This window comes from Brienomyrus brachyistius, unplaced genomic scaffold (assembly GCF_023856365.1).
Source record: "Brienomyrus brachyistius isolate T26 unplaced genomic scaffold, BBRACH_0.4 scaffold27, whole genome shotgun sequence".
In the NCBI taxonomy this organism is placed as follows: Eukaryota; Metazoa; Chordata; class Actinopteri; order Osteoglossiformes; family Mormyridae; genus Brienomyrus; species Brienomyrus brachyistius.
Window position 1 is genome coordinate 1,002,250 of NW_026042306.1, and position 109,962 is coordinate 1,112,211.

Here is a 109,962-nt window from a genome sequence, read left to right on the forward strand (position 1 = left end):
ATGAAAGCCATTATAAACTACTTGACAGAAGCAGATATTTAAACAAATATTGGAACATTTAAGACTAGTTAGAATAGTGGATGCCAACATGACCAAGTAATTATCTGAGCATAGAGTGATTGCGGCCTAAATTGTGTCAAGTGTTATCTAGGAGTATGAACATTGTTTACTAAGTTGTGTCGAACATATAACTCTTTATAGGGGTTAGTTGTTCCTCCTCTTCAATTATACCTCCATGGCATTTAATGCCATTATTGTCATGATCTGTCGAAGACGGGGAAGGCAAACAAGCAGGGAAGCAGGCTGGTAAAGTCGGGCAAACGGGGATTTATTGGGTAGACGGAGAGCAGGAAACATCATACGCAGACTAACAACAATGACAGACAACGGACACAGGCAAGACTTAGACTTAAATAGACAGGATCACTCAAAAGACAGGAGAGTAGGGGAGACAAGGAGGGGGAACTAAGGGGAGTCCGAGGGAGCCCCAGCGGGTGACGGGAGGCAGCTGGAGGGGCTGCAGGCGGCCGGAGCTGGAGGGGACCTCGGAGAGGCTGAGGAGACAGGGTGAGGGACAAACGGAGGGGCCGAGGAGGGAGCTGGAGGGAAAGCCAGGGAAGTGGACAAGGGAGCTGGAGGGGACCCTGGCGAGGGCAAGGAGAGGGGGGGAGCCGCAGTAGGCAGCGACGTCCTCCGACGCACAGGAGGCAGGGGACCAGCAGGCGACCGAGGAGCCGCCGCAGGCGACCGACCGGGCACCGGAGTGGCGAGCGAGGCAGGGTGACTAGGCCGTGGAGGGGCACCCGCAGGTGACAGCCGACCCGGAGGGCCAGGACCCGCAGGCGCCGACCGTGCCCCAGTGCAGGCGAGGGAGGGCGAGCCAGGGGGCAGGGCGGGTGGGACCCCAGCCCTGCGTCTGTGTCCTCTCCCCTTACGGGACACAGACATTAGGGCCCTTGGCCGGGGTCGAGCTCGCCGGGGCGAGGGCAGAGAAGTCGCAAGAGGGGTCCTCGAGGGGTTCCATTCTAGCTCCTCTACTTCCGAGGAGGGAGGAGCTATGGTGGGGTTCTGGGACCTCCTCGGGGACTGGGGCCAAAGGGACTGGAGAGGGATCAGGAACAAGAGTCTCTGGGGCCACAGTCACTGGGGACGTAGGGAGTGCCTCGGGCGTGAGCACGGGAGCTGCAGGCAGGGGGAGCGCCTCGAGCGTGGGCGCGGGAGCTGCAGGCAGGGGGAGCGCCTCGGGCGTGGGCGCGGAAGCTGCAGCCAGAGGCGGCTGTTCGGGCGCAGGGTCCGCAGGCAGAGGCGGCTGCGGTGTCGGCTGTGCGGGATGCGCAGGCGGCAGGAGCGGAGGGAGCTCCTCAGGCCAGACAGCTGCAGCGAGCAGCGGAGGCAGGTTCCACAACCCCTTTTAACTGGGCAACTCGGAAGATGCCAATTATAGTGGAATCCAAAGGGTAATGAAAAAAGCTTTTAAGCCGATTAAAGCCCTCAAACAAAATGAACTTCTTCTCATTCAAAACCAATATATTGCGAACAAGACCAATGCTTCTACCAACTTTCACACAGTTATCACGATCTTTTGTGGTGATAACACCTATCAAGATGCAATTCCTTGTACTGCCTGTAGACTGCTTGATCATTAGGAAGTGGACCATTGAAGTGTTCTTTATGCACTTCACCAGACACCCCAAGAACAACTGAATCTGGTATTCTCTCAGACAATCTTATTATTATTTGCTGTAAAGGGAAATTTGGCTGGCACACCATTCGCTTCAACTTGCCTAAGAAGTTTTCAAAAGGAAATGATGAAATATTATCAAGGCAGCCATGCAGCCTCATTTCTGCTGCAAGATGTACCAGTCCATGAACATTGTATACAATCATTTCTTTTCCATACAAGTCACTAAAGTGTTGCACAAAAAGAATAAGGAGTTGATGAGCATAATCACAGTATGAATGACAGAGGCCTGGAGTCAGCAATAATCGGATGGCTACAGAAAACAACATGAAGTTTTGGTACTGAGCACGTGGCAAAGTTCTTCCCAAAACAAGTGGACCAGTGTACAATAAAAACTGATGGAACTCTGTATCTTTCCACCGATCAACATCTTGTAGAGAACGTGGCTTCCATGCGAATTCTGAAGGCACAAAAGGACTCAACATAACATGCGACTGTGAAATTAAATTAATTTGTGCTGCACTTATTCTTCTTTGCAAAGGACCTTTTCTCCACAGGGTTATAAGTCTCCGCATGACACCAAGGCAAACTAAATGCATGTAATCCAAAGGGAATTGGGTGATCATGCCAACACCTAGCTCCACAAATGGACATGGACCAATGCTATGATCACTAAACTCTAATATTTTCCCCAAGAAAATCATCATCTTTTCTCAGAACAGCATCAGTTTCTGGAAAAGTCATCCTGCGTTCTTCATATACACCTTTTTGGGTGCATTTATCAGATCAATAATATCCAGAGTGACCCTTCACATTTTTCGTGATAACAGTGGATAACCTAATAGGGTATATTTATATTTATTTATTTATATAATCGGGTATATTTTTTTCAAAGAAAGTTATACCACTTTCTTGCAAATCCTTCATTTCAGATATGAAGTCCCTTGCATATTCATGCATATTGGAAGGTTTTGTACTGCCATAAAATAAACCAATTATGAAGGGATCTTTCTTTGGTAATTCCTCAATTAAACCCAAAACTGGCCAAAATTGGCCAGATGAACTTTTAAAGAGGGGTAAACCATCAATATTTATTTGCAAAGACAGAGACATTAAACCTCCAATGTAATCCTGTAATGTAAAGCTTAGTAACCACACCACTTTTTACACCAAAGTGATAGTAACTGCCACCAGGAAGCTCACAGATTTCTGATGAATATGTCGTTTCTGTTCGAAGCAAGGTGCGTGGGTCCTTGGGAAGGCTTCGAATGTGTCTTCATAGAAGAGAAAGAAGTTGGGACAAAGCTTTTTGACTAATTTGATTTTCCACAGCCCAACTAGCAAGATCTTGTTCAAATTTCAAACTGTCGCAGTGATCATCTATGATCATCAGTTAACTCTACAGGCAGCAGCAGTCGGTCTCAAACTCCGCAAGAGACTCGTTAGAATCTGAATCATCAGTCTTAGCATTTGCTCTTTTGACAGTGTTTAGTTCGGAACTTGTTTATAAAGTTATAGTTTGGGACTTAATGGGGCGGCATGGTGGTGCAGTGGTTAGCACTGTTGCCTTACACCTCTGGGACCCGGGTTCAAATCTCTGCCTGGGTCACATGTGTGTGGAGTTTGCATGTTCTCCCCATGTCGTCGTGGGGTTTCCTCCGGGTACTCCGGTTTCCCCCCACAGTCTAAAAACATGCTGAGTCTAATTGGACTTGCTAAATTGCCCGTAGGAATGCATGTGAGAGTGCATGGTGTGTGAGTGTGCCCTGCGATGGGCTGGCCCCCCATCCTGGGTTGTTCCCAGCCTCGTGCCCATTGCTTCCGGGATAGGCTCCGGACCTCCCGCGACCCAGTAGGATAAGTGGTTTGGAAAATGGATGGATGGATAGTTTGGGACTTGTGCTTGCTTGCTCAAACTCAGTATTTGCTCTTCTGACGGTGTTTCGTTCGGGCATGTTTGTACTTGTTTAAATTCCACCTGCTCTGGCTTTTCCTTCTTTCAAAAGTTAATGTGTTTTAGCTTAAAAAAATGTTAAAAGCGCTGCACAGCCCTAAACGCTATTATAGCATAAATTATAAAACCCTCGGTATATCACATTAGCAAATGTAACCATATTTTTAATACAAGATTTAAAATTACTAATTTTAATTTTAGCTGGGGTAGTGGGGATCGGAAGGATTGGGGAGGAGGGGGGGGCTTGCAGCTGGATCTGTCATTAATCGGAGATGATGTCATGGGGGGGGGTTCTAAGCCCCGCCCAAGATACGCGGTAACCTCTCTCATACGTGTCACTTATAGTCTAGTATGTACTATTATGCCTATTTTTACAAGGCAGTGTATATATTGGGCAATGAATTTAAGTATGGGATAACATGAGGTGGGGTTGACACTCACACCTCAGGGTTTGAGGGTTTGAATCGCACCCCCTCCATGTGTGGAGTTTGGATATACTCCCAGTGTTGTGTTATGGGGTTCAAAAGACATACTGGTAGGTGAACTGATGTCTGAACTGCCCATAGTGAGCGTGTGTGCTCTGTGATTGACTAGCATCCTGTGTACTCGCACTATGCGATCCATACCAATACTACAGTAGGCGTCCATACTCAAGTATGAGTATAGTGAGTAGTGAACAGGCACCTCTAAGATTAGTGAAAATATATCTGCTGACAGGGGCACATTACATTTACAGTATTTGGCAGACGCCCTTAGCCAGAGCGACTTACATAAGTGCTCCCTTATGTCTAAGTGCTCCCATAAGGGCACCCTAAAAAGAGGTCTGATTATATAAAATTACAGCTACATTATGGCTCACAGAATTTTTGTTACATGGTTTAATAGGCTATTTTCCTATATGGAGACTCATAGGTGGAGGCCATTCAAGCATGACTCACCAGGGGTCAGCACATTACACCCATGCCACATACCAGCTTGAGCATGTAAGGAGGTAAAAAGATGCTAGACTAACTTTCCCAGAAGGACATTCCTTCTCATTTCGCCTGCCCCACATTGTGTTTACAATGAGAGAGATGTTGGGAAGCAGCTGTATACAAACCTCCACTGAGACATAGCACAGAGCCTGGTGGCCATATTGCAGGCACTGTTAATCATGCTGCTGAAAGCAGGGAGGAAAAGGATTTTATACACACCTGCTCATACGTAATCATACTGCATGCATACACACTTACATATACATATCTGTACAGTTCTATACACTAGTCCATACCTAATCGCATGTGTACAGAGTTACAAATACATACCTGTACAGCAAATGGGACGCTATGGTGTGGGAGAGAGATTCTGAAAATGAAATGAAATGCAACTTCAGTGCCAGACTTGGCAACATGACCCTATGATTTCAGTGAAGTCGTAAATCTGAAAGTCATTTCATAACTAAGAAAATCTCCGAAGTGGCTGAAAATGAAAATGCCACTGACCGACCACCAGAGTCTGCGCAAATGTCTGTCCTTACTGACCACATTGCTGCGTTTGGGAACTCCAGAGGATGTGCGATAAAATCCTCTATCGCTCTTCATTTGGCTTCTGATGTATATCTGCAGCACCAGCAGAATCAGAATATAATATAAATTGTAACACTTTAACAAAATGCATTTATGCATTTTAATAACCAACAGCCGAGAGTTCTTCTTTTCCATTGTTTTCTTGCTTGCCACTAGTGAGTGAGCCTGTGCTACTATATCAAGAATATCAGAGATAAGCATCAGAGATAGGAAGTAACATGCATTGCTGTGAAATTTGAAATTCAAGCACAATATCAATTCTATTTAAACATTTTTTTTATTTATTGGACATACATGTTCGCATCTTTGAAAGTTTTCATCTTGACATTTTGTATGTAGAGCATTTCTGTACAGTCATGGCCAAAACTATTGGCACCCCTGCATTTATGTCAGAAAACGCACCACTTCTACCAGAATACTATTGCAATTACAAATGCTTTGTATTCATATGTTTATTTCTTTTGTTGGCACTGGAAGAACATAAAGCAGCAGTGAAAAAAAACAAATTTTCTGGGGTTCTTCATTATGGTCCATGGATTATTATATACCAGCAAATTTGTCCAGGTCTGTATATAATAGTGGTTCTCAAAGTCAGTCCTTGGGCCACACTGCCCTGCAGGGATAGTTGGAAAACAAGCAGGGCAGTGGGGCCTCAGGACCGAGTTTGAGAACCACTGTTATGTACAGACCTGGAAAAATTTGCTGGTACCGTTTAAAAAAAAAAAACACAACTATCTCTGAAATAACTTGATATTGACAGAAGTATAATGACATCCCTTATTGTTTATTCCATATTTAACACAAATCAGACTTTGCTCTTGATTTTTGATTAAGTTGAATATTTAATATAATTAAACAAATGAAAAAGGCACAGACAAAAAAAGATGGTACCCTTAATTTAATATGTTGTGGCATCACCATTTACAGCAATCACTGCCAACAAGCGATCTCTGTACTTCAAAATTCTGCATTTGCCAACAAGTAGTTTGAGCCACTCGTTTTTGAGAGAACTGCTTAAGCTGTCTCAGGTTTGAAGGGTAGTGTCTCCAAACTGCAATTTTCAGATCTTTCCATAGATGTTCAATAGGATTAAGATCTGGGCTCATGGAGGGCCATTTAAGAATATTCCAAAGTTTTCTTCTCAGCCATTCTTGAGTGTTTTTAGTTGTATGTTTTGGGTCATTATCTTGTTGCTGGACCCATGACCTGCAACTGAGGCTGAGCTTTCCAACACTGGACAGTATGTTTCTCTTGAGACTACTTTGTGCCCTACACAGATTCAAGGTTCCCTGTGCCAGATGCAGCAAAGCAGTCCCAAAACAAAACAGAGCTCCCTCCATGTTTCACAGTAGGCATGGTGATCTTTTCGTTTAAAGCTTAATTTTTCCTTCCGTAAACATAGAGCTGTGACTGGCCAAAAAGCTCCAGTTTTGTCTCAACAGTCCAAATGACATTCTTCCAGAAACTCCCAGAAACAACATGCATTTTAACAAATTCCACTCTGGCTTTTTATGTTTTTCTGTTAATACTGGAGCCTTCCTAAGTCTCCATGGAGCCCATTATTCTTCAAAATGAGGCAGATGATGTGCTCAGAAAGTGACATAACTTCACCTTGGAGCTCAGCTTGAATAGTTTTGGATGGTTTCCTTGGCTCTTTTTCTACCATCCACACTATCCTTCTGATCAACCTGGGCTTGCATTTCCTCTTGCGTCCATGTCCTGAGAGGTTGGCTACAGTCCCATGAACCTTATACTTTTTAATAATATTGGCAACTGTGGTAACAGGAACATGAAGCTGCTTGGAGATGGTCTTATAGCCTTTACCTTTAACATGCTTATCTATAATTTTTTTTCTGAGCTCCTCAGACAGCTCTCTCTCAGCTTTCTCTGGACCATGTTCAGTGTGGTGCACACAATGATAACAAACAACACAGTAGCATGTTCTTTCCATTTAAATATGCTGAACAGCTGATGACAAGCTTGAACGCACCTCTGATACTATTTAAGGTTAAACCCATAGCTTGAAACATGGTATAAATTAATTTCTGTATTGTATGCTGTCACGCTCGGATCGTACGATCCTCATGTGTGCCACGCCCCCTGATTATCCACGTGTGCTTCCTCGATTTTGCCCAGCTGTGTCTGATTATTTTTGCCCAGTCTTGTCTATTTCAGTCCGTGTCTTGCCCTGGTTTCTGGTCCGTCATTGATATTGGTCGATGTCAGATGTTTTCTATAGTCTCAGTTTCCCTAATAAATATCTGTATAGTTTTTCTTACCTGGATATTCTATATTATCTATATTATCTGCACATAATAATTTTAGGAAATTAATTAAAACATCCCTTGATCAAGATCAACCATGTGATTTTTTTGCTGTAGGCCTAACACGGATTTGTGACTGCTGCATGTGACGTGTATGCGTTTTCGGGTCACAGATCAGGGTGGTTTGGAAAAAAGAACATCTTTGTGTACTCCTCCCTTTTCAGTATCTCTCTCTCTCTCTTTCTCACTCACTCGCTCGCTCGCTCTCTCTTCTCAATACACACACAGCTCCGGACCAGCGCTCACAGCACACATATTTCTCTGATGACAGTATTTCTGTGGAGGATTTACCATAGGGTTTGTCGGACTAAACAATTCAGAAAACACAATCATTGGTACAACACACTGGACCTCTAAGAACAAAACCTCCTCCTTAAAAAGGTAAGCGTTACCTTTTTTTCCCAGAATGCCCAAATGTTTAAAATAAGAGGTTTGCACCCTTTTACACTGTTAAACAAGAGGCTGTGCATGCCAGCTATTAATATTATTTATCCATCAATTTCCTGTATCCATTTATCCTATTCAGGGTTGTGGGGTTTCCAGAGCCTATGGGCAAAAGGCAGGGAACAACCCAGGATGGGGCACCAACTCATTGCAGGGTACACTCATACACCTTTCATTCATACACACACATGCACTTTGGTAACTTCAATCAGTGGCGTTGTTAGGCCTATTTTTGGGAGGCTTTAGTCCAACTAAAATGTTTTTAGTACCCCCCCCCAAATAAATGTGTATTTATTGGCTTAAGTCATGAATAGCTTTTTGTATTATATATAAGTTGCCATCTCTGCCTACACAACAACATTTGTGTTAAAATGCATTTTATACATTCTGCAGCATTTTGTTTAGCGGGATGCAGAGGATTTTCACATGCCCCAGGTGTTGCTTGCTTTTTCAGTATGTATTTTAAATGATTAAATAACAAAATTGCAAAAAAAAAATGATTTTCACATGCCCCAGGTGTTGCTTGCTTTTTCAGTATGTATTTTAAATGATTAAATAACAAAATTGCAAAAAAAAAAAAAAAAAAACTACGGAAAGCATTTCATAAGTCTTTTGATAAGTTTTTCATGACAAACATTTTTAGTATGTTTTTGGAATTGCTGTGCACCCTGTCATATTTCGGTAGCCACTACCTAACTGTGAGTCAATCATGCTTTCATCAAATTTGAGATGTTTGAGCAGTCAGTAGGTTATGTGGGATTGCTATTCTTCCTACAGTTTAAATTATGGACATGAAACCAGCTGTCACATGTTCATTCTGGTTCCGAATAGTATTTTTGTACACAGTTTGTAAACTGTGGCTCATTCACTTGGAAATTATGAGGTAAATAACTAAAGAATACTGAATTTAAAAAGCTGCTTTTATGAACAAAAGCATGTGGACACCCCAATTAATTAGTGGTATTTCCATTTTAACTCACACCCACCACCGACACAAATGCACTATTAAGCACATTATTATACAATCTCCCGCAACAAACATTAACAGCAGAATGGGTGGTTGTTTTATAGTAGAGGCTAGTGACTCTCCAACTTGGCAATATAATAGGAGGCCATCTTTTCAGTCAGTTTTAAGTCAGTTCACTACCTGCCCTGTTAGACCTGTCCTGGTCAAACACAAGTGAAGTGATTGTGAAGAACAAAATGTCTGGGAATAAGTTCAGCTGTGAAGTGGTTGACTGCACAAGTGCACAGAAAGGGACCTGATCACCCAATATCAATATTCAATCTGAATGGCAGCAAATCCAGCCATGTCTCATCATTTAATGCAAAGCTTTGCCAGAAAAGTAGACGCTATTAAAGCAACAATGAACGTTTAATTTTATTACAATTTTTATTAATACTTCATATTAATACCCTGGTTTCATAATGAGATGGTGGACAAGCTGGTATCCACAAAAGAGTACTTTTGGCCATGTAATGTAATTTGGATTAATTTATAGTAATATATAGAGAAATGAATATTCATTGTGAGGGAGCACCAGTTAAGGCACTACAGCCATGTGGTATCCTCCCCCAAGGGGATGCCTATATAGCACCTGGCTGTGGCAGACAGATAAGCAACTCCAGAGGGTGGAACTGGACAGTGTGTCAGCCTAGGGGTTCACCAACTTGGATCGTGTGGTGGCATACTCCCCAATTTTACCTTATCTGTTTAAAATTATATACTTAATCCGTGCCATGAAATTGTTACTGTTGGAAAGGCTGTGTTATAATCAGTTTGATATGAAACAAAGAAAATGATTTATTTGCCCTAATAAAATGACATCCACAAGCTTCCTGTTGCTTCATAAATATGGAGCCCTGCTGAACTGAGTCAGGCCTTTGTTTGCCCTATCATCGTATCTGTCATCTTTATGTTTTATCAAAATAATTAATAATTTCTTTTCGCTAATAAAACATTATAAGTGATTTTTAAATAAATATCTAAGATAAATAATCTCTGTCAGGTTGCCAGGAGGATGGTTAGGCTGGAAGTGGCGAATGACGAAGCAGATAGGCGGAATAAGGGCAGACGAGGGTTTATTCGCAGTTGCGGGGGGTAGAGAGACGCACATACCAAGAACAATAACAACAATGACCGACATCGGACAGGGCAAGACGTGGACTGTTATACAAAACAAGCCGAAAATAACAGGCAACAGCTGGGCACAATCGGGGAAGCACATGTGGATGATAAGGGGGCGTGGCACACACGAGGATCGGACGAGCTGGGCGTGACAATTTCAATAGATTTTTTTTGTTATATAACTAATATATATAATATAATATATATATATATATATATATATATATATATATATATATATATATATATTATTTTTTTCTCTTCATTTTTGGGTGGAACTGAAAATAAAACTGTAATGGAAGCAAATTTTAGTATCATAATTTACATGATTCACAAAGATTTTGAGAAACCAAAATAATTATATTAGTTTCACAGTACTGTATCTTTCTGAAAATGGAACTTCTATTAACACAGTACCATGTAAGTATTATTAATCTGTTTTGTTTTTGTCCATGACAAGGTGGACAAAATTGGCGGTTGAATTCCAAAATTTCTGCTTACTCTTGCAAAATGAAAAGTGGTTCAGCTTGACACAGACGTTTTCTGAGCAGACTAAATAATATAATAAGCTATCGAAAGAAACTTAAAATTAAGTACAGTTTTTTAGAAGTTATTAGCTCCCAGTGGCAACCAATACTATGCTGCAAAAAAGTGTTCTGTCCTATACTGCAAAAAAGCTGACCATTCAAAACGTTATGCAGGGTGTAGTAGAGCAAAATCCTGTTGCAGCTCCAGTTTAGAGGACTTCTTTTGCTACATAAGCACTTGAGTTAATTTTGCACTGAAGGCCAGCATGAGATCCCGCATAGGTTGGGGGATACGGTCAGTCTTTAGAGGCAACCTTGCTTAATTTTTCTTGCTCATTCTTACTTGTAATATGGATATTTCAAATGAATGAGATTTTTCCTAAACGTGGATGTTTTCAGGGAAGTTGTCTTTAGAGCATCTGGCTCTTTTGTTCTTTCACCAAAGCGCAGATGGTTCTCATACAGAGGTGCTAACGCCATGGCTGCTGTCTGTGTGGGTCGCTTTTTCAACTTGCAGGGTGGGTAGCCCTTTGAGCCTCCTCTGCAGAGTGACTTAGGGACCCCTGCGATGTTCCTCCTTAGATATTGTTAAGTATCTCTCAGTCTTGCAGGCTAACATATATTTATTTGGAGTATTTTTTGTACCAAGATGATATTTTACACCCCTTTCACCAGCATACTATTTCACCAGCATACTACTTCCTCAATAACCAAATTACTCTGGTCTGCCTGCTCCAATGGTGGTAGCTGCCATAGAATAGGTGAAGCTCATATAGCTCATTTGCATTTGAATGTTTGCCAACCTCGGCTCATTTCCTGGCTATCGAATCTTAAAGGACCAGCCATTTCTACCCTTGATGGACATTATTTTGCGAATGTGTGACATGTGACATTATAATTATAGAGGTTTAAAGAAACTCAGCCTTAAGCCTTAAGTACCTAGAAGATAGAGTGAGAAATACGATCTCTGGATTTGCAAAAGTGGATGTTTATTTTGGTTAATTTCCATGTTCACAAAGTACAGTATCAGTCAGTAGGCAATAGCTTTCCAGTGCAGAAACACCAGTCTTCACTGTTTCTCACATCTGTGGAGGAATGGATTTGGCGGTGTGGTTCTGATTTCTCTGATGTTAGTTGGATATTGCAGCCTCACTGCACAGGGCCTTACTTATGCTCTCACTGATCTCACTGCATTTGTAGGCACCCACTGACATTTCTCGTGTATACTGAGTTTTGGGTCAGCAAGCCCTGCTTCTCCGTGTTCTGGGCACCATGTGGGGTCATGTGCATGCAGAACCCCCAGATGGCAGTGATCTCCGTACCACCAAGCATGCCATTCCAGAAGCGGGTGAAGTGTCACTCCAGATGGGTTTCTTGTGTGTTTCCCTGAAGGTAGAATGAACTGCCAAACCACATCCAGTACTCAGGTTCCATCTCTGCCTTCGAGAAATGCCTAAAGACCCATATTTTATATGAATTTCTTTACTAACCTTATTGTTCTTTGAATGCCCTTATGTAGTACTTATTCTTGGCCCTTGAGTAGTCTTTTTAGGTTCTTTTTTATTATTAAAGGGACAAAGACATGCAACAAGGTATCATCAAATTGTGTAAAAGAAAGATAGAACAGAAGTAAGAAAAGGAAAGAAATAATAAAATCACCTCAAAAAAGCAAGCAAATAAATAAATAAATATTATTATTATTACTAGAAGTGATTGAGTAGAAGGTATAGATGGGAGAGAGGAGAGGTTGGAGCAAAAAGGGAGACTGAATGGGAGGAAGGTTGTCATAAGGCCAACCAATTACACATTTTTACAAATGTGAGTCCAGAAGTCTGGGTTCCCAATGAGAGACAAATCCTGTTCCCACTTAGAGGTTGGGAGGGAGCAGGTGAGATCATAATTTGAAAGAATTTTATAAATTTTAGATTGCAGTTTACTTTAAATGGTAATTTTGAGAAAGTCTGAGGTCAGTATGGGAGTTCTACATCATTTTATCTTATAATAATTTTAGGTGTAATAGAGGATTTCAGTTGAAGATATTTGAAAAAATGTTGGCTATCAATCCCAAATTTCTGAACCAAGAAGGGGAATGAGGCAAAAGTATTGTTCTGAAATATGCCCCTGAGATGTGTAATACCTTTTTCAGACCAAGATTTGAAGTGAAGTGGTTTACCAGTGACAACCAAATCTGGGTTATTCCAATTTGGGGAGTTCTTAGAAGGTAGAAAGAGAGTCTAAGTGATTTGGTGGAAGTTAAATCAGAGATATGCATTTGATTGCATAGTGTCTGCTTGATGTCAATCCATTTATTATCCAGTGGTTGAAGATTAATACATCTGATGATATACTCTAGTTAGCTGGTCAGACAGTAATGAAGGAAGTTTGGGACATCTATTCCGCCTTGGCATTTGGGTTTTTGAAGCATACTCAGTTTGATTCTGGGTTTTATATTTTTCCAATAAAACTTATTAATGTTTGAGTCCCTGGTTCTCAGCCAATTGGCAGTTGGTTGTAAAGAAGTTACCGTAAATACATAATTTCTCTTTGTAAGAACAGACATTTTGATCATTGCAATCCAATTTATGAGTGATTGTGGTAGATTCATCACTGGACTGGAGATCATCAGCAATAATCATATAATTTAGGGAGGCAAGTTCTGACAACCTGGGGGAAATTTTAGTACCTAAATATGTAATTTGACCAATGTACATTGGGATCGGTGTGGTAAAGGCTGTTGCATCCAAGCTATTGGAGGATAACAGAAGGATAGTTCGGGGCTGCATGGTGGTGCAGTGGTTAGCACTCTTGCCTCACACCTCTGGGTCCCAGGGTCGAGTCTCCGCCTGGGTCACATGTGTGTGGAGTTTGCATGTTCTCCCCATGTCGTCGTGGGGTTTCCTCCGGGTACTCCGGTTTCCCCCCACAGTCCAAAGACGTGCTGAGGCTGATTGGACTTGCTAAATTGCCCGTAGTAGTGCATGTGTGTGTGAATGGTGTGTGAGTGTGCCCTATGATTGGCTGGCCCCCCGTCCTGGGTTGTTCCCTGCCTCGTGCCCATTGCTTCTGGGATAGGCTCCGGACCCCCCGCGACCCAGTAGGATAAGCGGTTTGAAAAATGGATGGATGGAAGGATAGTTGATTTGGACCAGTTAATTGAGCAATCTGATATTTTAGAGAATGTTTCAATATGTTTGAATGATTGATTATTCTTTAGATCTTATTACGTTCCTACCTTGGTAACAGTTACATGTTTAATGGAAAAAAAAACTTTGACTTTGTATATCGTTTTGTTTGTATATAGTTACATAAAGATGTAAATGTACAATGTGAATGCCCATTGTCAGAAGGAACAATGTGGTTGTCTGTCAAGAAGTTAAGTTCTCCACAGTACATAACCTGCATGATTAGCTCTCCAATTATTTAAAGGACAGCGAAGATCACAATTAAAATATCAGATGGTTCATAGGCTGCAACAAAACTCCTTTTTTTCTGTTATTGTGAAATACAGACTTTGTGTTTATATAAATGTTACTGTTCAGTGTGTATATATAGCATGGGAGTGTCCTAGTTTCTGGGAACAGCACACGCTGTAACGCTGGCCATTTTAGGCTGTGTGAAATATCACCTTGACAGGATAGCAAAGGACATATTCGCAATGTGAACGCTCATGTGGATTAGCATTTTTCACACTAAAATAGCCTGGAGTGAAAAGAATAGTGAAACTATTAATCCCTGTGGGGAAATTCTCTTTGTACCTGCCCCATCTTGATCTCCATGAAATACTCAGACAGGTGAGAACAAGCTTGAGGGTCACAGCACAGGGTCAGTCAGTGTGGGGCATCCTTAGAGCTGAGGGGTTAAAGGCCTTGCTCAGGGGCCCACAGATCTGCCGAGGCTGAAACCGGCAATCTTCTAATCACAGGCACAAAAGCTTAGCCCGCTGATCTGCACAACACCCGAAAGATTAAGAGCCTGCAAATCACACCTGCCAACTGAAACCCTGGCATGGACATTGCATCTGGGACATCTCAGCCTGTAGATCACAGCTGGGATATCCCAGCCTGAACATTGCATCTGGGACATCTCAGCCTGTAGATCACAGCTGGGATATCTCAGTCTGAACAACGCAGCTTGGACATCACAGCCTGGACATCGCAACTGGGATATTTCAGCCTGGACATCGCAGCTGGGATATCACAGCCAGGACATCATAGTCGGGACATCTCAGCTATATCCGTTCACAGGGCAGATGAAATATCGAGAGCCTGAAACTCTGGCTGAACATCACAGCCAGGACATTGCAGCCTGGACATCTCAATTTGGACATTGTGCCCCCGTGTCACCAAGGCAAATTCTGTCCCCCCCATGTCAAACTCTATCTGGCACTGCCGAGGCAGTGAATGTTGTGTGTGACTCCTGCTGCAAGCTGCATACCTGTGACCTGTTCCAGTTTGGGGCCAGACATAGCAGAGAGCAGGAGGTAGAGGAGGGAATGATGCAAAGTGCTGACTGAATGGCTGCCCCCCTACACAGCCTGGTCTGAAGCCCCTGTAGCTTAACGGAGGGCTATAGACTCCCACAGTGATCTGCGCCTCTCCCCCTGCAGCATGACAGAGGTGATGCGCTCCTGCGACTCTGCCATGGAGGACTTCAGTGCAGCTCCTGGGAACCAGAGCATCTCCTTCCAGGTAGCCTTAGTACGAGCTGCCTGACATTCCTCAGGAACACCCCATGAACTTGCAGACAGGCCCCCGAAACACACAGTCATACACAGGCAGCCCACTTATGATTATCCGCCGTTTGTGGGCACTTCACATGAATTCTTACCTTATTACAAGATATGATTTTTTAACTTAATTCAAAGCAGAACACTATGCATGAGTTTGTCCCTACCCTTTTGAGGAAGTTTGCCACATATATTTATATACAGAAGAATAATTATACACATAAAAACACACAAACTTTCAGATGCACACACATAAACATTAACAATAACAAGTGTTAAGATGACATTTATGCATGCCTCTTCATGCATCTGTGTAAAACTGACCTGTTCACAGTCAAACATGCACTTACTCACACTCCTACATGAAGACGAACTTTACTCCATTGCACTGAGTGTGTACATACCAGAGATGGACATTTCAGGTCCAGAAAGTGAAAATCCAGACCAAGATTTTGTTCCAACCAAGCACTGGCGTATGAAGAGTCACAATCATAGAGTACTCAGCTGTTTGGTTAAAGCAAAAAGCTTGGTCTGGATTTTTACTTTCTGTACCCGAAATGGCCATCTCTGGTACATACTTGACATTATGCTCAGATCCACTCCACATGTACACACGCACACCCTTACATTACCATGCCTTGTAAATAAGGCTCCCTTTTTCGTAGCTTTAATTACAAATATGATTTAATCATAATTAATCATTATGATGGTCTGCCATTTTTCATGTCGGGTGGAGGGGTTTTAGTCCATCATTCTTTCTTTACAAATTAACCCAATCTGCATTTTAAGAGTTTACAGCACATTATTTATTTGAAAGGTCATCTTCTGATGAAATCATAGACAATATAACTTGTTTCAGGTCAAGAGAGAAAAGGCCACTTAACCCTATCTTGATTGGTTGCCCTTACCCTGGAGATTAACTGCTTTTTCATAGTCAACTTACGGATTGATTGCCTACTTATCCACACCCTTGTGATTAGCTGCATGTATATAGTCAAATTATCAGTTAGATTCCTGCTTAGCCTCACACTGTTGATTACTTGCTTACTAATCCACATCCTGGTGATTGGCTGTTTGTTTTATAAGCAACCTGTTCATTGGTTATGTGTTTAGCATTAGTACAGGTGTTGTTCTCAAGGTGTTTCTTGGGAACAACAGACACTGTTCATTTTATTGTCCTTGAATGGCAGTCCTGCTTATGAGCCTTTGTCTGTCCCCCAGCCCCCAGTTGACTCCCCCTCTCGAGTTCAGGTGTTTCCTGATTCCCACGAGAGGTACCACAAGCTGTCCGAGCGACTGCCTTCCATTGTGGTAGAGCCTACTCAGGGAGGGGACGTGGAGAGCGGGGAGCTCTGCTGGCCCCCTGATGACCTGAGTTCCACCCACTTCGACCCGCCGGCCCTTCTGCAGCCCCCTGCCACAGGTATTCTATTTCTGTTCCGTCACTGGGCACCACACTGATACTGTGACTGACAGATCATCAGAGGACTCTGTGCCAGAAAGGCAGGGAATGTAAATGACAGGGATGTATACAGTGACAGGGCCACAAAGGCACTGAAAGCTGATTGGACCCCAGAGTGCCCCCTCCTTTGTCATTCACCAATTCAAAACAAATTATTGGCTAATAATATGGTTTTCCCCTCTGTATAAATTATGGCCTCTCTTATGCCCTCCACCTTAAACAATCATGCAATCATGCCTCAATGATCAGGTTAGACTGCATAATAGTCTCAGCCCTTTTAGCTAATGATGAAAACCATCAATAGTCTTATGCTGTGTAGCTTTATTATTATTTCTGGGCAAAGAGCTATCAACATTGTTTCATTCCTGGAAATGGGTCCATGTGGCTCTGCTTCTGTACCTGCAGTGTGACAGGTGACTGGGTCAGGTGATCTTCGTGTAGATTTATGTACATCTGTTGTTGGTAAATCAGAGTACAGGTGTGTGGTCTGATGAGGATATACTTATTTGTGTACCTGGATGAGGACAGGATTTCACATTATTTGCCCACAAAGGTTTCTTAATTAGAATAACTAGTTTTACATTTAGGTTAGTTGGGGTAAACTGGGATGTCTACAGAACTGAACAGGTTCGAATGGCGAGTACTGTGCCCACACTAAGTGCCAGGGCATGCCAGTCATGACTGGAGGGTTGTTGTCACTCAGGGGGCTGATACCACCCCCCACAGTCTGGCAGGCAGCTTAGTCACGACTGATGGAGCACCTCTCTCATCACCATTCTGCCTCTCTCTGACCTAGGGGGGGAACTTTTTCCCACCGCCCCGGAAATGGACAGGCCACTGGGCGAGGACTCTGACTGAGGGTCAGGCATGGTGACACCCCAGCATTCACTGTGAATACTTATGCAGGAGCATGAGTGCAAACAAGGGCTCATGGCCAGGGTCCTAATAGGGTATCTAAGGCCTTGCTTTCGTACGCCTGGGACCCCTTTTGGCAGACCCCCTGTTATGTTTTGGCAGGGTATGGTAGTGTAAAAATGGCCTCGGCAGCTCATGCATGCCAAATTCTACTGTACTCGTATCTACTCTATTTATAATAGCTTTTTTAGTGCAGACCTACATCTGTGTAATCAGCATAGCTCTTTTTTAGACTTTTTTGTAAACCTGTTCTTGGAGATTGTATACTGAACTAGATCCCTAGGATCTTGTAGGCACATTTTGAAATATGACATATATAATTTATGTATTTAATGTATAAATATGTACTCGCTTAAATATTCAGTTGTCCCTTTATATTATTCCTTGATATACGTAAGTTACGTAAAAATACTTAAGTTGCATACGGTGTTAATTATAATTTCCAGAGTATCATGGTAGGTCCAAGAATAGAAATCTTAATCCTGCAGTAAAGGAGAGCCATTATTGTTTCCCAGCATGCTTTGCAGTCTGCCACATAAGATGCCAATAACTCTTAGCTCTCTCAGCTTTCTTCAGCACAACTGTATAGATTTTTGTCCAGTAACACTCTAATAAAATGATTTTCTTCCCTTGAAACTTTCATCATATTATATGATAAGTTGCACTCACATGATATATATATTTCTTAATAGTGTTTTTGTGGCTGCATGGTGAAACCCGGCCAGCTGTGGCTTTGGTGTGTCCACTCATCTCCTCAGTCATACTCTCATGCTATGGATACCACTGACGTCTGCAACTATTTGAGTATATAAGACAAAATCAGTGTCTGCGTTTTTATTCATTTATCCACTCTTATAGTGCTTTGGGATGAATGCCTTGTGCAGATTTACAGTAGGAGCCGAAGTCTTCTTACTATCAGTTTAAACACATCACAAGAGCTTCTGTTCCCAAGCCGTTTCATTCAATGCACATCTTTCACGTGATACTCCAGTGTTACATTTAAGGTGCCCTGAGTCTTCAAACCTGCACCATATCTGTGACGTCCAGGTGCACGAGCAGGGAGCGGGGAAGCAGATCCAGGAGACTGGAGTCCAAAAATGAGGTTTTATTGTGGGTACGAGGAACAACTCGGGACACACTTCAATGACAGACTTCGGGTTACAGTCTCAGATGTGGACTTAAATACACCAGACGAATCATTACAATAATTTCTGCTCATCATATGTGAGGCATTATCATTAAAAATAAACCAGCTTTGCGTACGCTATTTTCCCAGGGCATATTTTCAAGAACAAAGGCTTCAGAATTAGACAAATACTTACAAATTTCTTTGCCTTAGAGTCTTTCATCTGACATTTTGCTAGTCTTCCACAAAAATAATAGGCAATCTTTTGGAATTTTGATACTGCCTAATATCGAGCACAGTTTCATCTCTACTCCCTTGGTGTCCACTAACAAAGCTTTCCAAAGACAGTGTCCTCCCTCACACACACAACATACACTCTCCTCACTATCCTGCACCATATGTTTTTTAAATAATTTAATTGCTTGTTTGCCCTGAGTATCTTGCAAAGCATATACTGTAGCTTTAATAGAACAGAGGTCCTGCAATCATCCCCAAAAGGATATTGGTTAGTTCCCATCTTGCCCTCCCTGACAGACACAGACATATATGCAGGTGAGAGTAAGTTTTGGGGACAGAGCACAGGGTCAGCGAGTATCCCTGGAACAGTTGGGATCAACGGTCATGCTGAAGGGCCTAGGGGTGATTTGTATGCTTTGTCCGCTATGAGAATCAAACCCACAAACCCCTGGATATGGGATCAGACCCCTTACCAGCTGACCTGCACCACACATTTACCTAAGCTATATCTATGTTTATGTGACATCTGTGAGGCCAAGCCTCTTCAGGAGAGACTCCATTCACCACACAAAATCTTGCATAGGAGTCAGTGGAGTCAGTCGCAATAAGTCAGTTGGCTATTGTATGCTTCACTCTGGGTACTAGGTAATTTGCTCATCTTCAAATATGGCCATCATGTAAAACATGGCAGCTATTTTCCATTAGTCACTAAGGTGACATATTAGAACATGGCAATCCTCTGCTAATATAATTGAGGTGGAGGTGAAAGAGGGGCTATGAGGCAGAAAAGGAGACAAAGAGGAGCTGCAGTGCATGGAACATTTGCAAATGCAATTCCTCTGCTCTTATGTCAGCACTTTGGGCTGATATATAAGCCAGTCTGCAAACTGATGTTTACAGAACTCTGCCGAGTGCACCCCTTTGATCTTTCAAAAATCCCAGTGTCCTGCAAATCCCTTTCTATATGTCGCAGTCTGGCCCACTCAGACACCCATCTATGTGGGAGGGTTTTGGTTTACCTGGGGGTCTCAGATTCTCAGCCACCCACAAACTCTCAATAAGAATATGAACTGGGCTTTCAAGGCTCAAGTTTTTAATTTTTTTTTTTTAAATACTTTCAATATTTTTCTTGCTAAGTGTCATGCCCCGTTCGTCCAAACCTCTTGTGGCTACGCCCCCCTCATTAACCCTGTGTGGATTCTCCATGTTTATCAGCTGTTTTGAATGGTCTTCATTAGTTCTGTGTATTTATGTCCACGTCAGAGTATGTTTCTCTAGTTCTGTCATTGTAGTGTTATGTGTTGTTAGACTGTTTGTTCCCTATGCCCCTTCGTCCTTATTAAACTCCTTTATTTTACCTCAGTATTACTCTCCTTTCCGTACTTCCCTAGTCTGTGCCACATCAGTCATGACATTGAAGAGGGGCGGCATGGTGGTGCAGCGGTCAGCACTGTTGCCTCACACCTCTGGGACTCGAGTCTCCGCCCGTCACATGTGTGTGGAGTTTGTATGTTCTCCCCATGTTGTCGTGGGGTTTCCTTCAGGTACTCCGGTTTCCCCCCCACAGTCCAAAGACGTGCTGAGGCTGATTGGACTTGCTAAATTGCCCGTAGGAGTGCATGTGTGTGTGAATGGTGTGTGAGTGTGCCCTATGATTGGCTGGCCCCCCGTCCTGGGTTGTTCCCTGCCTCGTGCCCATTGCTTCCGGGATAGGCTCCGGACCCCCCGCGACCAAGTAGGATAAGCAGTTTGGAAGATGGATTGATGAAAATGAATCCACAGAAAGTGGCGAGATTGCTGTTTTCCTGCATATTGGTGTTTGAATGGAATACGAATGAAACAATGTGAGTTTTTTCTGGTAGCTGGAGTGCCAATCCTGCCACCCAGGGGCGCCGCTAAGGGGGGGAAAGTTGGGACAATTCTAAGGGCCCACGCCCTTTAGGGGCCCCCAGAGATCTGAATGGGTGTGGTAGGGGGGCCCAACCTCATATTTTGTCATAGGGCCCAAAATTGCTAGCGGCGCCCCTGCTGCCACCAACCCCCGAAGTTTTCCCTGCAAGTTGGAGGAACTGCTTATAGGGCTGGATATAGATTAATGTCATTCCCAAGATGAAGCAATTGCAGGTTAAGGGCCTTACTCAAGGGCCCAATGGAGTAGGATCACTCCTGGCATTCACTGGATTCAAACCAGTAATCTAAAAAATTTATATAAAAATTGTAATTAGCACCTTTTAATGGGAAATATCTCTGTGTAATTGCTATGACAATGCTGAGAATGGAGGTGCACTGATAGCAGGCTGCTATGGGAGATATCCTCTGCTCCCTGAGTCAGAGATGAACCCCCCCTAAATTTCCCCCTCCTGCCTGGCAGGGGCACACTGCACTGAGGTCATATCTCCCTCTGCCTCTAGTTTTCACAGTACAATTTTTACCTCTGCACATTGTGTGCCTCTCCAGAGAACGCAAGCACTCCCTCCACAGCACTGCAGCATTTCCATCACAAATACCAGTATTATTTCTGCCCTTGTCTTGTACCATTGCACTTTCCTATCCATTAACTCTTTGTTACAGGTTTATCTACCATTTAAGCTTCATCGACCCAATTTGGAGACCTCCCTTCCTGGATGTATGTTTGCATGCCTGGTAAATGACAGCAGTACATCCATACAGGGATTTGTCTCTCTGCGTTTCTGCCTGGTTTGGTTGGGGACAGGGAATTGAAATTCTTTCTGCTGCTGCCATTTGCACCTAGAGTGGGTTATGAAAGGGAGAGTTATGGTGGTCTGGGGGGTTCTATGGCAGCACATCCTCTGGATGTGTGGGTGTGGCTGAGATTGTGTGACCTCCCACATACTGGAGAGGGGGGTAGTATTTATAGGAGAATTAAAAGTACCTCCAGCTGCCTGCCATGTCTCGCTGTTGATGTCAAACACCCCCCATTAACCTTTTGTTTGCCTAAAGAGAACATTGCCACCCTGGATCGCCACCATCTGACTGTAATTATTTCATCCTTGCTGTTTAAATCAGTTGAAGATGGGTTTGTGAAAAATTTATGAACTCCTTTTCTTGTTTTATAAATACCCCAACATTAATTACAACAAAATCACATTGCTATATTTACAACAAAATCACATTGCTAAGACAGCATGTGTCATGCCCGGCTCGTCCGCTCCTCCTGTGTGCCACGCCCCCTAATTACCCACGTGTGATTTCCTGATCCTGCCCAGTCGTGTCTTGTTTCCTGCTGTCTGGTTCCGTGTATTTAAGTCCTGGTCTCCCCAGTTTGCTTTGTCTGTCATTAATGTCAGTTGATGTCAGTCTGCGTCCAGTGTTCCCGGCTCCCCGAAGCCAGAATAAACCCCCGTTTTCCCGTATACTGTTGCCTGCCTGCTCCTTCCGCACGATCGCCGCTCTCTGCTCGCGATCGTTGCCCACGACTCGTGACAGAATGACAGACCCACCGAAGAAGAGGAAGCAGAGACGAAGAAAGGTACCGGAGGAATCGATCGCTTTAGGTGCCTGCTCGCTCTCAAGCCCTGGGCTCCCTAACAAGGGTAGAGAGCGAGAGCCGGTCCTAGCCCCAGAGGTCAAGCCGCTCCAGTCCGGAGCTTGTTTCCTGTCCCGGCTCTGGGATAATAGCGACGATGAAGAGGAGGAGCTCGTCCTAATTCCGGGCGTTAATCCGCCTACGGAGGATGAGCTGCCACCCCTCGCACTGCACCAGTACTGCCCCAAGGGACTGAGTAATCGGGGCGGTATCCGCGCAGGTGGAGAGGCGATCCCGCGAGTACCCCGCTTCCCAAGGAGGACAGCGACCGTGCCTCCGCTGCCCGACGGGCCAGTCCCTCCTGTCGAGGTACCACCCTCGCCTCAGGAACGGTTGGCGCATAAGTTCTTCGCCCTCCAGGGCTTATTTTGGAGGGTGATCGGGGACCCAGCCATTCCCGAGGGTCCCGCAGCAACGCTCCTCACCGCAAGGCTCCAGAAAGGATTCGAGTCGTTCACCCCCAGGTCGGGACCGGACGAGCTCGAGCACCTCGCGGAGGACCTGCAGGAGCTACTTCGTCTTAGACGAGCTCCTGACCCCTTGCCGACGCCGCCGCTTCCGCCATCCGTACAACCCCCTTCTCTGCAGCCTGCTACTGAGAAGCAGGCACTTCCTCTATCCGCGGACCCGGCTCCCGAGCAGGCACAACGACCGACGCCTGCGCAGCCGCCTCCGCTGGCAACTACGGCCCTTGAGCCCGGGCCGCCCTCTGCGCTGCCGTCTGCGCAGCCGCCACCGCTTGCGCAGCCACCCGTGCAGCCAGCGCAGCCCCCAGCTGCAGCAGCTCCTGAGGCGCCCCCTCTCCCTGCTGCAGCAGCTCCCGGGCAGGCGCCCCCACTGCAGCAACCCGCAGCTCCCGGGCAGGCGCCCCCACTGCAGCAACCCGCAGCTCCCGGGCAGGCGCCCCCACTGCAGCAACCCGCAGCTCCCGGGCAGGCGCCCCCACTGCAGCAACCCGCAGCTCCCGGGCAGGCGCCCCCACTGCAGCAACCCGCAGCTCCCGGGCAGGCGCCCCCACTGCAGCAACCCGCAGCTCCCGGGCAGGTGCCCCCACTGCAGCAAGCTCCTGTCCCTGACCGCGCTCCTGTCCCTGACCGCGTTCCAGTTCCTGACCGCGCTGCAGCTCCCGGGCCGGCGCCCCCACGGCAACCACCTCCTGTTCCTGACCGCGCTGCAGCTCCCGGGCAGGCGCCCCCACTGCAGCCGCCTGCTGCAGCTCCCGGGCAGGCGCCCCCACTGCAGCCGCCTGCTGCAGCTCCCGGGCAGGCGCCCCCACTGCAGCCAGCTCCCGTTCCTGACCGCGCTCCAGTTCCTGCAGAGGCGCCCCCTCTGCAGCCAGCTCCTGTTCCTGACCGTGTTCCAGTTCCTGACCGTGTTCCAGTTCCTGACCGCGCTCCAGTTCCTGCAGAGGCACCCCCTCTGCAGCCGCCTGCTGCAGCTCCCGGGCAGGCGCCCCCACTGCAGCCACCTGCTGCAGCTCCCGGGCAGGCGCCCCCACTGCAGCCACCTGCTGCAGCTCCCGGGCAGGCGCCCCCACTGCAGCCAGCTCCTGTTCCTGACCGCGCTCCTGTTCCTGACCGCGCTCCTGTTCCTGACCGCGCTCCTGTTCCTGTCCAGGCGCCCCCACTGCAGCCACCTGCAGCTCCCGGGCCGGCGCCCCCACTGCAGCCACCTGCAGCTCCCGGGCCGGCGCCCCCACTGCAGCCACCTGCAGCTCCTGACCGCGCTCCTGTCCCTGCTCCCCCTGTGACAGTTTCTCCCTCGCCCCGGCGAACTCGACCCCGACCTGGGGTCATGTCTGTGTCCCGTAAAGGGAGGGGACACAGACGCAGGGCTGGGGTCCCGCCCGCCCTGCCCCCTGGCTCGCCCTGCCTCGCCTGCACTGGGGCTCGGTCGGCGCCTGCGGGTCCTGGCCCTCCGGGTCGGCTGTCGCCTGCGGGTCCCTCTCCGGTGCCTCGTCGCCCTGCCTCGCTCCCCTCTCCGGGTCCTGGTCGGTCGCCTGGGGGTTCTCCGACGGCGGCTCCTCGGTCGCCTGCGGGGCCCCTACCTCCGGCCCTCCCCCGGACATCGCCGCCTGCTGCGGCTCCCCCCTCCTCCGTGCCTTCGCCCTGGCCCCTTCCAGCTCCCTCGTCCCCTTCCCTGGTGCTCCCTCCTGCTCCCTCCCTGGCCCCTCCGCGGGTCCCTCGCCCTGTCTCCTCTGCCCCTTCTCGGTCCCCTCCGGCTCCGGCCTCCCGGCCGCCTGCGGCCCCTCCGGCTGCCTCCCGTCGCCCGCTGGGGCTCCCACGGGCTCCCCTTTGTTCCCCCGCCTTCTCTCCCTTCTCTCCTGCCCTGGTCCCTCCTTTGTTTGCTCCTCCTCCTGTCTTTCCTCCTTTCTCCGTTCCTCGTTCCTTTGTTCCTCCCGTCTCTGTTCCTTGTGCCCCGGTGTACCCGCCTTGCACTCCTGGCCCCTTTGTTCCGCCCGTTCCTTCTGTGTCTCCCTTCCTGGTTTGCCTGTCTGCCTTCCCGACCCTCTGTCAGGTTTTGTTTTTTGTCTTGTCCCTCGCTCTGTTTTGTACCTCGGTCCTGTTCCCTGTCCAGTGTTAATTCTGTTCTTGTTTTCCGGGTCCTGTCCTGCCTCGTCCCGTCCGTCGCCCCCTTCCTTGGCGCGCCCGGTGTAGCGCGCCTTTGGGGGGGGGTTCTGTCATGCCCGGCTCGTCCGCTCCTCCTGTGTGCCACGCCCCCTAATTACCCACGTGTGATTTCCTGATCCTGCCCAGTCGTGTCTTGTTTCCTGCTGTCTGGTTCCGTGTATTTAAGTCCTGGTCTCCCCAGTTTGCTTTGTCTGTCATTAATGTCAGTTGATGTCAGTCTGCGTCCAGTGTTCCCGGCTCCCCGAAGCCAGAATAAACCCCCGTTTTCCCGTATACTGTTGCCTGCCTGCTCCTTCCGCACGATCGCCGCTCTCTGCTCGCGATCGTTGCCCACGACTCGTGACAGCATGCATATAGTATCGTAAATAAAATCTTTTTTAAAAATGTTGTCGTGCCATCCTGATCTTTTTGTTGTATCTGTTCTTCGGACTAGATCACAATATTTTTTTTTTACCATGTTTATCATTGTTTTCTGAGTTTGTAACTGTTAAAGGCTTAACTTGTATTGAGTTTCAGAGGCAGGGTATGTGCATAAGCAATTAACAAAGAAAGCATTTCATGTTCCACCCAAAACCAGCTGGTTTGGTACTTTTGATACTGGAACTTTTGGTACTGGAACTTGACCAGAAGTCAATGGAAAAGGAAAAGTACCAAAAGTACAGTACTTGGTGCAGTGGAAAAGTGCCCTTAGCCAACCAATCTGCAGATTATTCTGAAAGTTATCAATTTAGATATTGTCACAGTGGAGATCTTTATATACTTGAAATGTGACCAAAGCAGATGACCTCATTGAATGAGCATCACTGGAAATGTGACTCTGATCAATGCTCTATATAATAACTTGCAGACCTGCAGACTCCAAAGGATCGGAGTCTCCTCAGGAAGGGAGGCTGCCCAATCCCATTTTCTGTAGGACCTCTGTGTTCACAGCCCACTACAGCTTGTAATACTTCTAGGTAACTATATACGCCCACCACTTCCACATCCTCTCCATCAATACAACTCCTGAAATTAATCACCATCTCTTTGGTCTTCCCAATGTTGAGCTGCAGCTGGATTTTATTGCACCACTCAACAAAGTCCTTCACCAGGTTTCTGTATTTCCCCTCCTAGGGAGGCAGATTGATGCCTCTGTTGAGTATGACTGGATAGAAAAGGAGGCAGGCTGAGACTTCCACTGCGTATGACTGGCTGGATAAGGAGGTAGATTGAGGCGTACTCTGCATATGATTGGCTGGATAAGGAGGCGGATTGAGGCTTACTCTGCATTTGATTGGCTGGATAAGGAGGCAGATTGAGGCCTCCACTGTGTATGACTGGCTGGATAAGAAGGGCAGCAGTGCTGTCACCCTCACAGGCTGATGAAACCTGGTGATGAACCCTGTTTTGGACCCCAGGTGTGACTGCAATCACAGCCTTTGAGAAAGATTGCACTCTACAATCTACAGCATTAGCTATCATGAGCGTAACCGGTGTTAGTATGACTAAACCTGTTTAATCCAAGTTACTTTTTCAAAATCACATCTGTATTTTTAAGGTACTATTTGCCTTAATTGTATGTCACTGTGGCATCTGCTAAGGTAAAACTAAAGTTTAAACATGAAGCATGTTATGTATGACATAAGGGGCCTTATATCTTCTCAGTAGCGAACGAGACGAGAGGGCCCATAACAGCAAAATTTATCAAGGGGAACAACCCTCCCTCCACCTCCAACTGGTAAATTTTATGAAATGCCCCTTTTGATAATAGATGAAAATCCACACCAATTTGCAGAGAACCCTGCCACCCCAGATTGGTGAAGTTAACCGGGGGCCCTCCCCATCCCTGTCAGCAACACCTGATGTGAAACTCCCTTGCCCCGGTATCTCATGTATGTCATATGACAATAGTAAGACAAGCACATTTCTATGAAACATATTGTTTTGAATCATTTGATCTTTCTGTTGTTAAACTGCCAGTTGTGGGATCAGATGTCTGCTCATTACCTTGTCTTAAGTGTGTCTAGATTTGCCTGTATGTGGGCCAGTCACAACTGGAATTATATTCTCTGTGTGTGTGTGTGTGTGAGAGAGAGTGAACATACATAGCCAATAAACCTGATTCTGGTTCTGTTTGAGGCTCAGAATGGATTCTGTGTTTCCTTTCTGCTCGATTGTTGCTCATTACTGCTATTACTACTATTTTATACATTTTATTCTACTTCTCATCTTAGGTTTTATTGTAGAGTTTCCTTGGCCTTTCATACTAAGTGGTGGCCTGATTGCTCACAGCTGACTTTTGCAAGCAAACAGTAATAGAGGGTATCTGATCCCCCCACTCACAGCCCTTACACCAGTGGCCCAATTTCAGGACCCTGTTTAGTTGGGGGTGCGGTCTGACAGCCTCTTCTCTTTCATTTCCATACCTATCTATCCAGCATGTTTGGAAAGCTGGATTATCCATTGGCTGTGAGGGTGAGGAGGAGGGATGCAAATGCAGTTATTTGCATGTACCCAAATGGCACCTGGCTGCCATATGTCAGAGCCTGTGGACATTACAGTGGACAATGGAGCTACACAATGTGTCTATAGTTGGATCATGATTTCCTGCAGCTGACTCATGGGCAGAAAGATCAGCAGCCCAGTAGGGCAGCACCAGTGCCTCTAGAAGGGTGTGGAACTGGGCACAGTGCCGCATAGTGGCAGAAGTAATGAAGGTGCCGAAATAGCTGACTTACACAGCTAAGGGGCAAACCAGTGTTTATAAACGACCTGCCTATTGTTGCGTCTCCAGTGGCAACATGACGGTGTGGCTACTCACTCTATGCCAAATGCAAATCGTTCTCTAATATCAGCCTAATCAAATTACTAAGTGCCACATGGGTGGCAACAGCAAGGGAGCAGGGAACTGGAGATACTAAGAGCAGAAGGATGATGTCATAACTTCTGCCTCCATGGAAACCACACACAAATCCACGGTGCTGGATTATAAAAATGCAAATGATCATGCTCAGATCAGAGAAAGACATGAAGATTAGCAGCCATCAGCACTCAGGACACTATTATTTGATATTCTGTACTCTGCTGACATAGTGGTATAGTGGTTAGCAATGTTGCCTGGCACTTCTGGGGCCAGGGTTTGCGCATTCTGTCCTTATCATCTGGGGGATTCCACAGGGTACTCTGGTTTTCCACACAGTCCAAAAACATACTTAGATGAATTGGAGTTACAGAAGTGACTGTAATTCTGCTTATATGACTGAATGATGTATGAGTGTGTCCTGTAATGGGTTGACACCCCATCTTGGGTTGTTCCCTACCCTCTGCCCATAGGATCCAGACCTCCTGTGATTCTGAATAGGACATGCAAGTACAGAAGATAAATGTTTTATAGACATTTTGTATCTACCTCATAGATACTCTATAATTTTTGACCTGCTTTTATATGTCAAATATATGTTTAACCAGTGTAGTAAAAATATACTAATTTCCAGTGATTGTAGAGAGAACACCTTCTTACAGGATGACTGTGCACTTGTACTCACCCCATGAGACAAGCAAATAGAAGATGATAAAAACCAGAATATTTTTCAGGACATTTCCTCATGCTTCAACTGATCCTTGGATTTGCTTATCCCAGTGGACCTCCGGCCATGCACATGAAATACTCCACATCTCCATAGCCGAAAGCTTCCTGCCTCAGAGCTAATAAATTACTTATTTCGGTGTTTCCTAACCTGGTCCTCAAGGACCTCTAGACAGTCCACTTTTTTACTCAAGTAAAGTGTTACAGTTTCTCCTGCTGATTCTGAGTTCTGGTTACAAATAAATACTGAAGACTAATCTCAGTATTGATATAAACTCAACCATCATCAAGAAGATATAAATATATATATCTGCTGATATCAATGATTTCTTGCTGATTCCTTGTAGGGGTGGAAGAAAAGCTGTGGTATTTTGCGGCCCCCAGGAACAGGAGTTGGCTGCCCCTCCCCTGTACTGTCTGTTTCTTGTGGTTTTCCTTAATGCAGAGGGAGCTGTATGGCCTCGACAGGAGCTGCATTTCGCCACTCTTTGGGTGTCAACGTGAAGCCTTGTATGCTGCATGTAAGGCAGCAGAAGGAGTATTAAGAGAATAATAACCAGATAATTATGGAGGGAAAACTAGCCTTTGATGCTGACACTTATGTCAGTCAGTGAATTTACCTGCATGTCATTGTTATAAAGTTGGCCAAGGAGCCATGGGCTGAACAGATCTTGAATGAGCACTCTGTCATCAACACGGCACTACAGACTTTCCTCATGGTGTCTGTGTTCTTACCTGATACAGTGGGCACAAACAAATGTTAAACTGCCGAATCACTCCATAGCAATTAATCAAACGAAAGGCTCACGTTAAACTGCTGAAACACACCAGGCCTGCTATTCAAATGGTGTGATATCTGCCTTGTGGCTTTGGATAGGCCCAACTCAAATGTGACCCAGATGACATAATCGCTAGCCTGTGACTGGCAAAATGTGCTGTGGATGGCATGGACCAATGGTATGGACATGTGACCCAGGGTGGAGTGACTACTGTGTACCTCACACCCAGTGAGCTCGATTTGTGTCCTCTGCATTACAGATACATGCATTGACTTACGCAGCCTTATCAAGCCTCATCTGTGAGCCTCTTTGTGGGACACAGCATTAGGATGTCAGTGTCATCTGTATGAATAGGTTTATTTCCAGAAATACTTCATTGGTAATGTGATTTGATGCCAGATGTTTCTTTTTGCATTTGTTTCTGTGTATTTCTGTATCTGATGTCATTTTGCTGCACTGTCACCTAGGTAAGAGTTTTCCATCATGTCATGCTGGACAGTTATCTATATCCATAATACATATTTTGAATTAATTATATCTAACAGAGGTCTTTTAATATGCTACTCTTGAGGTTGAACATGTTAAAAAATGAAAGGATGCTCAGTATATTAAAACCAAGTACACACCTTCAGAATTATACCTGCTCTTTTTAAATTGGAATGTACTATATGGCGCCCGCCATGACTGCCGTGCTTCGCTCTCCTGACACTAGCGTCATTTTGTATGTGCATCAGTGTTATTATGCATTTTTAAAGCATTTTTACTGCAACAGTAAGATACAGCAGGGAACAACTTCTGGACATCGGTAAAGTACATTATGAGCTTAAACATCGCCTGTTGGATTTTGAATTTCTATTACAACTGGACCCAGCCAACACCATCCGACAAGATACAGCAGTACCAGCATCATGGGAGTGGTGCAGCTGATGAGCAGTGTGTCCAAGGTGGAAGTGAGGCAAGAGAGGTGGGCTACAAGCAAGGATATAGGCTCGAGCTACATGACCGCCAATACCTAGCCTGCTGCTAGCTTATGTGTGCTCACTTGAAAATAAGATGGATGAGTTGAGAATTAGAAGTACAACACAGCGTGAGATAAGGGAATGCAGTGCTCTTATTTTTACAGAAACCTGGCTTTCAGAGAGTGTGCCAGACTCAGCTCTCCTACTTCAAATGCACTCCATCCTCCATGAAGACCGCACATCGGCCTCTAGAAAGATCAGGAGAGGCGCTGTCTGTGTGTATGTGAACAACAGATGGTGTGGGGATGTACAGGTTTTTGAAATGCACTGTTCAGCAGACATTGAACTATTAATGGTGAAGCGCAGAGCCTTTTACCTACCAAGGGAGTTTACAGCTGTCTTTCTGCAGGCTGTTTACTTTCCACCACAGGTGGATCAAGTGACTGCTCTTGGGATATTGCATGATGTCATTAGCACATGAGAGACTGCACATCCAGATGCTGTGTTCATTGTGGCAGGTGATTTTAATCACTGCAACCTCAGAAATGTCCTCCCCATGTGCCAACAACACATGTGCTTTCCAAAAAGGGAGAGGAACATTCTTGACCAAGTGTACCGCAACGTGAAGGACACCAATACAGTTGTGCCTCTGCTACCCTTCCGGCAGTCAGACCACATCTCAGTGTTCCTCTACCCAACCTACAGACACCTCATCAAGCAAGCTCCCCTGTAAGTAAAACTATTAAAGTGTGGATTGAAGAATCAGATCTGGGGTGTGTTTAGAACTACTGCTAAGAGGGGAGATTGTATGGTTGTATCTACCCTGGTTAAAAATTCTGTTTATTTTCCTCTCCCTCACAATCATGGAGCACTGTGAAAACGTGTACGACTTGAAAACCAGCAGTAGAAACGGTATGACGATCTGTCGTGGTATAGTTCTCTCTTGTCTCTCCCGGTGAACCGCACAGCTTTTTTGATTAACAAGTTCCGGTCCACGTGACTCATGGAGGTAGCTACTCACCACTATTTTATTGGAAACATTTTCCTCAAACAAGAAATTTATAAAAAACACTTATAACTTATCTTGTACTGTTTACTATAAGTATACCCAAACAAAATAAGGAAAAGGAAACAAAAATTAGGTTCACTTAGAGGAGTACACTGCAGGTGTAACTGGCTATATTAGAACATGAATTGAGAACATCCATCCATCCATTCTCCAAACCGCTTATCCCACTGGGTCTCGGGGGGTCCAGAGCCTATCCCGGAAGCAATGGGCACAAGGCAGGGAACAACCCAGGATGGGGGGCCAGCCCATTGCAGGACACACTCACACACCATCCATGCACACATGCACTCCTATGGGCAAATCCAGTTAGCGTCAACATGTCTTTGGATTGTGGAAGGAAACCGGAGTACCCAGAGGAAACCCCACGACGACAAGGGGAGAACATGCAAATCCGCACACATGTGACACAGGCGGAGACTCAAAAACAGGACCCAGAGGTGTGAGGCATCAGTGCTAACCACTGCACCATCATGCCGCCCCCGCATTGAGAACATTATTCCCACAAAACGCGGTAAGACTGATCCCAATCATTAAACTGGTTTACCTGGAAAGTGTGGTCTATGCTACGAGTACATGCTCACTCCATTGAGGCTGAGGACTTTAAACCTGCAAGATAAACCTGCACAGATCAATCAGGCAGGCCAAGAGACATTACAGACTAAAAGTGGAAGCGTATTACAAAACTGCTGATTCCCGATGCATGTGGCACAGGATATCAGAGCCAGGGGGATCATAAACAGTGAAATCACACCCCCATGTGAGTTGAATGAGTTTTATGCTCGATTTGAGGCCTGCAACACCAACTGACAGGGCAGAATTCTGCCCACAGAGGGCATGCTGAACACACCACTGTCTGTGTCATCGACGGAGGTGACAGGACTTAGCACTGTCCCACTCACAATGTTAATGTAAATTAGGAACAATAGTGGTCCTAAAATTGAACCCTGCGGTACCCCATTATGAATGCAGGCCCACTGTGACATTGTGCCTCTAATAATTACTCTGGCTTCCTGTCTGTTAACCAGTTTCTGATCCAAGCTCCTATATTTCCTAAAATCCCTGCAGCTTTGAGTTTACGCAAGAGCCGTTTGTGGGGGATCCCAAGCCTTCTGGAAATCTAAGTAGATCACATTGTAAGCCTTTTTGTGATGAATTTCTCTTGTAGCTTCCTCAAAGAACTCAAGTAAATTAGTTAAAAAGTATCTACCTCTCCTAAATCCACGTTGACTATCCCTCAGAATGTTATTTGAATCCAGGTAATCTACCATTATCACTTGGATTATACCTTCCATTACTTTTCCAGTTATGCAAGTTAAACTGATTGGCCTATAGTTTGCTGGATTACTTCTATCCCCTTTTTTGAATATGGGCATTATATTAACATGCTTCCAATCAGAAGGTACCACACCAGCAGATAAGGATTTCTGGAATATTAAAGTTGGAGTAATAAAGGTTGGCTAATAATATCCCTCATCTCTTTTAAAACTATATAAGATGCCATCAGGGCCTTGTGATTTATTTATATTGAGCTTAGCTAGGCTTAGTACCACATCAGCTTCAGTTATGCATATATTGGTCAAAGACGATGCTGTATTCGTACTAAATGGTGGTATGTTACTCGTGTTCTCTACTCTGAACACCTGTGTAAAATAATCATTAAACTAATTTACTATATGAATTTCATTTTCAGTTATAAGTCCCTTAGTACCCTACAAATTAGTGATTTCAGTTTTTAGAGATCTTTTGGAGTTATTGGGAGAAATATTGGGAGAAACTTTTAATGTCATTCTTAGCCTCCAAAGCAATCTTCCTTTCTACATTCTTAGTGAGTCTAATAATAATAATAATTGATACTTTATGGGGACAAGGAATATGGCACCACGGTAGGCAGCTGGTTACCTCAGCTCCCAGTTTCTTTTTTTCTTTTCTCTTTTCTTTTTTCTTTCTTTTTTCTTTCTAGTGTTAATTTACGATTGTAATCCGACATGGACCCACAAAGTTTCGTGAGAATAGTAGTATGCTTTCTACTCCTTCTGGGACTTTTTGCCACCGCATCGGGAGAACCTGTGGGCCATCGCACTGTTTACTGCAGGGAGCAGCTATTAGCGCTGCGCAACAGCAGGGTATTCCCGGAGTAGCGGCCAGAGATTCCGAAGGAACTACGGCGTCAGAGGAGGGGATGCAGGGCTGGAGCGAAGTACCGGGAGAGAAGGAGACGGTACAAACTGAGCATTCCATCTATTCTCATGGGTAATGTAAGATCTTTACCCAACAAGATGGAAGAGCTAACGGCGCTAACCAGACTGCAGTGGGAGTACCAGCAGAGTAGCCTCCTGCTGTTCACTTAGACCTGGCTCACGGACCACATACTGGACTCTGTTGTAAATTTGGATGGCTTTCAACTGGTGAGAGCGGACAGGAGCGCAATGGAGAGTGGTAAGAGAAGGGGTGGGGGACTAGCAATGTATGTCAATGAGAGATGGTGTAATCCGGGACACATCACTGTGAAGGAGCAGCGCTGTACTAGAGACATTGAACTGTTAGCGGTTAGCGTTCGGCCATACCATCTGGCCCGAGAGTTTTCTCATGTTATTGTGCTGACTGTTTACATCCCTCCCTCGGCTGATGTTACGATAGCCTGTGAGCACATCCACTGTACGATTTCGCAGCTACAGTCTCTCATTATTATCTCTGGGGACTTCAATCATGCCTCACTACCTGCCACTCTCCCTAACTTCTCCCAGTATGTGGACTGCCAGACAAGGGATAACAATACCTTGGACCTATTGTTTGAAAACATAAAGCAGGCTTACAGCGCAGCACCCCTCCCCCCGCTTGGCCACTCAGATCACAACCTGGTCATCCTTCAAAGTATTTACACCCCTTTGGTGAAAAGGAAACCCCCCACTAGGAAGGTGATAAGGCTCTGGTCTGAGGAATGCAGTGAGGTCCTGAGAGACTGTTTTGAACGTACGGACTGGCAGGAATTATGCAGGCCTCATGGTGAGGACATCGATGCCCTCACCCACTGCGTCACGGACTACATAAACTTCTGTGTTGAGAATACTGTGCCTACCAAGAAGGTATGGTGTTTCTCTAACAATAAACCGTGGGTGACCCCAGAACTGAAGACTCTGCTGAATGAGAAGAAGACAGCTTTCAGATCGGGAGACATAGAAAAGCTGAAGAGAGTTCAAAAGGATCTCAAATATAAGATCCGAGGTGGCAAGAAGCACTTCAGGAAGAAGATGGAAAATCAATTCCAACAAAACAATGTCAGAGAAGTCTGGAGGAACATGAAAAAAATCTCTGGTCACTTCAAGGACACTGGAGGAGCCACAGTGTCTGCTGACCAGGGGTGGGCCAATGACTTGAATCTTTTTTTCAACAGATTCGACTCAGGGCCATCAACAACCTCCCCAACCCCCCAGCTTTCATCAACTTCCCTTGTTATGCTGTCCCCCCTCCGTCCTGGTGCAATTCCATTGTTACCTGAGCTCTCCTCACACCACCATCCTGTCTCACCCCTATCTACATATCTACCCATATGTGAACCAGCCCCATCCCCCAATCCAGCCCAGCCTGACATCTGCCTCACAGTCGATCAGGTGCGAAGCCAGCTTAAGAGGATGAAGGCAAGGAAGGCAGCAGGTCCTGACGGAATCTGCGCCAGACAGCTCAGGGATTGTGCAGACCAGCTTTGTCAGGTGGTCCAGCATATCTTTAACCTGAGCCTGAGTCTGGAGAGGATTCCTGAACTGTGGAAGACTTCCTGTGTCATCCCAGTGCCGAAAATAGCACACCCCAAGGAGCCCAATCATTTTAGACCTGTGGCCCTGACTTCTCATTTGATGAAGGCCTTGGAGAGGCTTGTACTGCACCACCTTCGCCCACTGGTGAGCTCAGCAATTGACCCCCTGCAGTTTGCATATCGGTCTGGAATTGGAGTGGATGATGCTGTCATCTACATGTTGCACCGTACTGTCTCTCACTTGGAGCAGGCAGGGAGCACTGTGAGAGTCATGTTCTTTGACTTCTCCAGTGCTTTCAACACTATCCAGCCTACACTATTAAGAAGGAAGTTGGAGGGAGCCGGTGTATGCAAGTAGCTGATTGCATGGACTATTGATTATCTAACCAATAGACCGCAGTATGTGAGGCTCCACAACTGTGTGTCCGAGACGGCAATCTGTAGCACGGGCGCGCCGCAAGGCACGGTTCTCTCACCCTTCCTATTCAGCCTGTATACTTCCGACTTCCGTTATAATTCGGACCTGTGTCACCTACAGAAGTTCTCGGATGATACGGCTATCGTCGGATATGTATCAGACAGGAATGATCAGGAATACAGGGGGGTCATCAGTGACTTTGTCGGCTGGTGTGAGACTAATGCTCTCCGAATCAACGCCAGCAAGACGAAGGAGATGGTCATAGATGGAAGGAGATGGAAAGGAGAGTAAGGTGGTAGGAACTCCATGACCATTCCTGGATGCATTGCAAACCAGCCCCTAATGAGTGGGCTATGGTGGAAATTGACATTGTCCCACACAATTACATAAATGGGTAGGTGAGGCCCTATGAGACATCTCTCATTTTCAGGGATAAAATCGGTATAAAGGCGATCCAAGAAGATGAGGAGCTTGTGTGTGTTGTATGGGCCAAGACTGGGGATGTGAGTGGCCACACCATTTTCAGAAATGACAGCACACATAGTTATATTGCCCCCTCGCTGACCTGGGACATCCACTGTGGCCCGGTGGCCAATAATATTACGGCCACGTCTTCGGCCCTTGGCCAGGTTGAAGCCAGCTTCATCCACGAACACCAGGATGTGAGGGGTCTCATTTCCTTCCAATGCCATTATTCTCTAAAATAGAGTAAAGAACATAAAATCAGTCATACAGAAGAGTCATATACTACAGTTAGACAATTACATGTTCTCCCCCACAGGTTCAATATACTACAGGCCACTACTCCAGTGGTTCTAAACTAGTGATAGGCCTATGAGGAAGTACTACAGGGGTATTTGATAGAAAGGGGAGTGGGAAATACTGATGACTTACTGAGATGTTACAGTAAAACCTACAGTATTGGATAGATTTGATTGGGAGACAAAATAAGGATTATAATGATAATTGTATCATACAGTAAACTGCAGTTTTCTGTTGAAATTGTTGAAGTCAGATGAAGCAAATACTGATTCTGAAATCAGGTAAAGGAGGTATTGAAACCAAATAAGTGAACTACTGCTTACTGTGATTATAGGTAAGGTTATAATGAGAGACAACCAGTAACTGACTTACATTTACATACTGGTACCGCAGCTCCTTCACTCTGTCAGAGTTCCTCTCAAATGGTACCCTGTAGATTTGTTTCATTGTCATCTGATGCTTCTTCAAAACCCGGTCTATTGTGGAGATGCTTATTGTGTTTATATTCTGGAATATATGATTGTCCTGAAGGATGGCATCACGGATCTGTCTCAATGTGATGGCATTATTTGCCATCACCATGTTATAAATCTCTCTTTCCTGTTGTTCATTGAGCAGTTTTCCTCTGCCACCCACGCGAGGTTGTCGTCCAATCCTACACAAAGAACAGAATACAGTAAGTTGCCAGTGTAATTGTATTGTTTTACTCACAGTAACTTCACCACAATCCTAATGCAACATTGCACAGTGACTGGAATACTACTATAAACTGTATAAATTATGTAATTCCATAGTTTACAGTAATTTGTTCAATATATTTCTTGTCATATTTAGTATCAAAACATTCCACTAGTCCTCTCCACCTGCTAGTATAGACCTACTACTGTAGGCAGATGCACACAAAATCTCTACAGTAAGTTATACATTTTTTGCCTCACGCACAGTGCCCTGTCCTATACAACATATAATTCCATCATAGATTACATAGAGTACATACCTGTTTTCCCTGCGAAAGGTTTGGATGATGGAGGAGACTGTAAAGCGAAGCACATTAGGCTGCACTCGATGACCTGCCTCTGCCATTGTGAGGCCATGGTTTATGACATGGTCTATAATTGTGGCCCGAATTTCATTCGGGACAGCACAGTGTCTTCGCGCTCCTTCGCGCTTATGGTCTTCATGTCTCCCCTATGGTGATTACGAATCTGTGTCCTTTTATATTGGAGTGCGTTTTGAACTCCGGTATTCTAATTCTCTGGGTGCAATTCCCAGAGTGGCGTAGTCGGGTTGTCCATTTCCGTATTCCCTTGCTGCTTCCTCCCCTAAGAACGCCACACTAACATTGTATACTTTTGTTTTGGACTAAAATTAACCTCAAATTTGACCATGTTATGTGTGTCACGGTAGCTCGCGATCGCTCGGTGAGCGTGCAGGCGGGCGAGCGAGCAGGAACAGGCAAGCAGGCTGAAGACGGGGTAAACGGGGTTTTAATAAAGAAATCCAGGGCAGGGAACACAGGACGGCAACAGACATCAATGACAGACAAGGAAAACTGGGGAGACCAGGACTTAAATATACAAGACTGATTGAAAGCAAACGGACACAGCTGGGTACGATCCGAGAAACACACGTGGGTAAGCAGGGGGCGTGGCACACAGGAGGAGCGGACGAGCCGGGCATGACAATGTGGTTCTAAATCTTCTAATTTTCCAAGCCTATCCTGGCTTTTAGAGAAAAAAAGACCTTAGAAGGGCTTCTACTGTAAGTAGGCTACCACCGACTAGGAGAATGAGGCTGGACTTGGCCAGACTCCAAGATCAAGCTGTTTCAGATGAGTGTGCATGCAGTTTGTGTGAAGAACTTGCAGACTCTAATGTGATGTGGGGGACCTTCTGTGATAAGACCCTGGAGGTTGCTGAGGGTTGTATTGGTGTTGCTAGTGTTCCCAGAAGGAGGTATTTCATCTCTCAAAGCATCCTGGATATTATCGAGAGGAGTCACCGCGCCCAACTTTGTGACAACTTTTGTCTAAACTGGGAAGTGAGGAGGATGGCTATGAGGGCAGATAAAGAGACATTTGTTTAATGAATCTGTGAACAGGTGACACACCATCTGTAGTCTAATGACCCATGTCCTTCTTACAGAGAAATCAAAGCATTACGCACATCTGAATCTGTTCCTCAGAGACTTACAGTCAGGGCTAGTGATGGGACGGTCCTTACGGATGACACTGCAGTTGTGACCTGCTGGGCTGGCTACTTTGAGCAGTTGTTTAAAGTTGATTCTCCGGCTAGGATGTTGGACAACTCTGGGTCCAAAGTTCTCAAGGCTGATCCTCCAATAAGCTGTAAATCACCCAATCTCACTGAGATTACACGGGTGGTGAATCAGATGGGGGTAGGGAAAGCCACAGGGATCTGTGGTATCCGGTGTGAACTTCTCCAGGCTGGTAGTAAGGCTGTGCTCCTAGCATTGCAGGAAATCTTTGCTTCCATTTGTGAGTTAGGCGTCATCCCAACTGACTGGAAAACGGAACTTGTAGTCCCTATCTGGAAAGGAAAGGGTAATTGCCTGAATTGCAGCAACTATAGGCTGATAACACTGCTTGAAAGGATCTGTGATCACTTGCTCGCCTATCAGTAACCGGAGCAGTCTGGTTTTATGCCTAAGAAGTCTACCATCGACCAGATCCTGGCACTGAGGGTTCTCATCTAGTGCAAGTACGAATATCGGCAGAGGTTCTTGCAGCCTTTGTAAATTTTCATAAAGTGTTGACTCAGTTGATTGAGTTGCTCTGTGGGACATCTTGAGACTTTGCAGGAACCCCCTGAAGTTGCTGGACATCATGGCTGGCCTGTACATTGGTACTGTGAGTGCTGTGCAGAGTGGAAGGAGAACCTGCACATTCTTCAGTTGATTCTGGTGTTCACCAGAGGTGTGTTCTTGCTCCTACTCTGTGCAATGCTTGTATGGACTGGGTGTTGGGCAGGATCATGGGGTCTAGCAGTTGTGTGGCATCTGTTGCTGAAGAAAGATTTACTGATCCTGACTTTGCCAACGATACTGTGATCTTCACAGAGTCAATTGAGGCTTCGGAGAATCCTTGGGTATCGTTGGATTGACTTTGTGTTGAACGAGTGGTTGCTAGAGGAGTCCTCTATGAGGCAAATGGCCTGCATTGTAAGGGAACGTCAGTTACAGCACTACGGCCATGTGGTGCATTTCCCTGAGGATAATCCAGCTTGTAGGGTCCTAATTGCTGAGGACCTGAGCAGGTGGACCAGGCCGAAGGGACGCTCTCCAACCTGACCTGACTAAGAAGAATGAGGTTTCCGTATTAAAATAAATAAAGCTTTGTGTCACTGAATACATATTTTTGTTGTTTTTGTTTTGGATATACAATGGAGGTATCTCATCCATGAAGATATGAGGCGGGATGTCCCCTCCTTGTGTAACCCAGGGCTGGGCAGAAAATGGAATTTTTGGTAATGTTTCTCCATTATTTCTTGATATCTCATTGCCTGACTGTAGCAGCAAAACAGGTTCATCCAGGTTCATTCAGGTTCTATGCAACCCATCCGGTTTCTTTTCACTCCTGTCAAAAGTGATATTTTAACTTTTAACCTAAATGTAGTCATTAAATCTATACATGCTTGTCTTTATTCTTGTTAAACTTTACAATTATGTTTTTGATCCAAAGGTGGTAGGCCATTCAGTGTCATGGCACCCAAAGTCTTGAACTCCCTCCCACAGTCTCTCCATAATATCTCTTTTCTCTTCACTTTCAAAGCTGAGTACAGTACCTGATATTAAAACATTTTCCAACAATCTTACTCGCATTTTCAGACTGCCACTTCATAATTTCTGTATTGTTTACATGAAATTAAATTTTTTGTTTTGTTTCACATCTTCATTTGTTTTGTTTAAATTGTTTCAATTGAATTTCTACATGTTTTTGTTATATTTTTGCAAAGCAACCTTGAGCTTTGGAAAGGTGCTATATAAATTAAACATCATTAAACATGACAGTCCACCTATCTGCATGTTTTTGAACAATGGGGAGAATCCATTGCAAGACAGGAAGAAGAGGCAGACACCAGATAAACAAAGAGCTGGGTCAGGACTCATATAGCTGCAATCTGATCTGATGATGAAATCTGTTGTTATCCATTAGAAGAAGAGAAATGTTTTTCTTCAATATACAGCATCTATCTTATTTTTCCTCATTTGATATTGATGACAAAATGGTTTGTAGTGCCTCTTCAAAGAGAATAAAATAATCCAATACTAATTTTAATATTCAGTTGGAAAACACGCGCAGGGGAGGGCGGGGCATAACTAGTTTCAAGCTTCTGTTGTTTTGCTGATGTGACGGCCAAATAAAGGGATAATTAGGATGAGTAGCTTTAATATTGCATCAACCAAATCAGGTAGGTATTGACTTAGGCATAGGGTTAGGGTTAGGTTTGTTATAACATTTAGCCACAGGGTAAGGATTGGCAGACTGGCTTGGTTCCTTTCGCTTAAGGCATTTGTCAAGACAGCTAGGGCGTGACTCGGTTTCTCTACTGTGCTGTCAGTTACAATAGAAATTGGCTAGAATTCTGACTATGGCTTTGGTGGCATGGTCCTGTGTAAAATGGAAGTGAATGTTTGCTTGAACTGCCATTGTGGTTTGTGTTGAAATTATGTTTGTCATATAGTTCTTGAGGGCCGAGCGATCGAAGGAGTTGCGTTTGGGCTGCCTCGTTCCCGTAGCTTCCGGGGTATATTCAGGACCCCCTGCGACCCAGAAGGATAAGCGGGTTGGAAAATGGATGGATGGTTCCTGGGTGCTGTAGATTGTTGCTACATATGTCCCTGTTTGCTAAGAATTTGCACCTAATTAAGGGTTCCAGAAAACAAAGAATAAAAGGAGAAAGTCAAGCCCTACACAGAGGACAGAGACCCCCACCCCTGAACAGCTGAAGAGGAAGAAGCATATCTAGTACAACTCAGGAAACATTTGACAGTGGGAATGTATGCATGATCTGAAGAGAAATGGTTTGTGGATTGTATTACTAACATTTTTCCTTTTAATTTTCGATATAATTTGTCCCTTTTAGAAGGTGATTTTGTCATCAGCACAGCGAGCTGTAGATAAGCAAAAGAGGCATGGAGAGGAGTAAAACTTGCTTTTTCTAGGCTATTTGTCCAGTTTGAAATGGGATTATAAGCCTTCTTGTCAGAAAGTCTGCCTGTTTCTTCATAATGTAGAGTATTGGATTGTCCAGGAAGCCTGCAGGCCTCTCTCACCTTGTTGAAAGACCCTTAGCAAACGTAGGTAAATGAAGTAAAACAAAGCATGACAGTGAAGCAAAACAAAGAAAGTCATGCTCACCATTACAAGACTTCCAAAAAGGGGGAATTTAAGTCAAGTTGATTCCAGACCCTCACCTTTAAATAATGTGCTGGAATAATTTTTCAAAAATAGATATTTGTGAAAACTTTATATAGTATTTGTGAATCACATAAAACCTTATTATTTCTTTATCTTTGTCACACCTCCCGGGCGTAGACCGGCGGAGACGTCCAATTAGAGACTAATACGGGAGACTACAAAGGCTCGACACACGCAACTAAGGTTGCAAAGTATTTGCCTATGTTCAATAGCAGTACCGAGCGTTTTCTTGTCTGTTGTCTTTCCCACATTTCCTACCGCTTCCATCTACCCTTTGTGTGCACCTTACCCTGTTTACCTTCCTTCCCCAGACCAGCCCTCGACCCTGAACCTCCTGCCCTGCCTTCCCTGCCAGTCCCAGGATCTCTCGTCTCCCCTTCCCTGTGTCTACGTGTCTCGTGCCTGCCCGTAGGACTGACCACCCTGGCTTCTGACCTTCTCCACGTCCACGACCATTCTATTCGTCTCACCCCTTGAAAGCCCTTTGCCTGATTGATCCAATAAAGATCAATTGGTTCCACACTTCTGGGTCCGTGCTTCCCTGCGAGAGCTTGGCTGACAATCTTCCTATTTTTCCTTGACATAGTGGTCAAAAATGAATTTCCTTGCAAACAATGCAAACTCTTCATAAAATAAATAGCAAAAAATTATTTGGTCTACTATTTCAGTAAGAGTTCTTTTACTGTGCGCAAATTTAACATACATTGTGTGTACGTATATCCTGAGTGCAGTGCGGAAATGTGTGCTAGGGGGGGGGGGGGGGGGGGGGGGGGGCTTGGAGATAATCTTTTCTCTGGGTACAAACAATACACATGGCAGGCCTGGTCCTGTATGATGCTGAACTCAACCTGGAGCTCAGCAGACACTACAGGCTAAATTTCTATATGCTTCTCAATGGCTTGAAGACAATTAATCTTTGATCATTTCACTTAAAAGGATTTTCATTTGACAAAAACCAAATTCATATGAACCTTGCAGTAGCATAGTGGTTTGGGAGTGTTTTTTCTGTATTATACTTATATTATTTTCACACCATAATTTCTATTTCTACCTGTTTTATTTTACATGTTTTCTGTGCGTTTGTCTTTTTTGAGTGAGGGAAGAATGAATGGGAGAGATCAACTCTTGGATCACTGCAGTGCTAGCAGTAACACAGACTTTGTACTCGTCTATCATGGTGTAGAGAGAGCAGAGTCAAAAAACAAAGCTATAGATTGACTGGTCGATCTAAATTCTTACACTCACCTATGGCCACAAGTTTTGGATAGTGATTGAAAGAATGAAATTGCGGATACACGCAGCAGAAATTAATTTCCTCTGCAGGATGTTTGGGCACAGCCTTAGAGAGAAGGTGAGCAGCTCATTCAGGAGAGGCTCAAAGTAGAGCCACTGTTCCTCCGCATCGAAAGGAGCCAGTTGAGGTGGTTTGGGAATCTATCTAGGATGCCTCCTGGTCACGTTCCTGAGGTGTTCCGGGCATGTCCAACTGGGAGGAGGCGCCGATGCAGACCCAGGACACACTCGGGGGATTATATCTTTCGCCTGGCCTGGGAATGCTTTTGTATCCCCCCAGTGGAGCTAGTGCAGGAGGCTGGTGAGAGGGAGGTCTGGGCACCTCATTGTAGACTGCTGCCCTCGCGACCCATACCCAGATCTGTAATGGAGGATGGATGGATGTTCGGTTTTTCACTTCATGCCACCACCTGCACCAAAACAATTTCCTTGTTTCTTTTCTACCTTTTCATAGTGGGAATTAGATTGCTTGCATTACTAAAGGTTCCCTTACATCGAAACATAAAAGCAGTGTGAATAATCATATGCCGGGAAATTGTGTGTGTGTGTGTGTGAGTCAGGGCTCAGTGATTCATAAAGGAAAAACACTTATATAAAATGAAGATGAACAGGACCAGTCAATAGTCTGAGGACACTTACCTGAAATCAAAATCCTGCTTTAGACCATATGCACTTTTGAATTAAGAAGAAATAGCCTTTGAATTTAGTAGCCAAAATCTGAAATATTTGGGTAACTTGAGTATTTTTATGCACAGAAAGGGTGAATGCATGACCATTGCCTAAGTTATTCAAAACCTGGAGAAGTGCAGAGGGGTTGTTTTTGACATGATAATAGAACAGAATGAAGAAATATAGGACTTTATTATTTATAGACTTGAGCCTAGTACACTTAGGCACCAGGGCACATCCATCTTCTAACCATTTATTGTGGTCTGGGTTTCCAGGAATAGGATATCCCAGGTAGCATAGGGAACACTGTTAATGCGCACCATACACAGGGCACAAGGCTGGAGTACTCCCTACATTGGGCGGAAGGCTGGGGCACACCAATAATAAATAATGATACTACTAATAATAATAATAAAAATAATAGCTTTCTTTACGTAGTACCTTTCATACTTCTGAATTCAGTTCAAAGTGCTTTACAGGGAGTGCAAATAACAAAGAATGAAAATAAAAAGAATAAAAACAAAAGAGAATCCTAGATAAATTTATTAAATAAGAACACAATCAAACATTAAGAAACTAAGATAAGGTTATACACACACACACACACACAAACACACACACAAAGGTTTGTAATTATATCTTTGTGGGGACTCTCCTTTCATTTATATGGGGAAACATGATGAGCAAAACACAGCCGTACACAGCCATAACCTTAACCATAAGTAACCAAACAAAATATGAGACTTTTTGCATTTTTACTTTTTGAATACATTCACAGATCTTTGTGGGGACCTGAAAAATGGTCTCCACAATGTAAAAAAAACAGGGTTTTATTACATTGTGGGGGACATTTGGCCCTCACAATGTAATATAAACATTATCCACATGCATACTCACAGCAGAGGCAGGATTTAAAGCCCAGCAAGTTGTGAGGCTATACAGTGCAGAACGCTACAGCACTCAAGGAAAAGTACATGCAATATAAAAATGTGAGTTTCTTTTGATTGGTGCTGTATATCGGAATACTCACAACTCTGGTCAGGGCACCAAGCTCACATTTCATTTTTTGTTCTGCATGATCATCCCTGTGCTTTCCCAGCTTCCCCAGCAGAGAGCAGGACAAGCCCTGTGATCGATGTTAGTGTGTAAGCAGCCATGCCAAACCTTTAAAACAGGGTACATGTAACGTGACAACCCCACCGATGCATGGCTTCTCATACGAAATAATACTGGCTCTTCGACAAAATAGACAAAAAAGCTGACGTCCTGGGAAACCGACCAGACTGCTGACTACATCCAGCCAATGTTTTGGGGACTTCCACTCATCCCCTCTATTCTCTGCCCCCCCCCCCCCCCCCCCATTTGGCCCAGAATCACTGCCATCCATTTGCCTGTCACACGCCTAGCCAGTGCACACCCTCCCCCCTCTGATTTTCCATACTCCACATGTCTGGCCTGAAGAGGGAGCAGGAGGAGTGAAGTCACGTGGTTTCTAGGAAACGGCGAGAGTTATAAAGCATGGGAAGGGCTCTGAGCAGCTGAGGCTGACAGTAATAGGCGGGTGTGTGTTAACTGAATTAACTCAGCTATGCTATCTTCTTATTTAAATCTTAATACTGTTCAGACTCTGTTGATTGGAAGTGTTGTATTACTTTGTTCGTCTGAGTTTAGACAATGTTGACAAATAGGACCAAGACAGCAGGCAGTAAGTAGGAAGTTTTTTTCATTTGTTCGGTTTGCAAATCCATGTTGATTGTTCAATAAGTAGTTGAAAATGGAATCTGTCACTATACAGAGCCTGAATATTTTTAAGACACTCCATCCACCAGTAGGTGAACACACTACTTACACATATATGAAAGGAAATGATCCTTTATTTTCCAAAGTATATTGGAACGCTTCTTCTCACATATCCTGTTATGCTTTAATATTGCATAATCAAAAACAGGTTGGTATTGACTTACAAACAGATACAATTCAGAAAGAAGCTTGGGATCTATTTGCAATGCCACTTACTGTTTCTGGTACCCCAAGCCACTGAAAATCTTAATTAAGGGCCAAATGGAAATGTTCTGCCAAGGCCAAGGTTGAAATCGGCATCACAAAGAAAGAAGGTTAATCCACTGAGACACACCCCATGCTCAGGAGAGTAGCCAAGAAGTGCAAAGACACAAGACTAACATTCTGTCCTAACATATCTCCCACGTCTTCTGATACGTGATATCCTGCTAGAGTGGTACACATATTGTGAACAGACATGAAGAGAACACAATTAAACAAGTGCATGCTAAAATTCAAGATTAATCTTAGCAAAAGAGTTAAACTTCTTAAATTTGGCCCATCGATCCATCTGCATGATCCCCCCTTATTTTTTAACTTAATTTAACTTACAGCACTCCCACCCCCAAACTACTCATTAAGGTTCACTGCTGGCACCAGTGCCTATTATGGCTCCAAAAAAATAGTTCAAATAGCCCACTTAGGGGGGCTCCCTACCCACGTCATCCTAGGACACCCAGAAAAGTTAGTCCATCGCTGCTTGTCACTCACTCTCTGTATGTCACAATAGAGTCATGAGGGGATGCCACTGTATACATAAATGTACTGTATACATATATGCCCTATACATACCACTCTATACTTGTATATGGATATATTTCAAATTACATCCACTTGATTGGTCTTCACTTGAAAGTAGACAGCTGGATGAGAAACAATGCAAACCACTACATGAAGAAAATCAGGAAAGCGAGTAGGAGTCATTCACAGAAAAGCAAATGATGAAACCAGCACTCTATACCATGGGGCTTTCAAATACCTTGAAGGCAGTAATGTACTACCAGGTGCCTGTAAACCATACCAATTAGCAAGAAGATGAAATACAGGTGTGTCAGTTTCACAACAGAAGTTGAGCAGGAATCGATTGGGAGTGTCTGCATGTTATGCTGCCTGATGGTCTGCTTAATGAGGTCATGGTAATATGAAGCTGGATATAACTAACCTAACAAGTTCCTGTCTACGCAGAAAATCCATTAATTATAATTGTGGTAGTATGTCTACGTTTCATTATGACATTTTACAAGCCTAAATAGTAAGAGACATCTTTGCTTCCATACAGCTCCTGGCACAGTGCTCTTAGTACTGATGACAAAGGAAAACTTGGCATCGATATCTAAGAAGACTTTATGTATTTGCCTAAAGCACCAACATGACAGAAATTTCTCTGAACAAAAATAGCAATTAATATAAGCAGGACATCGATAGTTCAGTGTCAGCAAGTATATGATCCTGCCTTATGGTCTCACTGGGTTCTCATCGAAAAAAAGGACTGAGAAGATAAGTGACTTCCTTGGTTTGCCTTCATAAAGGCCAAGTCTGATGCCAGTTAATACATCTCACTGACATATCCTGTCAGTCATGTCTGCCTAAACCTCTTGTCTCCTGTTGTTTGTTAGTCTTTGGTTAAAAGTGTCTGTCTGCCTCGTTTGCCCCAATCCAGCCATTGACGTCATTCCACCTGTTGCCTGTGCTAGTCTTCCCATCCAAACAAGATCATAACATAAGAACTATACAAATGAGAGGAGGCCATTCGGCCCATCAAGCTCGCTTGGGGAGAACTAAACTAATAGCTCAGAGTCGTTAAAATCTTATCTAGCTCTGATTTAAAGGAACCCAAGGATTCAGCTTGCACTACATTATCAGGAAGGCTATTCTATACTCTGACTACACGCTATGTAAAGAAGTGCTTCCTTAAATCCAGCTTGAAATGTTCTCCCGCTAATTTCCACCTATGGCCACGAGTTTGTGTATTTAAACTAATGCTGAAGTAACTATTTGGTTGAACAGCATCCAAACCTGTTAGAATCTTATATACCTGGATCATGTCCCCCCTGAGTCTCCTTTGCTTGAGACTGAACAGATTTAGCTCAAGTAACCGTTCCTCGTATGACATTCCTCTAAGACCAGGAATCATTTTTGTGGCCCTACGCTGCACCTTTTCTAAGGCCACAATGTCCTTTTTAAGATATGGTGGCCAAACCTGCACACAATATTCTAGGTGAGGTCTCACCAAGGAATTGTATAATCTTAGCATTACCTCCCTTGACTTAAACTCCACACATCCTATTGGCCTTTTTTATTGCTTCCCCACACTGGCGAGAATGGGACATGGAAGCATCAACATACACACCAAGGTCTTTCTCATGATCAGCTACCTTTATTTCAGTGACACCCATGAAATACCTGTACTTTATATTTCTGCTCCCTAGATGGAGTACCTTACATTTATCGACGTTAAATTTCATCTGCCAGGTATCGGCCCAGTCACTAATTAAATCAAGATCCCGCTGTAGCTGCTGAGCCGCTAATTCAGTATCTGCTACACCACCCACCTTGGTGTCATCTGCAAACTTCACCAGTTTACTGTATATATTGGTATCCATATCATTTATGTAAATTAGGAACAATAGTGATCCTAAAATCGAACCCTGCGGTACCCCACTATGAACGCAAGCCCACTGTGACATTGTGCCTCTTATAACTACTCGCTGTTTCCTATCTGTTAACCAGTTATCAATCCAGGTCGCTGCGGTACCTAAAATACCTGTCGCTTTGAGTTTAAGTAGGAGCTTCTTGTGGGGGACCACATCAAAAGCCTTTTGAAAATCCAAGTAGATGACATCATAGGCCTTCTTATCATCAACTTCCTGAGTAGCTTCCTCAAAAAACTCCAACAGATTTGTTAAACAGGATCTACCTCTCCTAAATCCATGCTGGCTATCCCGCAAAATATTATTGGAGTCCAGGTAATCTACCATTTTCTCTTTGATTATAGCCTCCATAACTTTACCAGTTATACAAGTTAGACTGATTGGCCTATAGTTAGACAAATTACTTCTATCCCTCATCTATTTTAACACTACAGGTAGAATGCCTTTAGGGCCCTGTGATTTATTTATTTTGAGCTTAGCTAGGCTTTGCAAAACATCTGCTTCAGTTATATATATATATATTAGCTATAGACAATGCTGGATAGGTAATAACTGGTAAATTACTAAGGTCCTCAACAGTGAAAACCCATGCAAAACTATCATTGAACTCATTTACTATATCAATGTCGTTTACTATTATAAGACCCTTACTATCCTGCAGATTAGTAATTTCAGGTTTTAGAGCTCTTTTAGAGTTAAAATACTGGAAGAAACTTTTAACGTCATCCTTAGCTTCCAATGCAACCATCCTTTCGACATTTCTTTTAGCTCGTCTAATATCATTTTTTAACTCAGCCTGTAGACTTAGATATTCCTGCTTAATTCTGTCATCATCAGTTATTTTCCATTGCTGGAACAAAGCCCTTTTCCTCCCTACTTTATACTTTATTTCCCTAGTAAACCACCTAGGTTGCAATTTCCTAGATTTATTCTTGCTGGAAACAGGTATGAAGTCCTCTTGCACTTGCAATAATGTGCTTTTAAAAAATTCCCAGGCCTCTTCAACAATTTAACTCCATCCAGTTCACAGTTTCTAGTTTTAGTCTCATACACTTAAAGTCAGCCTTCCTAACATTATATAATTTTGATTTGGACTTAGCTCTTCGAACACTAAACTTAACCTCAAATTTGACCATGTTATGATCGCTACTGTGAAGTGGTTCTAAAACGTCTAATTTACCAATCCTGTCCTGGTTATTAGAGAGAACAAGATCAAGATTGGCATCTGCCCTGGTAAGGGTGTTAAAGATCCTCTTATTTCATCCAGGCATTTTTCCTCACACCCATCAAAAGCTACAAGGTAGGATATATCCTGCAGCGGGCACCAGTGTGGGTGAAGCGGAAGCATCACTTCACTGAACCACATTCTTTTGGACTGTGAGAAGAAGCCAGAGTACCTGGAAGAGATCTCAGGGAGAACACACAAAATCTATGCACACAGTCTGGGGGTGGGTTTTAGAAGCACAGCCCTGGAGCTGTGAGTCAGCAGCGACGTCCACTGAGTCACTGGGCTGTCCTCCGTATATACTACTATAAAAACTGATTCTGTGGAAAGGATGACAGAATTTGCAATAACTCTGAATAGGGTTCAAACATCAATTAACTCCACAGTACATATACTGTTGAGGGTGCAGTGAATCATTTTTACACAGCAATGACTGTATTAACAATACACCTGTAACCCAATGAAAGCCACTCAAAATATAAAGTGTTACCAAATAAACTAAGGCTTACGTGTGCTGCTTTTTAGCGTGGTTTGCCCTTTTATTAATCTTCGCGGTGGTAGTGGTGAATTGAGCTCACTGGTGCCAGTGGACATGCTGAAGCGTTGTGCTATTTGTGTATGTTACCAGTCTTTTACAATGTTTGCACGCAGTTTTTGTCTTGGCTTTGCTTTTCTCTTCTCGCTGTTTTCATTTGTGATTACCGGAAAACTGAAATGCTGCCACACCACCGATTTAAGATCAGGGGGTGTATCCTCAATTTCAAATTCGCTCACCATCTCGCCTTCGATCAAAACCAAAAACTAATGTACGACGTCGACGTGAATACGCAGTGACATCTGATGTCAAACTGACGTCGTGAAATCAAATGTAATATTACCCCAGTTTTTCTGTTAAGTAAAGTACCATGAAGTACTCCTAAAGTAGCGATTCATTTTCCACATCAGCTGGTTTAAATTGTCATACATTACATTCGCGATTCATCGTTACATGCCTAATAACCCGCATAATCAGTCTTTGCTGACTGGCCCCATGATGTCATATTACTCCCATCTGAGGAGTCAGCTGTCCTCGGTGACCCCCAACCGAATGCTCTCTGGCAACATTGCCCGGTATTCGATATGTCCACAGGTCCAGAGACAGGTGGTGGTCCCATTTGCACTAGTGTTGGGTGATGAGGATGTCAAGCTGCAGAAGAAGCGTATGATGAAACCCATCCACCAGCACGTCACTTTGGGGATGAAGGGGTAGTATAGTTCTTCAAAATGCCTAGTGCTTGCAGACCTCACCGTGTGCCTGTGCTACCAAAGTCCAACCCTGGTCACTGTGCACTTCGGCATGCTGAGGCAGCAGAACTCCTCCACCACAAGCTTGGTTGCTGTGCTCTAGTTAGGAACCGTGTATGCCTTTGGTCACTCGGTGTAATAATTCATGCCTACCAAGAAATAGCAATTCCCAGGATTTCTACAGGGAAAACAGCCCAGCATGTCTACCCTCACCCTCGCCATTGGTGCTTCTATCTAGTACGACTGCAGTAGTGCTCAGGAGTGATGGCTAGGACTCTTCTGGGTAGTGTATACATCGCAGCAATGGATGAATAGTTTGGTGTCCTAGCTGCAGCCAGGGTAGTAGAAGCAGCAACACAGTTTTCCTATATGAATTACAGATTGAATTCCGATATAGTTTTGTCTAATATTGCTGGTGCTAAATCGTTCCTTGCTCACTGAAGTAAGCTTAACTATAAGCTACCTTTGCTAGTTTTTCTCTAGTTATGAAATCATTCCATGTTTTAGAATCTATTTCAACATTAAAGTCAAATTGGTGCACTGAAATACCTAAGTAAAAACTATTGCAGTGATTATTAACTTCAGTCTAACATAGAAATCCTATTGAATCTCTTAAGATTGGCCTTTTCTGGTAATAATGCTCTAATGTTTTAAGAAATGTTTTAATAAATTGAAATGTTAATGTCTCCTGTTCCGTGTTCTGAGTGCAATATTTTTAGTTATTCTTCTCCAGTCATTAGCAGTACATTTACATGTGAGAAGTGTCAGTTAGTCACTAGGCTGACGGAGAAGATTGTAGTGTTAGAGAGACATATCCAGACGTTCTGGAGAATGAGAGTTTTATCCATTCAGTGTTAGCAGCTCTGGATATGTCTGCCTTAGCTAATCAGTCTCCCCCCGCTTCGGCAGCAGAGCCTTCGCAACAAGGCGAGTAAGTGACGACCTGGCGGCATAGCCGTAATTCCAAACCAAACTCACACTGGCACCATTTGTCTATTCGCGTTTCCAACAGGTTCTCCCCACTCAGTGAAACTCCCGCTGAGACACCTGTTGAAAGTGGTCTAGTAACTGGCGATTCTTTGGTAAGAAACATGAGAGTAGCGACTCTAAATTGTCTCCCTGGTGCCAGGGCGACCGACATCTTGGTAAATTTAAAAGTGCTGGCTAAAACTAAATGCAAATGCTAATATTATTGTCCACGTTGGCACTAATGATGTCCGATTGAGGCAATCGGAGATCACTAAGGCAAAATTTAAAGAGGTGTGCAACCTTGCGAAGAAGATGTGTGTGTCAATAACGTGCTCTGGCCGCATCCCTGCTAGACGTGGCAATGAAATGTACAGCACATTATCATCACTTCATCGCTGGCTGTCGGAACGGTGCCTGATAAATGGTGTGGGTTATATAGACAACTGGCGGATGTTCTGGGGTAGGCCTAGGCTTTTGAAGAGGGACGATATTCACCCCTCGCGGGCTGATGCCGACCTTCTGTCTAAAAGCATAGCTCATAGTCTCCAGGCAAATCGCTGACTAACTAGAGCCAAGCCCAGGTAGCAGGCAAACCAGCATAAACTGCTAGTCGCTTGGAGTTGTCACCTAGGGTTCATTTTATTGAGACTGTCTGTTCCCCGCATTTTGAATCATGGAAGTCTATTCCACTGTAGTGTATGCCATAAAAACTTAATAAAAATGACAATGAATCCGTTACTAAAAAACAGTTGTGATGCAAGGCTTAAACTTAAATTTGGACTTCTCAATGTAAAATCACTGGCTACTAAGGCACTATTAATTAATGAAATAATGACTGATTTTAGTCTTGGTGCCCTATGCTTTACTGACTTAAACCGAATGAATTCATGGCACTAAATGAGTCTACTCCAGCGGAATACAGTTATAAGCATAACCCTCGACCAAATCGCAAAGGTGGTGGTGTTGCTGCAATTTTTCAGTCCAACTTAGGAGTGTCTGAAAAATGTTTTAGCTTCAGCACATTTGAAACTCTTGTTCTTCGCCTTGCTGGCTTATCTCTTTGTAGCTCTTCACTCTAAATCACCATTGTTACTGTGTATTGACCTCCTGGGGTGTACAGTAATTTTCTTAAGGAGTTTGCTGATTTTTTAACAAACTTGGTGGTCAGTACTGACTAAGCTGTTATTGTTGGTGATTTTAACATTCATATGGAGAAAGACAGTGATCCTTTAAAAATAGTGTTTGCAGCTATTCTTGACTCTGTAGCTGTATGTCAGAATGTAGTCGGGCCTACTCATGCCTGTAACCATACCCTTGTTTGATTATTAGTCATCGTGGTGGAACATGTATCTATTATACCTCAGAGTCCTATGCTTTGTTGACATTTGAAATCCAGTATAGCCTCCCATCGACCTTAGCACACCCTGCTACATGTGATGTCACCACTACCCATGACGTCCTTGTATCCATCTCGCCGTTCTGCCTGCGTCGTTCTCCATGTCTGCCCTCCTGCCTTACTACTGGTTGCCTGGCGATCAGAAGGAGCATTGACACTGGCTTGTCATCACCTTCCTGCTCCCTAGTTGTGTCTCAAATCATATGACTTAGATGGTGTGACTTGGCACTTAGCCATCTCTCCAATTTGATTCTCCCTGCCGGCCCCTGAAGGTTTGGGCTTCCCCTTTGAGTCTGGTCCCTCCCAAGGTTTCTTCCTTCTAGGGAGTTTTTCCTTGCCACTGTCGCCTACAGCTTACTCACTGGGGGCTTTGGGTAAGGATGCTGTAAAGTGCTTTGAGACAATGTAATGTTGTGATAATGCGCTATACAAAAATAAATTTATTGTTGTTTTTGGGATAGGAGTGATAATTAACATATTGTCTCATTATGCTACCTAATGGCAGCATGCAGAGAGAAAACAAAGGACTAATAACTGATCCTTCTCGCCACCTTGGGCTCGATTCACCGTTTCTAGTGCGCTTCTTATTTTTCTGGCCGCTTTGTTATAGTGAAATTTTAAATTAGTATGAGTGTGACATAAGTCATTTAGGCAACATGACTTGAGGAAGAACCAAATTAGCAGCTAGAGATGATCGACCGGGCGGACAGAATTGTGCTTTTCTTATCTTACAAGTCATGGATGGGTAGGGGGTGTAGGAACTGTGGAATCAGGCAAGGGTATAAAAATTTAGGATACATTTTTGTTATTTTAAATAAAGTGGACATGATTATTTCATTACATTTAATAGGAACTATAGTAAGCTGCATTTAGCATCATGCATCAGATACACATTAAAAACTTTAAAGAATAAGGCCTTAGTTATTTTAATAAAGACATCCTACCAGTTTATATGAGAGGGTTTCAGTTGTTTATGTTCTGAGTCTTTCAGTAGTGTATACTTTCACTTGTGTGTGCAGTTTTCAGTATACTGTGTGAAGGATTCTGGTTTCATATAGGTTCATGCAGGGTTTCACATATGTAAATGTATAGTAATTCTGAATAAAGTCCCTAACGGCCGCTCATAACATCTGATTTTACTTTTGATTTTTTTAAACCACTCCTCTTGCGCCGCCCAAGCAGACGGGGGAGGGGGGAGGCGTATTAAAATAATCTGCGCCAGCAGGCAGTCCGAAACACCGAACTCAAGGTAGGTGTACATAGCTGATTTAAATTGGTGCGAATCACATATTTATATTTTATTAATTATCGTTCCAAAAATCAATCTTTAAATAAGCTATCGGATGTTTCAGATGTTTTAATTAATATTTTAAATTTTTCTTTCGAATTGAATCATTTGGCAGATAGCTTTAATTTAACCTGATCTGATTTTCATTAATCATATTGATGATATGATGAATTTACTTTAAACGTAAACATTTTGTTCCGAATGTAACGCATGCTTCAGCACAGTCCCGAAAACTGACATATTGGCAGTTTTATTAGCATATTCCATATTGACATATTCTATGACTTTTAAATCAAATCGCAAGAAATGTTTAATGATTTTTTGCGGTATTTCTGTACATTTACGTATATATTTCGTATACATGTTTGTATTTACATAAATTTGGCACAACAGATTCTTTGGATGGAGGCAATATCGGTTGTTTAGAAAATAGTGCCGTATTTTCGTAAAGTTTTGTGTAAAAATGTTAAAATTATTTATAAACATTTTTCCGAAATATTTCTCCCGTTGTCCCATTGTTTCACGCATCTGCTTTTAGCCTACTGTACACGCCCAGCTTTGCCTAAAAAGCTCGATTCTTTTTTTTCATGAAGAAGACCGCGTAGACTTTCATAAAACACGTAAAATATAGTCGCCTGCCGAAATAAATAGCTCAATTTCAGTTAAATTTGGAAATGTTTCTTGTATTACTAGTCAGAGAAAGAGAAAGTGAAGAAAGCCCACAGCTAGGCCAAAACGAAGTAACGATGAAAGAAGACGGAGCTGAAGCGCCACCTGAAAATACGATCGGGGGAGATGGCCGAAATTTCTTCCCTAGACTGACGATGAAGTTTAGTTTTATCCAGAAAAGGAAAGGTGACACCGGTGTCCGAAGAAGCACATCGTCTGAAGGTGGTACTCAGACAGGTAGGCTACGGTTCCCGTAGCTGAGATACGTGCGTTGACAGCGGCATAGGAGAGAATTTGATATTGGCTGCACACTGTTCAGTAATAAATAATAATGCAAGGATGTGTTTATTGGGGTTTGATTAAAGCCAAATTGGGGGCTGCATACATCTACGCCCATCCATTGACTTATGTTGATTTATTAAAAGCAATTTGCAGTTTTAGTTCTCGTTCTGATTAACAAATATTTTATTAATTCAATTAGTATTAGCACTATTACTCCAGGATTTGTGAACCTTTTGCCTGCTAGTCACAAAGTTTATTAATCTTTTTATCAATAGGAGAGTTGTAATAGTGTTTCATAGTCTGCTTCTCATACCACATTTCAGCTGCACCTCCTTTTGAGGAGAATCTATCCCAGCTGCGTCTATGGGAGGCAGGCCAGCAGCTGATCACCCGAGAGGAACAGCTGTTTGGTTCAACTGGAGAGAAGGAGGCTGAGCGGGAAACCAAGGAGGCTGCACTGCGCAAGCACTACAAGGCCCTGCTCCTTAAGGTCCAGGAGGTGGTGCGAGACACCCTGGATTGCAAGACCACGGAGAGCTCCCTCAAGTCAGCAGTGAGTGCCATTGTGGAGGAGGAGAAGCGAGATGAGCGGTGGCATAAGGCAATGGAGGATCAGATTCCACCATGGAGGCCACAGAGGTGGAGAAAGACCCACGATCGTATGCTGGAAGAGCTTGTGACTCTGCGGATAAACCGGCTGGACAATGTGCAGGTGGTGGAGAACCTGTCCTCCAGCCTGAAGATGGACATCTGCAAGATGGGCAAACTGGTGAAAGATGACCTGCTGAGGGTGGTGCAGAATGTGAAGAACTGCTACCCAGAAGAGTTTGACGTATGTAACCTGTACGCTAGGTTGTATCACCAGGCTTTCTCTGAACGTCTGCAGGATTTAGCCACGTCTCCCATGGAAATAGAGGACTGCACCTATTTCATCTCCTGGGTGTATGATCACTACCCAAAGTAAGCCAGTCGCCTCCTGTGCAGTGAATTTTATGCCTGTTTACTCTTTTGAGTCTTTTATTCTTTAACAAGGCCACATGACTTTACTGGGGAATCTGCTGAAGATGTAGAGATCACTAGAGTAAGGACAGCCAATTATGACATTGAGTTCATCAAGCTCATCTAATACTCATAACCACTGTTTTGTAATGTATACATTTTTTGTAAGTTATACAGTTCAGAGCGTCGTTGAAATGACGATTTATAAAATACTCCCTCAGACTTTTGTATTTCCTGATTAATAACTCAAATAACTTCAAAGATCTTTTTTTCAAACTGCAGAGGCATTGAATGGGCACTGAAATGGAACTAGTTAAATTTGAGACCGATTTCCCCAAAACTGAAACAGCACTGCATAGTGATAGAAAAAAGTGGACAGTTTTGACACTTGATACCATTAAGACGTAGGGCTGTGTGCTATAACAAAAATCTAATTTCCTTATATGAGTCATCTTATATCCTGATAATGATATATATCACAGCTGCACCTCATATTTATGGATTTTTTTCTATAGATCAATCCGCAAATGAATAGGTGGTAAGTCACAAATGTAATGTGACTGACAAATAGACAGGAAGTGATCAACAAATCTGCAAAACCCTTTTCACATGTATAAATGTGTACAAATGTTGTTATGATTTTACACAAAACAAATAAAAATACAATGCAATAGTATTGCAAGGGAACGCGATAGTTTTGCATTCTCTCGTCATACTTTTCTGTTATTAATAAATGTTCTGTGTCCATTTAAAGTATGGAAGATAGAATTAATAGACTAATAGCATAAATCTAAATGATACACACATGTCCAGTGAAATGTACTTTAAGCATTAAACTACAGGGGACAATGCACACCGTGTAACTTTCATATGTGTGTTTTTATACGTATTTATTAATACTTGCACTATTCACCATCAGTGACTGTAAAGACAGCTGGGCTATTGAAGGTGAATAACTTACTAACTGTATTCAGGGGTTGTTTGAAATTAGAGAGAGCATAGATCAATCGAGGGAACGAGGTGTGTTTCCTTATAATGGGCTTCAGTGGAGGAAAATGCTTAATGTGAGATAATGTCCATATTCCTACCATTTCAGTTCTGATTTTTTGCCAGGTAGAAGTGTTTATGACTAGATATATCTGACTGAAATTTGGTGATTATTGGTCACTGTTTTGGTACATTTAGCCACATTAAGCTTTTTCATGTTTTTAGCTTTTTCGAATGTCCCCATAGAAATATTAATTAAAATTCGCCTGTAAAGAAATCTGGAAAACCAAGGTGGGTTGCTTGCTTTTGATGAAAGATAATACAGCCAGAACACTAAATATAAAGCTAACTTTACTGCGGTGTGATAGATAAGGTTTAAACCCAAAACCACTTTCGGATATACCTCCCAGGTATTCTGGCTTGATGATATATTTATGGATATGTGGATCTCTTCTGAAATATTACAGGAAGCAGGTTTGAGCTTATACCTTAAATCCAAAACTGTGTTAAAGTGGCTTATATGCAGTTTTTCAGCTGTAATGTTTTTCATCATTTGTAATATATTTCAGTATTTGTATGTATGCACTTCACACCTCTCCTGAAGCTGACACCTTATCATGGTGGAGGGGTTGGCGTGTTCCAATGATCCCAGGAGCTAAGTTGCTCAGGGTTTTATGCCCTTGGTAGGTTCACCCTAGGCAAACAGGTCCTGGGTGAAGAACCAGATGAAGGTTATTGCCATGAGGATGAGATCTGCTCGGAGTTCCTCAAAGCTCTGGATGTTGCAGGAAAAAAATATTACCTGGTACATTGGGCGGAGCTTAATGCTCTCCCCATCTATGACGACATAAATGGGAGGGGGGGCGTATCCCTTATTCTGATTGGTTGGGGGGTTATCACCATATACCATACATGCTTATGCCACGTGTTTCCGATAGGGGCTATATTGTTTGGGAGATAAGGGTTGCCGTTAAACTAATAGAATAAAAATACATCACATGTATTTATTTGTGTGTTACTTTTAATTACGTTTTTAAGGAGTAGTAAAACAGCAGGATGAATGCAAGCTAGCGCATACATGTCCAGCGGAGGTCTGTCTGGCTGTACTCACAAGCGCCACGGCCTATTTTAAAAGAAAGAGTTTAAACAAGCACAAGCGAAACCAATTAACATACAGCATGTCATTTTAAAAGAAGGCAACACTTAAACTCAATATATTTAACCAACGTTAAAAGAAGAAAAAGAAAGACTTTAGTGGTATTTACCAGTATTTTATTTGGTTGTTAGGTTGAAGAAAGCATTTAAACAGTAAACTTTTAGGAAGAATAAGACGAAATGAGCAAGTCCCGGAGCTCAGCCATATGCGACTGGTCTGTTTGAACAACGCAGTCGAAATGATAGATTGAAGTGGCCGCATGCGCAATCACACAGATTTTCTTTAAAGAGCTACAGCGTCAAGTAGCTGTCAAATTGGAAACAAAATGGCTACCAGCGGAAATTGTTGTCGTGATGCTAACCGTTGGCCCTGGATTGTGAGAAGCACACCACCATCCTGGCAGAATGCACATTAACTATATGTTAATCTTGCTTATTTGTAAATAGTATAAAATAATCAATTTCTAATTTAAATAAAAGTCGATCTCTAACACAACAGCCCCAGATTGTTTCGCTACATTTAGCTAAATTTATCTACGTCTGGTTAATCAAAAGGAATAAGGCACAATAACTTGAAAAGATGTATGACACATTAGTATAAATTTTTAAACAATAACATTTAATAAATAAAAACAATTCAGTTGTATTTTGTTAGTTTATTAATTTAATAGCTGTACGAACTAGTGAACGATATTTAGCAACATACATCAAAAAACATTTTTAAAACTTTGGTAGATTAAACCCCCAAGTGCTCGGACTATGTACTGTCATGCTAGATAGGCCAGATAGTCAGAGGGGTTTTTTGTTATCGTGTAGAAACGTCCAAGAATTTAGGACACATTTAGCTCTTTTTGTTATAGCGCTATTTTAAATTAGTATGAGTGGGTTATAAATCATTTAGACAATAAGAATTGAGGAAGAACCTAAATAACCGTGTATCAGCCTCAGTAATGGTTCGACAAAACAGCACAGCTCTGGTACGTACGACCGGCCTGTTTGAACAATGCGAATGAAATGATTGCCTGAGACAGCACCAATGTTGCGCATGCGCACTCACGCAGACACACATTTTAAAATGGCGACAACAATGGGGACACATGCTGCCCATTTATTCCAAATAAGACCCTTTAACCACATCGTTTTTTAAGTAATGAAACTCTTTTTTAGCTAATGTGTTATTTAAAATAAAATATCCTAAGCCTTTCGACAACAAGAATCAAGGAAAAGGGGGGGATTTATGTGTATTGCATGTCTAGACATGTCGGTCAGCTAATGACTGCGGCGGTGGGTAACGGGCCCTTGGAGCAAGAGCTTTTGGAGCCGTGAACGATAAGCCCATGAGAAGGAAGCGTCAGTTAAACAAGATGGCTGGCGGTTGACAAATTGTTGTAGAGTGCTGTCAGGATGTGGGCGTGATCACTGGTTACGCGGGTGATCGCACGGGCAGACAACAGGCAATAAGCAGGCAAGGCAGGCAAAGTCTGGGAAAACGGGGATTTATTAGCTGGGAACGAGGACCAGGAAACATCTGACGTAGACTAACATCTAACATCAATGACGGACAAGGAACAAAGGCAAGACATGGACTGAAATAGACAGGCCTGGGCGAAAATAATTAGACACAGCTGGGCTAGATCGGGGAAGCACACATGGATAATCAGGGGGCGTGGCACACATGAGGATCGGACAAGCCGGGCATGACAGAACCCCCCCCCCCAAAGGCACGCTCTCTGGGCACGCCTCAGGGGAGGCAACGGACGAGACAAGACTGGGGAACCAGGACCTGGAAAACAAGAAAAAAAAACATTAACGAGGCACTGGGAACAGGATGGACAGACAAAACTGACACAGGGGCATAAGCCATGACAGGACCTGACACAGGACGGGGAAGGCGGACGGACAGATCAGGAAAGGGGATACGGAGGGAACAGGCGGGACGAAAGGGCCAGGAGTAAACGGAGGGAACACTGGGGAACGAGGAGCAGAAACAGGAGGGGTAAAGGGACGAGGAACGGCGACAGGAGGGACAAAGACCAGGGAGAGAAGGAGGGGGGACAAATCAGGGGAGCCCGCAGGCGACCGACGAGGCGCCGGAGCTGGGAGCGAGGCAGGGCAACGAGGCCTCGGAGGGGGACCCGTAGGCGACAGCTGACCCGGCGGGCCAGGACCCGCAGGCGCCGTCCGAGCCCCAGCACAGGCGAGGGAGGGCGAGCCAGGGGGCAGGGTGGGTGGGACTCCAGCCCTGCCCTTGTGTCCTCTCCCCTTACGGGACACAGACATTCGGACCCTTGGCCGGGGTCGAGCTGGCCAGGGCGAGGGTGGAGGAGTCACCAAGAGGGTCCCCGAGGGGTCCCATTCCAGCTCCTCTACCTCCAAGGAGAGAGGAGTGGTGATTGGACTGTCCAGGACCTCCCCAGGGACTGGGGCAGAAGGGACTGGAGCGGGGTCAGGAATGGGAGTCACAGGCAGAGGGAGCGCCTAGGGCGTGGGCGTGGGAGCTGCAGGCAGAGGCGGCCGCTTGGGCGCAGGCACCGGGACCTCCAGCTCGGGCGGTATAGCAGCGGCCGGGGCTCCCCGGAGCTGGATCAGCCTCCTGAGGCCCTCTGCTAATTTCTCCAGGTCACCCTGCGGAGAGGCAGGAGAGAATGCGGCGAAGTCACGCCGCAGCTGTGCGGCGAGCTGGTCCTCTTCCGGGGAGCCCTGTATGGCTGGTTCGTCCATCACCCTCCAATAAAGTCCCTGGAGGGTGAAGTACTGGTTAATGGTGGCCTTGGGCATAGCCGGGACCTCCAGCGGGGACTCAGCGTTTGCGGCAGGCAGAGGTGAAGGGAGCGCCTCGGGCCGGGCGGCTGCAGGTGGCGGGACGTGCAGGTCCCACACAGGCGAGACCCCTTTTAAGGATCCGGGGTACCCGCGGGATGGAGTCTCTCACCGCGCTGGCCCCTTTGTTGGCCAGTCGCTCTGGCTGGTAAAAATACCGCTCGAGGGGCAGCTGCAGCTCCGCGGTGAACGGCTCCGGTTCCGAGAGCAGGAGGGGCTCCTCCTCTTCCTCGCTTCCAGTCGGGAGCCAAATTCTCCTTTTTATGTGGTCCGTCATTCTGTCAGGATGCGGGCGTGATCGCTGGTTACGCGGGTGATCGCACGGGCAGACAACAGGCAGTAAGCAGGCAAAGTTGGGGAAAATGGGGATTTATTAGCTGGGAACGGGGACCAGGAAACATCTGACGTAGACTAACATCTAACATCAATGATGGACAAGGAACAAAGGCAAGACATGGACTGAAATAGACAGGACTGGGCAAAAATAATCAGACACAGCTGGGCTAGATCAGGGAAGCACACGTGGATAATCAGGGGGTGTGGCACACACGAGGATCGGACGAGCCGGGCATGACAGGTGCCTACAGAGTGACTGTAATGTCTCGTTTAACCGCTGGCCCTGGGTGTAAGAAGCACACAGCCAGCAGTCCCATCTTGGCAGAAAGCACATTACTCTATTTATAAATCTGTATTATTTGTAAATAGTATAAAATAATATATTTATAATTTAAATAAAAGTCGATTTCTAACACCACAGCTCTGGGGCTCTTTTAAAAACTTTGACAGATAAAGTTATTTTAGTTATTTTAATAAACACAATTTTTTGAGTAAATATTGTGCACAAACACACACACACATCGGTGGTCAGGAGGCTTTAGGTCTGTGAAAGTATAAGACCGTGATGTGTATTCAGACCCCCAAAACATACTTAGTTGTTCACTAACTTATCGCGAAAAATCAGACAGAAAGAGACTTGTGAAATTTTAAGAAAAGACATTAACTGTTTTTCTTAATGTTTAAAGGTATGCAGACTTCAGTTGTATCGGACATGCCCACAAGAACGCACTCAAGGGAGGGCCTTAAGAGACTGATAATCAAACTCAATCAAAAAACACCAGACATATATAGTTTTATGTTTTTTATTAAAATGTATAAGGATCGTTTTGATTTTGAATTAGTATGAGTGTGATATAAGTCATTTAGGCAACAAGATTTGAGGAAGAACCTAAATAGCGGCTAGAAATGATCGACCGGGCAGACAGAATTGTGCTTTTCTTATCTTACAAGCCATGGATGGGTAGGGGGTATAGGCACTGTGGAATCAGGCAAGGGTATTTAGGATACATTTTTGTTATTTTAAATAAGGTGGACATGATTATTTCATTACATTTAATAGGAACTAGTAAGCTGTATTTAGCATCATGCAGGGAATACACATTAAAAACATTAAATAATAATGCCTTAGTTGTTTAAATAAAGACATCCTACATGGTGTCCCCATGGCCCCAGCTTATATCATCTACAAGCTTTATTTGAGATGCTTGCTGGAGTACCATGTTAAGTTGACAATGGTAACTGACCTGCAGCCTGCTTGATAGTTAATATAAACAAAAATATATCCTAAATTCTCACACCCTTGCCTGATTCCACAGTTCCTACCCCACACTTATGTGTTCCCCCATCCCACCCTTTCATGGCTTGTGAGATAAAAGTACACTTCTGCCTGCCTGGTCGGTCATTTCTAGCCGCAATTTAGGTTCTTCCTCAAATCTTGTTGCCTAAATACATGTGAGAAGTGTCGGTTAGTTGCTAGGCTAACGGAGAAGATTGTAGTGATAGAGGGATGTATCCGGACGTTACATAACATTCAGGAGAATGAGAGTTTTATCAATTCAGTATTAGCGGCTCTGGATATGTCCGCGATAGCCAGTCAGTCTTCCCCCGCTCCGGCAGCAGAGCCTTCGCAGCAAGGTGAGTGGGTGACGACCCGGCGGCTTAGCCGTAATTCCAAACCAAACTCACACTGGCACCATTCGCCTATTCGCGTTTCCAACAGGTTCTCCCCACTCAGTGAAACTCCCACTGAGACATCTGTTGGAAGTGCTCTAGTAATTGGCGATTCTGTTATAAGAAACGTGAGAGTAGCGACTCCAGCGACCATAGTAAATTTTCTTCCTGGTGCCAGAGCGACCGACATTTCTGCAAATTTAAAAGTGCTGGCTAAAAGTAAAAGTAAATACTCTCAGATTATTATCCACGCTGGCACTAATGATGTCCGATTGAGGCAATCGGAGATCACTAAGGCAAAATTTAAAAAGGTGTGCAACCTTGCAAAGAAGATGTGTGTGTCAGCAACGTGCTCTGGCCATATCCCTGCTAGACGTGGTGATGAAATGTACAGCACATTATCATCACTACATCGCTGGCTGTCGGAACGGTGCCCAATAAATGGTGTGGGTTATATAGACAACTGGTGAATGTTCTGGGGTAGGCCTGGGCTTTTGAAGAGGGACGGCATCCACCCCTCGCGGGCTGGTGCCGACCTCCTGTCTAAAAGCATAGCTCATAGTCTCCAGGCAAATCGCTGACTAACTAGAGCCAAGTCCAGGCGGCAGGCATTACTGATTTTAGTCTTGGTGCCCTGTGCCTTACTTAGACCTGGCTTAAACTGGATGAATTCATGGCACTAAATGAATCTACTCCAGAAGAATACAGTTATAAGCATAACCCTCGACCAAATCGCAAAGGTGGTGGTGTTGCTGCAATTTTTCAGTCCAACTTAGGAGTGTCTGAAAAATGTAGTTTTAGCTTCAGCACATTTGAAACTCTTGTTCTTCGCCTTGCTGGCTTATCTCTTTGTAGCTCTTCACTCTAAATCACCATTGTTACTGTGTATTGACCTCCTGGGGTGTACAGTAATTTTCTTAAGGAGTTTGCTGATTTTTTAACAAACTCGGTGGTCAGTACTGACAAAGCTGTTATTGTTGGTGATTTTAACATTCATATGGAGAAGGATAGTAGTCCTTTAAAAATAGCGTTTGCAGCTATTCTTGACTCTGTAGGTGTATGTCACAATGTAGTCGGGCCTACTCATGCCTGTAACCATACCCTTGATTTGATCATTAGTCATGGCATCCTGGTGGAACATGTATCTATTATGCCAGAGTCCTGCTCTCAGATAAATACTTGTTATAATATTTGAAATCCAGTATAGATACTCCCCCTCCCGCTTATGACGTCATAGATGGGGAGAGCATTAAGCTTCGCCCAATGTACCAGGTAATGTTTTTTTTTGCACAGCTGTCCTGGTTGACACTCATCTGCAGCATCGCATGGACATCGGGGGCAGTGCCTCTGAACTGGCCCACTGGGGTGGTGGTTCCCCTCTTCAAGAAGGGGGACTGGAGGGTGTGTTGCAACTGTAGGGGTATCACACTCCTCAGCCTCCCTGGTAAGGTCTATTCAGGGGTCCTGGAAAGGAGGGTCCGCTGGATTGTCAAACATCAGATTCCAGAGGAGCAGTGTGGTTTTCGCCCTGGCCTTGGAACAGTGGACCAGCTCTATACTCTCGGTCGGGTCCTGGAGGGTGCGTGGGAGTTTGCCCAACCAGTCTACATGTGCTTTGTGGACTTGGAGAAGGCATTCGACCTTGTCCCTCGGGGAGTCCTGTGGGGAGTGCTCCGGGAGTATGGGGTGCTGTTTGATCCCTGGATGACTGGTGTCAGAGCTTGGTCCGCATTGTCAGCAGTAAGTTGGACTTGTTTCTGGTGAGGGTTGGACTCCGCCAGGACTGCTCTTTGTCACCAATTCTGTCCATAACTTTTGCAGACAGAATTTCTAGGTGCAGCCAGGGTGTTGAGGGTGTCCGGTTTGGTGACCTCAGGATTAGGTCTCTGTTCTTTGCAGGTGATGTGGTTCTGTTGGCTTCATCGGACCGTGACCTTCGGCTCTCACTTAGAGCAGTTGTTTATTTTTTTATTCACAACAATACATTGTCTCAAAGTTCTTTACAGCATCTCCACCCAAAGCTCCCAGTGAACAAGCTAGAGGCGTCCATGGCAAGGAAAAACTCCCTAGAAGGAAGACACCTTAGAAGGAACCAGACTCAGAGGGGCAGCCTGTCCTTCTGGGGCTGGCAGGGAAAGTCAAAGTACTTTTTCCCAGTCTTAAAAACGAGAGACAAAGTGGCGGGCAGGGAGGTGATGAGAGAGAAGTGCTGGATCTGCTTCAGATCACAGTAGTACGGCAGCTGGGCATACAGGGAAGACATTACATGCAGAAGGGTGATCAGGCCGGAAGGGCGTCGCAGATAGTGGAGACAGCAGTAGGGTAGGCAGGATATCTTGTAAATTTGGGGTCTCCAGGTAGCACACCCCAGGAGGGGTAGGGGAAATATAATGTGCAATTAGCAAAAGTAGGGAGGCCAACACTGATCCCTGTGGGATACCATACTCAACTTTGGTGATCTTGGAAGATTCATGGTTCATGTGGACAAACTGATAACGATCAGTTAAATATGAGTGAAACCAAGAGAGGGCTGTCTCCTTAATGCCAATGACAGATTCTAGCTGGTCCAAGAGGATATTATGATCTACAGTATCAAAGTCAAAAGTCAAAGTAAACTTTATTGTCATCTCTGCTATATACTGTACAGGTACATAGAGAGATGAGATGACGTGGCTCCAGTTTTTTTTCCAGTGCAGACGAGAGAAAGAAATGTAACAAATAGGCACGTGGTAAACAAAGTAAATAAATATAAGGTATACAAAAAATATACTATACTTGGAGATAGAGGTAGAGGAGGTTACAATAGTTGTATATGGAAAATGTGCAAATAAGTGGCAGAAGTGCAAAAATGGTTGTAGCAGAGTTTGTGTGTAAAGTGCAGATGTGCAGGAGTCAATTTGTTCACAGTCCGGGTGTGTGTGGGGGGGCAAGTGTGTTCAGGAGTCTAATGGCTAGTGGGAAAAAGCTATCCCGCAGCCTGGAAGATCGAGTCCTGATGCTGCGATAGCGTCTGCCAGATGGGAGGAGTGTGAAGAGTCCGTGTAAAGGATGAGAGGAGTCAAGCACGATGCAGGAGGCCCTCCTGATGCAGTGCTTGTTGAAGATGTCTTGCAGTGATGGGAGAGACACACCGATGATGTTCCCAGCTGCTTTGATGATCCTTTGAAGCCGTCGGTTATCGGAAACCGTGCTGTTTCCAAACCAGACGGAGATGCAGCTGGTCAGGACGCTTTCTATGGCGCCCCTGTAGAACACGGTAAGGGTGGGAGGTTGGCTCGCTTAAGCCGTCTCAGGAAGTGGAGACGTTGCTGGGCCTTTTTGGTGATGGAGGTGGTGTTGGTGGTTCAGGTGAGGTCGTCTGAGATGTGAACTCCCAGGAACTTGGTGTTTTTTACCATCTCAACCGTGGAACCGTGGATGCTGAGTGGTGTGTGGCTGGGGCGAGTTCTCCTGAAGTCGACAACCATTTCCTTGGTTTTGTCCACATTAAGCGACAGGTTGTTCTCACTGCATCACGTGGACAGCTGCTGAACCTCATCTCTGTACGCCGACTCATCGTTGTTGCTGATGAGCCCCACCACCGTCGCGTCGTCTGCGAATTTGATGATGTGGTTTGAGCTGTGCAGGGCGGTGCAGTCATGGGTCAGGAGTCTGAAAAGAAGTGGACTGAGAACGCAGCCCTGAGGAGCACCTGTGCTCAGTCTGATGGTGCTGGAAACGCTGTTGCCGATTCGGACAGACTGAGGCCTCTCTGAGAGAAAATCCAGAATCCAGTTGCAGAGTAAGGTGCTCAGTCCCAATCCGCTCAGTTTCACACACAGTCTTTGTGGAATGATGGTGTTGAAGGCTGAACTAAAGTCTATGAACAGTAGTCGCACGTAAGAGTCTTTATTGTCCAGATGAGAGAGGGAAAGGTGAAGTGCGGTGGATATGGCGTCCTCGGTTGACCTATTTGTGCGATAGGCAAACTGTAGCGGGTCCAGTGATCGGGGGAGGTTGCTTTTCACCTGCGACATGACGAGTCTTTCGAAGCACTTCATGGCGATGGGTGTCAGAGCGATGGGACGGTAGTCATTCAGGCAGGAGACTGAAGACTTCTTTGGCACTGGGATGATGGTGGTGGATTTGAAGCATGCTGGGACGATCATCTGGCTCAGTGATGTGTTGAAGATGTCTGAGAAGACCTCAGCCAGCTGATCAGCGCAGTCTCTGAGCACGCGAGCAGGAATGTTGTCTGGACCAGCAGCCTTCCGTGGGTTGACTTTGGCAAAGGCTCTCCTCACGTCGGCTGCAGGCAGAGAGATGATCTTGTCAGTGATGGGAGGCGTGGCTTTCGACATGTGTGTGTTGTTCAGTGCATCGAATCGTGCATAGAACTTGTTCAGCTCCTCGGGAAGTGTGGCATCTCCCTCACAGCTGCTTGGTGCTGGCTTGTATTGAGAGACAGCCTGGATGCCTTGCCATAAACTGCGAGAGTCTTTTGTGTCCCTGAAGTGGTTGTGGATCTTTTGTGTGTGTGCTCGCTTTGCCTGTCGGATGGAGCGAGAGAGGTTTGCTCTGGCTGTTTTAAGAGCAACTTTGTTCCCAGACCTGAAAGCAGCGTCTCTCTCTCTTAGCCGTGCACGCACCTGTGCTGTGAACCAGGGTTTCTCGTTGGCTCTGGTGGTCATGTTCTTAAGGACAGTAACATCCTCTATGCACTTGCTGATGTAGCAGGTCACAGATTCTGCAAACTCGTCCAGGTTGATGCAACCATTGAGCGTCGCTGCCTCTTTAAAAACATCCCAGTCCGTGCACTCAAAGCAGTCCTGGATTGCTGAGACAGCTCCACTGGGCCAGACTCTGATGGTTTTTTTGGAAGGTCTTGTGCGTTTTAGCAGAGATGTGTATGTGGGCAGTAGCATCACCGTCGTGTGGTCAGAAGAGCCGATGTGTGGGGACGAGTTCTCCCCCCTCGTAGCAAAGTCTACATGTTGATGGAATTTGAGGAGAACTAACTTCATGTCTGCGTGGTTGAAGTCGCCAGCGATGATGAGAAAGCCATCCGGGTGCACAGTCTGGAGTTTATTAACAGCCTCATACAGTTCGGCTAGCGCCTGGTTAGCATTCACGCTAGGTGGCAGGTACACAGCTATGACTAGCACCATGGAGAATTCTCTCGGCAGGTAGAACGGGCGGCACTTTATCACCAAAAACTCTATCTGTGGTGAGCAGTGGCGAGTCAATTCAGCAGAGTTTGTGCACCAGAGTTTGTTGATGTAGACGCACACACCGCCTCCACGGCTCTTACCGGACAATGAAGCTTCTCTATCGGCCCGATAGCATACTAACTCCTTTAGCTGGATAGCGGAGTCCGCGATGCCCGCGTTCAGCCACGTTTCCGTGAAAATAAAGACGCAGCAGTTCTTTATCTCACGTTGGCTTGCCTGCTTGAGCCACAGATAGTCCATCTTGTTGTCCAGTGAGCGGACGTTGGAGAGGAGGACAGATGGAAGTGCCGGTCGGACGGGGTTAGCTTTTAGCCTCGCGCTAGCGCCCGCGCGCTTTCCTCGCTTTTGTTTACATTTCGGCCAGCTGCGCTTCGCTGCCTCGCCTAGGATCCGTAGCGTCTCCAACGGTAGATTTAGCGGTGGAATCGTGCATTTTCTTTCAATTTGGAGCAGGATGTGTCTGTCGTAGGTGATACACATCGTGATTCGATCACAAACAAATGGAAAGTAGAAAAGAAAAAGTTCAGTAAAACACTGAATTCACCGGAGCTCTGTTAGCCGCTGCCTGCTCGTGGCGCCGCCGCAAAGAAGAAATTGCTGCAGTTAAGCAATCAAATGCTGCAGTTAAGTCTAGTAATACCAACAAAGATATACAGCCACAGTCAGAAGCCATAAGCAAATCATTCACTACTTTTACCCCCAAACACTCACCAACTGTCTATATAGGTCACACCAGTTATCGGGCACCATTCGGACAGCCAGCGATGCAGCGACAATAATCTGCTGTATATTTCATCGCCACATCTAGGAGGTTGCACACTTCTATGAAATTTGTCTTGGTGATCTCCTATTGCCTCTATCGGACCTCGTTAGCGCTGACTTGGAAAACAATATGAGTGTATTTACGCTTACTGTTAGCCTGCACTTTTAAATATGTTGAGATGTCAGTTGCTCTGGCATCAGGAAGACAGTTTACTATGGTCACTGGAGTCGCTACTCTCACGTTTCTTAGAAAAGAATCTTCAAATACCAGAGCACTTTCAACAAGCGTCTCTGAGTAGGGAGAACCTGTTGGGAATGCGAATGAGTGAATGGTGCCGGTGTGAGTTAAGTTTGGATTTATGACTATGCCACTGGGTCGTCACCCAGGTACTCCGGTTTCCCCCCACAGTGCAAAAACATGCTGAGGCTAATTGGAGTGGCTAAATTGCCCGTAGGAATGCATGTGAGAGTGAATGGTGTGTGTGTGCGCCTAGCGATTGGCTGGCCCCCCATCCTGGGTTGTTCCCTGCCTCATGCCCATTTCCAGTAGGAAAAAGCAGTTTGGAAAATGGATGGATGGATGTATTTATATATTTATCCATCCATCCATCATCTCCCGCTTAATCCGGAGTCGGGTCGCGGGGGCAGCAGCCTCAGCAGGGAGACCCAGACTTCCCTCTCCCCGGCCACTTCGTCCAGCTCCTCTGGGGGGACCCCGAGGCGTTCCCAGGCCAGCCGAGAGACATAGTCTCTCCAGCGTGTCCTGGGTCTTCCCCGGGGCCTCCTCCCAGTGGGACATGCCCGGAATACCTCCCCAGGGAGGCGTCCCGGAGGCATCCTGATCAGATGCCCGAGCCACCTCATCTGGCTCCTCTCGATGCGGAGGAGCAGCGGCTCTACTCTGAGTCCCTCCCGAATGACTGAGCTCCTCACCCTATCTCTAAGGGAGAGCCCAGCCACCCTGCGGAGGAAACTCATTTCGGCCGCTTGTACCCGCGATCTCGTTCTTTCGGTCACTACCCAAAGCTCATGACCATAGGTGAGGGTAGGAACGTAGATCGATTGGTAAATCGAGAGCTTCGCCTTTTGGCTCAGCTCTCTCTTCACCATGACAGACCGATGCAGCGCCCGCATGACTGCTGACGCCGCACCGAACCGCCTGTCGATCTCCCGCTCCATCGTTCCCCCACTCGTGAACAAGATCCCGAGATACTTAAACTCCTCCACTTGGGGGAGGACCCCATCCCCAACCCGGAGAGAGCACTCTACCCTTTTCCGGCTGAGAACCATGGTCTCGGATTTGGAGGTGCTGATTCTCACCCCAGCCGCTTCGCACTCGGCTGCGAACTGCTCCAGTGAGAGCTGAAGGTCACGGCTCGATGAGGCCAACAGAACAACATCATCCGCAAAAAGCAGAGACCCAATCCTGAGGTCACCGAACCGGACGCCCTCAACGCCCTGGCTGCGCCTAGAAATTCTGTCCATAAAAACTATGAACAGAATCGGTGACAAAGGGCAGCCCTGACGGAGTCCAACCCTCACCGGAAACGAGTCCGACTTATTGCCGCCCATGCGGACCAAACTCTGGCACCGGTCATACAGGGACCGAACCGCCCTTAAAAGGGAGCCCGGTACCCCATACTCCCGGAGCACTCCCCACAGGACCCCACGAGGGACACGGTCGAATGCCTTTTCCAAGTCCACAAAACACATGTAGACTGGTCGGGCAAACTCCCATGAACCCTCCAGAACCCTGCTGAGAGTATAGAGCTGGTCCACTGTTCCACGGCCAGGGCGAAAACCACACTTCTCCTCCTGAATCCGAGGTTCGACAATCCGGCGGATCCTCCTTTCCAGGACCCCCGAATAGACCTTACCAGGGAGGCTGAGGAGTGTGATCCCCCTGTAGTTGGAGCACACCCTCCGGTCCCCCTTCTTAAAGAGGGGGACCACCACCCCGGTCTGCCAATCCAGAGGCACTGCCCCCGATGTCCACGCGATGCTGCAGATGCGTGTCAGCCAGGACAGCCCCGCAGCATCCACAGCCTTGAGGAACTCTGGGCGAATCTCGTCCACCCCCGGGGCCCGGCCACCGAGGAGCTTTTTGACCACCTCAGCGACCTCCACCCCCGAGATAGGCGAGTCCACCCCCAAGTCCCCACACTCTGCTTCCATATTGGAAGGCGTGTCGGTGGGATTGAGGAGGTCTTCGAAGTACTCCCTCCACCGACCCAAAACGTCCCGAGCTGAGGTCAGCAGCGCACCATCCCCACCATAAATAGTGTTGATGCTGCACCGCTTTCCCGCCCGGAGCCGCCGGATGGTGGACCAGAATTTCCTCGAAGCCGTCCGGAAGTCGTTCTCCATGGCCTCACCAAACTCCTCCCACACCCGAGTTTTTGCCTCAGCGACCGCCAAAGCCGCATTCCGCTTGGCCTGCCGGTAGCCGTCAGCTGCGTCTAGAGTCCCACAGGCCAGAAAGGCCCGATAAGACTCCTTCTTCAGCTTGACGGCATCCCTTACCACCGGTGTCCACCAGCGGGTTCGGGGATTACCGCCGCGACAGGCACCGACCACCTTACGGCCGCAGCTCCGGTCAGCCGCCTCCACAATGGAGGCACGGAACATGGCCCATTCGGACTCAATGTCCCCCGCCTCCCTCGGGATATGGGAGAAGTTCTGCTGGAGGTAGGAGTTGAAACTCTCCCTGACCGGGGATTCCGCCAGACGTTCCCAGCAGACCCTCACTATACGCTTGGGCCTGCCAGGCCTGGCCGGCTTCCTCCCCCACCAGCGGAGCCAACCCACCACCAGGTAGTGATCGGTTGACAGCTCCGCCCCTCTCTTCACCCGAGTGTCCAAAACATGCGGCCGCAAGTCCGACGACACGACTACAAAGTCGATCATCGAACTGCGGCCTAGGGTGTCCTGGTGCCACGTGCACATATGGACACCCTTATGCTTGAACATGGTGTTCATTATGGACAGTCCGTGACGAGCACAGAAATCCAATAACAAAACACCGCTCGGGTTCAGATCGGGGGGGCCGTTCCTCCCAATCACGCCCCTCCAGGTCTCACTGTCGCTGCCCACGTGAGCACTGAAGTCCCCCAGCAGAACAAGGGAGTCCCCAGGAGGAGCGCTCTCCAACACCCCTTCCAAGGACTCCAAAAAGGGTGGGTATTCCGAACTGCTGTTTGGCGCATAAGCGCAAACAACAGTCAGGACCCGTCCCCCCACCCGAAGGCGGAGGGAGGCTACCCTCTCGTCCACTGCGGTAAACCCCAATGTACAGGCGCCCAGCCTGGGGGCAATAAGTATGCCCACGCCCGCTCGGCGCCTCTCCCCGCGGGCAACTCCAGAGTGGAAAAGGGTCCAACCCCCCTCAAGGAGACTGGTTCCAGAGCCCAAGCCGTGCGTCGAGGTGAGTCCGACTATATCTAGCCGGAACTTCACAACCTCGCGCACCAGCTCAGGCTCTTTCCCCATCAGAGAGATGACATTCCATGTCCCTAGAGCTAGCTTCTGCAGCCGAGGATCGGACCGCCAAGGTCCCCGCCTTTGGCCGCCGCCCAGATCACCTCGCACCCGACCCCTATGGCCCCTCCCATGGGTGGTGAGCCCATTGGAGGGGGGACTCACGTGCCTTATTCGGGCTGCGCCCGACCAGGCCCCATGGGTGTAGGCCTGGCCGCCAGGCGCTCGCCATCGAGCCCCACCCCCAGGCCTGGCTCCAGGGGGGGGCCCCGGTGACCCGCGTCCGGGCAAGGGAGAACGTGGCTCCAAAATTTTTCTCATATATAAATATTTCTCATATTTATTCAATCATTAATTATTTGATTATTAATTACTAATTTTATTATTTATTGTATTTGTTATAGTTTTTTTTGGTCTATTTCTTTTCTATTGCATTTTATTTACTGGCTGTTGCAACAAGTAAATTTCCCCAGTGTGGGATCAATAATGTCTTATCTGTGACTCAACAAGTTTTTGGCCGATCAATTTCCCTATATGGGACTCTCCTCCAATCCAAACCAGCAAGAAATGTAACCATGTTGTCAATGAAACTGAAAGAAACCTAACATAAACCTCCTCAAGCGGTGATTTCAATATGACTTTTAATCCAGCTTTATACTAGGTTTACATTCACTGGTGCAACAGACTTGAATTAGGTTTAAGTGGAAATTAAACTGAGATTACCAAATGTTTAGATATAACCAGGATTAATTGTAAACTAAATTTAAACTAGAATTAAAGTTTGGTGCAACAGGATTAGTACATAAATCTTGATTTAACTCAGTTTAAAAGTTAAACTATATTGGTGCCACCCAGCCTGATAGTATGTTGCAAATTTCATTCAAACGTTGCAGACGCATTGTAGGGGTACAGTAAACACTAGTGGGGGAACATGGCGCTGCATGGAAAGGGCGCAGTTGCCCTTGCTTGGTAGCCAGTCAGGGCCAGGAGGACATTTTCCAATCTTTTTTTCCCTGTTCCGGCAGTAGTCAGCTTAATATGAATATCGAATTGTGTGCATAAATAAGGTACGTAAAGTGACAAAAAGCTGGTGTTCATTATCTAAAGCCCTGCAGTAACAAACTGTTTGTGTCGAAATAAAATTGAATTAATCATTTAGAGTAATTGACGAGTCGGTAAAAGAGTCAATATATTAACCGATTGAAAAATACAGTAGTTGTTAGTGGCAGCCCTAATTTCGAGCAACTGAAATCATACACAAATCGCTTGAAATAAAAAACGTCTAATGAAAAAGGTCAAATTTTAGTTTAAATGTAAAAGACAAGTTCACTAAAGAAGTAGAAAATATATTGTTTGCATTTCTTGCGAACAAAACAAAAACATTAATTGCGATCATGTGCCTGAGTAAAATTGATCACTATAAACAGATGATCATTGTAACCGATACTTTATCTTTGTCTTAGGCAGATTGCCATCTCATTGACATTTGTATATTTATTACAAGAATATAAGGTGATAAAATACACTGTGTTGCTATTGACTGTCAAAATATAGTACAGCTGTTTCAAAAACTTCAAATTACAGTACTGCACAAATTAAATTACTGAACTATGTATAATTCAAATACACTATAATACAGTGCAGTACTGTACATAAAATGTAGCTTATGGTAGTTTAGCTACTGCATCTCGTTGGCTCGTTTTTTGCAGTTTATCAGAAACTTTGATGAGTCTGCATTCGTAATTGAGAGAAAATTACTTTTTCCTGATGTTTTTTCTGTGCAGACGGGTTACCGCAAGACAAAGTAGGCAAGGAAAAAATGTTGCAGACTGGACAGGGTGGAGTCATGTGACCAAACACGCAGTGATGTGTTTTTAAGGGGACAGTACATGAACACACAGTAGGGAAAGTATTAACAGAATTCTTCAAAAAAACAAAGTGACAAAATTAGATTAGAGGTTTTCAATTTTCGATTAATTGCCCAGCTCTACTACAGGTTGAGTAAAAAAATATTAGACTTGCTAAGAGGCAAGCATTAGAGGCTCTTAGTTGAATTCTCCCCAAACAAGCTTCATGGACCAAATGGCGTCCTCTCATTTGTAAATTTTTTATGTTCTTAAAATTGAAGCAATGGCACTTAGTGACAGCAAAGAGAAGGGTGAGATTAGAGTCTTATCCTTCTGAACAGGATCACTCTAATTGTTATTAGTATTGAATTCTCAGTATTTCATCTTTCATGGATCTATTTATTACTTCACAAACTTAGTATATGGATCAAAATCTACACCTGAAAATGTACATTTTAAATCACCTCAGAATTGAAAAATTAGAACTGCTAGGGCAGCTGTGAGTGAAAATGGTGCCTGTAGCCGTCTTTCTTGTGAACACAGTGATCTGATCTGAACTTGTGCTGTGGATCTTTTTTACAATTTCCCAAGAACAATGTACAGGTCAGTGATTCTGAAACAATACATGGGACACAAGATGATTTTCTAAATATCCTGTAATAAAGTTGATTTTGTGTGTGTGTTTGTTTTTTGCTAGCCTTTTCGCTTGGCAAATTTTATCCGGTAGTTGGGAAACTCAGTGGAATTTATCATGGATAAATTTGTCACTGGATAAATGACTTTACCATACACCCCAAGCTCTGCTCTAAAAAGTGTATATGTGTGTTTGTCTGAGTATGGCTGAAAGGGAAAGTGTTTAATCATTCAGTACATGAGTTCAGCCATCACACAAGATGAAGTCACTTGTTTGCCAGTATTTATTATTGATTTGTGGGAAGGGAATTGGTATACTCTAAGTGCAAGAACAAGAGCTAGAAATACTCAGATTTATAAATACTAATCTTGTTGACTGTAACTAAATCTTTGTATAAACTACAAATAAGAATATTTGCTTTTCTTCAGTTTTTTGTTGCGCAGAAGGAACATGCCCATGTAGTTGTGGAATTAAATCTTGTGGAATTAAGTCTCTGAAATGTGAGGATTAGAATTTTTTATTTTTTTTGATGAAACCCTTTATTGCTGTTGCAATATACCATGTCGCTAGTCACGAGTACCAGCGAAAAAACTGGCCATCAACCCGACCATACATAATTTGCACCCATCCCTTAAATTGCGAGTAAAGTAAAACTCTGTGTCCTATTGTGAACCAATATGGGACGCGATTTGTCTCTTTTTTTCTGACCACGTGACTCAAGTAAGTAATTTTTTGGGCACTAAAGCATGATTTACTCTAATGACAGTGGTACTCAGTAGCTTAACAGACCTTGTGGGTTCAAATCCTTTGTTGTAAACCTTTTTGTATAAAAGTGTCAGTTAAATGTTAATGAGTTAAAGGTACATCATGTGTCTGAAAAAAAACAAAGGGCCCTGTACAGCATGAGTGTATCTGATACAGTTCTTACTTTTGTGTCACGTAACATGTTGATCTTTGTGCAATAGAGAAATAAAGGGAATATTAACATATTTAAACAAATTTAAACATACAAATAATATAAATTACATTTTCAAACATAAACATTAAAACATACACAAAGGAATACAAGCAACCACTTACTGTAATTGGTTGGACAGATTTTGCTAAATCGTTTTAGACCTACATATCAACCACAACAAGGACTCACAGCATTCAGGTAATAACATATTTCTTAACTTTCACATTCCCAGGTGATCCTTCCCGTAATTCTATAAATTGTACAGGTTGGTGAGTGTGTGATGAGGGCAGAGTAAATGGGGGGAGCAGGTGATGGGACTGTCCGGGGAATACAATGCTGTTGTTCAGACAGCCCCCCTTTCTAATTTTAAAAAATCATGGTTGTTTAATGAGTATGAATTTGAGAACCAAACTCAGGAGCACACATGCATTTATTTGGCAAATACTTTTGTCCACATATAAGTGAGGTAAGCTGAGGTCACAGAGCAGGGTCAACCATGATTTCACTATTGGGTCCTTGAGCAGACCCTTAGCTCCAATAACCATTTCTGCTGTGTTTAGGTCAGTTGGCCAGGTCATGCCATGTGACACACTATTAAAAAAAAAGCCCCGTTTATGCTCCCTCTTGAACATGTTCCCCGGTGATATGGCATTCATTTTATTATGCTGAGGATCTACAGCTGTACTTGTCCTTGTCCTGTAACTTCAGCTTAACACCGACGAAACTGAGATTTTAGTAATTGGGCTGCAGTGTAATACAGCTCATGTGAAGCAGGTCTTGGGTTCATTGGCACACAATATTAAACCACTATTTAGAAACTTAGGCGTGATCTCCAATTCCAGTTTAATTTTAAACCCCATGTTAATAAAGAGGTACAGTCTAGCTTTTATCAACTGAGGAATACTATGAAAGTTAGAGCATTTCTTTCCTCTAACGATACAGAACTAGTCATACACACTTCTATTCCATCTCGCTTGGACTACTGTAATGCTCTATTTGCTTCACTGAACAGTTCGTACAGTTCTTTCATTGCTCATCTTCAGTTGGTACAAAATGCTGCAGTGTACTTACAAGATCAAGGGTTCTTGAGCATATTACCCCTGTTCTGGCTTCACTTCACTCGATAGCAGTTAAATTTATAGCGTAAAATTTATAAGTTCTGAATGATTCTGAACCCATAATTGTTTTTTTATTTTATTTCAGCAATGTATTGGGGCACAAAAGCCTTCAAACAAGCATAGACCTACAGGCACTTGGACCTCTACTGCCTGAAGATGTGCTCCTGCCCTTGGAACAGCAGTACCTCTCCCATGTTGAGGTAGTGTCTCATTCTGACAGTGAATTTCCAGCAGACCCTGGGTAGTAGAAAGACTCTGTTTGGGCTATAGTTTCTGCTGGCTTTGATGAAGTTGTTTAAGCTCCATTTTGTGAAAATCACCATGGACACAACTTAGGCATCTAAGCAATACTTATATGTAACTTCAACATAAAAGCGTGTGCAGTCTGAACCATTTCTGACAGTATCTAAAGGTAAGTGTGTAACCAAGCAGTGTTGCCAACTATTTTCAATGGAAAGTAGCTAAAGTCTGCTCGAAAAGTCGCCAAATGTCGCTAGATGACGTCATGCGTATATTTGCATATTGATGACATAATTACGTTGTATTTGCATACATCATGTATGCAAACATGTATTTGCATCCCTAATCCTTCCTCACGTGTCCAATATAAAACTGTCAATTACGTTACATATTTTCTGCCAGACAACACAATGGAACTTATTAACCAGCAGTTACATCCTCTGCAATGAAATAAGAAGAAAAAATAAATAAATAGGAAAAAATAAGAAGAAACGGTCAAATTAAATAGTTTTATTTCAAGCAAAGGAGAAGCAGATAAGTGATTGGTCCGTGGCAACACCGTTGCACATGTGCAGCTAATTCGCATCTATGTCAGCTGCCGTGCGGCATGAGAAATATGCTGCTCCTTTCAGCCGGAGCTAGAGCTCATTGATCAGAGCAGACACAGGGAGATGAGTAACTGTACCGGGAAAGCAAGACCTCACGCTTACAGGACAGTACTGGCCACATTTGGAAAGTTGCTAAGGTTTGTCCAAAAGTCACTAGATTTGTCACTAGGCGCTTTTTTGAAAAAAAGTCGTCAAGGGGGTCTAAAAAGTCGCTAAATCTAGCGACAAAGTCCCTAAGTTGGCAACACTGTAACCAAGGTCATGGTGCCTTTCAGAGCCAGCTAAGCACGTGGATATCCAAGGCCCTGACCAATGAGAATGCGGCATGGAAAAAAAGAGATTTGCCTGAAAAGGAGGACGGATATTATACTACAGCCATGACTTTTCTAGTCATTAAGGTAAAAAACAAAACGTCTTTCCTTTGCTGCACCATTTGCTCCTCTGAAGTGTGCCCCTTCTTCCTGTTTCCTAATGAGTCTAGGAATCATTCATACTGTAATACTATATTTCTGGCGCTTATGTTTACACATACAGTGGCAGATACATTCATTGACATTTATAAAGATTTACAGGTTGCTGTTGTCACTAATAGTACCCGCATTCAGCTCATAATAATCAGTATGTGCAGCTGCTGTCTTGTAACAGAATAAATATTACTGTATACTGTACAAATACACAGTAAACATTCATAACGCAAAATACAATAATCATTAATGGGGGGACTCAGGACAGTATGAATTTTAATTTAAATTCCTTTAATTCCCAGCTGAGATTGAGGATCTGTAGACTGAGCTGTGTATGGCTCATTTAATTCCTGTCTGTCTCTTTGTTGTTTGTGTGATTATTTTCTCAGTTCTTCCTTGGCATGTCACACATTATTTCCTTGTTCTGACTTTTTGATCAAAGTGTGTCAGACCAAACTGTAGGTGGCACTTCCCTAACGTTACCTGAATTTTGCCATCCCCTATCACAGCTTGTTGATGACTGCATAAAGAAGGCAGGCACCATTCTGGGAGACAATGCGAAGGCTCAGAGGATTGTGTGTCAGCTGGGGCCATTTTTACAAAGGTATGGCTTAAAATCCAGCCATGACCACTGACTGACAAACAAACTAATTCAGAAGTGAGTAGTTCAGGTCCTGAAAGCACTGTTGGGGAAGCTACTTTTAAATGGTAGCTGTTCAAGCTACAAGTTACTTATGATTAAAAGTAACTAAGCAACAGCCAAGCTACTGTATTAGTATTGTAGCTAGCTACACTACAAGCTACAGAGAAAAAGTAGCGAACTACATCGAAGCTATTTCATCTGGTAATATTTAATATTTGTGCTGTAGGATACTCTTAAAGCAAATTGATTAAAAAATATGAAACATGATGCTAAAAGTGGAAATGAAAATCTAAATTTTTTTAACAACGTAACATGAAATCATAATTAGGTTTCAAAACAGTTTCTGTATTGGTGTCACGATCCGGTTCGGGCGAACAGGTGATCGTGCGGGCGGTTGGCCAAAAACCAGGCAGACGCGGCAGGATCGGGGAGATCGGGGGTTTATTAGGGGAAAGGAACACCGGGAACATGGAAACTAGGGAAGACCAACACTACGCATAAGAGTCACGCAATGACGAACCACGGTGACAAGCAAGACTCGGACTTAAATACACAGGACTGATCAAAGTAATCGGACACAGATGGAAACAATCAGGGAAGCACACGTTGGTAAGCAGGGGGGCGTGGCACACATGAGGAGCCGACGAGCAGGGCATGACAATTTGTGTAAACCAAGACATTTCGCAATCACAATTGCTGTTTGAAAATTAGAAGGGTTACAACAAAAAAAAAAGACATTTTGAGAATCTGTTGAAGAACTAAAGTGGTCCTATGCATTTTAATGAAAGTGTCTAAAATATTGTTTTCTTATTTATTTTTCAACCATTTAACATCCATCCCCAGATTATTCAAGCAAAAAAACACCAATCAGAAACGCCTGCTAGCTGAAAATACATATCTTTGTAAAGAGAGAAAAATAATATATGTTTTCCTTGACTTAAGACAACAATTTGTTCCGACTGTCAGATTTTTATTTTCTATGCAAAAATTATCATATGTACTATACTGTATAATAAAATAATATCATCTTTAAGTCATATTACTTGGCATTGTTTGACCTTTTTATCACCATTTAAGCTGCTAAAACACAAACAGGCATGAATATAAACTGTATTGTGAGCGCTCCGAATGGTAGCCTGAGCACAGTATGAATCAATGAGCATCTTGTGGGACGCTCATGCTGCTGGCATTTCAGGCTGAAACTGTCATACTCTCACGGTGGGCAATGCGGTGCAGTTGTGGTCACATATGTGCGATCTCGGTTGGTCATAAAATTGATCAGTCATAAGTTATATAGGTCGTAAGTCCATAACAACCTGTAGTATTTTTTAATGATGTAGCGTTTTACCACACTTCATCGTTATTTATTAAAAAAAAGCTACAGAAAAAACATAAGCTATTGGAAAAAAGTAAAGATAGTAACATTGATGACTTTAGTTTAGCTACTCCCCAACACTACGAGAAAGTAAAAATCCAGACAATGATTTTGTTTCAACCAACCAGGTGAGTATTACGAGGTACGATCACAGAGTACTTAGCTGGTTGGTTGAAACAAAATCTTAGTCAGGATTTGTACTTTCTAGACCTGAACTATCCACCTTTGCTGTAAATCATGTTCCTTTAAAGAAAATAATAGGATTACTTTAAAAAGTTTTACACTCTACCCCATTTTGTGAAATGTCTGTAAACATGGTGCTTTATTAAGAATGGGTTATGGATTATGTTTATACACTGCTCAAAAAAATTAAAGGAACATTTTGAAAACATCAGATCTCAATGCGAAAAACAATCATACTGGATATCTAGACTGATATGGACTGGGTAATGTGTTAGGAATGAAAGGATGCCACATTATTTGAAGGAAATTAACATTTTCAACCTACAGAGGGCTGAATTCAAAGACAAAAAATTGAAGTGAAAAAATGATGCAGCAGGCTAGTCCATTTTGCCAAAATTTCATCGTAGCAACTGACGTTAAATTGCATCCAACCTTCCTAGCGATCCTGCAACTTGCAGGGAAACAATTTCTTTGGGGGTTGCTGGTGGGATTGGCACTCCAGCCACTGTAAAACGACTCAGAACTGGTCAATTTAAACAAGCACATTACTCTTCTGCTCTCTGTGGGATGTTCTCCACCATGAAGGAGATGGGGGAAGCCTTCGGGCGCCCCACCCCCGAACGAGTTGAAAACCGTCAGAGAGCCAATAGGGTCAGGCCTGTTGGGGATCAGGCTGGTGGGGAGCTGAGGCATCGCCTGTTGCATGGCGGCACTTGGGTCTCAGTTTAAGGCAACCCATCTCAGTAGGCGTGTGGAACGTCTTGTCTCTCCGACACGATAACCAACTTCCTCTGCTGTCGGGGGAGCTTTGTGAACTCCATGTTTCAGTGGCAGCACTCTCTGAGATACGCAGACCAGGGAGTGGCCAAATCTCTGTAGGTGGGTATATCTACTTTTGGTCTAGTTAGTCTGATAACTGTCATACTCAGGGAGTAGCTGTTGTTATACTGGATCGGCTCCTTCCAATGGTGTCTGATGTCACTCCTTTCAATGAACGTATAATGAGACTCAGGCAAAGACACTCCTTCGGTGTCTTGTCTGTTGTCTTAGTGTATACTCCGACCATGGTGAGTGATCTGTCATTGAGGGAGACATTTTACTCGCAACTTTGCTCGGTGGTTGATGGGTGCCAATGAGGTGACACTCCTCTGGTCATGGGTGAATTTAGTGCGATCACTGGCACTGACAGAGTTGGTTATGAGGATTGTGTCCGTCCCCATGGGTCTGGAGACCGGGGTCAAAGTGGCTCCATGTTCCTTGACTTTGCAAAAGGTCTATGGGTTGCTGAATCCTGGTTCCAACGTCCTGAGCCACATCGTTGGACTTGGTACTCCAAAACTGATGGTGCGGTGAAGGAGATTGATCATATCCTCGTGGGCAGATGGAGGCTCCTGCAGAACGTAGGGTCTACAGAAGTACCCAGTTTGTGAATTCTAACTACAGACTTGTAGTTGCTACTCTGAACATCCAGAATAGATCTACCACTTACTAGGAAATTGAGGCTGGACTTAGCCGGACTCCAAGATCAAGCTGTTTCTGATGAGGTTGCACACATTTTGTAATGTGATGTGGGAGACCTTCCGTGATAAGACCCTGAAGGTTGCCGAGGGTTGTGTTGGTGTTGCTACTGTCATCTGTGAAAAGCACAGGGTACGAATGACGAACCTGCCAATTCGAATATTCTATGGCAAATGCCAATCGAGCTTCACGGTGCCGAGCAGTGAGCACAGGGCCCACTAGAGGAGGTCAGGCCCTCAGGCCACCCTCATGAAGTTTGTTTCTAATTGTTTGGTCAGACATTCACACCAGTGGCCTGCCGGAGGTCATTTTGTAGGGCTCTGGTAGTGTTCATCCTGTTCTTTCTTGCACAAAGGAACAGATACTGGTCCTGCTGATGGGTTAAGGACCTCTACGGCCCTGTTCAGCTCTCCTAGAGTAATTGCCTGTCTCCTGGAATTTCCTCCATGCCCTTATGACTGGGAGACACAGCAAACCCTCTGTCAATGGCACGTATTGATGTGCTATCTTGGAGGAGTTGGACTACCTGTGCAACCTCTGCAGAGTGGTATTACCTCATGCTACCAGTAGTGACACTGACCGTAGCCAAATGCAAAACCAGTGCAAAAACAGTCAGAAAAGACCAGGAGGGGAAAATGTCAGTGGCCTTCACCTGTTAAACCATTCTGTTTTTGGGGTCATCTAATTGTTACCCCTCTCGTGCACCTGTTGTTAATTTCACTAACACCAAAGCAGTTGAAACTGATTAACAAGCCCCTCTGCTGCTTAAATGACCAGATCACTATCCCAAAAGATTAATTGACATGATGCTATACTCTGGTTAAAAAGTGTTCCTTTAATTTTTTTGAGCAGTGTATATCACATTAGAAAAAAATGTGAGTAAAACTTTCATTTCAGTTAGTAATTAATGGGAAACCAAAATTGTAATTCTAAAAAAGCTGTTCCGAGTTAAAAAGTTAATTAACAAGCAGTTTCATTTGATGCTTTTAAATTAGTAACACCTTTACAACAACATACAGTCATGGCCAAAAGCTTTGAGAATGACACAAAATATTAATTTTCACAAAATCTGCTGCCTCAGTTTTTATGATGCCAGTTTGCATACACTTTAGATGAATTGTTCAGATGATCAGATGAATTGCAATTAATTGCAAAGTCCCTCTATGCCATGAAAATGAACTTAATCCCAAGAAACCCATTTCTACTAAACTTCAGCCCTGCCACAAAGGGACCTGCTGACATCATTTCAGTGATTCTCTTGTTAACACAGGTGAGAGTGTTGACGAGGACAAAGCAGGAGATCATTCGGTCATGCTGACTGAGTTAGAATAGCAGACTGGATGCTTTAGAAGGAGGGTGGTACTTGGAATTATTGTTTTTGTTAACCATAGTTACCTGCAAGGCAACATGTGCAGTCATCATTGCTTTGCACAAAAAGGGCTTCACAGGCAAGGCACTGCACCTAAATCATCCATTTATTGGATCATCAAGAACTTCAAGGAAAGATGTTCAATTGTTGTGAAGAAGGCTTCAGGGTGCCCAAGAAAGTCCAGCAAGTGCCAGGACCATCTCCTAAAGTTGATTCAGCAGTGGAATCGGGGAACCACCAGTGCAGAGCTTACTCAGGAATGGCAACAGGAAAGTGTGAGTGCATCTGCATTGATGCGAATGCTTTTGTAGGATAGCCTGGTGTCAAGAAGGACAGTAAATAAGCCACTTCTCTCCAAGAAAAACATCAGGGACAGACTGATATTCTACAAAAGGTACAGGGATTGGACTTCTAAGAACTGGGGTAAAGTCATTTTCTCTGATGAATGCCCTTTTCTATTGTTTGGGCCAACTGGATATAAGATTGTCTGGAGAAGAAAAGGTGAGCGCTACCATCAGTCCTGTGTCATGCCAACAGTAAAGCATCCTGAGACCATTCATGTGTGGGGTTGCTTCTCAGCAAAGCAAGTGGGCTCACTCAGAAATTTGTCTAAGAATAGAGCCATGAATAAAGAATGGTACCAAAACCTACTCTGAGAGCAACTTCTGCCAACCATCCAAGAAGAGTATGGTAACGAACAATGCCTTTTCCAGCATGATGGAGCACCATGCCATAAGGCTAAGACATTTTGGGTCCCTGGCCAGGAAACTCACTAGACCTTAATCCCATTGAGAACTTGTGGGCAATCCTCAAGCGGAGGGTAGACAAATAGAAACCCACAAATTCTGACTCCATGCATTTATTATGCAGGATTAGGCTGCCATTAGTCAGGATTTGGCCCAGAACTTGACTAACAGCATACCAATTGCAAAGGTCTTGAAAAAGAAGGCCCCACACTGCAAATACTGACTCTTTGCATAAACTTAATGTAATTGTCAATAACAGCCATTGACACTTATGAAATGCTTGTACTTATACTTCAGTATACCATACAAATATCTGACAAAAAGATTTACACAAACTGAAGCAGCAAGCTTTGTGAAAACCAATATTTGTGTCATTCTCAAAACTTTTGGCCACAACATCAGCGTTTAGTATCCATCTGGGAGATGGATGGATCTGACCTGAATTGCAAATAATCTCAAAATTGCAAGAACAGAACTGAAAAGTGTCAGTCAAAAAATAAAAAAAAAAGAAATCTGTGCAAAAAATATGTGCTGATATGTTAAACATTGCTTGTCAATTGACTTTTGTTATGAAACCAATTAATCTGCAACATTTTTACTAACTAATAAATATAGAAATATACTCACAGAAATGTATAGCTACTTCCCAGGACCTATGTGTTGTCTTTCAATTTGCTGCTGGGTCTGTATATTTATTAAGGCACCTGCCTCATTATGCATTACAGCTATAGGGAATCCCTGAAGAATCAAATGAAAGTCAAACAGATCAATGTGAAACCGATAGTAAAGGGCAGCTTAGCAGGCATCTTCCAGCTCAGGTAAGTCATCTAAATACAAGAGGCTTTAGCTGCATGTGTGTGTTTGTATATTTTTTTAACTATTTTAATCTGGGGACCAGTTGTATCCACAATGTGACAAAAACCTGTAACTTCATATCTTATGGGGACATTTTTTCTGTCCCCACAAGAATTTTGTAAAAATCTGTGAACAAAGTAAAAAATCTAAAAATGCCAAAAGTCAAAAGCATCAAACTCAGATACCAATGTGACAGTGTTGTTACAGTTCTATGCAAAATCTAACTGAAGATGGTCCGGTGTGGAGTTGATTTGTGCAGTGGTTTTGTATTTGGAGCTTTGTGTGGTTATGCACTGGGTATCTGGTCACGGATCATGGCAGCATGTCAGTCCAAAGACACCCGCTCTTATTTACAGTTAGAAGGTCATGGTCTACCTACTTATATAAAAAATTGCATGTGTAATGAGTCGTGCAGAAGAAAGGAATGTGTCTTTAAAAAGTAAGAGCCATTGTTTATTAAATTGCTCCACTGTCTTAAAGTAAGGCTTATACTCAGATGTGGATAGTTCAGGTCCAAAAATTAAAAATCCAGACCAAGAATCTGTTTCGACCAGCCAGTTGAGTAATCTGTGTATTTTTATACTTAACTGGTTGACTGAAACAAAATTTTGATTCTGGACCTGATCTATCTACCTCTTCCTGTACTGTAGTGGAATCTCTTTTTCCAAAGGACAGTACTAGCTTATGTGTGTAGTACAGTGATGGAGTGCATTGTTTTTTTTACAATAACCAGACAGGTGAATTTTCCACAGGGACTATATTGTGGTTTCCATGGACCCCCAGCTTGCCGATGTGAGGGTCAGGTACCTGAACATAGTAAATGACATGGAGAAGCAGTGCTATAAGTACCTGCTAAACAGCATACAAAGTGACATAAAGGTACTGGAAAATGGTTTCACTTCACAGGCAGCCACATCGTCACTTTCTCTCAGATGAACTAAATAATGAATAGCTTACTGTACAGTGCACAGAGAAAGTCTTGGGACACTTGCTGAATTTTGTAATAGTTGTGCAAATTTATTGGTTTCATAAGCCCATTGACAGGCAATGTTTAACATATCTGCGCATATCTTCCACACAGACATTTTCTTTTTATTAAGTTTCATAATTTTTTGATTGACTCATTCAGTTCTGTTCTTACCATTTTGCTTTTAATTATAATTGTAGTCATTGGCACCCAAAGACATACTAAATGCTAATGTTTGGCGTTCCATGGTATTGCAACAGTGTTGCTAATTAAAAAGAACCCAATCAGACTGCTTGGCAATGACCTTTTAACTCAGAGCAGCTCTTTTAAAACTATAACTTGGATTTCAATTTATTACAACTCAAAATGAATGTTCTACTTAATATTACTGGTTGTTTCTAATGCAATATATATATTTTTGTAAACCCAGGGGTGGATATATCAGGTCCAAAGAGTACTTGGTCTGGATTTGTACCCCCGACCTGAAATCTCCACTTCTGTTGGATACCACATTACAATACGACTACCGTTATACAGTAAAGGGTTTTTGAATAGTTTATAATCAAATTTGTAAATCATTAATAGACAATTATAAACAAGTTATAACACAGTTTTTTTATTAATGAGCTACTTTCATTTATAAGTGGCAGAACAGAACCTTGTTTTAAAGTGGTACAGATTTTTGTTGTAAAACCAATAAATTTGCAGTATTTTGATGGAATTAAGCAAGTCAGAATTTTAGTGAATTCCGCCGAATGTTCCCAGGCCTTTCTGTGAGCACTGTATATATTTCAAATCCATGACCAACAAGGTACCACTGAATTAACCACCCCCAGAGTACCACCCCCAAGCACTGCTCCCCGGGCGCTGAATTAGCTGCCCCATGCTACGTCACACTGTCACATATGGGTTAAATGCAGAGGACACATTTCTTGTTGTGCATTGTGTGCTATCATGTGTCAACAATGACAATCAATCACTAAAATTCTAAAATTTTTTGCAAGTCGGGGTATGGTGAACAAGTGGACAGTCGTGGAACCTGACTTGAAGCCCGCATGTGCCTTCATATTCCCACAGCCACATTATAGACATCTGGGGACAGAATCATGGCTGAGTGATGGCAGCATGATGGAGAAGCTGCTAATGAAGATTAGAGAAAATGTGGAAGACCACAAGGACATGAGGCCCAACTGCCTGCAGGTCTGATTCCCTTTAGAAGAATGATCTAGATTAAGAGTGGCTACTTTTTTGGTTTTGGGCCACAAACAGAAAAATTTCAAGTAGTCAGGGGCCAAACAATATTAAGTGTGGCCATTTTCTACCAGTTACGCTGCAAGAAAAACTATTCTTAGACCAGAAATCGCCTGTGCCATTGAAAATTCATTTTATATCATAATAACCATATGATGCTACTGAACAGTTTAACTGTTGACATTACAGTAGCCTAGTAATGTAGTATATATATATATATATATATATATATATATATATATATATATATATGTATATATATATATATATATATGTATATATATATATATATATATATATATATATATATATATATATATATATTACAGTAGGCATTTCTGTATCTTTAATTTAATTTAATACAATAAAACTCTTTAAAACTCTCATTCAAAAAACAGTGCAAAATAAGCTGAGTGCAAAACGGAAACAGTAGAAAAGATGATGAAAGTGACAAGGCAGTTTCCACCATTCCTACATAGCTCTTAGTGAATACACTGCAGGGTCCAAGTGTCCAACTTAATGATTATGATGAAAATTATTCATTTTGCGATGGTGTCTGAAATTTTCTGAACTCCCTTGCTTTTTCCCATCTTCTCAGTTATGCCATGTTTAATCACCATGGTACAAGTTAGTTTCAACACTAGATGTGTCTGCCAGTGTAGTATAGTACAGTAGTTCTGCTCTAACGTGACTAATGTGTTCATTAAAAACCACATGTTCACTAAAATCACTTACTAAAATACACATATCCAATGGGAACATCAGGGATAGGAAATTCGACTTCAAAACTTAGCAACTTACATCAAAGAAAATGAATTTAATTATAAAAACAGTCATACCAGAGACCAAATATGTAACTCAATGCATTTTAATTAATAAATAATAATAATATCACATTAATAAATTATGTGATAAACATCTCCTTTGTCTTATGGGTCTCACGAGAATTGCTTATTAAGCGCTGCAGTCAAACGTGCCAAAACCGTTTTGGTCATCATTAGTTGGGTGTAGTGAGCCAGGGTCACCTTGCCTCTGGGCATGAACACACCACAAGCACAATGGATTACAGTATGTGGAGGGACATTGAAGGCAACATGGCTACAGACAGTCTGCAAAGAGCAAATTTAAGTAAATTTACAAAATGCTGCAGTGTTTGTATATTATAATTTGTCAGATATTTTACCATTTTAAGAATTTAAAATTTTGACCTGTGCAATACGTGGATGTACAAAAGGTATGATTCTTTTAGATATGACAATCATTTAGGTCAATTCATTGTAAAGAACCAATTTAAAGGGATGATTTGTTCACTTGGATAGTTGTTTTTGTGCACAAGTTGTATTTGTTGTTCAGAGTATATGGCATTGTAGTTCGAGAAGTGCTTTTTGCTCCGATTAAAAATCATAAAATTAAAATGCGATTCCGCTTTCTATTGGACTTGGGTACTGATATCACAAGTTGTAGCAGAACTGACTGTGGTTGTAATGAAGAAGTGCAGTGTACATATAGTGCAATTTATTGTTAGATACTATGTTCTAACTGGTCATATTCCATTTTATTTTTAAAATTCACGCTGGGGCAAAATGCATTGGCCCCATAGTTTTGCCATGCCTGATCTGGACGCTTCAGGGACATTTTTACACAGATAGCATTATCAGGGTATTGTGTTACTCATTACATATGTGTGCACCGTAAGGCACTGGTAGCACACCTGCACCTGCAAATGATGGTGGAGTACGTGAGGAAGCTGATGAAGAGGAAGCTGAGGCTGAAGTCGCGACAAGAAGAGGAAAGGCTGGTGGAGAGGCTGTGTGAGGATAGCCAGTCCCTGAATGACTTGTTCAGCCAGGAGGTTAGTGTTAGTGCCCACCCCCCACAGTCATTGGTACACCGGCTATGTCTGCAGATCCTGTGCTGTAATGTATTCTGATTGGCAGCACTGGTGGGCCGTCACCAGGAGGGATCAGAAGACTTAAGGAGTAAATGTACTCATATTCTAGAAGAATTGTTATTGCTTATAGGCGCATTACCATCGGGAAATTCTTCACATCATTGAAAATTAGTTTGGTGAACCATAGAAATGAGCTCAGAAATACCTGAGATGGCCAAGGAAATCAACTGACTCACATGATGCTTTTGTGGAGTAACAACGTTTATTTAGTCTTTTGCTGAGACAAAATGCAGCAAGGCTTTGCTTGATTTTGTCATTAAATCTTTTTGCGGCACCTGCTGGTGTAGCTAGTAACTGCACCTCATATTTGTGGATTTTTTCTACCGATCAGCTGTGATATGCATTGGGCAAAAATCTGCAAATAAACAGGAGATAAGTAATACATGTAACATAAGAACATAAGAAATTTACAATGGAGAGGAGGCCATTCAGCCATCAAATTCGTTTGGGGAGATCGTAACTAATATCTCGGAGTTATTAAAATCTTATCTAGCTCTGATTTAAAGGAACCCAGGGCTGCACTAGCAGGAAGACTATTCCATACTCTAACTACACTCTGTGTAAAGAAGTGCTTCCTCAAATTCATTTAAAAATGTTCTCCTGCTAATTTCCACTTATGGCCACGAGTTCTAGTATTTAAACTAATAGTGAAATAGCCATTGCTGAACAGCATCCAGACCTGTTAAAATCTATGTGCAAAACATGTTTCACATGTACAAATTGCTCCTTATTTTTGTGAATATGATTTCACACAACACAAAAGAAATACATATTTTTGGTCAGTGAAATATTTGTGCAGCATGGTACATATTTTTGGATTGTTTTCTGTGGGTTACAAATAATAGAGTCCAATAAAACTTCCATAGCCCTCTGACTCTTTGTTTTTATCCAGGGCTCCAAGGAGGAGTGGCTGAGTTCTGTTCTCCTTGGAATTGCTGAACTTCTGAAGCTGCAAGACCCAGAGGCCATTAAGCTGGAGGTTGTCTCACTGGCTCAGAAGTATCCAGACATCAGGTGAGGGCCTGTGGGATGGCACATTTCAAAGACCACTAGACCACAGTCACAATACTCTGCCCCTGATTTGGAGCCAAATATCCTCCTTGACATTCCCATCTCTGAGGATTATACAGAAAATGAGCTAGTGAATAGTCCTGGCAAGCATATAGCAAATAATAAATGGCATTAATTGGGCCTTATTACGCTTTTCCTGCTTTTCCCTATCCTTTAGTGTGCTATGAAGCTTTATGCGCATATAAGCAATCTGCAAAGTCTTAAAGGCCTAAAGTAGATGCCAAAAGGTGTAACTCTGCAAAGGTCCGTCTGCAAACTGCAAGACAGGGGTGGAACGTATAGGGCAAGCTGACTAATCAGAGCACACTGGACTCATCGGGGTGACACTTAAGGCTCAGATAGAATTATAGACAGAATAAATATTGATGGATAGTAAATTTATGATATAGTAGGACCCCTTAAAGCCTCCAATATTAAGTATCACTACTGGCATGATCTTCATCATAATCCATGTGGTGTGATAATCATGTTCCCTCTCCAAGAGAAGAGCATGTCTGCGCCCTGCTGTACCTCAAGGCCAACCTGTCAAAGGACAACATAGCAAACATACAGAAGAACCTGGTGGAGAACCACATCCCATCTGTGCCCACAACTAGCCCACCCTTTTACTGTATGGTGCAGGTCAACAGGATCTTCAAGGTTGCTCACTCGAGATCACAGATCACAGCTATAGGACTACCCAAAATTCCCTTGCAATTTTTAATGCTCTTAGCCTAGCCTGTTGTACCCTCTATTTTTGAAACATTTGTTATATATAATGATTTACAAGCATATGAGGTTATGATTTGTACACATTATATTTCAGTTTGCTGTGTAGTCTTCTGAACCTGTCTCATTGTTACTGTATTTTATTTATTCAGTTACATATTGTATAAAGCATGGATGTGTGTACTTGTAAATTCTAACTCTGATCTTCAGGTTGTGTACTTTAGGCGCTTACACTCATGAAGTGCAAGTCCACAAACATGCAAAATTCCTGTGAGATGTGCTATACTTCAGAAATAGCAGAACTGTAGTCAAGACCACCTTTGTCAAGTTCAAGACAAGCCCAGAACCAGGACTGAGTCAAGTCCAGAGAGGTTTGAGTCCAAGTCAATACCAAACCCAAATGAGAGAGACGATCAAGACCGAGAAAGAAAAAAATCCTCTTTTATACCACTTACTTCACTGTTTATAATTTTTGTGTAATACTTGAGACAGAGTATATCTTCTGTTTTAAGATGATCATTCTGCAGTATTTTTTTAAGATCAAAAAGCAATTGCAGTATAACAGTACTGCAGGATGAGCATGGATACATCGTGGAGATTTGGCAGGCATAAAATTGGTTACCAGCCGGTCTACCCATTTTGGATTTTGAATTAATTAAACTAATGCTTGTTTTCTGAATAAGTTTGCTTAATCAATGATTTTGTTTGAAGGAGGAGTTGTTTGAGAAAAAAATATATAAACATTTTTAAAAGCAGTTGGACTTGGTTGAGAATAATATTTGGTGAGACCTATGGTTAAGATTCAGACAAGTCCAAGGGCTAATACCAAGAAGTCCAAAATGATAGAAAAATGTCTTGAGACAGAACTTGAGTCTGACTACAACCCTGAAAAATAGATTATTAAGCTTTTTGTGCATAATGTAAACACATGCTCTCCAAGTACCATTTCAGTTACCAAATATAAAACAAGGAGTCATTCAAGAACATTACGCTGAATATAATGTGCACTATTTCATCCATTGCCTGGATCACTGTCTTTGTTACGGGCAGCCTGTTGACACCGTTGTGTCAAGATAGCTGGTGTCACGATCACGGTGGAGGTATGCAGCGATCGTGCAGGTAAGGCGAGCAAGCAGCAGGCAGACAGGTCGAGATCGGGGTAACTCGGGGTTTAATCAGGGACGAGGGATTAAAGGACATCAGGCAGGAACAAATCATACAAGATCCATGACTAACCGTACAACAACAGTTAGCACAACAATGACAGACAAGGGGAACAGGTCAGACCAGGACTTAAATACACATGGACTAATCAAAGGAAACGGACAAAGCTGGAGAAATCAGGGGGCGTGGCACACACGAGGAGCGGACGAGCCGGGCATGACAGCTGGAGTGTATGAGGTCATTTTTACCCCGTCTTCTGGGTCTTTTGGACTGTTTATATGTGCTACCTGGCTCCTTCAAAGGTCTTTTGAGGGCTGCCTGTCCAGGGAAGGGAAAGCTGTTGTGGAACTATTAACATTAAAGTCCAGTGAGTGGAGTCCATGGGGAATGGTTATGGTCTTTGAGAAAGTGCCCCTATTCAGAGTGCTCCATCATGTTGAAAGAGGGTAGGGAACACACCCAGGTAAATTTGGAGTTTATCATCTCTGTTTTATATCATCGGTTTTATCTTCTTATTCAACCTAATATTTTTGTACTTTGTGATTCAAGGACTCAAACAACATGTATGTTTTTTTAATGTATTTGCCTCGTGAAATGTACTGACAAGTATTTCTACAAATATACTCTCTTAAATTTCTGTTCAATCACATCTACAATAACTATTTATTTTCTGAAGCATTGTCTAGTTCTGTAAGTTAATGTGAATAAATGCCTGCATGTGGGCTGAGTATGGGCTAGTCACTGCCTTATTAAGCAGTCTTGTTAGTGCTCTGGATTTTGTGTGTAATATGAGAGGGACATTTGTAATGGTTTGGCTCTGTGGGTTACAATTCAGATTGCTACTTGTTCAAATCCCTTGGTCAGCAGAGTAATGTCACCATTGGAAAAAGTGTATCCTAACTGTAAATATAAAGAATTGTTTTAAATTTATTTTTCCCCTTTATTTGTTTAGCTCTCCTGTGATGAGATGCATATTGTGATCGGGTGAACTATGAGTATGATAATGTGACTCCTGCAATTTGAAGAGAAACATTGCTGATTTATCATTGTAGATGTAATTTCTTTGGGTTGTATTTTGCATACACGTTTTTGGCATTATGGGCAATGTGATGGTAACTGTGTATATAATAGGCCTTCAGTGTTTGCACCCACTGCCGTCTTATTCCTGTCCAGCTGTACTCTGCACTTGGTTTGGTTACGGCTGTCAAGTTTCCTTTTGAATATATACATGATGTTGAAGTCTTAACTGTATCTGTTAAATGTTTATCTGAGACTCTTTGTTGATGGATTACTATATTAATAAATGTACATATCAGCTTCCATCCTTTTCATTTAATGGTTCAGCTTCTAGACACATTTTTTTTTTGAGGTTGGGGGGAGGGTGCCTGAGCACCTGCCCATTTGGCATGAGATTTTAAGATACTGAGTGCCCCTTATAACCTTTGATCATCTGTCCCTCAAAAACTCTTTGCACAGCCCTGCCTACTTGTGTCCCTTCTCTTGAAGTCTCACCCCTTTACTCTCAAGGTTTTCTTACCGCCTTTAGAGAATCTTTGGCTGTGTTTGAAATGTCCAAGTGTCAACTATATAGTGAGTCAGCCATTTTGAAGTGCTGTTTGAATTCTGAATTGTAAATTTAATTTACTACAAATTCAGTGTAGAGAAGTTGTACCTGGCATTGGGCATCTAGGACCATGATACTATTAAACCATATTTGAGAAACTTTTCTCCATCTGAACTGTAACCGTTAACCATTTTAAGAAGTAGTGGGAGACTGTGTGTAGGGGGGAGAATGATGAACATGTAGGTCGAGAGAGCTGGGTGAACGTAGGTCGTAGACGTAGAACAGGGCTTACACAGTTCACAGAGGTGGCATCACCTGAAGTGACGATGTCTAACCACTTTCAGGTGCTTCCAGCTTTAGAGCCGGAAGAGACTAGGGAGGCAAGTGGGTCCTTGGGCACCAAGGAGCCGCTTACTCCCAGGAGGCGGGAGGTTGAGGTAGTAGGGGATTTAATTATTAGAAGTGTAGATAGTGTGGAGAGTGATATCTGCAGGGGACCAAGGACATATAGGGAGGCTCTGTGCGTACCAAACCACTAGGCAAAGGATAACATACAGAACAACATGGTGTACCAGATAAGGTGAAATTGCCAGAAAGTGGAAAAGTACGGACAGGGGCGGGGGCTGCTTGTAGAAGGGGTATAAGACAAACATGAACAGCAAGGAATTTGAACTCTGGAGGTTACGGTGTGTCGCAGAGTTCCCAGATCGGTCTGTTGAAATAAATGGAATAAAAGGTTATTGGACAACTCATCCACGCCTCCGGGTGATCTCTTCTCATCTATGGACCCGGTGGAGTCGGCATACTCCAATAATTTGGGGGCTCGTCCGGGATGAGATAGAGGTCGGCATTCAGCAAATAGCAGACGAGACCTGAGTGGGCATGGAAGGCTGCAGGCGCCGCTAACAAAAGGTAAGCAGAGCCTGTTATATCAAAATCTGCATATTGGCTATACTAAATAAAGTAGTCCGAAGTGTCCATCAGGGCCATCAGTAAATTTAGGCAGTGGATGAGGTTAGGTAAAGGAACATTAAGGCTGGGTTGAAGTCCCAGGACGGTGGGTTAGAGTCCCACTGTGGTGTCCTTGGTGTGGCAGCCCCACTATTCGCTGACGAGCAAATAGAGACACTGGGTTAGGGTCGCAGTGAGCTGGGTTAGAGTCCGGGGTAATTCAGGACCCCCGAATGTTAGTTTGGCTAAAGGAATAAGGTTCTGCCTCTCTAAAACGGGTCCGAAGGTATAGAGCCCTCAAAGCACTGGGTTGGAGTCCATCCATCCATCGATCCATTATCTTCCGCTGAATCCGAGGTCTGATCACGGGGGCAGCAGTCTCAGCAGGGAAACGCAGACTTCCCTCTCCCCAGCCACTTAATCTAGCTCCTCCGGGGAAATTCTGAGGCGTTCCCAGGCCAGCCGAGAGACATAATCCCTCCAGCGTGTCCTGGGTCTTCCCCGGGGCCTTCTCCTAGTGGGACATGCCCGGAACACCTCACCAGGGAGGCGTCCAGGAGGCATCCTAATCAGATGCCCGAGCCACCTCATCTGGCTCCTCTCAATGTGGCGGAGCAGCGGCTCTACTCAGTCCCTCCCGAATGATGAGCTCCTCACTCTATCTCTAAAGGAGAGCCCAGCCACCCTGCGGAGAAAACTCATTTTAGCCGCTTGCAATCGCGATCTCGTTCTTTTGGTCACTACCCATAGTTCATGACCATAGGTGAGGGTAGGAATGCAGATCGACTGGTAAATCAAGAGCTTTGCCTTTTGGCTCAGCTCCTTCTTCACTATGACAGACCGATGCACTGCTCGCATCACTGCTGATGCTGCATCGAACCGCCTGTCGATCTCCCACTCCATCCTTCCCTCACTCGTGAACAAGACCTGGAAATACTTAAACTCCTCCACTTGGGGAAGGATCCCCTCCCCGACCCGGAGAGAGCACTCCATCCTTTTCTGGCTGAAGACCAGATTTCGACCTCAGATTTGGAGGTGCTGATTTTCATCCCAGCTGCTTCACACTCGGCTTTGAACTGCTCCAAGGAGAGCCAAAGGTCATAGTCCGATGAGGCTAACGGAACCACATCATCTGCAAAAAGCAGAGACCTAATCATAAGTTGGGCTAACTCCCATGCACCCTCCAGGACCCTGCCGAAAGTATAGAGCTGGTCCACTGTTCCACGGCCAGGGTGAAAACGACACTGCTCCTCCTGAATCCGAAGTTCGAGTATCCGACGGACCCTCCTTTCCAGCACCCCCAAATACACCTTACCAGGGAGGCTGAGTAGTGTGATCCCCCTATAGTTGGAATACACCCTCCGGTCCCCCTTCTTGAAGAGGGGGACCACCACCCCGGTCTGCCAATCCAGAGGCACCGCCCCCGATATCCATGCAATGCCGCAGATGTGTGTCAACCAAGACAGTCCGCAACATCCAGAGCCTTAAGGAACTCCGGGCGGATCTCATCCACCCCCGGGGCCCAGCCACCGAGGAGCTTTTTAACCAGATAGGTGAGTCCGCCCCCAAGTCCCAAACTTTGCTTCCTCATTGGAAGGCATGTCGGTGGGATTGAGGAGGTCTTCAAAGTATTCCTTCCACCGACCAACCCACAATGTCCCAAGCTGAGGTCAGCAGCGCACCCTCCCCACTATAAACAGTGTTGATGCTGCACCGCTTTCCCGCCCTGAGACGCCGGATGTTGGACCAGAATCTCCTTGAAGCCACCCGGAAGTCGTTCTCAATGGCCTCACCAATCTCCTCCCATAACCGAGTTTTTGCCGCAGTGACCGCCGAAGCCGCGTTCCGCTTAGCCTGCCGGTACCTATCAGCTGCCTCCGGAGTCCCACAGGCCAAAAAGGCCCGATAGGACTCCTTCTTCAGCTTGACAGCATCCCTCACCGTCGGTGTCCACCAGCGGGTTTGGGGATTGCCGCCGTGACAGGCACCGGCCACAGCTCCGGTGAGACGCCTCAACAATGGAGGAACGGAACATGGCCTATTCGGACTCAATGTCCCCCGCCTCCCCCGGGAAATGGGCGAAGTTCTGCCGGAGGTTGGCGTTGAAGCTTCTCCTGACAGGGGATTCCGCCAGGCTTTCCCAGCAGACCCTCACTATACGCTTGAGTCTACCAGGTCTGACCAGCTTCCCCCCCCACCAGCGGAGCCAACCCACCAACAGGTGGTGATCAGTTGACAGCTCCGGCCCTCTCCTTACCCGAGTGTCCAATACATGCGGCCACAAGTCCAATGACACGACCACAAAGTTGATCATCGAACTGTGGCCTAGGGTGTCCTGGTGCCAAGTGCACATATGGACACCCTTATGCTTGAGCATGGTGTTCATTATGGATAATCCGTGACGAGCACAGAAGTCCAATAACAAAACACCACTCGGGTTCAGATCGGGGGGGTCGTTCCTTCCAATCATGCCCCTCCAGTTCTCACTGTCATTGCCCATGTGAGCACTGAAGTCCCCCAGTAGACAACAAGAGAGTCCCCGGGAGGAGTGCTCTCCAATACCCCTTTCAAGGATTCCAAAAAGGGTGGGTATTCTGAAGTGCTATTTGGTGCATAGGCGCAAACAACAGTCAGGACCCGTCCCCCTACCCAAAGGCGAAGGGAGGCTACCCTGTCGTCCACCATGGTAAACCCCAATGTACAGGCCCCGAGCCAAGGGGCAATCATTATGGCCACACCTGTTCGGCACCTCTCCTCGTGAGCAACTCCAGAGTGGAAGAGGGTCCAACCCCCTTCGAGGAGACTGGTTCCAGAGCCCAAGCCGTGTGTCGAGGTGAGCCCAACTACATCTAGTCGGAACCTCACAGCCTCGCACACCAGCACAGGCTCCTTCCCCACCAGAAAGGTCACATTCCATGTCCCTAGAGCTAGCTTCTGCAGCCGAGGATCCGAACGCCAAGGTCCCCGCCTTCGGCTACTGCCTAACTCGCACTGCACCCGACCCCTTTGGCCCCTCCTACAGGTGGTGAGCCCATTGGAGGGGGGACCCACATGCCTTCTTCGAGCTGTGCCCGACCAGGCCCCATGGGTGTAGGTTTGGCCACCAGGCGCTCGCCATCAAGCCCCACCCCTAGGCAACTTAGCTCCTGGGATCATTGGAATACACAAACCCCTCCATCACGATAAGGTCTCGGCTCCAGGAGGGGCGGGTTGGAGTCCCGAGGTTAAAATCCTCAAAGCACCGGGTTGGAGTTCCGAGACCAAGGGTCTCAAAGCACCAAAAAGTGTAATATTGTTATTTTGTGTTATGTTGTGTTGCGTGTCAATCTATGTATTGGTGATGTGTGTTTTTCCAAAAAGTGTGAAAGTGTGTAGAAAGTGTGGTTGGATTAACCCTAGCCCCGAGTGTACGGTTTTGGAAAGAGAGAGCCAGAATGGATGGGGAATTCGATAGGGAAGTGGACGACGGGGGCCAGGCGCCCCCAGTCGAAAAAGGGGCATGGAAGCCCCTGTCAAGACAAATGCAAATCGTAGGAGTAGCGGTGTCAAATGCAGCAAAGGAGAAGGAGAGAGATAGGGTGGTAGCCACAGCAAAAGAGGATGTGTACTGTGGTTCGGGGCGCGGGATATCAGCTAGAAGATAGACAGTCCTTGGGCGAGTTACTGTGTTGGAAAGAAAGGGAGCACGCTAGTCACAGGGACGAGGCGGCTAAACAGAGGCGTCAGGCCGGGATAATGGGGAAAAGGAAGTGGAAAGGAGAGGAGAAGAGACAGGAACAGGAGAGAATGGCATGGTGTAAATTGGCCCTGTTTTAGCAGGGAACAGATCATTTACATCATGAGGGTCAGAGCAGAGGAGAGGGCCAGCCGGAACCCGAGAAGGGGGAACCGAGAGAGGGAGACAGGCCCCCTGCCTATACGTGTAAAAAGGTTGTCCCTTCTGCCCCGCCTGCCTATATGTGCCCTATGATCACAGTTACATCCGGGGAGATACACTTACAAGGGGGGCATCTGGCTGGGGGGGAGACCTCGACCCCCTCAGACGCCAGATTAGGTGTGAGATCGGAGACGGACTCGGACTTAGATACTGAGTGCAGGGAACCCAAGTGGAGACAGGCAAGCAGGGAGGAGATAAGGCAAAAGCAAAAAGTGGTGGGGGCGGAAGACGGGTCAGCGGGCAGGGACCAACACAGAGAAACTAGAGGACGGTCAAAAGGTGGAAATGTGGGGTCATGTTAAGGGGGTATGGAAGGACGACCCAGAGCACAGGGCCCTCGCAGACCAGGTAGAGGAGCGGTTTTCCAGAATGGAGGTGGCACTACAACGGGAAACCTCACGCTTAGAGGAAAGGGTGAGGGCTCAGGGCTTTGCCCTCGATGAAGAGGGAGAGAGCGAGGGGGCGTGTCATTACAAGGTCTCAAGGCCCCCAAAGCATCAACTACCTCTGCTAAGAGAGACGGGCCAGATGAGGGCTAAATATTGACCCTTCCCGATAGGAGACGTGCAGGCACTGGCTGATAAAATGAAGGAGGAGGACAGTGGATGGATAAGCTAGACAAGCTCACTCAGGGGACCATGTTGGCACTGGGAGATTTCCGGGCAGTGGCAGCCAGATGTCTGACTAAACACTCATTGCTGGAGGTAGAAGAGAGGGCAGGGACACTGACGCATCCTGATGATGTTACCTTTACAGCCGTAGTACTACGCATTGGGAACACCATGAGAGAAATGTTTCATCCTCCAACTGGAGCAGGTGTCCCAAAGCTGGCATGGGATGAAACCATGTACCCTAAGGAATACCTGGATAAGTGTTAGGAGGATTGGACGCGGCGAACCGGGTGCCACCTCGGACAGGAGGGGGTGCAGCGAGAGTGGTTCTGGCGGGCTGTAATGGAGGGGGTTCCAGAGGGGGTGCGGGCTGCGATCCTGAACAACCCAGACTTACCGGACTCCCACGTATGGGATAGGCATGTGATACACCACCTACAGTGGGCCAAGGACGAGGCAGGGAATGAGGAGAGTGACATTAAAAAGCTCCAAACCCAATTGCTGAAGTTGCAGGTGGGGGATGCTAGGCACAAGGCCAACGAGAATAAAAAGAGTGGGGCTGCTAAGCAGATGGTGGCAGAGGCGACCACAGGGGGCCCACACCCACAACCCATGCCAGACCAGTGGGGAGGAACGTACCTCGCTCTGCCCTGCCAATACAGCGGGTGGGCACCCAATTGGGGAAGAGGGCGAGGTGGTCTGGGTCAGGGGTTGAGAGGCCGAGGTTGGAGAAGGGGCACTCCGCAGAGAGAACAACCATGGGGAGGCGCCTGCTACCGGTGTGGGAACTTCGGGCACTGGGCCAAACATTGCCCAGCCCCCAGCCCGATGAGGGGCAGAGGCCGTGGGGGCCCCCCGTGAGGACATATGGTGGCCCCAAAACCACAAGCCGCACCCCAGACAGGAGGCCAATACCCGGCTCTGGATGGCGGGGAGTGGGAATATTTCACCCTCACTCAATGACACATCCCAAGAAAAAATGGACCACCCCGACAGTAAAGTCCTGGTGGCCTCCCTCCCAGATTCCATGTGGACCCAGAGCCCCACAGATGTAGGCCACGTTCACTACTCCCCCGTTGCGTTCGAACTCCGCCCCGGGAAATGGCCCCTATGGATCGGACAGTACCCCCACAAACTGGCAACAGAGGAAGGAATAGCAGAGACCATTGAAGGGTTAATCTCGGTCGGGGTGTTGGAACCCTCCTTCTCTGCCTGGAATACTCCCATTCTCCCAGTAGAAAAGGCAGGTACAGGGAAATATTGAATGGCGCATGATCTGCGCTCCATTAACAACCTCCTGCTGACCCCCACCGTCCCAGTCCCGAACCCCTATGTGGCTCTCATCAATCTGGCCTCAGAACCAAAGTGGTTCACTGGTATTAGCTTAGCCAATACTTTCTTTTCCCTACCTCTACCTCTTATTTTTTTTTAAAGGCTTTGCCCTTTCCAGGCCACAGTTGTAAATAAGAAACATGTTCTTAATCTGTCTTGCCTGGTTAAATAAAGGTGAATAAAAAAATAAAAATAAAACTCTGGCTGATCACTGCCGGGACATCTTCTCATTCACCTACAGTGGAGGTACACTCGTCTCCCGCAGGGCTTTGCCCTGTGTCTGGGGATTTTCAACCAGGTTCTCAAACAGGCCCTGGAAGGGTGCCCCCGACCAGATTGGTCCAGTACGTAGACGACCTCCTCATTGCCGCACCCTCCCCTGAGTCGGCTCTGGAAGCCACGCGGGCAGTATTGTGCCATCTAGCAGAGAAGGGGTTCAAGGTCAGCAGGGAGAAACTACAAGTTGCCCGCACGGTTGTTTAATTTCTTGGGAGGGTGCTCTCTGGGACAGGGACAGGGCTTTCCCCTGCCCATCGATCTGCCATCTTGCATCACCCCAAACCAGTGACAGTCAAGGACATGCTGTCATTCCTGGGGCTCACAGGGTACAGCCGCACGTACATCCCTGGTTACACAGGTCTCACACAGCCAGTTCGGGCCCTAGTGAAGGAACCTGGGCTGAGACGCCTGATTGCCCCCCTTAACTGGGACACTGCAGCAGAAGAGGCATTCATCTCTCTAAAGCAGCGCCTGGCGCAGGCCGCTGACCTTGCTCTGCCAGACTACTCCCTCCCCTTCTATCTTGATGTTTCTGGAACAGAGAATTTGGTGAGCAGCGTGCTGTTTCAGAAAAAAGGGGGAGATAGGAAGGTACTGATGTATGTCAGTGTAGACGCAACAGAGAAACGTCACCCAGCATGCACAGAACACGCAGCGGGGGTGGCAAAAATCATTCAAAAGACAGCACACATAGTGCTAGGGCATGCACTCCACATCCTGACGTCACACAGTGTGGTGGCATATGTGAACTTGCAGATGTTCACCATGACATCCCTCCGGCAACAGAGACTAGGCAAAATATTGGAGGCACCTCATTTGACATTTGTACACGAGGGGATAAACATGGCAGATCGATGGGGAATGGGGGAGTCTCACGAATGTGAATATAAAGTACTCAGAGAAGAGAAGGAAGCAGAGAAAATAGAGGGAACGGAGGACTGGTTCACTGATGGATGCTGCTTCAGGCATGAGACAAGGGGTCTGCAGGCAGGATATGCGGTAGTGGCATGGCAGGGTGATTACTTTGAGACCCTGAAGGCTGAGCAACTAGAAGGACCACAATCTGCCAAACAGGCTGAGGTGGTAGCTGTAATTGAGGCCCTAAAATTAGGGAAAGGCAAGGATGTGACCATTTACTTGGATTCAGCCTATGCAGTAGGGGCAGTTCATGTGGAATTGAGCCAGTGGGTGAGAGCAGGATTCCTAACAGCAGGAAACAAGCCCATTAAGGATGAGGCCGAGATGAGGGAACTAGTGGAGGCACTACAGCTGCCTAGGACAGTGGCAGTGGTCAAATGCAAAGGTCATGAGGGATCAGGGATTGTGGTGGCAAAAGGAAATGAGGCTGCAGATGAGGAGGCCAAAAGGGTTGTAGGCTATCAAACGGTGAGGCAAATGGTTAGTGTTGAGGAGGAAATCAAGCCAGAGCAGGAGCTCACGAGAGAGAGCAGGAGAAAGCATCACCAGAGGAGAAGACGGTGTGAGTGCAGAATGGAGCGCAGGAGGAACAGGGGTTATGGCAGAGTGCGGACAGAAGACCGGCGCTTCCCCCAGGAATCAGGCAGGGTGTGCTGGAGGAGGCACATGGCATAGGACATGTAGGTACGAGACAGAGTTAAAAAATCTGGAGGGGTGGTGGCACCCCTTCCTGAAGGACATGGTTCAGGTCTATGTCTGCCAGTGTACCGTATGCGTATTAGCCCTAGACCAATGGTGAAACCAGACAAGGGAAAGTTTCCGGCCTGTTCTCGGCCAGGACAGGATAGATTACACAGACATGGTGACTCCGGCGCGGGGATATCAGTATGTACTAATGTGTGTAGATGATTTCTCGGGATGGCCAGAAGCGCGGCCCATGCGGAAGGAGGATGGCTAATCAGTCATCAAGTTCCTGATAAACCAGTACATCCCACAACATGGGTTTCCGGACAGGGTGCGATCGGACAATGGCCATCCCCACTTCAAAAATAAGGATTTGCGTACAGTAAAGACTGCGCTAGGACTCAGACATTCCTTTGGTACAGTGTACCATCCCCAATCCCAGGGTAAGGTGGAGCGAATGAACCAGACAGTCAAACAAAAATTGGCAAAAATCTGTGCTCAGACCAAAATGAATTGGGTTGACGCGTTACCCCTCGCCCTTATGTCCATCAGATGCTCCATAAATCGGGGAACGGGGTTCACCCCCTTTGAGCTCCAGACAGGGAGGCAATTCCCTGGTCCCCACAGGGAACTGAAGTGGGGGCCAGAACAAAAGGGGATATGGGAATGCCAAAGTATATTATGATAGATTGCAAGTTCTCGTTTCAGATTTCTCCCGCCAGGTCCAAGAGGAGCAGTCACCAGCAGGCACCGGCAAGCCTCACATGGCGGAGTGGGTCTTCCTGAGGGTCATCAAGAGGAAATGGTCAGAGCCCCGGTGGACCGGCCCCTTCCAAATCACCGAGAGGACTTCCCACGCAGTGCGGTTGAAAGGGAAAGGAGACACGTGGTTCCACTGGAGCCAGTGCGCCACGACGCAGGAGCCAGGCAGATCTGTAGCTGAGATCCAGGAGGAGCTTGCCGGGAGAGCACAGAGTTCTGGTTCGGAGCAACCAGAACGAACTCAGGTCTTCACAAAGGGGCAGAATAATCCCCTGATCTGAGAGGATCGGCAGGGAAGTCTACCCCCATCCGGCAGAAGAAGCAGAAGGCCCCATCCGACATCATGCCACCGAGACCAGGATGGAGACAACTAAGATAAAAAGGGGGACTGTGGGGGGAGTTATATTGCATGTGATGATTGCTTTGTTTATGATTCTAGGATTCTGCACTGGCCAAACATCGGGGTCGCCTAGCTCACTGGACTGTCTGAGCTATTATGGAGGCCTGGAGCTTAAATAAGAACATAAGAACATAAGAACTATACAAACGAGAGGAGGCCATTCGGCCCATCAAGCTCGCTTGGGGAGAACTAAACTAATAGCTAATAACTAATAAATCTTATCTAGCTCTGATTTAAAGGAACCCAAGGATTCAGCTTGCACTACATTATCAGGAAGGCTATTCCATACTCTGACTACACGCTGCGTAAAGAAGTGCTTCCTTAAATCCAGCTTGAAATGTTCTCCCGCTAATTTCCACCTATGGCCACGAGTTCGTGTATTTAAACTAATGCTGAAGTAACTATTTGGTTGAACAGCATCCAAACCTGTTAGAATCTTATATACCTGGATCATGTCCCCCCTCAATCTCCTTTGCTTGAGACTGAACAGATTTAGCTCAAGTAACCGTTCCTCGTATGACATTCCTCTAAGACCAGGAATCATTTTTGTGGCCCTACGCTGCACCTTTTCTAAGGCCACAATGTCCTTTTTAAGATATGGTGACCAAACCTGCACACAATATTCTAGGTGAGGTCTCACCAAGGAATTGTATAATCTTAGCATTACCTCCCTTGACTTAAACTCCACACACCTGGAGATATACCCCAACATCCTATTGGCCTTTTTTATTGCTTCCCCACACTGGCGAGAATGGGACATGGAAGCATCAACATACACACCAAGGTCTTTCTCATGATCAGCTACCTTTATTTCAGTGACACCCATGAAATACCTGTACTTTATATTTCTGCTCCCTAGATGGAGTACCTTACATTTATCGACGTTAAATTTCATCTGCCAGGTATAGGCCCAGTTACTAATTAAATCAAGATCCCGCTGTAGCTGCTGAGCCACTAATTCAGTATCTGCTACACCACCCACCTTGGTGTCATCTGCAAATTTCACCAGTTTACTGTATATATTGGTATCCATATCATTTATGTAAATTAGGAACAATAGTGGTCCTAAAATCGAACCCTGCGGTACCCCACTATGAACGCAAGCCCACTGTGACATTGTGCCTCTTATAACTACTCGCTGTTTCCTATCTGTTAACCAGTTATCAATCCAGGTCGCTACGGTACCTAAAATACCAGTCGCTTTGAGTTTAAGTAGGAGCCTCTTGTGGGGGACAACATCAAAAGCCTTTTGGAAATCTAAGTAGATGACATCATAGGCCTTCTTATCATCAACTTCCTGAGTAGCTTCCTCAAAAAACTCCAACAGATTTGTTAAACAGGATCTACCTCTCCTAAATCCATGCTGGCTATCCCGCAAAATGTTATTGGAGTCCAGGTAATCTATCATTTTCTCTTTGATTAAAGCCTCCATAACTTTACCAGTTATACAAGTTAGACTGATTGGCCTATAGTTAGACAAATTACTTCTATCCCCTTTTTTGAAAATAGGCGTTATGAAGGCGTGCTTCCAATCAGAAGGTACCACACCTTCAGATAAGGATTTTTGAAACAGTAAAGTTAAGGGTCGGCAAATAATATCCCTCATCTCTTTTAACACTATAGGTAAGATGCCATCAGGGCCCTGTGATTTATTTATTTTGAGCTTAGCTAGGCTTTGCAAAACATCTGCTTCAGTTATATATATATTAGTTATAGACAATGCTGGATAGGTAATAACTGGTAAATTACTAAGGTCCTCAACAGTGAATACCCGTGCAAAACTATCATTGAACTCATTTGCTATATCAATGTCGTTTACTATTATAAGACCCTTACTATCCTGCAGATTAGTAATTTCAGGTTTTAGAGCTCTTTTAGAGTTAAAATACTGGAAGAAACTTTTAACGTCATCCTTAGCTTCCAATGCAACCATCCTTTCGACATTTCTTTTAGCTCGTCTAATATCATTTTTTAACTCAGCCTGTAGACTTAGATATTCCTGCTTAATTCTGTCATCATCAGTTATTTTCCATTGCTGGAACAAAGCCCTTTTCCTCCTTACTTTATGCTTTATTTCCCTAGTAAACCACCTAGGTTGCAATTTCCTAGATTTATTCTTGCTGGAAACAGGTATGAAGTCCTCTTGCACTTGCAATAATGTGCTTTTAAAAAATTCCCAGGCCTCTTCAACAGTTTTGTTATTTAACTCCATCCAGTTCACAGTTTCTAGTTTTAGTCTCATACACTTAAAGTCAGCCTTCCTAACATTATATATTTTTGATTTGGACTTAGCTCTTCGAACACTAAACTTAACCTCAAATTTGACCATGTTATGATCGCTACTGTCAAGTGGTTCTAAAACGTCTAATTTACCAATCCTGTCCTGGTTATTAGAGAGAACAAGATCAAGAATGGCATCTCCCCTGGTAGGGGTGTTAACAAACTGAGTAAAAAAACAATCCTGTACTAATTCCACCATTTCCAGTTCATTTTCTGAAGAGCCAGTGACAATGTCCCACTGCATTCCTGGTAGATTAAAATCACCCATAACTACCACATCATTTTTATTGCTCATAGTCCTAATCTCACTGTATAACAATCTGCTTTCCTCAGCAGCTATATTAGGTGTTCTGTAACAAACACCGACAATTAGGCTATTTGAGTTTTTAGCATCTAATTTTACCCATATTGCTTCCGTAGTTTTATTTATATCAGTAAGTTCCCTTGCCTGCAAGTTTTCCTTTACATATACTGCAACACCACCTCCCTTTTTTCCTATACGATCCTTACGGAACAACGTGTAACCATCCATATTATATTCTTGTCCATCCTTTTCACTCAACCACGTTTCAGTTATTCCTATAATATCATAAGAGTCCGATGAGATAAAAGCCTCTAAATCATGAATTTTATTCCTAATACTTCTGGCGTTTAAATACAGACAACAAAGGGTAGGCCTATTACGGTGCCCACTTACAATATGATTATTTGGGGCTTTCCGTTTCCCCCCACTGACATAGTTAACTAACCTCCCTGTCCCCCCAGTCCCTAGTTTAAACATTCCTCAACGACTCTACACATACGCCTCCCCAATACACTGGTTCCCCTCTGGTTCAGGTGCAACCCATCCGGCTTGAACAGGTCCCACCTGTTCCAGAAGGTCCTCCAATGCCCCATAAACCTAAACCCCTCTTTCCTACACCATCCTTTTAGCCACGCATTTAATTTCCTTATCTCAGCTAACTTAGCCTGACTTGCACGTGGCACGGGGAGTATTTCAGAGAATACCACCGTGGACGTTCTGCTTCTAAGCTTATTGGCGACTTCTATAAATTTATCCTGCAGAACAGCCCTTCTACCCTTGCCTATGTCGTTGGTGCCAACATGCACCACGACAACTGGATCCACCCCAGCTGGGGCCAAAAGCTTATCCACACGATCTGGAAGGTCTCCTACCTGGGCACCAGGCAGGCAAGACACCGTACGGGACCCTCTATCACGCGTGCACACATAACTGTCTACTCCCCTAATAATGGAATCCCCCACTACCACAACCTCCCTCTTCCTGGGGGGAGGGGGCTCCTCAGTGCCCAAGGGCCCACCTGCCTCCCCAGTCCGTTCCGGCTCTAAAGCTGGAAGAACCTGAAACCTGTTCGACACAGTCACCTCAGGTGATGCCGCCTCTGCAACGTGTGTACGCCCTTTCCTGCGTCTACGACCTACGGTCACCCAGCTCTCTCGACCTCTCTGCTCTTCATTCTCCCCCCTCCCGGCTAGTGGCGTACACACCTTCTCCCTAAAAGGCGTATTAACTTGCTCCTCTAACTCACTGTTGCATTGGATGAGAGCCAGTTGCTCCTCAAGGTCGCGAACCTTGACCATGAGCGAGTCCACTAGCTTACATCGCTCGCAGATGAAGTCCGACTGGACACTAACGTCCAGAAGGGCAAACATGTTGCAAACGCCACACTGAGCCGGCCCCATAATTAACTAACTCACTATGACCCGTACTCCCAGCCCAGTAAATTTATATAGCGTATTTAACTTTAAAGATTAATTAGCGTACCATTAAATGCAATAAAGTGCCGAGTACACTAAAATAAGTTACTTGGGTTGAAACGGAACTTAATTATTATTTTTATTTAAAATTTTAAATCCGATAAATTTACTACTACTTACCAAAAGAACTTCTGCCTGAACCAAGTATGAACTAAAAACAAAACGAAATCGAAATTGCTCTTGGGAGGTCGAAAAACCACAAAACCCCCCTCACAGCAGGCTACTGCCGGAGCGGGGAAAAAAGTGGAAAATGTCCTCCCGGCCCCGACTGGCGACCGAGCAAAGCTCAGGAGCAACTGTCCTTTTCTGGCGCTGAGTAACGTTACCGACGTTAGATATTATTAGCTATTTCGCCCCGCCGGTGTTTTTTATGGAGTTAAACGCGAACAGAAAACGCAGCTCACTGCCCGTAACAATCGCGCTGTTAATAAACAGACAGGACAGACAAGCACTCACGCCGACCAAAATAAGAACAATAAATAGAAATAACACAGCCACCCACTAAACAATTAAAGCACACAAACACTCAGAAAATACGTTCCAAACACCCCAAAAACAATCACAAACAATCCCAAAACAATCGCCGCAGCTCAACACCACTCTCTCGCAGTATCCCAGCAATCTCTCGCAGCAATCCCAGGATATATCCCAGGAGCTCGTTCACCTTTGATTTATGTGACGTAATTGACTGCAGGGGCAAAAACAGTTCATGGAGAGGACATGACGTGTATGTGTGCTATGACAATCTGGCAAACTTTGAGTGCCTGACCAGAGGGTGGATTAGAGGAACCTGGTTTAGCGACTGGGGATGGGTGAAAGGGTATACGGGAACGTCATGGACTCCTCACAGGATGAGGAGCGGGGCTCAGCGAGTGTGGGATGCGTTTGCATTCCAGCATGATTTCAGTGGTGACCAGAATCCCCTGACGCTGTCCATAGGCAACTGGACCGAGAGTCCATACTTGTTACAAGGTGGCTCCTTGTTCTATCTTGTGTTAGGGGTCGAACAGACCGGCAGAGATACAATGGGACTGCTCAAGGTAACCATGACAAATCCCCCAGTTAAGGAGACGACGTCCACTTCCCAATCCACCTCTAAACCGCCCTCCTAGGAGCGGGCCCCGAGAGTCATCACCATAGATTATACCAGATTAAATCCCCTAGACATTATGGAGCTAGCTACAGGGTATAAGGATCGCAACCTCTGGCTGGATTGGATAACCCAGACGGCTAAGGAACAGCAAATGGAGGGCTGTGTGGCCTGCACATCCGGTAGGCCACAGCTATACATTGAGCCCGCCCCCTTATATCCCTCTGAAACATGGGGATATGCTTGTATGTTGGCACTCACCAGAGATGCCACCCCCAAGAACTGCATTACCTTAGCCTCTATTTTTCCAGCAATAGACAATGAGACCAAGTCAGGTCCATTCTCGCCTCGAAAGGGGGAGGGAGCGTATGTTTGTTTCAATTTTACGGGGTCAGGCCGCCCGTTGGGAGAGATTCCCCAGGACTGGTATAACGCTACAGTCCCAAATGGGATAAGCAATGTCACCATTGGTAGTTTGGCGCGGTCTGGCCAGTATTTCTACTGTGGCCTACGTCTCCTGACCAGGGTACCCCCAGGGGGGCAAGGGGTGTGTGCGATGGTCCGGTTGGAGACATCCCTAGTTCTCATTGGTGAGTGGTCCGTCCAACTCAACACAACTCGATACGTAGGTGCTGGCATATCCTCTTCCGCCGGAGCACTCACAATTTCGACCCGACTGCAAATTCATCTACATACATCGATGCCATAGGGATC

General features: G+C 44.8%; 2 protein-coding genes across 3 annotated transcripts; both read left to right on the forward strand.

The window, feature by feature from the left end:
- The first annotated feature begins 7,763 nt into the window (after positions 1-7,763).
- LOC125720902 (protein LBH-like) lies at positions 7,764-18,376 on the forward strand. The gene is made up of 4 exons (XM_048996813.1): positions 7,764-7,905; positions 15,230-15,311; positions 16,571-16,772; positions 17,608-18,376. Exons 2-4 carry the CDS (start codon positions 15,231-15,233, stop codon positions 17,667-17,669), a joined length of 345 nt encoding a protein of 114 aa, XP_048852770.1. The 5' UTR covers positions 7,764-7,905; position 15,230; the 3' UTR covers positions 17,670-18,376.
- Positions 18,377-45,530: 27,154 nt separating this feature from the next.
- On the forward strand, positions 45,531-93,981 carry LOC125720874 (exocyst complex component 3-like). Of its 2 annotated transcripts, none has more exons than XM_048996773.1 (13): positions 45,531-45,676; positions 54,518-54,584; positions 55,317-55,529; positions 55,898-56,534; positions 77,634-77,748; positions 78,672-78,794; positions 79,370-79,464; positions 85,420-85,512; positions 86,302-86,428; positions 87,594-87,716; positions 89,464-89,619; positions 90,611-90,732; positions 91,277-93,981. In XM_048996773.1, exons 3-13 carry the CDS (start codon positions 55,370-55,372, stop codon positions 91,383-91,385), a joined length of 1,860 nt encoding a protein of 619 aa, XP_048852730.1. In that variant the 5' UTR covers positions 45,531-45,676; positions 54,518-54,584; positions 55,317-55,369; the 3' UTR covers positions 91,386-93,981. The 2 variants fall into 2 exon arrangements, with proteins under 2 accessions (XP_048852730.1, XP_048852729.1); XM_048996772.1 differs by having other exon boundaries at positions 45,532-45,676; positions 91,272-93,981.
- Positions 93,982-109,962: the final 15,981 nt, after the last annotated feature.

Bases quoted from the DNA above. Each gene is read 5' to 3' on its own strand.
- LOC125720902 (XM_048996813.1), top strand. From the start codon at position 15,231: ATGACAGAGGTGATGCGCTCCTGCGACTCTGCCATGGAGGACTTCAGT. The intron at 15,312-16,570 runs GTAGCCTTAGTA...TCTGTCCCCCAG, and splicing joins ACCAGAGCATCTCCTTCCAG to CCCCCAGTTGACTCCCCCTC. The intron at 16,773-17,607 runs GTATTCTATTTC...TCTCTGACCTAG, and splicing joins TCTGCAGCCCCCTGCCACAG to GGGGGGAACTTTTTCCCACC.
- LOC125720874 (XM_048996772.1), top strand. From the start codon at position 55,370: ATGAAAGAAGACGGAGCTGAAGCGCCACCTGAAAATACGATCGGGGGA. The intron at 86,429-87,593 runs GTACTGGAAAAT...ATATTCCCACAG, and splicing joins GCATACAAAGTGACATAAAG to CCACATTATAGACATCTGGG. The intron at 89,620-90,610 runs GTTAGTGTTAGT...GTTTTTATCCAG, and splicing joins ATGACTTGTTCAGCCAGGAG to GGCTCCAAGGAGGAGTGGCT.